The sequence below is a fragment of the Gossypium raimondii genome, chromosome 8 (genome assembly GCF_025698545.1).
Source record: "Gossypium raimondii isolate GPD5lz chromosome 8, ASM2569854v1, whole genome shotgun sequence".
Lineage (NCBI taxonomy): Eukaryota > Viridiplantae > Streptophyta > Magnoliopsida > Malvales > Malvaceae > Gossypium > Gossypium raimondii.
Window position 1 is genome coordinate 52,295,308 of NC_068572.1, and position 117,751 is coordinate 52,413,058.

At 33.3% G+C, this 117,751-nt stretch overlaps 7 protein-coding genes, 1 long non-coding RNA gene and 1 pseudogene across 14 annotated transcripts; 7 read left to right on the forward strand and 2 right to left on the reverse strand.

Moving 5' to 3' along the window:
- The first annotated feature begins 208 nt into the window (after nucleotides 1–208).
- Nucleotides 209–6,498, forward strand: LOC105792070 (26S proteasome non-ATPase regulatory subunit 2 homolog A). Of its 3 annotated transcripts, none has more exons than XM_012620453.2 (25): nucleotides 209–377; nucleotides 468–577; nucleotides 774–894; nucleotides 1,221–1,280; nucleotides 1,392–1,459; nucleotides 1,725–1,767; nucleotides 1,894–1,959; nucleotides 2,070–2,108; nucleotides 2,202–2,284; nucleotides 2,541–2,655; nucleotides 2,788–2,862; nucleotides 3,070–3,228; nucleotides 3,334–3,441; nucleotides 3,520–3,624; nucleotides 3,731–3,871; nucleotides 3,952–4,056; nucleotides 4,190–4,411; nucleotides 4,529–4,642; nucleotides 4,719–4,931; nucleotides 5,124–5,183; nucleotides 5,258–5,371; nucleotides 5,459–5,544; nucleotides 5,691–5,799; nucleotides 5,904–6,082; nucleotides 6,159–6,498. In XM_012620453.2, the coding sequence occupies exons 1-25, from the start codon at nucleotides 288–290 to the stop codon at nucleotides 6,232–6,234; spliced, it is 2,661 nt and encodes an 886-aa protein (XP_012475907.1). In that variant the 5' UTR covers nucleotides 209–287; the 3' UTR covers nucleotides 6,235–6,498. The 3 variants fall into 3 exon arrangements, with proteins under 3 accessions (XP_012475907.1, XP_052491030.1, XP_012475908.1); XM_052635070.1 differs by having other exon boundaries at nucleotides 3,383–3,441; nucleotides 3,525–3,624; XM_012620454.2 differs by lacking the exon at nucleotides 1,221–1,280.
- A 6,615-nt stretch (nucleotides 6,499–13,113) lies between these two features.
- On the forward strand, nucleotides 13,114–13,768 carry LOC128043068 (uncharacterized). The gene is made up of 2 exons (XM_052634877.1): nucleotides 13,114–13,193; nucleotides 13,355–13,768. Exons 1-2 carry the CDS (start codon nucleotides 13,167–13,169, stop codon nucleotides 13,766–13,768), a joined length of 441 nt encoding a protein of 146 aa, XP_052490837.1. The 5' UTR covers nucleotides 13,114–13,166.
- A 27,571-nt stretch (nucleotides 13,769–41,339) lies between these two features.
- Nucleotides 41,340–48,824, forward strand: LOC105792072 (protein transport protein SEC16B homolog). 2 transcript variants are annotated; one of them, XM_012620467.2, is made up of 14 exons: nucleotides 41,340–41,507; nucleotides 41,648–43,533; nucleotides 43,806–44,126; nucleotides 44,429–44,548; nucleotides 44,633–44,755; nucleotides 44,884–45,039; nucleotides 45,401–45,526; nucleotides 45,645–45,779; nucleotides 46,174–46,301; nucleotides 46,384–46,492; nucleotides 46,569–46,892; nucleotides 46,996–47,142; nucleotides 47,269–47,567; nucleotides 47,941–48,824. In XM_012620467.2, exons 2-14 carry the CDS (start codon nucleotides 41,860–41,862, stop codon nucleotides 48,395–48,397), a joined length of 4,119 nt encoding a protein of 1,372 aa, XP_012475921.1. In that variant the 5' UTR covers nucleotides 41,340–41,507; nucleotides 41,648–41,859; the 3' UTR covers nucleotides 48,398–48,824. The 2 variants fall into 2 exon arrangements, with proteins under 2 accessions (XP_012475921.1, XP_012475922.1); XM_012620468.2 differs by having other exon boundaries at nucleotides 41,343–41,507; nucleotides 41,656–43,533.
- A 1,394-nt stretch (nucleotides 48,825–50,218) lies between these two features.
- LOC105792074 (peroxisome biogenesis protein 19-2) lies at nucleotides 50,219–53,167 on the forward strand. Its single transcript, XM_012620470.2, has 5 exons — nucleotides 50,219–50,543; nucleotides 50,650–50,698; nucleotides 50,898–51,183; nucleotides 52,303–52,619; nucleotides 52,983–53,167. The coding sequence occupies exons 1-5, from the start codon at nucleotides 50,504–50,506 to the stop codon at nucleotides 53,026–53,028; spliced, it is 738 nt and encodes a 245-aa protein (XP_012475924.1). The 5' UTR covers nucleotides 50,219–50,503; the 3' UTR covers nucleotides 53,029–53,167.
- Nucleotides 53,168–53,394: 227 nt separating this feature from the next.
- Nucleotides 53,395–55,251, reverse strand: LOC105792073 (putative glucuronosyltransferase PGSIP8). The gene is given in 7 exon segments (XM_052634123.1): nucleotides 53,395–53,899; nucleotides 53,999–54,026; nucleotides 54,029–54,136; nucleotides 54,236–54,294; nucleotides 54,296–54,423; nucleotides 54,494–54,740; nucleotides 54,893–55,251. Coding segments are annotated over 7 exon segments (1,317 nt in total). The 5' UTR covers nucleotides 55,135–55,251.
- Nucleotides 55,252–69,274: 14,023 nt separating this feature from the next.
- On the forward strand, nucleotides 69,275–76,959 carry LOC105792077 (chaperone protein dnaJ 13-like; annotated as a pseudogene).
- Nucleotides 76,960–81,717: 4,758 nt separating this feature from the next.
- Nucleotides 81,718–85,297, forward strand: LOC105792078 (bifunctional adenosine 5'-phosphosulfate phosphorylase/adenylylsulfatase HINT4). 4 transcript variants are annotated; one of them, XM_052634189.1, is made up of 7 exons: nucleotides 81,733–81,975; nucleotides 82,089–82,135; nucleotides 82,224–82,300; nucleotides 82,409–82,475; nucleotides 83,117–83,194; nucleotides 83,323–83,425; nucleotides 84,797–85,297. In XM_052634189.1, the coding sequence occupies exons 1-6, from the start codon at nucleotides 81,889–81,891 to the stop codon at nucleotides 83,423–83,425; spliced, it is 459 nt and encodes a 152-aa protein (XP_052490149.1). In that variant the 5' UTR covers nucleotides 81,733–81,888; the 3' UTR covers nucleotides 84,797–85,297. The 4 variants fall into 4 exon arrangements, with proteins under 4 accessions (XP_052490150.1, XP_052490149.1, XP_012475927.1 ...); XM_052634190.1 differs by lacking the exon at nucleotides 83,323–83,425 and having other exon boundaries at nucleotides 81,718–81,975; XM_012620473.2 differs by lacking the exon at nucleotides 84,797–85,297 and having other exon boundaries at nucleotides 81,741–81,975; nucleotides 83,323–83,767.
- A 1,393-nt stretch (nucleotides 85,298–86,690) lies between these two features.
- LOC105792076 (probable aspartyl protease At4g16563) lies at nucleotides 86,691–88,516 on the forward strand. The gene has a single exon (XM_012620472.2). The coding sequence runs from the start codon at nucleotides 86,893–86,895 to the stop codon at nucleotides 88,327–88,329; it is 1,437 nt and encodes a 478-aa protein (XP_012475926.1). The 5' UTR covers nucleotides 86,691–86,892; the 3' UTR covers nucleotides 88,330–88,516.
- Nucleotides 88,517–108,374: 19,858 nt separating this feature from the next.
- Nucleotides 108,375–109,371, reverse strand: LOC128042935 (uncharacterized). Its single transcript, XR_008198545.1, has 2 exons — nucleotides 108,989–109,371; nucleotides 108,375–108,711 (listed from the first exon to the last, which is right to left on the reverse strand). It is a non-coding gene; the product is annotated as an uncharacterized LOC128042935 (long non-coding RNA).
- Nucleotides 109,372–117,751: the final 8,380 nt, after the last annotated feature.

Consider the following 117,751-nt stretch of genomic DNA (forward strand, 5'->3'; position numbering starts at 1 on the left):
TCAGTCGCTTCTAGCGTAGCCATACTTTGTGAGGAGGCAGCCTGAGACGTTTACCTCTTAACATTACACTCCCTGTATAAAGATAAATATTCTAAATTATATTAAGTTTAATCACAGTTGAAACTCTCCTTGTATAAATATTAAAGTAATTAAGTTAATTATAATTAAACTCTATAAACTCATCCTATATAAAGAGTCTTGGGTCATCCTAGATGCATCGGAAAAAAACAACTCATTCTCGTTCTCACTCCCAACCGGAAAGTTAGAAACCCTATGCCCTAGCTTTCATGGCTTATCGGGAAAATGACACCGGAACTACCCAAACCAAGCCTCTGCCTAAGGATACCAAGAAGAAAGATGTTAACAAGGAGGATCTTGTGAGTCCCCATTTCGAGTTTATGCTTTAGTTATCTTTATCCATTTGTTTTTATTTTGACTTATAACTTAGGTGATTTTTATTTTCTTAGCATGCACAATTAGAAGAAGACTTGGCTCTTAAGCAACATTTGGAGTTACGCGTAGAGAGAATTTATGACGTTGATCCTGAAGTCCAAAAAGTAGCTCTTGAGAGCATGAGGTAATCTGTTATTTGCGAATTTGAAGTTAAAAAATGTAGAGGAAATAAGAGTTTATTTTATTGTTCACGGTTTTCATTGAATGCTTGTATGTTTTATTAATATTTCATCAGGCTGATGCGTTTTACTGTTTGTGGGAGTAATTCCAATGCCGAAATACATCATCATTTTTACAATTTGGTTTTGTATCCTTTTTAGGCAAGAAGTCCGCACCTCAATTAGCTCCATGACTTATGTTCCAAAGCTGTTGAAGTTTCTCCGACCTCATTACCGAACCCTAAAGGCATTTTATGAGACTATGCTTGATTCAGGTTTGAAGGTATTACTTATTTTGCTTTAATGATCTTTTGTAAATATAATTTGGCTAAGCAATGCAAGGAAGGATGATTATGATGGAGTCATTATTTAATATTGGGACTTTGTTGGTAATATAGATGAAATTATTGCTTTATATATGAAATTCAGGGCATTTAATTATTGGTTTCAATAGTTTTGTTTGTTTGTTAACTAGGTTAATAAATTCATCTTACAACTAACTATATTCTAAAAATCAAGAACTTCCTTCTATTTTAAGAATTTTCTTCTCTAGTTATATTTATTTTTTCATACATCCTACATTATTAAATTACTTTTATTTGTTTGCAGAAATACCTAGCTGATATATTATCTGTGTTGGCATTGACCATGTCTGTAGAGGTCAAGCGGGTAGACCTCAGTTTTTTTATCATACTTACATAAGTTCTGTTTTATCTTCTCAATCCCCTCTTGCTTTTACTCCAAATTATCTATCATTTCTTTTATTTGAAAATCAAACAGGAGAGCTTGAAGTACAGATTGTTGGGTTCAGAAGGCGACATTTGTTCATGGGGCCATGAATATGTGAGGTGAGCATTTATTTGGTCTGATAAGTTATTATATTTTACCCCTTTGCTACTGGAAAATTTGTATAACAAATGTTTCGTTCGCTATTGTTGGCCGAACTTGTTTAGATCATTATAATAGCTTATGTTTATCTGTCTTGCTAATCTAACTTTCATTTCTTAGAATCCATATCTAAAGGATGATCTATGTGGATATTTTCCTTCTCATATTGTTGGAAAACCTAGCAGAAACCTTTTTGGCCTTACTTGGTAATTTATTTGTTTTTAGGATATTGGCAGGAGAAATTTCGCAAGAGTATCTGATGCGACAGGTTAGAACTCTAACGATTTATAGACATCTAGTAGTCTTATGAGTGATGCACTTCAAAACAATTGTCTCTATAGGTTTCTCCTAAATGGTGAGATATTGTATTTACTTGCTTTTTCCGCCAATACAGAGTGAAGATGCCCCAGTTGACGATCTAATGGAGCTTGTGGAACAAATTGTTGCTTTTCACATGAAGGTTTAGTTATCTTATTATATCAAGAAGAAATTGATGTATTGTAGAAGATTTTTTTTTTCTAGTATTTGCCATGCTTTCCAGTTTCTAACATATTTGTATGTTCTGTACAGCACAATGCTGAGTCTGAAGCTGTTGATCTTTTGATGGAGGTATTCATCAACTTTTTCTTTCCTTCAATTTTTTATTTGGGGACCCTCTTGCTTTTATAGAGCTTGAAACATATGGTTTACATCCAATTGCAGGTTGACGATCTTGACCCTTTAACTGAGCATGTTGATATTACAAATTTCAGGAAAACCTGTCTATACCTCACTAGTGCCGCGAGGTAATTGGAAATTAAAGCTTGTGAACAACTTGTTTATGAGACAATTTATAGGAAGTGTTATTTGTTGTTCTCCTACTGTATGCTTCTTTGGCGAATTCTAATCGAGTATTCTCCATCAATCATCTTCGAAATTTATTATGTTTTAAGTACTGAATTAAAATTTTTCAACTGGATATCTGATTTAGTGTTATGCATAAATGCTATAGTTCATCTTTCTCTCCTTATGTTGACATTTCATACTGACAATACATTGCAGATATCTTCCGGATCCAGATGACATTTTATTTATGGATACTGCATACTCAATATATCTTGTGTTTTACGAATTTGCAAGTGCACTTCAGATTGCGCTTTTCCTTGACAACCTGGAGGTTTGTCTCTGTTATGCTCCTCTGATTCATGCAATGTAGCATTCTTGAAAAACTCCTTTCTCAGGATGTCAGTATGAGTTTCATTTGTGAATTTATTAATTCTCCCTAACAATTTAGAATGTGCTCTTACAGCATGTTTGCGAGGTGTTCACTTCTTGTGATGATCTATTGATGAAGAAGCAATTTTGCTACATTCTTGCTCGACAAGTAAGTTCTACGTTTGATTTTCCTCGATTCTTTGTGCTCACTAGATTTGAATTATTTTTTCCGAGTATATGAGACGGTTCATAGTTTCTTCTAATTATGGATGATTATTTTCTCATGTTTAAATTTGGGGTTTTTTTTAATTCAAATTTCTTTAGAATTGTTAGTCATGTAGGTGAATAGAGGTATTAGTTTATTTACTTTTTGCAGGGGATTAATTTTGAACTTGATGATGATATGGTTGAGGATGATGAAGATAGAGAACTGTCACAGGCTATCATCAACAACGTTAAATTAAGTGAAGGTTATCTCACCCTTGCTCGTGATATTGAGGCTATGGAGCCTAAATGTCCAGAAGACGTCTATAAGGTCTGGACTTCAACACTCGGTTAAGATTTATTTACATTAACTTTGTCCGTGTTGGCTATCTTTTGTCTTCATCAAATTGATGACTGGCATATGCGATTTTGTTAGACTCACTTGCTTGATGGTCGTGCTATTGCTGGTGCAAATGTTGATACAGCTAGAGAAAATTTGGCTGCTACATTTGTCAATGCTTTTGTTAATGCAGGTTTTGGCAAGGTATGGTTTGCAAAACTTAAAAGTATGAAAGCATAGGAGCCTAGTTGTTTTCTATCAGTTAATACGTTTCCCCTGCAGGACAGGTTAATGACAGACCTGGCTGACTCTTCAAGTGATGGTTCATCTGGAAATTGGCTTTTCAAAAACAAAGAACATGCGAAGATCAGTGTTGTAGCAAGTTTGGTATGTTTATTGAAATACAAAATTTACATCCATATGGGCACACATAAATTGTTACTCAGTTTCCTGTTAGGAATTCAATTAAAATATTAGGATTTCCAAATAACAGGGCATGATTCTATTGTGGGATGTCAACTCTGGGCTTGCTCAGATTGACAAGTATTTACATAGCGATGATAACTACGTGATTGCTGGAGCATTATTAGGAGTTGGGCTCGTCAACTGTAGTGTTACTAATGATTATGATCCTGTGAGTTTCTTTCTACTCTTCATCTCTTGGTTTATGCAGAGAGTATAATGTTTGCTATATGTGTCCTATTTTGTTTTTAGGCTTTGGCACTTCTGAGTGAATATATAAATAAAGAAGATTCTTCAATCCAAATTGGTGCAATTATGGGTTTGGGGATTGCATACGCAGGTGCTCAAGATGAGCAGGTTTCTCTCTCTTATCTGTAATTTTTTATTGGATGCACATCATTTAACAATTATATTCATCTTTTGTTTTTTGGATGAGATTGTGGACTGTACATAAGTAATTCTAAAGAAAGCTTACCAATGTTATTGATAGATACTTAACAGCCTGATTGCCATACTTAAACATGAAAATGTCCCCCACGATGTCATTGCCTTTACTGCAATTTCATTGGGTTTGGTTTTCGTGGGTTCCAGTAATGGGGAGGTTGCGCAGGCAATTACAGATGCTTTAACAGGCAGAAGTGTGTCAGAACTAGGGCAGCCACTAAGTCGGCTTCTAGTCCTTGCTCTTGGTCTTATATACCTTGGGAAACAGGTGATTAACTTGTTGGGGGCTTATTGATATATATATATTTGTTTCTCTTAAATGATTACTGTGATATGCTAATTTGGAATAATATATCCTAACTGTTCAGAAATGCTTACTTAACAGGAAGGTATGGAGGCCACTTCGGAGGTCTCAAAATCTTTTTCGAAAAAGATGAGAAATTACGTTGATATCACATTGCTTTCTTGTGCCCATGCCGGAACTGGGAATGTTCTGACGGTATTCTCTGAAATCCATTAAAATGTTGTTCAATACTAAAATTAGCATAATTTTGGCAAAACTATATTATATGCAGGTCCAGAAGCTTCTTGGTCATTGTTCACATCTTGAAAACGCTGAAACCTCCCAAGGTTCTGCTGTGCTTGGGATTGCCATGGTAGCAATGGCTGAAGAGGTAGGTCTTGAGATGTCAATTCGTTCACTGAAGCATTTTTTGCAGTATGGTGAGCAGAAAATTCGGCGAGCAGTTCCTTTGGCTCTTGGTCTTCTGTGTATATCAAACCCAAAGGTAATTTGATTACTTCTTGCTGAACTACTTATTTCACAATTTGCTGTACCTTACTCTAAAATCCTAGATTTAAGTTCAAAATGTTGGGAAAGCTGCAGAGAGATAATTGATCTTTTGTCTTTTTTTTGTTGTTGTTGTTGTTATGATACGCCTCTTTCTCACCATTTTATCTGTTGCACATGTATTCTACAGGTCAATGTGATGGACACTTTAAGTAGGCTTAGTCATGATACAGATTTAGAAGTTGCAATGGTAATATGGTTGAACTCTATATTTTTTGTTGTTTTCGATCAGCTCCCATTTAAGTGTTTATATTGGTGCTACAGGCTGCTGTTATCTCCTTGGGTTTGATAGGTGCTGGAACTAATAATGCTCGCATAGCTGGCATGCTACGCAATCTTTCAAGTTTTTATTACAATGTTCCTGGCCTTTTATTTTGTGTATGTTTTTTTTGTAATTATCTTTGTAGTTTCTTGCACGATACATGTGCATTTGCTATAGAAACTAAGTCTGAATTGCTTTTGCAGGTGCGAATTGCTCAAGGTTTAGTACATATGGGGAAGGGTCTGTTGACACTTAATCCCTATCATTCTAATCGCCTTTTGTGTTCACCGTAAGTAGTTCTTCCACATAAATAAATATTCACAAAATTATATACACTGTTGACTTGGGGTAGAGGCTTTCTTTCTGTAAAATGCTTCTGCGTGCTTCATTTTAGTTGGACCTTGTGAAAAGTTTGTTGTCTTTTGTTATCACCAGGACTGCACTAGCTGGTTTGGTTACAATGCTGCACGCATGTCTTGATATGAAATCTATTATTCTGGGGAAATACCATTTTGTTCTTTACTACCTTGTTTTGGCAATGAAGGTTTGTTTCAATATACCAGTATGCTACTTGCTTTCCAGTGTTGGTATGTATTTGTTAATGCAGCAGGTTTTCTTGGTCTCATATAATGTTGTTTTCTTGTACAGCCAAGGATGTTAATGACTTTGGACAAAAACCTAGAACCTATTTCAGTCCCCGTTCGGGTGGGGGAGGCTGTTGATGTTGTAGGCCATCCTGGCCAACCCAAAACTATCACTGGTTTCCAGACCCATTCAACCCCTGTCCTTCTGGCTGCCGGTGAGAGAGCAGAGCTGGCTACTGAAAAGTAAGTTAGCTTCTGAGTGACTCGTGGGATGTTGCATGGGTTTAAGATGTCTCTAACGTTATTCCATTTTGTACAGGTATGTCCCCCTCTCGCCCATCCTAGAGGGATACGTTATTTTGGTAGAAAATACCGAGTACATGGAAGATAATTAGGTTGATAGCTGAAAATTTGGAGGCATGGTAGGCTACGTTAGCTTCTAGTTTTTGGTTACTTTATGATTTGTTGTGTATAATAGTAAAATTCCCGTTTTTTCTTTACAACTGCCCCTCTGCTTATAATCGCAAATTGCCGCTAGGCAAAAAAAAAAAAAAACAATTTGGAGGAAAAAAATTTAGGGTTTTTAAGCGTTACTTAATAGGCTTTTTTCAATGAAAGAAATAATATAAAACTCTTACAATATTATAGTAATTATTTTATATTATTTGTATTAATATTTTTATATTTGTTCTTGAATATTTATAAATTATGATATATATTTATTATTAAAATATTAATAATAAGGCATCCGAAAAATATACTTTTTTACAAATAACAAATCGATGAAATCTTATATATTGATTGATGGGAATAAAATATTAGAATAAGAACATACTTGATCCATGAAACTGAAATAAAAGTGGAATTTTATAAACTAAAATATTCTGTTCCTCTTATAAGTCTTCCCATGGCCCATTTAACGTGCAAAATACAAATAATATTTTTAACAAATAGTTATGGTATTCAGAAAATTATAGTAAAAAATTAAATTCATGCAGTAAAAAAATATCTAAAAATAAAAGCATTAAATATTTGCTACCAAATGTTCTCATTATTTCATAATATTTTCATATGTACCTTGATTTTAAAATATATGTAACATTGAGTAGGTAATCGAAATTCATTCATTTTCCAATATGTTCAAAACACAAAATAAAACATAAAAGCTATTTTGTTTGCCATTGTGTCCAATATATTTTCCATGACCAACATTTGGAATAGGATTATTCGGGAATGAAAAAATACCATTCTCTTTCTCCGCTACAAAATGAACTACAAATTAATTAAACATTTTCAATGATAATAATAAATATCAATTTAAAATAAATAATTGAGGAATATACCACAATAGAATTTATTTTATCAATAAAATTTTGATTAAACATTCTCTTTCTAACATGTTTTTTTTATGCTAAAAATCTAATTTTGAATTTATTTCAAAATAATATGTATAGTTTATTGTATCAGCCAACACTTTTTTTTTTGCATTTTGTTTCTGATTTTAAGAAATAAAAATAAATAAAATAACAACCTTACGTAACAGGTACTATCACTACACCAAAAGGGGGCTTCAGCGGCATTTCTTGCGGCGTTTTTAGATAAAACGCCGCTATAAATCAGGCATTAGCGGCGCTAACACTAAAACGCCGGTAAAAATTGGGAAATAGCGGCATTTCCGGAAAAACGCCGTAAATAGTCAGACACATAGTGGCGTTTTATACAAAAACGCCGCAAAAGAGCATCATTAGTGGCGTTTTTAAACAAAACGCTGTAATAAATCTGACAAAATGCATCGTTTAATAGTTAGGAATATTGGCAGTAGCGGCGCATTATAGAAACGCCATTATAGAACACAATTAGCGGCGTTTGTTTCTAAGCGCCGCAAAAAATGTTAAACAAAACGCAGCGTACAATATTGAGGTATAGTAGAGTTGGTGGCACTTCTGCAAAAACGCCGCTGAAGCACATCAATAGCGGCGCTAAAGCAAAAGCGCCGCAAAATATGTGGACCAAAACGCAGCGTTTCGTATTGAGGCATAGAGCCAATAGTGGCGCTTGAGGAAAACGCCGCTATATCCGCATATTAGCGGCGCTTAACCGAGAAACACCGGAAATGTGAAATCGAAACGCAACGTTTCGTCGTAGGTATAGCGCCCAAATTGTAAACAACGTCGCTTTGATGATGTTTACCTTTAGTAGCGGCGGTTTTACATAAACGCCGCAAATATTTCCCTAATACGTCGTCGTTTACTTTTATTATTTGGTTGGAAGTTAGACAAAACGACATCGTTTTTATACTGTTTATTGGTATTAGCGGCGTTTTTTTGTGAAAACGCCGCAAATTGAATAAATTATATTTTAGGGTTTCGGGATTAATATTTAAGTTTTGTCGTGTACGGTTTGGGGTTTTAGGGTTCATTACATAATGTTTGTTATTTTAGGTTTACAGTATTAAGTTCAGGGTTTTCAGTTTAGATTATAGCTTGGGGATTGAGGTTTAAGGTTTAGAGTTTCAGTTTACATGTTAGTGTTAATGTGAGGTCAGTGTTTACGGCTTATAAGATAATGATCAAATTTATTGTTTATGGTTCATGGTTTAGCGTTAATGATTTGAATGTTGCAATGCATGGTTTTTGCGTTTCGGATTCGCATGAAGAATACGAGTTAGGGTTTATAATTTAATTTTAAAATTTACGGGTTATAGGGATTAATAGCTTTGGGTTTTAGGGTTTAATTACTCATCTAAAACAAAAGCCAAAAAAATGTAAATTCTTTGTGTTTTTACTTCTTATTATATGTCATTAGTAGGATTATAATTAAATATTATAATTAGGGTTATAGAAAAAGATATATATGCAACGATATATATTATATATTATGAAACATATATATTAATATTGTGTTAGTTACATAACAATCATATTAATGTGTCAATTTATAATAATTTCATAACAATTATCAAAATAAAAAATCTATTAAAAATCATTAAACTTATAAATAAAGAGAAATAAAACATTTTTAAAAACTGAATAATTAGCGGCGTTTTTTTTGTAACACGCCGCTATAGAGTTGAATTTGCGGCATTTATTGTATAAACGCCGCACAAAATTAAACCAAAACGACTTCGTTTTCATTGGGAGAAATAACTTTAGTGGCGTTTCTTAATAAACGCCGCAACGGTTCGGGGCTTTAGCGGCGGTTTTACATAAACGCCGCAAATGTTTCTGTAATACGACGTCGTTTACGTTTATTTTTTGGTTGTAAGTGTGACAATACGACATCGTTTTTATACCGCAAAGGAAATAAATTATATTTTAGGTTTTCTGATTAAAATTTAAAATTGGAAAACGTATTTTTTATAATTTCAATTATTTATAAATTTTAATGTTGCTAATATATACATTATTCATCTTGTATAAAATTAAAAAATTTAATAAATTTTATCATTTAAAATAATGTATTAAATCGAAATATATTACAAATTAAAATTATAAATAAAAGAAATAAAAATTATAAGAAGTGAATTATTAGTGGCGTTTACATGTAAAACGCATAAGGATCAATTAAAATTTAAACAAAACGGCGCCGTTTCGTTGACGAATTTAATTTTTAGTGGCTTTTTTTATTAAGCGCCACAAATTAATTTAGTGAAACGGTGTCGTTTCATTGACCAGATCAGTTTTGGGGTATATCCCCGCTCTCACCCAGCCCCAGCCCCAATTCTTACTTCTGAAATCCCTAAGTGTTTCACCGAAATCCCTAAGTCACCGAAATCCCCAATTCTTCATCTGTTCCGTTTTTCATTGTTAAAAGTGTTTACATTTCTTGCAAAACATTAAAATCTCCGGTTCGTACATTCGGTTAACACACATAGTTGACGGAGAACGTCGCGAAGCATCGTCGGAATCGATTGTCGGGTGAATAAGTATTCAAGGTTCGCTTTCCCCATTATCAATCCGTATTCATTTGGGTTTTCTCTTGTTAATTTTATTCTTGGTTTGTATTTGTTTGTTGATCCTGAAATTAAAAAAAATTGTATCCTCTGTTGTAAATTTTATTCGGTCTTCCTCTTCATTTTTTTTGGACCGTCCTGAAGGTAGTGTAATGGTTCGAAAGTGATTGGAATGGTTTCATTGCTTACAAACTGATGTTAATACTGCTTTTTTATAGGGTTTCAGTCCATTCAATTTCATTGCCTTCATTTCTGTTTGCTGCAAGGTTCTGAAGGTACAAATATATATTTACGAAAATTTGATGTGCAAATGTATATGTAGGAAAATTTCTGTTTTTTGCACAAAAATGCTGTCGGTGGAATCATCTGCTACTCTGCTTTTAGCAAAGGATTTGATGTGCAAATTTTTATGTAGGATATTTTGATGTGCAAATGTCTTACTGTTTTGACCTAGTTTGCTCGAAATCTTGGAGAAAACTTAAGTGTGAAACCAAGTTGCCTTTAGCTTCTATTTTCCAAATCAAACGCGAATTGCACTTTGACATGGCATTAGTATTGTCTTCATCTGCTTAATATTTCTTCATGTGATTCACTTTTTTTTTAAATATTACAAAATACTCCTTTTATGATTTATATAAATCTTCACAATTGCTTTACTTAAAACATGAATTCATAAGTTGTTATGCTCGTTTTCAAAATGTCAAGTCACTTAAAATGTTATATGGAGAAATTCTTTAAACTGTTATTTTAATACTTTAAATAAGTCAAAGTAAAATGGTGCATCAAATTTAAACATATATTGTTGTCAAATTAGTAACACATATACCTCTCCACGAATAATTCAAAGGAAGATTAGTTTAAAAGCATTCATTTACGTATGTAAGCTATATTTAAATTTTATTAATAAAAATTTATAACTTAAATAAGTATTACTATTTTTTAAATTATACATATATTCATTTACGTTATGTAAGCTATATTTAAATTTTATTAATAATAAATTTATAACTTAAATAAGTATTACTATTTTTTAATATTATACATATATTCATTTACGTATGTAAGCTATATTTAAATTTTATTAATAATAAATTTATAACTTAAATAAGTATTACTATTTTTTTAATATTATACATATATTCATTTACATAACACATAACTTACATATGTTCAAAAGTTCTGGAGAACCAATCGGTAAAGTTGAAATTACAGAATTAGATGATTTATCATGGGTTCAAGCACATCGATATGTTCTGTTTCACCACGAATCAATGGAACCTTTACGCAAGTAAGTTCTAGAAATTTGATAAATATTCATCATTAACAAACTGAACATATTTTTAACATAGTGAGTACAAACAAATATTGAGATCTCGTTCGCGCTCTCGAAGAACACAACATCGAGATATCAATAAGTTGTTTACAGAATCTTTTCATGAATGGTTAAGCCAAACGGTATGTAATTAGAGCTTTAAGTTCTAGAAATAATAATATTTACTCAAAACGTTTTTAATTACTCAGTTTACTTTCCATTCAATAGGTTTGGAGTGGGAAGAACTTCACCGACGAAGTTAAATGGCTTTCCCAAGGTCCAAATCGGGTGGTTAAAAGATATAGTGCGTTCCTCATAAACGGATTCAGATTTCATACAAAATATCGCGAGAGATTGAGGAGAACGCAAAATTGTGGAATAGTGGTTAATTCCTCAATTACAAGTTATGCTAGTGCTAGGGATAATAATCCTGTGGAGGGAAATGTGGAATATTTTGGACTTCTTACTGACATAATTGAGTTGGATTACTACGGCAAATGGAAAGTTGTCTTATTTCGAGGTGATTGGGCCGATGTTAATACTGCACGTGGAATCAAGCAAGATCAATTTGGTTTCACAATGGTAAACCTCGCTCGATTGATTCACACAGGACAACAATTGATTGATGAGCCGTATGTATTTTCTTCTCAAGTCAAACAAGTTTTTTACTCAAAAGACCCAACTGATGAGGGTTGGTACGTTGTACTCCGTAACATCCCTAGAGACTTTTTTGACATGGGCAGTGGAAGTAAAGATGACATTGACGATAGAACACAAACTTTGCCATTTCCAGAACAGAACTTAAACGAAAACATCCCTACTACTAGTACACAATTTCAATGGGTCCGTCAGGATACGGATGAAGAGATTTACGAATTATAATGTAGTAAGCTTTTACGATTATCTAATTACATCTACGAATGATGATATTTCAACTATTTTATATGTGATATTATTGTTGTAATTGTATACTAAGTTTTCAACTAATTTATTTGTATTGCAAATAAAATGCCTAGAAGAAAAGTGCGATCGCACCGCATTGTTCAAGGTACTCCAAACTCGGCGGAAACAAACAGCACTAGACAACATACTGCTATTGGATCTTCGAATGTTCCGGTTACACCTGAGGAACCTATAGAAGTTCAAAGTAATTTAACATTTAATTTACATGTGTGTTGACTTTTTTTAAATTAGTTAAATATTACAATACTTTTATTTTTCAGATGAAACTGGTGGGACGCGGAGAGGTCGCGGACGTACGGTACTGAGCGATTTATACGACCTAGATCCAGTCGAGCGTGTCCAAGTATCCATAATAGCTTTGGTCACTGTTGGATCGAAGCTCGCCTTTAGCAGGATACATGGGCATTCTAGCACGGAATGCAAATATGTTGCCAATTAACTTGAGTCATGGCATAAAGTGCCCGAGAGTAACAAGAACCAAGCTCTCGATAACATTAAGGTAACAAAACGTGTATGTCATTTATAATACTTGGGTTTAAGTTTCGTTTACATTTACTTTCTTAAGTTGTGTTTTTTGTAGGCGAGATTTGCTCTAGAGGTCTCCGATGCTTATGTAAAGAAGGCATTGGGAAAAAGATGGAGAGACCATAAGAGCACTTTAAAGAAAGACTATTTTAAGACAAAATAACACTCGACGAGAGATTACAAAATGTCCCACGGAATCTTTGAGGTACCGATGGGAAGAGGTCGTTAGATTTTGGACTTCGAAGAAAGGAGAGGTATGTGTAACTTATAAAATTTTGTAATTATTTTGGTGTATAGTATTTCCTAATTAACGTACTAATAATTTCATAATGTAGGATCGTGAAGAAGTTGGAAAAAAAGTAGGCGACAACAAAATTCACTCACACAATTTGGGTCGAAAAGTTTTGCGTGTGTAGCTCATGCAGAGGTATTTTCAATTTTTTAATATTGGCAGATATTTATTACTTACATACATTAATATTTTTACTATTATATTGTAGGAACTGTCGTCCGGTGAAAAAGTTGGACGCCTTCAACTTTTTGACATTACACATAGGAAGAAAGATGGAAACCCTATGACTCCTGAAGCTGCAGAAATTATGGTACGTTTGCTTAATTAATACAATTTCACTTGTTTTAATAATTTATAGTGTTTATTTTCTAATGATTTATTTCATTTATTGTAATGCAAATATTGTTAAGTTATGTTGCATTGGGTTTTTTAATATATATTGCGTTCCTAACTATTTGATTTATTTTTAAGGAAAAATTAAAGGATAAAAAGGCGGAGTACGAAGCGATTGCTTCCAGTGATAGTTCTGTTCATATTGACGACATTGATAACCGGATTATCACTGAAGTTTTGGGTCCTGAAAGGTATGGTCGGGTTCGATTTCAAGGATCTTTTGTTAACCCATCCCAATATTTTGGATCTAGCTCGCAACAATATATGCCTTCGAGGAGTCGAGCCGAAGCTGAAGTTCAGAGGTTAAGAGACCAGATGGCTCAGATGCAAGCGACAACAATTGAGCAAATTACACAACTTAAAGCGGAGGCAACATCGAGAGAAGCTGAGGTTCAAAAAAGATATGAAGAACTCCAGCTACAACTGAAAGCGAGATGCAGAATGAGAGAAGCCGAGGTTCAACGAAGTATGAAGAACTCCAGGCAGACTTAAAGCGAGATGTGGCAAAGAAGAGAAGCGAGGCGGCGAGAGAGAAGTACAGTGCAGAGAAGGGAAGTAGAGGCTAAAGCAAGGGAAGCAGAGGCTGCAGCGAGGGAAGCCGAGCAGCGTCAAAAGTTCGATGAACTCCAGCAGCAGCTTCAGAGTATGATGAAGATGTTTCAGCAGTCGCAACAACCGCCGTCTTAAACTATCGTGTAAATATACTTCGATTTTGACTTTTAATTATCATTTTAACTTTTAACATTTTTGTAAGAATAATACGAATTTTATTTTATTTATTGATATTTATTATTTTATTTGTTTACTATATAGATTTATTACTTTTGACTGGTTTAGATATGATTTCTTCTGATTTGTTTTTACAGGAGGGCTGAAAATATAAAAAAAAAATTATTTTACAAATCTGCCAAATTTTGTGGCGTTTTTGGAAAAAGCGCCACTAAAGATCATGGTCTTTAGCGGCGTTTGTAGGGAAAGCGCCGCTAAAGATTAGGTTCTTTAGTGGCGTTTGAAGGGAAAGCGCCGCTAAAGATTAAGTTCTTTAGTGGCGTTTGTGGTCAAAGCGCCGCTATAGATCAGGGTCTTTAGCGGCGCTTGTCCCAAAAACACCGCTAAAGATCAGGGTCTTTAGCGGCACTTCTACTAAAGCGCCGCTAAAGGTCTTAGTCTTCAGCGGCGTTTGTGCTAGAAGCGCCACTAAAGATCAGGGTCTTTAGCGGCGATTTTTTTAAAAACGTCGCTAAAGTTAGCGGCGCATTCATTAGCGGCGTCTGTTGTGGCGCTTTTCAAAGCGCCGCTAAAAGTATCTGCGGCGCTAAAAAGCGCCGCTAAAGGCCTAAAAAAGCGCCGCTAAAAGCCTGTTTTGGTGTAGTGTATATTTCATTATGTAAAAGCAATGTTATTGAAAAGGATATGTTGAAACCATTTTTGAAAATCGACTTCTTATTTTAAAAACGAACACAGAGTTGCTACTAATTTTTTTATTAAGTGTGATTAGATCACTTCAAAATTTGATCATTTTAATAAAAGGTTAGATTTACTAAAACGATGATTTTCGGTCTACAAATTCCACGAAATGAGTTCGTGAGGCGGTTAAGTTTGAGGAAGGACTAATACCCTCATAATGCCCAAAATTGGTACCTAATTGATTACTTGATGTCCTCCCTTTTAAAAAAAAAAATCTTTTCTCCCTTTTTTCTCTGAAGATGGCCGTTAGGCCGGCCATGATGTCCGGTGAACCGCCGCCGCGGCCACCAGTCATCATGAGGTGGTTGAGTGACTAGGGATATTGAATTTTTATTTATATTTTAAAATATTTTAATATCTTACTAGTAAATGTTATGTAGAGGTCCTTGTATTAGGAGTCAATTTGTATGTTGGTCCAAAAATTAGTCCATGTATGTTAGATAAAAAAGCAAATGAGGCATTTTGTTAAATATTTCACTTATTTTTAATATTAAAAATTGGTCCATGTATATCAGCATGTGGTACATATAGCAAGTCACATGTCAGTGTCCTATTATTCTGTCAGTCACGCCACTTTTTACTAGTACAAAAGGATGAAATTTTTAACAAAAACGACCAATTTACACTTTGATCCAACGTATAGGGACTATTTTACTCATCAAACAAAATACAATTCGACTGTTAATACAATAACATTTATAATACTTTTACCATCAAACATGTAAAAACACAACGATCAAATTAAATTTCAGAAAGTTATGTGTTTCTATTAACACCTCATTATGCATAAAATAATTAAATATTTAAAATTTGATCCGAAATTAATAATTAAATTGATAAAATAGTGGTAACGCGTTGCATTGCCGTTGAGCTGCTTATAGCTGTCCTCAACCGCAAACCAAGTGGAAGAAAATTAGAAGATGATGTAATTTGTAAACAAATCAGACATACTGTAAAAAAATTTCTTTTATTTTTAATATTAAAAACTGGTCCATGTATATCAGCATGTGGTACATATGGCAAGTCACGTGTTAGTGTCCTATTATTCTGTCAGTCACGCCACTTTTTACTAGTACAAAAGAATGAAATTTTTAACAAAAAAGACCAATTTACACTTTGATCCAACGTGTAGAGACTATTTTGCTCATCGGACAAAATAGAATCCGACTCTTAATACAATAACATTTATAGTACTTTTACCATCTAACATGTAAAAACACAATGATCAAATTAAATTTCAGAAAGTTATTTGTTTCTATTAACACCTCATTATGCATAAAATAATTAAATATTTAAAATTTGATCCGAAATTAATAATTAAATTGATAAAATTGGGGTAACGCGTTGCATTGCCGTTGAGCTGCTTATAGCTGTCCTCAACCGCAAACCAAGTGGCAGAAATTTAGAAGAAGATGTGATTTGTAAAGAAATAGTCGTGAAAACATGAAAAAGAGCATTGTTATTTTAAAGGAAACGTATGAGTCCATTTGGTTTGCTCCTGATTTTAGCTTTGATTTTTGCAGACTTGTCTTACTTAGGCAAAAGAGGTCCCCAATGTGATGCCTAATTTTCCTTTTTGTACTCAATTGTTTTAAGTACCCAAAAATGAAAATGGTATTCTAAATTAAAACTTTAATATCATAACAATTTACTTCTAACCAACGAGGGAAAAGTGGATAGAAATTTAAAATTTGAAAATAACATTATTGGGAAGAATAATTCTAAATCTCGAATATGTATTATGAAGTGGATATAGAGGATATTAAAAATATTACTTTTTATATTTAAAGCATGGTAGTCAGTGCTTATTTTTCAAATGATACCATATCATTTCGCTTTTCAACTGATACCATATAGTTTATGTTCTATTTCAGTTAATATTCCACTTGTTTTGACCAATTTCAATCAATATTGGCTTCTAGTAACCCATATATGTCGGTACAAAATTTTGAAATTTTAAACAATTTTAATTTTTTATCTTAACCACTTTAATTTTTCTATAATTGCATTTAGGTATTAAATTAAATTATTAAAATTAATTGATAATTTTAAAATATATTTATATATTTATATAGATGCAATTGAGATATATTTACACATATATAATATAATTTATTTTGACCAAAATAATATATAATTGATGAAGAAATTAAAAACTAAACTTTAAATATATATGTGAAAAGTATTTAAAAACGTCGGTGAACCCAAAACGATATACTAAAGCATACTAATATAAGCACATAACAATACTAAAACAAGAACGATATTCACATCGATACGATATTGGCTATTTAAACTAACAATCATATATTTTGTATTGAAAAAAGTTATATATAAATTGATATTAAGTATAGACTAATGGGTTAATTTAACTTTTAGCCTTCAACTTAATAATTAGGTTTTTTTTTTGTCTATTGTACTTGAATTTGACAACTAGATTCATTTTAATTATTAAGCTTAACAAATGTAAAAATTTGATAAAAGGACACTTTAAGATTATGTTATGCCATCACTTAAAAATTAAGACACATATATATATTTAAAACTTTCATATGATAATATCAAATAATCTTAGAGCACTACATCAACATGGTAAAAACAACCCTTACATAAATTATAAAATATTAAACATATTCAAAATTATGTAAATATAAAATACTTTAAATACATATAGAATATGATAAAATATAAAAAAATTAAATAAATACATTAATTACGAAATCTAAGGGTCCCTTTGGACCTCCTGTGTAATACGTTTAGCTTTCTTTTTAGCTTACGCTAAAATATCTAATCTCACAGCTATCACTATTTTTACGCTATAGTCCCGTAAATGCATTGCCCATAAAAAAGACTCTAAAACGAACCTAATACTTCAAATTGAAAAAAGAAACATTTAAAGGGTCTTTTACTAAAATGGGAAAATTACCAATAAAAGCCGGTTTTTTTCAAAATTTACCGAAATGAGCCGATTTTTTGATTATTTACCGGAATGGTCTATTTTCCGGGAAATCGCAGCCACGTCAGCGCGATGTCAGGGTACATGTCAGGACATCGCGTCCACGTCAGCGCGACCTGGCGGCGTGGAAGGAAATCTCACCCTCAAGGACGCGATTTCCTTCCACGTCGCCAGTCGCTACCGACGTGACGCGATGTCCTCCACACAACGTGAAACGATACCACAACGGTCAAAAATTTGATCGTTGCCCCCAACAGTAAAAAAAACTATAAATACCCCCACCCCTTTATTTTTTCACAAACAAATCCTATCTAATATTTCCTCTCCAATCCTCTCAATTTCCTTCCAAAATTCTCTCAATTTCCTTCCAAAATTCTCTGAAACCCATATTTAATTTCAATTTCCTCTCAATTTCCTTCGAAAATTCTCTCAAATCCATATTTAATTTCAATTTCCCCTCAATTTCATTTTTTAAAATAATTTTAAATTTTTTTATATTTTCATCAATGGCCGGATCATTGATTCGTCTTGATAGGAATCACATATCGGGGGAGCAAATGAAAATGGTAAGTATTAAATTTAATTTTTATTTATTATTTAAGATTTTTTATTTATGTATTTTTAGATAATTATTAATTTATTATTTGTTATAAAAGTCTGAAGATCGGGTATTAGAATGCAATATCTGGAATATGCATGCTCCTCCATCACCGTTAGTAGAGAACTACCTATGGGAAGCGGGTTTTTGGCACGTGGCGACGGTAGGCCGGGGATGCAAGTTGGACCCGAAACTGATTAGTGCATTGATCGAGAGGTGGAGACTCGAGACGCACACATTTCATCTTCCATGTGGAGAGTGCACTATCACTCTAGAAGATGTCAGCATGCAGCTGGGATTGCTGGTGGACGGGCACCCAGTCACCGGATCTGCCCAATCTAGCAATTGGGAGGCGGTGTACTACGAGCTATTGGGTGCTATTCCGGAAAAAATGGATGGAGGTAAGGTCGAGATGGGCTGGTTACGTGCCACCTTCCCCGATCCGAATGCAAATTCAACCGAAATTTAAAGAATCCGATATGCTCGCTCATACATTCTTCAAGTAATTGGAGGTTATCTGATGCCCGACACGTCACGGAGACGTGTACATCTAAGGTGGCTGCTAAAACTCGTTGATTTTAGAAGAGCCGGTGAATTTAGTTGGGGGTCTGCCGTCTTGGCAACATTATATCGGGAGATGTGCGGGGCAACGCGATCGAGGAGAGCAAACATCGGAGGTTGCCTGTCACTACTGCAATCATGGGCACGGTTTTACTTTCCATTTCTACGTCCTCGAGTGAACCACCCATATACATTCCCACCCGTAACGAGGTAAATTTTACATTACATTTTGGAATTATTATGTAGATTTTGTAAGAATAAAAGTATGCTAAAAATTTATTTAATTAGGTGGAACCATCCGGCAAGTTATCGTGGATTACCGTCTGAACTTTAAGATACACGGCTTCTATTGGAGCAACGGTCGGAAGCAGAAGTAAGTATTATTGCAAATAGATATTTCCATACATTCGCTAGTCGATTGATATTTAGTATTTAGTATTTAGTATTATGTATATAACTAATATTTCTATCATGTTCATATAGTTTCAATGGACACCATACGAGGATCCGGCAATTCGGGCAGTAATCCCGGAAGAGTTTTTACAAAATCTAAACGTTTGGCACGTGAAAGTGGTGTTGATCAACTATGCAACCGTGGATCCCCACCAGACAGACAGAGTGCTACGACAGTTTGGATGTAGACAACCGATTCCTGCGGACCCTGAGGAGTTTGACGAGCACCACAAATTCGACCTTCGACTATTAGGTACGGATTGGCCTAGATACTGGTCCGAGTACATGGAAATGTGGGAAAATCAGTATGAATATCTACCTACTCGGGAACAAATCATCGTTCCGGAGTTAGCGTGCGTTCTAGAATACATGCCATGATTTAAGATCCATGGCAAGCCGTATTTACTTACGCCAGAGGAGAGGCAGCGACAAATACGTGTCGAAATGGAAAGGCGCAGGCCTCTAAATCCAAGACGAGAAGACTACGAAGGCAGCCCCTCAACGATGCCCTGACGGTCACCCGGCTCATCATCAGCGTCCATGCAATCACCGGGCCTAACGAGAGCACCAGCGCAGTCACCTGACGCAGCAATTCAACAGATAATACCCACGCAACCGCCTTTCCCTACGATGTCAGGTGTGTTTCCTAGCCCTTATATGTACCCTAACCCTTACATGTATCCTTTTCCGAATACTATGGCAGGTTGGAGCCAAATGCCCGGTTCAGCTTCATTTCCTGTGATGCCGAGCGGACAGTCGATATCTACGCCAACGGCGCAAGAGGGATTGCAAGGTGAGCCGTCGGAGAGCTCTCCTTTTCTGAATATTATGGCAGGTTGGAGCCAAATGCCTGGTTCAACTCTATTTCCTGTTATGTCGAGCGGACCGTCGATATCTAGGCCAGCGGCGCAGGAGGGATCGCAGATGCCTTCGGGAAGCTCTCATTTTTACCAATCGCCAGCAACGTATAGCTTTCAAACACCGTCGCCGTTCATGATGCAAACATCTCCACATACACTATTTTTTGAAGGTGGATCATCGTCCCAACTCCGATCTGAAATAACACAGATATCAGGTTGGGGGCAGACATGCCTCCTTAACCTAGAGAGAAAGAAATCCCAGTCATCAGACGACTCCCCCGGTGTTATTGCAAATGCAATTGGAAGAATTCTCCCACCGCCGTCCTGTGCCACTACAACCAATAGCCGATAAGTATACCTACCGAACATGAAGGTACCGTCAATTTGTACCAACGGCTTACAGTATGGAAATGCGTCTCGGCATTGCTTAAAGGTCCAAAATAGGCGTTTGAACACTTGGCATCCACGTAGCAATCGGCCGTTGTAGTACGTATGTTCCGTTTCAAGGTCTGTGATGGCACCTGGGACGTATCTCTCTAGCACCTGACACCACTGCCATATTTCATTATATGAGGCATCCCACCCACTATGCATATTTTCCAACGCCTTTTGCTTAGCTATCCAAGCCTTGCGGTAAGAGGGCGTGTACCCCATTTGGCTACGGATATTGGCAATTATCACCGGCACTGAAGTCTTGGGATTTACTTTTATCTTGGGCAGTATCAAGCTAGCTAACATAACTGAATCCATTTTGGGATTATCTTGTGAAACACCTATAGAGGGAGTACATTAAATAATGCAACATTGCAAAATAAAATTATTATTCAGATAAATTCAATTATGTACCTGCAGCACATGTATGTGGACCTTTATACTTTTTTATCTCCTACAACCCTGTCCTTTTCCTTAACGAGACGACAATTTTCCATGAACATGTGCCGTCTTGCACCGCACACTTTGCCTCAAACTTATCAGATTTTGATTTAACGACGTGGTAATTAATGCCGTTTTTGATGCTATGCTATTTCAAAGCACCAATAAAACTATCATTGTTGGTAAACTGATTACCAACTTCAAGTTCATCGAAATCTACCCCCGAACTTGTACGATCGCGCAACCAGTGTGGTAGATCTGGAAACTCTAACGCATCATCTGCTGATAGATCGACATTATGCATGTGGGCTGGAGGTGAGTATGCTCTGAATCGTGGATTTTCTTCATCATCTGAACTCCTTTCAGCATCTTCACCTTCTGTTGGAATAGGCTCCAATTCAGAAAATAATCCGGCCCGGGCTCTCGAGGTGGATCCACATCGGAGTCATCTTCTAACCCGCAATCATCTGCAGCGTACGATGTCCCCTTACCGGTTGACGTCGTAGGTAGTACGTCATCCATTCTTCCGGGCATTTGATAACGTCCCCAATTGGATATAGATTGCCATCCACTAGAACTTGATACAGTTCCCCAGTACGTATTTCCAGCATCAAACGTCGAGCCACCGACGTACATGTCTCATCCACCGACAGAGTGTCTTACGGGGGATGTGCATTCAACACCGCTACCGAACATGGGCTGTTTCGTATTTTGTAACCCTCTAACCGAGTGTCGGCCAGGGGTCGTGTATACATCTCAAACACCGGACGGAAGTACATCAGTTGGTGACTTAAATTGTACATATAACTCAATATAAGTTGCTCCACTAGCAAGATGAGTCTGCACCATTGCCTCCAAGCTACGAGCACATTTTATGTCGAACGAGTCATATGTCACCGGATCAACAGAAGAACAAAATCGATACGTGATTGACAGAACTTTCATTGGCGTCGTTCCGAAGATTTTACGCCTAATTCTTTTACGAAGTTCTGTTAAATCTATGTTCTGGTTAAATGACAGTCGCACCGTATTCTCCAACAAAAAAACAACACCATTCTCGGTGTGGCAAACCTCACCATCGTAGTAAATAACAGCACTAATACGTTCACTCATTTTGAAACTCTAACTTTCTTAGCCTCTCTAAATTGTTTCTGCTATGACTTATGCATTCTAAGAACATTTTCTGCCTAATTTATAGCCTTAGCCCAAACTTGCTACTGTAGCAAAATCGCGTCCACGAGGGCGCGATTTCACAATTTCTTCTCAAATAGCATCCTAGTAGAAGCGATTTTATACTATTTACTCAGAAATGTCAAACAAAAATTATTTCTTACATGACCTACTGTAGCAAAATCGCGTCCACGAGGGCGCGATTTCACAATTTCTTCTCAAATAGCATCCTCGTAGAAGCGATTTTATACAATTTGAACAGAAACGTCAACTCGAAATAATTTATTCCGGGACTTAAAAACCCTAAAAAGCCTGAACCCTAAACCCTAAAAGCCAAAAAAACCAAACGTGAAAAATACGTCAAAATCGCGTCCCCAGGAATGCGCTACATGGCAGGACATCGCGTCCACGTCAGCAGGTCGCGCTGACGTGGACGCGATGTCTTGACATGTACCCTGACATCGCGCTGACGTGGACGCGATTTCTCGAAAAATAGACCATTCCGGTAAATAATCAAAAAATCGGCCCATTTCGGTAAATTTTGAAAAAAAACGGTTTTTTTTGGTAAATTGCCCTACTAAAATAATATAAAAAAATAAAAAAAATACCAAAATAGTATAACTTTTTTTTATTTACCAAAATGGTATAAAAAACAGTTAAAATCTGAATGGAGGGCCTGCTACAGAGGCACCAATGGTGTCTGTGGCAGAGGCAGCACCAACATATTCGTATTTTAGCCCTTTGTTCGTATTTTTTTCCCCAAATTTTATTACTTTAAAAAATATACTATTTTCTAATTTTATTATTTTACATTATTTTAGTACATTATGTTTAAAATGTATTCATTTAGTGTGTTTTTTTATTGAAAGTAATAAAATCCGGAAAAAAAATACGAATAAAGGGTCGAAATAAGAGTTTTAAAATTTATTTAAAACACACACTAAATGAATACATTTCAAACATAATGTACTAAAATAATGTAAAATAATAAAATTAGAAAATAGTATATTTTTAAAGTAATAAAATCTAGGAAAAATACGAACAAAGGGTCAAGTAATGTGTTTTTTAATTTATTTAAAACACACACTAAATGAATACATTTCAAACATAATGTACTAAAATAATGTAAAATAATAAAATTAAAAATAATATTTTTTAAAGTAATAAAATCCGGGAAAAATACGAATAAAGGGTCGAAATAAGGGTTTTTTAACAATTTATTTAAAAACACAGTAAATTAATACATTTCAAACATAATGTACTAAAATAATGTAAAATAATAAAATACAAAATAATATATTTTTATTGAAAGTAATAAAATCCAGGAAAAATACGAACAAAGGGCGAAATAAGGGTTTTTTTAAATTTATTTAAAAAACACACTAAATGAATACATTTCAAACATAATGTGCTGAAATAATGTAAAATAATAAAATTAAAAAATAGTATTTTTTTTAAATAATAAAATCTGAGAAAAAAATACGAATAAAGGGTTGAAATACGAACATGTTGGTGCCGCTTGTGATAGGCCCTCCATTCAGATTTTAACTGTCTTTTTGTTACCATTTTGGTAAATAAAAAAAAGTTATACTATTTTAATATTTTTTTAGTATTATTTTAATAAAATTCCCAACATTTAAAACTGTGAAATTACCTCCTATAAATATATATATATATATATATATATATATATATAAAAACGTGTTATTTTAGGTTATTAGAATAATTGACCGTCCAAATCAAACTTAGGTTGTGATATATTTATATAAGAATCAAATCAAGCCTTGATTAAAATGATAGATTTGATATTTTTTAAAAATCATAAAATCTTAAATTTAAAATTTAACATATATCAATTTTATGGATTTTATATATAAAATGAAGAAAGAAAAAGCAACTTCATAATAATACACTTAATTTTGTAAAAAGAATGATTTTTGAATCATTTTCTAATTGAATTGATTATTAATTAATTTGTTATATTAATTCAATAAAAATTGTAAGTATAGAATAGGTTGAATTTTAAATTTTTATGGTTTTCTATAGGTTCACCAATATTTATTATTATTATTATAAAAGTTATCAATTAAATTGTTACCATATTTGGATTAATGTTAATAAAAGAAAAGATAATAGAGGAGGGTTAAGGAAAGAAAACGGTAAGATATTATCTTATTTGGACTATTAAAATTAAAAATGGAATATAAAGTAAATTAGTTTTCTTAATTTTTGTTGAGGAGAAAATAAATAATCTTTTAAAATTGTAAAGTTTTATAAAACAATTTAATATAAAAAATTGTGGAGGACAAAAATATTTATTTTATAGTTGTTGATACAAAATATAACAAAGAGAATGAGAGGGAGGAGATTGTGGTGGTCCAAATGAGCCCGGTTTACCTTAATAGGCGGAGAGTTGGAGAAAGACAAGAGGATAGGGAGAATGTTGTGAGGGTCAAGGAAGCTTGGTTGCAAGGAGTAAATGCTCAAGGGTTGCTAAAGGGGAGAAGGATCCTTTCTCATTGTAAAACCCTATACCGGATTCGATCGCCATGTTCAGATAACAAGTGTCACAAATAACTCGAGTCACATAATCCGCCTTTCGAACTTGCTCTCTTGATAAACTTAGGCAACGTCAAATTATAAACTCATATTTACCACACAAATTTATTCTGAGACTCCGATTAACAACATGTTTCAAATATTAACTTCAAATAAAATCTTTAACAAACAAGTACTAAAGTTTTACAATCATTAGCAAAGCTAGGCCCGTATTTTTACACCTACAACAACTTTAAACTTAACTCAGACAATACACTTGACCAACCCCCTGAGGCGTAGCCTCTAAAGGTGCCCTTATATATACATGATACAACTATGGCGTCGTTTGCACAAGCCTGGCGGAGTCTGGCTTGGTCTCTCCATACGACCCTTGAGTCATTCATTGACCTTGCATACAAAGTAGTACAATCATAAGTTTAGATGAACTTAGTGAGATTTTGCATAGCGTTAGTAATAAAAGATTTTAAATTTTCGAATAAACAAGGATAAGAGTACAAAATTAGAACTCTCTGGTTGACTTAGAAGATATCGCAATTTGACTGGCATGGCCGACGCCCATGCATTCTTTGAACTGATCATTGAGGGACATGTCGGTTGACTTAATCGTAGGTGTACTCTTTCAAGCAACACTTTTCTGGGCTTAACATTGTCTTACTCCATCTCATGCTTCTATTTTCCCTTTCTGGCTCAACTTATCAAAGATAACCATACATGCGAATATGCAAATTATCGACTGCTACTACTGGTGGACTTGCAATCGTCTTCACCACAACAACAGATCCTTCCCTGATCATTCATTCCACACTGAACTCAACATATATTTACCATACTACCTTGATGATTATCTTCTTTTGACTTAGCCCCTGTATGGATCATTCCTTCAAGAAGACCCATTCTAACATCCTTATTTGCGGTCTTGAATATGAGATTTAGCTTATTGATAAACACCATTTCTTTCTTTCCGATCTTGTATTTGCAATATAGTCACATAGGACTTTCCCACTTTAGACCATTTTACCAAGATACCCCCAATAATAGATAGTTCCCAATGAACTATCTCCTTATTAGATTGTCTTTGGCAGAATTTCACTTTTGATAGTTTTAAGTGGACTTACTTGCACTAGAAAGTCTTGACGGACATCCTCTTTCTTTGAAATTCTCTGGCAGACTTTACCTATCGGCTAATTTCGGACGGACATTTCCTTCAAGTGGTTATTGGTGGACTTTCCACTTTTTTGGCGACCTCTTTATCAATTACCATTTAGAATTCTAATTTTGATGAACCATTTCGTAAACACTCAGCCAAGATGGCTCTACATCAACTCTGACGAACTCTTAATGGCAAATACATATTTACAAATACTTCAAAGGAAATATCTCTTCCTTCTACGTATGTCGCGTTTAAGAAGCTTCTACTAGTTTCTCTTACCTTCGCATTTTGGCAGATTCATCTATTTAGCATGCTTACTCGCATCCTCAGATGCACCATGATTATCTTGTCAAACTACTCGCTACGTGAGTCATACAGTAACCTCCCATTTGATGCATTAACAAGCTTCATGTTTTCCATCTTGGAGAACTCTATTTTTGCAACGAGGTATATCTGTTTGCCACTAGATCATGTCATGGCTAACCATGGACTTTTGATTTCGGACAATCAGTAAATCCCTTTCAAGTTGTCGTCCCGTAAGACTTGTATACCGTTTATATAGTGTCACCATAAAGGACCTATATACCATTTACACGGTGTTGCCCCGAAGGACCAATAGATATACATTCCGCAATGCTGTCAAACCCCTTTATGTCCCCTATCAATCCAACCATTCATCTATTTTGCTCATTTTTCTTATCTTCAACTAACCCGTCAAATGAACTCCCTCCGTACTTCTCATTTTATAAACAAACATTTCACGCATAACATTCCAAATACTATTATAACAAGGAGTACGCCACACTTCAATACATCAATACACAGTTCTATCACACAGAACATACTTGCAGACCTCCATGAATTCACACAACCATAAGTACGCATGACATGCTCGCTCACTGTAATTATATACAACCATAGGAATCAAACAGATCTCAGAGCAGGCATAGGCGTAGTACACACAAGCAGCACAATGTCCATCAATCACCCAAAAGTAGAGTACAGTTACTCACCTTAAATCCTTCGTCCTCGCCAACTTAACTTGTCCAAACTCTAGAGCATCATTCATCCTAAAAACTAAGCATGATAACCATATATATCGGTTAAACCAAAGGTATTCAAACCTTAAAACCTCGAATCCATTATTATACAAAAACTTTTCAGGGATCCTTACTTCTCTTTTCCTCTAATTCACAAGTATATAGAGACTTAGAAGCTTACCAACTTACTGGATTCTTTACTTTTCATACTCGAGTCTCACATTCACTGCCGCATGCAGAGTTTTCCTTAACTTTCTCTTCTTCAAAGCACTTGAGAAAGACAATGCAGATGAGAAGGAAATTATAAGCAGAATTTAGAAGAATTCCTTTGTAGAAATACCCCTTCTCACACATATTATTGTTAGAGTATGCCCAAAGATCAATCATGAGATGATTGTAATCACATACTCGTTTTACCTTTTTTATTAATATAAGACAATTGTCATAATTATTTTAGTTTCTTTTTCTATGTATATAAATAAACTAGATTGTAATAAAGTCCTAAGAAAATATGATTATTCTTAAAAAGGTTATTAGTCAAGTATTATTGTGGGCTTGGACAACAATAATGCATTGAGACTAATGTGTAGTTGATTGATGACAAAGAATTGTCATTGACATAGGGATATCAAAATTAATACATGAGTATGTGTTAGAGAACAACATATTGAACTGACCTGTTATGAGTATGTTTCTTGGATTATTATGTAATAGTCACAATATTACTCATAGTGATAACTATGTATATGATCCTCAAACTTGAGATCATCATTGTCCCAACATCATGAGTCATATATTTTGATACAGTTAAAACGTCTACTGTAATAGGTTGTACTATAAAGACTAGTGTTGGATATACCATAATCATGTAATGGAATATGGTTGATCAAGATAGGATTTATCCCTCCTACATAATGTGAGCAATATCTTAGGCCTCTTGATGGAGTGAGACTAGAAATGCATGGTCATGCTCGAATAAGTTGATATGAGATATTACACTTACTTGTTTATTATAGTCTACTCAGAAAATCAAGAAATATGATATTGGACTATACAAGTGTGACTATTTCATGACTTGTGTCCAATCTAGATATTAAGGATAAAATGATATAATACATGAAAAGATTATCACAGAAAAGTTATGTCGAATCATGACTTCTTCTAACTTGGGTGGCAATAATGAATTGCTAGATGTTACTCATTGTTTGTAATGTTAAAAACGTTCTACTATTACTACCAACATTACAAGAGCCTACAGGGTCAAACCCTATAGTTGAAACGAACAAAATCTAAATAAATTTCAGATTGTATTGAGTAGTCACATGAATTAAATTAATTGTTGAATTAATTTAATTTGATAGTTAAATATTGAACACATTATATGTACAAAATTGTTGTACACAAATAGAGAACATAGATAAAATTAATATATTAATTTGATTCATACAAGATATTAATTGTATATATTTTACTGAATTTATTAATATAAACAGTTATATTAATTAATTTCAGTCAAAATATAAAAGACATGGAAATTAATATTATTTTGGAAAGAATATAATTAATATATGAATTTGATTCATACAAAATATTAATTTTATATATTTTACCAAATTTATTAATATGAACAGTTGTATTAATCAATTTCGGTCAAAATATAAAAGACATGAAAATTAATATTCTTTTGGAAGAAATATAATTAATATATGAATTTGATTCATACAAAATATTAATTGTATATATTTTATCGAATTTATTAATATAAATAATTATATTAATTAATTTCGGTCAAAATATAAAAGATATGGAAATTAATATTCTTTTGGAAAAATATAATTAATTTGTTCTAACTTTCCATTTGTCTTCTCTATTAATAAGGAATAATGATATATTCTTTTGGAAAGAATATAATTCTTTTTCTAACTTTCAATTTGTCTTCTCTATTAATAAGGGAATAATCTTGGTTTTCCTTTTTAATATGTGATATCAAAGAGGATAAAAGGAAGAAAATCCCTTAGTGTGCTGAGGTTGCCAACTTAATAATTTAAAAGGTCTGGCAACTATTTTTAATTATCTTTGAAAAGTTCAAGAGAAAGTGGTTGTTCGTTTTTTAAGGGGGTTGGACTACGTAGAGGCCGGGACGTTTTCATTGTGGCTTGGAATCGACACTGAATCAGCAGCATCCTTTCAACGCTTTCAGTAAAAAAGGTATATTTTCAACCTTATTCATTCCTCGTACATAGATCCTTGGCTCTGAATCGCCGGAATATTTTTTTGTTACGCCACAGAGCGTATCGGAGGTCCCAACAATTGTTACACCTCGAGTTTGGCGAATCCGAATTTAAGGCATAGAGTTATGAAGTTATTTGTTTGGCTAGTGTAATCTGCCACGTGATAGTCTTCTGGCGAGTTGGAATGTGGCGTATAGTAACCGTCATAGTGTAATCTAGCATTTGTTGTAGATTTTGGTCAGTTTGTGTAAGCAACATCGTGTATTGGTTAACATCCCGATGATCAGCTCGTGTGAGTAGATATTTTTCTGTGTATCCAAAGTTAATTTACTATAGTTCTTTGGGTAAAACAGTTAATGGATTATTGAGAAATGAAATTCATGGCATGAATGGCTAAATATTTATTAGTTGTGAAATGGTATATGAAACATGTATCTTGTGATCTTGCCAATGTTATGTGTATAATACTAATCATTTGGCATGATAGGTAATGTGAAATACGGCAAGGATTTTTGCTATATGTTAAATTAAATTGTATGTTTTAATTGACAAGTATGTGATTGAATTTTACGAGCTTACTAAGCTTTAAGTAAGCTTATCTTGTTTGTTTTTCTTCCTTGTAGATTGTCCAATTCGAGCTGTCGATTGGATCATTTTTGGAGATCGCACTATTCGTCAAATCTTTCGGTAGCTATTTGTTTATTTTGACCCAGTTATACGTGGTATGTAAATAGGGTCTTGACTATGTATGTTTATAAACACTTTAGTCATTTTTAGTGCTATTTGAGATATAAAATATGTATTTTATGTAAATCTTTAATGGTTATGCTGGTTGGTTGTGATATGTGATGGCATAGGTAAGTTTTGGTACCTAAATACATTTTTGAATGGTTGAATGGGCATATACGGTTTAGGTAATTTGGAGTGTCTTATTTGATATTGTTTAAGTTTTGTGAAAATAAAGTATAGTTGTGGTTTGGATTGGATATGAAATGCTAAATTATTTATGCTTGAATAGTTTATGTTTTAATGTTCGAATTGTGGTGCCAATGAGGGCATATTGATTAGGCACTTAGGTTGGATGTTGTTTGGTATATTTTGGTAAGTTTTGATGCATTTTAGGTAGGTATAATGGATGGTAATTGCATGGCTTGTGATCTAAGTAATTATAGGTGAAATGACTTGGTTTTGAAAACATGTTTAGGTGCACACGGTCTGTGACACAGTCTGCCACACGGCCATGTGCCATACAAGATTGCATGGCACGACTATGTGGTCTGTTTGATTTTGGTGCATGTTCATTCAGACAACATCGGTTTGTTACACGGCCTGGCAACATGGTTGTGTGACCCAAGATTACATGGCATCAGTTTGTCACACGGTTATGCAACACGACCATGTTTTAGGACCACATGATCTCAGCCTTATAGCGCAGCCGTGTGGCCCCTATTTGCACTTTTTACCTGAATTTTCGTGAAAGTTTCAATTTAGTCTTGAGTTGATTCCGAGTTGGTTTGAAGGTCTTGTATGCTTAATTAACGCCCAATTTTGATTGTAAATCACATCATACTTGTGTTAATGTTGTTTAATATAATTGTGATTATTTATGCTGAATAATTGTATTATAGTAACGATTAACAATCGTAATACCTTATAGCTCGAGTCAGGTGATTGGATTGGGTATATGGTGTTACATAATTAAAATAGTTAACAATATTAACTATTCGGACTAACTAATGACATTATAAAAATAAATGAAACAAATTATGGCAAAATTGAAGTATATGGATTCAGTCCAAGTTTTAGCTTAGTATAAGGGTCAAAACTGAAATTTGACCATCACTTATAGTGTCAAAAAAGTAAATTCAAAATGTATGCAAATTATATAATATATTAATTGAAAAATTAACTATATTAATTATTTGGTCTAACTAATAATATTATAAAAATATTGAAACCAAATTATATTAAAAATTAAAAATATATTAATTAAATCTTAAATTTAGACCTAATATAACAACTAAAGGTGAAAATTTATATTTTTATAATGTAAAACAAAAGAAAAAAATGGTACACGTGTAAAAAGAAACGCCCTTTAGACCTTTCTTTTATATAATTATAGTTATATAGATTAACTCTTCAACTCTGGTGTAAGTACTCACAAAATAATTTAAACTTCAAAATTTATTAGTAGTTATCTATAATTAGGTTGGTCTGAACACGCTTTCCATTGAGTTAATTATTTGTTTGTATTAAATTATAGATTAAAATTTGAAGATTAAATATATTTTAAGCAAAGTTTTTAGAACTAAAGCAGTAATCAAATTAATTAGACCATTGATTCGTATGGTTCAATTAAATTAGTCATTAAAAACATAAAAATAAAAAATTAGTTCAACCGAACTCTAACTTGGTTCTACTGGTTCAAAGGACAACCGGTCTGATGACTCTCTCCTAACTAGTACCCTAGTCGATTCAACCGATTCAAATAACCATGACTCTAAGCTCTACACTTCATACATTTAAAATTTAGTCTTCCAACTTTTAATTTTAAGAATTTAATCTCTCAACTTTATCGATTTAAAAGTTCGCTTTCAAATTATATATAACCATGTAATATTTTAATTGAAAAACTAATAATATTAAATATTTGAATTAATTAATAAAATTATAAAATCATAAAAATTATATCTCAAATTTAAACCTATGAGAATTAAAAATTAACATTTTTCATAAAACAAATAAAAAAATTTGATGAGTGTAGGCCACGTGTTTTAAGGAGTTAGACCTTCATTTAATATGTAGGTATATAGATAATATAAGGCTTGTGATTTGGGAATTCAACCGACAGACCACTTTAATCACAGTGCCTAAGGCTTTGCTGCCCAAGCAAACTAGAAAAAAGCGAGAATCTTAAATTAACCTCTTTGCCAATTATTCTATCTATCACTATTTATTTATTTATAAGTTAATTTTATTAGATGATTCTTATTCTAAATTATTTTCTAAATGTTAAGAGTTTTAATTATATTCTTAAACTATTAAATTTATGTTAATTATTTTTTTGTTATTAAAACAGTTAGTTTAATCATTAAATGATATGTTAAATTTTATGTAACTAAATTTAAAATAAAAAACTAAAATAAAATAAAATTGAAAAAGAAATAGTGAATGACAAAGTTAGCTTTTTTATCTAGATAATACAAAAATAAAAAATAAATGACAAAATGGTATGCCGTCCCCATTATTTACAGGAATGGTATATTGAGGATGGTGGAGAGGTGACACCACCCTTGTTTTTTTAGCTCAATCATTAGCTTGCCAGTAAAAATAAATAAAGGTTGGGGGGTCTGGGATAAGCGGCACTAGTTTATACAGGTATGAAATATAAATACCTATATTTTTGGGGTTTGGGTGGTGCGTTAGTCAGCATTGATTGGGTTATGGGGTGCCTGCCATTTCTTCCTTTTCTATCTTCTTTAAAAAACTAAACCTTAAAAAACCAAGCTGCTATCTCTTTTTTTTTTTGCGTCTTTTCTTTCTCTTCTATCTTCTCTACTAAGCTAAGCCCTCCTCTTTCTTCTTTTTTTTTTACCGTCTTTTTCCTATCTTCACTTTTTTTTTAATAATCAGCACAATTTTGGGTTTTACAACCCCTAAAACCATGGTTATAATCTTCATAACTTGTGAAACCTTGAAACATTGTATGAACGATCAAATTGTCAGATCGGTGTCGCCTATCAGAAATACACCACTCAATCGGTGTCATCTATCAAGCAGGCACCACCCAAACTCCCCAAAATATGGGTATTTGTATTTCATACCTGTATAAACCAATGCCGTCTATCCCGGACACTCAACCCTTAATTTTTTTTTTACTAGTAGCTAATGATTGGACTAAAAAAACAAGTACCATTTCTGTAAATGAAGTGGATGGCATACCATTTTGGTATTTATTTTTTTATTTTTGTATGATGTAGGTAAAAAAGCCGATAAAGTTTCTATAAAAACTTCAAAAACTTCAAAATCAAAATTTTTACAACATCTAGATTTGTAATTTTCTTTTTTTCCTTAAAGTTTTCATTTTAAATTATGTCACGTAAGACCGGATATGTCATCGACAACTAATTTAATGATTTTAGTAGAATAAGGACCTAATTGATATAACTTCAATAATTTAAAAGTGTAATTAAAATGATATAAAATTTATGAACTAATTCAGAATCACTATCATAGTTTATGGATATATTGTGCAATTAACTTTTTATTTATTAAAGAGTTCAGTACAAATCAATTATAAATCATACGTGATTATAATTAAAATTAAATTATTGTAGAAAAAATTATTGAAAATAAAAATATGTGTAGGTTGCGAACTTTTAAATTAAAATAAATGTAAATATGGGTTTTTACAAAATAATATAAAAAATTAAAATTACCAAAATGTTATAAAGTTTTTTATTTACCAAAATATATATATATTTTTTTTTATTTACCAAAATATATCAAAAAAAACAAAAACCAAAAAAACCTCGAATCGATTTGACAACTCCACAGGACAAGGGAACATCATTGGCGGCACCAAACAAGGAACCTGTTGGCGGCACCAAACAAGGGTTCCTGTTGGCATGCACCACTCGTGTTATAAACACGAACTCATCCAAATGAAACAAGAAAAATCGGAAGAAAAAAAAAAAAGAAGAGGTGGTTTGGAAAAAAGAGAAAAGAGAGAAAGAGAAGAGAAAATCGGTATTTTTCAAAAATCGTATTTTTCAAAATAATTGATTATGTTATTGTTATTGTTTTGTATAATTTGTATTTTTTTTGTTTTAGTTTAGTTATTAAGATTAAAATCAATAAAACTCAAATTAATAGTTTTAGTTAGGTTTTATTATCAAAATATTACAAAAATAAAAATTTTATAGTATTATTATTATTATTATTATTATTATTATTATTATTATTATTAAGATGTTACTTAGTATTATTGTTAGTAAAAATTAGTATTATTTTTATAGTTAGTTATTAATAATTTTAGTTAGTATTATTTTGTATATAAAATTATTAATATTATTATTGTGTTAGTTATTAGGATTAGTGGTTAAATGGCTTTCATGTACAAAATTGAATATTGAAACATTAATTTTTTATTTAAGTTATTTATTATCCGTGCGAGATGTTTTACGAGATTTTGTTTATTTTTGATGATTAAATATTGAAGATGGATGCTAAGTTTTTGTATGCGTTTATTTCGATGAGTCATCTTGACAACAAGTGTTGGATGTGTATTTGAATGTCGACAACAAATAGCAATGAGATTTAATAGAAATGTCTCGTTTGATGAAATGAAGGCAATGATTAATGCAAAAATTTTAAGACGTTGTGGGAGAAGGATAGTAAAAATTTTCTACAAGTTTCCAGTTTCGACAAATCCAGTCAAATTCGTCGAAATGGAACTTGCAAACGACGAAGACGTTGAGACAATGGTCGATCTCTACTGTGGGAACGGGAGTGACAAGAATGCACCGATTCACTTATTTGCTGAGTTAGTCGGTATGGAGCAAAATGCATCTGATGAAGAAGACGGGGCTGAAGAACCGCGGATGGTGGCTCCAATATCATACGTTGATAGTGAATCAACTATGGGTGGGATCGGTATCGACCTGAATATTACACCCGATGTTGATATGGTTGGTGGTGAAGAAGAATGTGGTTGCGAAGAAGAAGGTGGTGGCGATCATTGGGATGAAGAGGTCGATAGTGACGGTGATCCCGATGTGGACGATGTACCTGATGATATCGACGATGAAGACATTAACGCTTCTTTGATCGGGGAGCAGATGCGGCATATTTTGATACACAATAATCCTGGGCCACACATGTCGCTCATAGACCCCGACGCAGCGTATGTAGCTGAGTTCCCAGAGTACCCTGAAATAGTTCATCGTCACGGGCTGGCCGTAACATCTGATGATGAGGAGTTATTCATAGGCCAGAGATTCAGCTGTAAAGAAGAGTGCGTATATGCCATCAAACGATACAAACATGAATATATCGATTGATTATAAAGTTCTGATGTCTACTCGACAATATATGTTGGGAGTGTTGGAAGGCGTGAGAAGGCGCAATTGGCGAGTCTTGTTGCATTCATTAAAAGTTCTCGGATGTGGGAGATACGAAAATTTGTTGGTCCTCATACATACACATCAACACGTATGATAGAAGATCATGGAAAACTTGATTCAAAAACAATCTGTACGTGTATCATGCCAATGGTGAAGGACATGCCGACCATTAAAGTTTGATCGATTGCGAAATGCAAGCACGATTCGATGTCGAGTCTCATATCGGAAGGCATGGATTGCTAAACAGATGGCGATGAAGCAACTGTATGGAGATTACGATTCATCGTATAACGAGCTTCAAGGTTGGATAGCTGCTATGCGGGAGTATGTACTGGGGACTGTGATTGAGTTGCAGAGAATGCCATATTACGGCCCGGATGACCAGTTACAGCCTGTAAAAAGGATTTTCCATCGGATGTTCTGGACGTTCGATCCATGTGTGCGGGCATTTCCCCACTGCAAGCCACTTGTACAGGTAGATGGGACCTGGCTGTATGAAAAATATACACAGATCCTACTTCTTGCAGTTGCTCAAGACGGCAACAGAAACGTGCTCCCGATAGCATTTGCTATCGTAGATAAAGAGAACATGGAGTCTTGGGAATTCTTCCTCACAAACCTGCGGAGGTATGTTATTAGCAACGATAACATTTGCATCATCTCCGATAGAGGGAAGGGTTTAATTGCAGCAATCAAGCGTTCCGATTGTGCAGTGTGGAGATCCGTTTCTTGCATCCGTCACATTGCGCTAACTTCCACAAAGATTACAAGAATGCGGTGGAGAGACAAGTCGTGGCAATGGGTAAATGATAACCTTATATTTTCAATATAAGTTGTAATGTTTCATGTTATGGAGTTACTAGAACTTATTTTTCTTAATACATGTCATTGTCTGAGTTAGAGCCACATATGTTCCGGCAAAAATGATTCGACTTGAGAGTGACATGGAGGCGACAAACACATCTTTCCGACAATGGTTGGGCACAATGGAGCCACGGCAATGGGCTCAAAGTTTTGACGAGCTTTCGTTATGACCAAATGACCACAAACTTAGTCGAGGGATCAACGCTGTTTTGTTAAAACACGTCATCTTCCGATTGCATCTGTATTTTCGCTACTTTCTGAGCTAGCTACTTTGATACCAAGAATGGGTCGTGACAAGTCGACCAGATTGAGGCGGGACACGTGTTTGTCGAACATGTCGGGGATACAATGGTCGCAAACCGTTGGTTGGCGAGGTCAATGAATGTAGAAATATATTCACGACGATCGAAACATTTCGAGTTCTTGAGAGCATCGGTCGTCGACCTGGTATACCAACTAGGTCCTACGGAGTTGATCTCCGGAACCGACGGTGCGAGTGCAGAAGGTTCGAAACACTTCATTATCCCTGTGCGCATGTCGTGGCAGCGTGTGCTAAAGTTAACGTCAATGTTGAACAATATGTCGATGATGTGTACACGCTGGAGCACACATTGCGTGTCTGGGAAAATGAGTTCCCCGTCTTGCCTGACCTATCAACGTGGGAGGTGCCTTTGACGACTTTCGAGCTTCTCCCAGACAGAGGGCTGCGGAGGAATCCGAGAGGTCGTCCGCAGTCAAGCAGAATCCGTAATGAAATGGACATCAGGGAGAAGTCTGACGGAAAGCGTTGTGGAATATGCAGGTTAAGTGGTCATAGTCGGAATAAATGCCCTAACCGAAACTTTCATGTTGGACAGTCGTCCGGATCGAGTCGTAATTGACCTAATATTGTAAAATTTTTATGTGTAATGATAAAAACCTATACAAATGGTTATGATTACATTGTATCCAAATTAAGTTATAAAATAGTATATGGCGTTTGGAATTATTAATATTATATCGAAAATGGAGGCATATAACCTTAAATTAAGCTTTAATATACTGCAACTTTAAAATAATTATATTGGTAAAAAGAAATTGAACAATAACCATGGCCCAGCATGATGCAGATCCCATGGCACATGTTTGTATATTAACACGTTTGTATTTTTTGTAATATTTTGATAATAAAACCCTAACTAAAACTATTAATTTGAGTTTTATTGATTTTAATCTTAATAACTAAACTAAAACAAAAAAAAATACAAATTATACAAAACAATAACAACAAAATAATCAATTATTTTTTTAAAAAATAACTTCTTTTCTCTTCTCTTTCTCTTTTTCTCTTTTTCCGCATGACACCTCTTCTTTCTTTTCTTTTCTTCCGATTTTCTTGTTTCAATGGACGAGTTCGTGTTTATAACACGAGTGGTGCCGCCAACAGGAACCCTTGTTTGGTGCCATGTGAGAACCCTTGTTTGGTGCCGCCAATGGTTCCTTGTTTGGTGCATATGTTGTTCCTTGTCCTGTGGAGTTGTCAAATCACCCGTGTTTTTTTGATTTTTGTTTTTTTTTGATATATTTTGGTAAATAAAAAATTATATATATTTTGGTAAATAAAAAATTTATAACATTTTGGTAATTTTAATTTTTTATATTATTTTTGTAAAAACCACATAAATATGATTAACACATGATAAAATATAAACTTAGAATAAAAATATAAATTATTTTAAATATGAAGGAGCAATAAAGTAATTTTATGTTGTACAAGCGTTAGTAAAATAACAATAATATAAAATTTTTATATTAATCACTAGATCGAACAAGAATAATATCATACATATATAATTGGAGAATGGAAAACAAAATTAAATTGAAATATTATATTGGTAGTTGGGGCCTGTTTAGACAGTCTCCTTAAGACAAATTCGACCATTCCTTTGGTGCTGGAGAAATGTTAGTCGGCTGTCTCCTAGGATACAACAACAAGATGAGTATGGCAGTAGCACGACTGCAATGATTAATGAACAGCGGCCTTGCCTTCGTCTATCACCAGAAAATAGATTGAATAATATGCAAGGAAAATATATCTCAAAAAAGTTGGAAAATTCAGTGTGTATCTTTCCTGTCAGACTATTAGGTTTTTAAAATAAATTCAAGGAAGAATTTTTGGAAATATTTGACTAATGGAGCCAAAATGTGCCTGTGCATCAAGGAGACATTTAAACCTTACTTAAAGGCATTAAGTCCTTTGGATTCCAAAAAGATAACCTTTGCCAAGGCAAGGAAAATTAAGGATACAGATTGGGCTAAAATATCCACAAAGCCTCATCAGTTTAGACATTTCATACAATTACACCCCCAAGGAAAAATATTAGTTTAATCATTCAATAACTATCAAGTTAGTTCACATATATAAGAATATTCCACTATTGATATCTAACCAATGTGGGACTAGGCTTTCCATTTTCCTCAACATAATTAAGAAGTGGCTTACTTTGAGCATCAATTTCTTATTTATCACTCAATCATTTTGAGCATATGATATACCATTGTAAATATCTCATAGAGTAGAATATAAAACCATAGTTTTTTGATTCAAATCTCCACCTTTACTAATCCAGAATATGCCTTAAAACTTTCAAAATATCCATTTTTTTCTAACATTTTCTTAATTGAGTTGAGACCCGTTGATGTGTGACACCAGCTCAATAAAAAGCTTCATAAATAATATAGATAAATTGTTTATTTGTATTGAGAATATATTGAATATAAATAATTAAGTACTCAAGTTTGTATTTTAACCTTTAAAATTCAAGTTTTTGTTTATTTCTTAAAATCTATCAAATACATTAAATATTATTTTGAAAATAAAAACTTGAAATGAATAAATCTTAAAACTATTCGTGTAATATTATACATGACACTTTGATTTGATTTGATTCAATTTTCATAAATAACACACAACATTATCGATATAATATCTTTTAAGTTTACATATTACAAATACAAATAATTATACTTATCCAATACAAAAATAATTAATATATTCAATTCATTAAATGTACATAATTGAATCAAAATCAAAATTTTATATATAAATTTGAACTAAAATAAAAACTTATATATATATATATATATATATATATAAAATCAAATTTTATTCATCAAACTACACATTAAATTAAAATATTATGCATAGTTTTAATATTTATCCAAAGGTACAATAAAGACCAATCTAATCAATTGCCGTTTTGCCTCTTCTTTTCGGCCCTCACTATTGGAACCATATAGATTAGGGTCTCATCCTTCAAACAAGATGAACCTTTGAAATCACATTATTTTTAGAAAATTTTTACGGTAAATTGCATTATTTATTGTTGGACTTAAAATAAAATTTACACTAAATTATTTTTGTCGGTATACACTAAAAACTTTTAATAAAAATTTTAAAAAATTTATTCTATATAAACTTAAAATTTAGTATTTATATTTTCATTTTAAAAATTTTGATCTATTTACTTTTTATTTTATTTTATCAAAAATGGGTCCAAAGGCCGCTACCTTAAATTAACAAGCATCAACAAGTGTACGAGCCCATGGATATCGCTCGGATACTCCATGTTAAAAAGAAAGGTACAACGTTTGTTAATAGCAAGTTTACAAAGACTATCAACCATTCTATTGCTCGAACGAGCGACCCACTCAATCTTAACATCAACGAAAGACTCCAACAATCTAAAAATTTCCTTCAATCGAGAACTTAAGATTGAAATGTCATTTTTTAAATTTCAAAATTCAGGTTCAATTGTTAATACTATTACTTTTTTGTTATTTTTTAGTGTGACAATTTGAAATTAAAAAATATACTTACTTAGTAGCCATGTACATAAAAAAAATGATGTAGTAATGAACTTGAATTTAACAACATAATTTTAACAATTGGACTTGTATTTTTAAATTTGAAATAGAAATATTAAATTCCTTAAAATAAAAATACATAAACTAAATTCCAAATTTATGAAAAATACAAATACTTATAACATATTTTAACCTTAATATAAATATATCATTAAAATTTTATTTAACAAATTAAATTATTTGAACTAATTTTTTAGGTAATTTATTTTAGAAATGTTGATAAATATATAATTATAAACAATACGACCTGAAAGATTAATATTACCAATGACTAGGGTGTAATTGAGTTGAGTGGAGCTTGAATACTTCCAAGCTTAAGCTCGAGCTCAGCTCGATCAAACATTTACTTTTAAGCTCAAGATATAATCGAGCTATTCGAGCTCGAGTTCAATTAAATTCGTTTACCATTTTTTGACTCAATACTTAAGCTTAGGGTTAATATTATATATTAAGGGCAATAGTGTATTTTTATAATATACAAATGTGAAAAGTTCGAAAAGGCTCACAATCAATTGAAGTTGAGTATTACTAAACTTGAATTCGACACGATCGATAGCTCGAGCTCGACTCGATAATTACTGAATCGGATTCGATATTGTTGAGTGTGACTCATATTTCAGTCAAATTTGAGAGATAATCTCCCTGTTAAACTCTGTTTATTTGTTTCAGTCGAACTCTAATTAGTCTAGATTATTTTATTATTAATTGAGCTATGAAATTAGTCTATAAATATGCTATTTTACACATTAACATTTTTAGAGAATTTTATGTTTACGTTTTGAGGATTTTTTGTTTTTGGGTTTCAGGCTTTAGTTTTTATCTTCATCTTTTATACTATTCGTTCTTTTGCCATTATAGTAATTGAAGAGTTTTTTCCACGTTAAATTTGTATACTCAATTTCTTCCGCTATTTTTTATTTGTTTGTTGCTTAATCAGGTCGATCCTAACAAAATCTTTTTCAAGTTGAGCTCGAATAATTTACGAGAATCAGTATCTCAATTACACCCTATCAATTACTATCAAATAAAAAATTAAAACGGATAAAATAAAAAATTAAAATATATCTAAAGATATTTAAAATTAGATTGGAGCCATTATAAAATTTTAATGACATGACGTTAATTATGAGTAGTTATTAATTACCATAATGGAGCGGAAGCATAGAATGAGTGAGTTTTATTTATTAAAATATCTGGCGGTAAAATTATTAACAAATAAGGGAAAAAAAACACAAAAAGAAGGAAAAAAAATTTAAAAAACTAAAATAACAAAAACAACCCGAAAAAAAGCTCTCTCGCTCTTCATATTTTCTCTCTCTCTCTTGTTGGGTGGATGCTGCAAAATCGATTTTTCGTTCTCTCTCTTTCTATCACTCTCTAATTTTTCATATTGTCCCTGCTAATTTTTGGTGGAATCTGTAAGTATTTTCTATTGTGATTTGACTATTTGTTGTTTCTATTAGATTTATCTTGTTCTTTCCAATTTAAAAGCGTTTTTGTCTGGATTTCTTATTCTTTTTTTGTTATTGAAAAAGTTTCACCTGATTTATGGTTTTAGGATTGCAGAGTTGTCAAAACCCTAGATCTTGCTTGTTTGGTTCCTGTATTTCGTCTGATTTGGGCATTTAGCGGTTGGATCTCGATGTTTTCGTAACCGTTTCAGCTCGATTTCCGAAGATCTTAGCCATTAATTTACGTGAAAGTTTCGGGAGCAAATATTTTGCTTATTAGACCGTTAGTTTTTTCATCTTTTTTTAATTGATTTTGTCGATGGCTTCGAATCCTCCATTCCATGTGGAGGATACGACAGATGAAGATTTTTTCGATAAGTTGGTTAATGATGATGACGATGATATAGGCCCCACCGTATCAAAATTTACGGAGGGTAATGACTCGGACGAAGCTAGAGCCTTCGCCAATTTGACAGTCGGTGAAGATTTTGGCAGCGTGTCTGACAGTTCTGATGAAAAGGAAAAAGATCCTGTGGATGCAAGTCCTACACCAGCTAGTGCACAAGCAAGAGATGACGGTAATGATTCATTAGGATTTGACACTAGGGTGATAGATTCGAATAATCACGGCAATGAAGGGGCGGAGCCAAAGGTTGGATTGGATCTGAATTTAACTGAGAATATTGGATCTATGGATTCTGGGGTTAAGGAAGTAGGGTGGAATTCGTTTTATGCTGATTCTAACGAGAATGGTGTGCATGGGTTCGGTTCATATTCTGATTTTTTCAATGATTTAGGGGAGAACTCCCCAGGGGAGTTCCCTGGGAAAGTTGATGCCAGTATGACAACGTATGTGCTAGATCAGAATTCGGTTAATAGTCATGGGCAGTATTACGATGGTGGCCTAGTTTGTGGAGCTTCTACAGCAGATAATGGAAATGTGCAAGATTATAATAGCATTCAGTACTGGGAGAGTATGTATCCCGGATGGAAGTATGACACAAATACAGGGCAGTGGTATCAGGTGGATGGTTACGAGGGGAAATTTCAAGGGACATTTGAGAGTTCGGGTGGTGATGGCAGTGGGCAAGCAGGGGTTTCTTTCTTGCAGCACACAGTTCAGTCTCTTGCTGGGACTACGGCGACTTTGGAGAATGGCGTCCATGAGAGTTTGGCAAATTGGAATCGGGTTTCACAAGTGAATAATGGGTATCCAGAACATATGATTTTTGACCCACAATACCCTGGTTGGTATTATGACACAATTGCCCAAGAATGGCGGTCACTGGAGAGCTATAATGCTTCTGTTCAGTCAATGACTCAAGGTAGTAATCAGCAAATTCAGAATGAATTTGCTTCTACTGATGGGCATTCTCAAAGTAACAGTTATGATGTTTATGGTGAATATGGGCAAGGTGATAGCTATGCGTCACAAAGCCTTGGAAGCCCTGGTGGACATGGTAATTGGGGAGACTCCTTTGGTAATTTTAATGGTCCTAGTTTGAATATGTGGCAACCTGGGGCTGTTGCCAAAACTGACACAGTTTCTAGCTTTACTGGAAACCACCAACCGGATACATCGTTTGGTTCGAATATGGCTGTGAGCAACCTTGTAAGTCACTTCAAGTCATCCCATAATGCTCTGCAGGAAGTTCAGTCACTCAATAGTGCTAATCAGGTTCATGCTGAGGCCAATGGAGTTACCGGGTTAAGGAGCTTTATTCCTAGTGAGAAATTCAACCACCAGTTTAATCAAACAAATATAAAGCAAAATGAGCAAATGCATTTCTCAAATGATTTCTATGGGGGCCAGAAGTCTATAAATGTTTCCCAGCAGCCGCTTCAGAGTGACCAGCAGTTTCCTTATGCTTCTAACACAGGGAGATCATCTGCCGGACGTCCTCCACATGCACTAGTTACTTTTGGTTTTGGTGGAAAACTCATAGTAATGAAAGATGCCAGTCCTCTGCAGAACTCATCATTTGGTGCCCAGGTTGGACTGCTTAATTTTGTGTATATGCATGTGTATGTATATAATGAAGATCTACTTTGTCCGGCAGAGGCTGTTGAAATTAAAAATAGATTCTCTGAAGTTGTCTAATGTTTGAAATTCCATAAAACAAAATAGCTTTCTTTATTGAAGGTATAAAGCTCAGTTTTGAAGCACAGGGGAAGCTTATTGAGTTTAAATGCCAAACATGAACTGCTCTTGCTATAATGCTTGTTTTCCCCGATGCTAATGTTGTCTGATTGTTTTTTTTGAAGGGTTCTTTAGGAGCCTCTATCTCTGTTCTCAATTTGTTGGAAGTTGTCAATGGAAACACAAATCATTCTGGTGCTGTATTGACGGATTGTGATTATTTTCGTACTCTGTGTCAACAATCCTTTCCCGGTCCATTGGTTGGTGGAAATGTAAGCGGTAAAGAGTTGAACAAGTGGATTGATGAAAGAATTGCCAGCTGTGAATCACCGGACATGGACTACAGAAAAGGTGAAGCTTTGAAGCTGCTTCTCTCATTGCTTAAAATAGCTTACCAGCATTATGGAAAACTTCGGTCTCCTTTTGGTGCTGACACTCTATTGAAGGTACACACTATGATTGTAATTTAACTTTTCTTTCTTAACCATCAGTTCTCACTTTATTTATTTTTCAGTTTTAGCTTGTAAAGATATCTTGTAAAGATGCCTTTCATGTGATTTTTAAAAAAAAAATTCAATCCAATTCTCGTAGGCTTTCTAGCACAGAATTCACTGAATAACTGATCTTCTGAAGATTTCTTTTTCCAGTTTCAACAAAGTAAATTGAGACTGTTGTTTTTCACTACTTTTTTTCCCCCTTTTGCATGTTATATTTTATTTCATTCTAATTGGAATGTATCCTTTGATAGGAGACTGATACTCCAGAATCAGCAGTTGCTAAGCTCTTTGCATCTGCAAAGAGGAAGGACACACCTTATGGCACTCTTAGCCACTGCTTACAGCAATTGCCGTCTGAAGGGCAAATTCATGTATGCCATCAACTTTATTTTACTATTGTTATTTGTTACTGCTACAAGCTGCTTTATCATATTTATTTTTTATGTATGTTCTAGGCAACTGCTATTGAGGTACAGAATCTTCTGATTTCTGGTAGAAAGCAAGAAGCTCTACAGCGTGCACAAGAAGGTCAATTGTGGGGACCTGCACTTGTCCTTGCATCACAACTTGGTAATCAGGTTTGTTTTCTGCTTCATGCTATTGCCTGGGACTTATTCTGGTTTTCATGTATGAGGCAGATTTCAATTGAAGCTTCAATATATCTCTTTACCTTTTCTTTTGGGTGGTGGCTTTGGATCATTTGCAGTTCTACATTGATACCGTGAAGCAAATGGCAGTTCGTCAGCTGGTAGCAGGGTCTCCTTTACGGACATTATGCCTGCTAATTGCCGGGCAACCAGCAGAAGTTTTTTCTACTGGCACCAGCATTGATAGCTTGAATGTGTCTGAACAGCATACTCAGGTGATATATCGGTGCATGAAATTCAGCTGTAAAGGTTATTTATCAGGAAGGAGAAATGCATATTCAGAGGGTTACTTTATGAAGACAACCAATATGATCTGATCAGTTTTATGGTGTAATTAATTAAACGGATTGCATTTCATACTTATGATGCTTCTATTGTGTGTAGCTTTTTCTAGAATGATCGTTTGATACTTTTGGCAGAGGAATACCTTATTTGTGGAGAATTTGAGCTTTATTCAACTATTGCTGCCTTTATAATTTGTTTTCTTCTCATTTGATGTCCATATGTTTGAATTTATTTTAATAGGAATGTTTTTGACATGTGAAGCTAAGTTCCCCTGCTATCTTTTGTGGGCAGATTGGGGCTAATTGCATGCTCGATGACTGGGAAGAGAACTTGGCTGTAATCACTGCTAACAGAACCAAAGATGATGAGCTTGTAATTATTCATCTTGGAGATTGCCTATGGAGGGAAAGAAGTGAGGTGCATTATTGTTTACTCTATCTTCATTTTCTCCCTTTTTGGCTGCACAATAGTGCTCTCTAGCATATTTACTTGGTGTTTATAACTATGGGTCTTACTTGAGAATTTTAATTTATAGATAACTGCAGCGCACATCTGTTATTTAGTTGCTGAAGCAAACTTTGAGTCATATTCGGATAGTGCTAGACTGTGTCTTCTTGGAACAGATCACTGGAAGTTTCCCCGAACGTATGCTAGTGCAGAAGCTATCCAGGTGCTCTTCAAATTTATTTGACCTTCAATTATTGACTCATTATGTTGTAATTTATGGTAGTCTGGAAAACTATTTCAAGCATAGTGTCAGCACTTTGTCATGTGCACCAGAATTTCGACTGTGATTGATTTACAGTTTTTGTCTGTTAGGGGAAAAGTAATTGAAAGATTATGCTTTCAAGCAAAGTTGATTAGGCTAAAACCTAAATAACAAATTTGCTGTGCATTCTCAGCATCTCTCTCCCTCTATGTATACATGCATGCATAGAACATACATGTATGTATGTGTATGCATGTACATGATCATCCTAATGAAATTTTTGTAATTTCTTATTTGAATAAAATGTGCAAATCTTTTCTGTTTATGTTTAACTTTTTCTGTTTGTTTCTCACAGAGGACTGAGTTATATGAATATTCAAAGGTTCTAGGAAATCCTCAGTTCATCCTGCTACCATTTCAGCCTTACAAGCTTGTATATGCATACATGCTGGCTGAAGTTGGAAAAATTTCAGATTCATTGAAGTAAGTATATTTATGTTCTTTTTGTTTTGATTTCTGAACATACTCTACCTTCAATTCTGTTAACATGATGGGGCTAGTTCAGGTACTGTCAAGCCATATTAAAATCTCTGAAAACCGGACGAGCGCCTGAGGTAGAAACGTGGAAACAATTAATTTTATCTCTAGAGGAGAGGATAAGAATCCATCAACAGGTAATTATTTAGCTTCTCAGTTTTGCTTCTCATCGATTCTTTCTCTAATCATATTGGGCTTGCTTTCATCTTGCAGGGGGGGTATGCTGCAAATTTAGCTCCAGCTAAATTAGTTGATAAATTGCTAAATTTTTTTGATAGTACTGCACACCGTGTTGTGGGGAGTCTACCACCACCTGCTCCATCAGCATCAAACGGAAATTTTCAAGGTAATGATCAGTTCCACCAACAAACTGGACCAAGAGTATCTGCTAGCCAATCAACAATGGCTATGTCATCTTTGATGCCCTCTTCTTCAATGGAGCCTATAAGTGATTGGGCAGGCAGGGGGGCTGATGGCAAAATGACAATGCATAATAGAAGTGTTTCAGAGCCAGACTTTGGCAGAACTCCAAGACAGGTTTACACATATCTTTGGTTGAAGAACTATATCTGGTGCCAACTGCTGTGCATCATACCCTAAATGAAGTTAATAAGGTCTTGTTGATTTTCTATTTGATCAGGTTGATTCATCAAAGGAAGCAGAAGCATCCACTACACAAGTCAAAGCATCAGGGTCGGTAGGGGCATCTCGCTTTGGTTTTGGTTTTGGCTCACAGCTTCTCCAGAAGACTGTGGGATTAGTCTTAAGGCCTCGCTCAGATAAACAGGTAGTTCCTTCTTTCTTATTGTTATTATTTGTAATATATTTGTTGGTTTTCTGTTGAATGGGCATGCATTATCACTATTGATGTACTAATTGTTTTATTTAATTTATTTTGCATTCTTATCTGAAGGCTAAGCTGGGTGAAAAGAACAAATTCTACTATGATGAAAAACTTAAGAGATGGGTTGAGGAAGGTGCTGAACCTCCAGCTGAAGAACCAGCCTTGGCACCACCTCCAACCACTGCTGCATTCCAGAATGGAAGGTCTGACTACAACTTGAACTCTACATTGAACAGCGAGGTCTCTCCTTCGAATGGGATCCCAGAATTAAAAAATCTAACCCCAATAGAACCTGCTTCTGGGGTCCCACCTATTCCTACCATCTCCAATCAATTCTCGGCTCGTGGACGAATGGGTGTTCGAGCAAGGTACTCCATAAGTTCTATTCTTTTGTCATTACCATTTGTCGTGCTTGAGTTATGATGATAGGGATCAATGCTTGGTGGAAGAAGGATCAGGATAAAGAATGTTGAAATTAAGATAAGGAAGGAGTTTAGAGTTTCATTAGACTTAGACAATAACTAGCTTCTTGCCCAGAAAAAGGTAATAACCAGCTAAGTGATAAGGTTTTAGATAACCGTGAATATGCATCTATAAATTCATAAGCATATAAGATTTCCCAGATCACTGTTATTGGTGAAACTAAGAAAACAAGTGTGGTTTAGAAGCTGAATTTATTTGGCTTTGTCGTGTTACTTGAATCCAAGGAAGTATATTTATATGTTTATGAATTCTTGATAGATATGTGGACACATTCAACCAAGGTGGTGGTGGCCAAGCAAATTTATTCCAATCACCTGCTGTTCCCTCTGTTAAGCCTGCAATGGCAGCCAATGCAAAGTTCTTTATTCCCACTCCTGCATCAACAAACGAGCAAATGATGGAGGCAATAGCCGAAAATGCACAAGAAGAAAATGGAACTAGTAATAACCCTACGACATCCAATACGAATGAGTTCTATGAATCTGCCTTGAATATACAAAAGTTTCCTAGCGTGGATAATATTACAAAAACTGCCAATGGTTTTCCACCGTTCTCAAGACGAACAGCCTCATGGAGCGGAAGCAACTTTGGAAATGTAGTTACTCCTAGTAAGGCTGAAATCGGACAATTAGGGGAAGCAACAGGAATGTCTCCATCTTCGTTGGGTCAAAGGAATGGTAGTTTCGGTGATGAACTACATGAGGTAGAACTTTGAGCCAAGAAATGTCAAGATGTACATATCCAAGTTTTGTTGCTGCAAACAACAAATACAAGACGCGAATTTTAATTCTCTGCCCCCTGCATCTTCCAAGTTCACATCATCAAAATGGCAGCAATCGCCTGAACTGGTTCGGTTAAAAATGGAAGAAAAAAAACAAATCATTTCTTTTGGGCGAGGCTAAAACTTGTTGACCCTTTCCCCCTTTCTTCATTATGTTTCGAAATTCAGTTGCTTATTTAGTTGTATTATTAGGTTTCATATTGTATTGTTACAGCCCATGGTTGAAGGAGCTAGTTTTGTTTTTGTTTGTTTTCACTAAAAAGCAACGAAAAGGCCGAACAGGCAAACATTGTACAGTCATTTGTTCTTCCATTGCCCAAAACATTATTCAATTATATATTTTTTACAAAATATTATTCAATTACACATATTATTACAACTTTTATAATGTTTGTCAAATTACACAAGATTTCCGAATTACACAAATTAGAGAAAAGACTCTTCTCACCGCATCATGGTCCCTTTTCAATTATTCAATGATATTTCAGCAATTTTTTTCATGTCATTACCATTTTGATAATTTTTTTACCTTGAACCTTAAACCCCAAATTTAAAATATAGATCCCTAAACCATAAATCATGAACTTTTCTAAACCCCAAATCTCGAGCTCGAACATTGAACTTCGAATTTGAACCCTGAATCTTGAACTCAGAGTTTATGGTTAAGGGTTAAGGTAGGGGTGTGCAAAATTAGGGTAAAACCGAAAAATCTAGGTTAACCGACCGGATTTGGTTAATCGGTCGGTTAACCAAATTTTTTTGGTAGGGGTCGGTTAATTATTTTTTGGTTTTTCAGTTAACGGTTAATTCGGCTCGAAACCGGTCGGTTAACCGAATTTTTTCGGTTTAACTGAAAAAATTGGTAAATAAAATTATAATATATAAATAGGCCCACTATTCACCTAAACCCAATCTAAACCCAAATATCTAACCCAACTCAATTACCCAACCCAACCCAATCATAAAAATTATAAATAATTTAATAAATAAAAATAAAATTTCAATTATGTATTAATTTCAAGACTTATGTAATGTTAGTAATTCAAATACTTATGTAATGTTTTTAATTATGTAGTGATTCAATTCGGGTAATTCGGTTAAAATTCAGTTAATTTTTAACCAAAAATAAAAAAACATATAATTTTCGGTTAATTCGGTTAACCGACCGAATTAACCAAAAAATTTCAGTTCGGTTAATTTTTTTGAACAAATTTGATTCGGTTAATGGTTAAAAATTTTAAAAGATCGATTAATTTGGTTAATGTTATTTCGGGTCGGTTAACCGACTGAACACCCCTAGGTTAAGGTTGAGAGTTCGAGGTTCAAGGTTTGAAACCTAAACTTAAATCCTGAACCTTAAACCAAAAACCCTAACAACCTCCAACAAATTATTATAATTTTCATATTCTAATTACACAATATTAATGAATTACATAAATTATTACGAAAGTTTATGTAACACTAATTATACAAAACATTTTCCAATCGTACAAATTATTGCCATTTTTTGTGTAATTATATAAATAAAAAAAGAACTTTACTCAATTACACAAAACATTATACGCAACTCTGTTGATGGTTTTTTTAATTACTTAAAAGATTACCAATTATACAAATTATTAAAATATTCGAAATATTTTCATAATAATCCAATTATAAAACTTATTACCATATTCGTAATATTTTAAAGGAATACAGAAAAAAATTATTTAATTACACAAATTATTTCAATTAGGTAAGGTTATACTAAGCTTGTAAGGATTTTCCCCAAATTCCAGCCAGTGACTGTTGAGCCATCATCCTGTCAAAATGAGTCAATCCCTTGAAGCAATCTGAGCCGTTGGATCTTGATCCTCTCACTCAACCCCATATCGGTTGCACCGCCTAATTGCTCTTCCGTTCCAATTCAGCTCAACCCAAATCCCCTAATAGCCGAAACGAAAACACAAATTCTATTGCTTCAACGTTTACCTTCATATTATATTATATTATATATACAGAGATAGAGAAGCAGCAAGTTACAAGTTTCTGATAGCAAAAATGGCTGACCACTCTGATGATTTAGACCAACTTCTTGATAGTATGTTTCTATGTCTAAAATCTTTGTATGTCTATATTCTCTGTGTTTTCCTCCCCTTAATTTTCTGTTTCTTAAACTTGTACATTGAATCCATTGTTTTTTTCAGGTGCTTTGGATGATTTCCAGAATCTCAACCTCACCCGTCCTCCTCAAAAGTATCCTCTTTCTCTCATGTATTTTTATATGCATACTATGAACAGTTTTATCTTGTCCCCCCCAAAATACCCTTTTTATGTTTTAGGTTTAAAATTTTGGCCTTAAGCTAAAAATTCTCATTCTAACTTTATTCTCAAAAGTTAGATATTTCATCAGATATCTTGGATTTAGCTTTTAGGTTTTATATTTGGTTAATAGGTTAGGTGGAGGAGATGGTGAAGGAAAGAAGCAAGAATCTGGTTCTTTACCAAGTGGGGTTCAAGGGTTAGGGATGGGTTTACCTGACTTGAAGAGCAAGAAAAAGGGAAAGCAAAAGGTTTTAAAGGAATCCCATGTCACTGAGGCTCTTGATAAACTCAGAGAACAAACCAGAGAGACTGTAAAGGGACTGGAATCAATGTCGAAACCTGGTGCCGATGATTTTGGTAAGGATGCAATGATGGAGGATTGGGTCAAGCAGTTTGAGGAGCTTGCTGGATCTCAGGTATATTTGCTTAACTGTTGTTTTCTTGTTCCTTTTGAGGCTTTGTTTATCTATCTTATATATATTTTTTGGTATTGTAGTTTTTATTGTAGAATGCCTAGTAGATATTGTATGGCTCGGTTTGGCTTTGCTGTAGTTGTAATTTTGGGCTCATTAGCTTTAAAATTTGTGAGCGAATCGTGTCCTTCTTCATCCTTAATCCTTATTCCTTAAGTTGGAGTCTCACTATTCCTTAAGTTAATCGTCAGCTCTGGATACTGTTCACCTGTTGCTAGTTGGTTATTAAGACAGTTTCATTTTGTTGGAGAGGGAGGAACTAAGTTAGATGTTAGCATACTCCTCTCTCAGGAACACTTCTAATTTACACGATAATCAGTACAAGATTGGCTTGCCTTGTGCCACTTTTCTTTTGCTTGTCTACTTTCTTCTTTGCATATAAGAAATGTACATTATATGACTTACATCATATAGGAGTACGGTTATGTCCTTTATATCTGCTCAAAGTACCTCCAATTCATGGGACTTTGAAGTAAACCTCCTCCAGCCCCCTCTCAACCCACTTCCTGTCTGGCTAATAGCATTTCATGAAAGAAAAGGGCAACTTTTGTTGATACATACTGCATGAGAATGAGATTCAATCTAAGGCTTTGGCTGTATGAACAATTTTCCATTTTTTGCAACATAGGAGGCAGTGGGAAAAGCCCTAAGAGAAAGGTCCGCCTTAAGGAGGAGGTACTTGTGTTTTAGCACTCATCACTCTTAGAATTTCACATGGCTGGCAAGCCTGGTGTGTTATATGCTCGAAGTATATAGTTTTCATTGGTTAACATGTCCTAGTTGTCTTGCATCTGAAACTTCCAAATTGTTGAGTTATATAGCCTATTGAGTCATCGAGTAATAGGGTTATAAGTTACTGATTGTTGTTTCCATATACCTCTTAATACATGCATATGGACATATATTGCTTTAAACAATCAAGGGAATACTTTCATTATTACACATATTTTATCATCTAATATGTTGATTTTAGTTCCAGCATGTCTTATCACTTTGTTTAGGATGTAGGTTTCATTAGCAGCATATGCTAAGGAATGATAATTGTTCTTTTGGTTTGACCAGGACATGGAATCGATTGTGGAGACTATGATGCAACAACTTTTATCTAAGGAGATTCTTCATGAACCTATGAAGGAAATTGGAGAAAGATACCCGCAATGGTTAGAAGAGCACAAAGCTAATTTGAGTGAAGAAGAATATGAACGTTACTCCCGCCAATATGAGCTGATAAAGGAGCTTAATGGAGTTTATGAAAATGATCCTAATAACTTTACCAGGATTGTTGACCTGATGCAAAAAATGCAAGAGTGCGGTCAGCCACCAAATGATATTGTGCAAGAGCTTGCTCCTGAATTTGATTTATCCAATCTTGGCCAGCTGTAAATGCTCTTATCATGTGCAATATTCTGGTTTTTGCTGAGCAGGCAGCCTGCCTGTCTTTTATTTATGAAAATTATTGCCTCTTTCCCTTGAGTGTTAATATCTGGTGAAAGGCCATTTGGCAAGATAAAATGATGTAGGGAAGTGGTTTCCTAAGGATTACCATAGAGTAACTCAACTAATGAATCAATTGTGTTGATATGCTGAATATTGGGATGAAGGTAATGGCTCTTAGTGCCTTACCAAATTCCATATGTTTCTGGGGTAGGATGGCCTGAAGTAGTTTTTTGCTGTTGTCGACTTGACGTCTGGAGCATTTTTCTTGTATATTCTTAGCTAACAAACACTTTTTACTCTTGCAGATCCCCAGAGATGCTCAATTCACAGCAGAACTGTTGTATAATATGAGGCAATATCCTGTGGCAGACTATGTTTCTTTCTTTTTATAGATATTCTTTCTAAGTTTTTGGGAAATAAAGTTTCTTTCCTTCAACTTTTTAAGTTAATTGATCCTTCAAGAAATGACATGCTCAATATTTTTATCCTAGTTTATTGTTAAAGCTTTTGTATATGATTATGCCATGGGATATAGTTATCAGTAATGAGCAAGGGTTTGTTGATGATTCATGAAAATGGGCATGCTATATAGGCTGTGGTGGGAAAATCAAAGCCCTTATAAATTCTTATAATTTTAATAATGGACAAATAGGGAAATGTTGGTGGTCCTACGCTCAGGTTAAAATAAAGACAACTTTCAAGTGTACCTAAGATTCTTCACCCAATTTTGGGAAAATTTGTTCTCTTTTCAAGTGAGACCTGAAGTCGTGCCGTAACCTTAACCATTGAACCCCAAGCAATAAGGGCATAACAAAATGCATAGCCGAAAACAGCTAAAGCTCTTGTAACTCCATAGGGGTACCAAGGACATGCCATCACCAAAAGTGACCCCAGAGCCCCTATCAAAGGAACCAAAATTGGAACCACTGGCAGCATAAATGAATTAATTGCTACAGATGAAAGAGTAACCGAGCCAAGGAAATACAATGTCCACCCTACTAATGGATGAATTGTACGAGGAATGATGGCGAAGGGAACTATATAGGCTGCAATAATTGACCATATTGCTATAAACTTCAGGCCTGTTTGCATCAAAGATGAGCTTTTATCTGTATTCCGGTAACACAGCTTGGAGATGCTGGGGCGAGCTAGACGTGTCATCGTGATGATTCCGAGAAAGATTACCGATGGGATCATCACAATGGGCATTTCAGCTGCATATCTGTATCGTACAAGATCATGAAACTCAAAGCAATCGTTCGATGGCTGTATAGGCTTTATTTATCTATCAGTGTTTCACTAGTTTTACATATTATCTTACCCTAGAGTTTGACGACGATTTTCATGCCTAAGGAAAGGACAGGCCAAGACCACCAATACCATGGCTTCAACCATGGAGCACCAGGAAAAGTGATCACACTGTTAGGTCCACATGGTACTCTCCAACCAAGTTTAAGATCTGGATATCATTAAAAATGAAAATCACCGATATCATTTGAGGTTAGATTTGTAGCTCAAGTCAAAGCATTATAGATTAGACCATCACTATTTTAGTCACAGTAATAGGAGGCATCCATTTGATAGCCCATGGGAAGTCTGTAGTGCCCATCTAAGGTGGGGATAGAACTTTGGCTGGTCCAGCAAGTCAGGGAAGTAGGCACCAGTAAACCCCTGGTCTGCACCATCAGGGTTTGCTTTACCAGTTTCCAGTTGATGAATCATGTCTTTGAATACCTCCAACGATGGCTGCACATGAAATACTTTTTAGAACCCAAAGCTGCTTTTATGGAATTTAGTTGAAAATTTAAATTACTACCTGCAACACAAAGAGGCCAGTATGAAAGATGCCGGGGTTAATGAAGACAGCACAAAACTGGCCACATTGGAACAACTCATCAGTTTTGTGGAGGAAGAGATTGTCAGCATCTAGCATGACAACTCCGTCATAGTCCACTAATCTCCATGCATATAATTTGTTCAGTGTTAACTTGAATCTCTGTTGACCCTTGTAAGGGTTATTAACGTTCTCCACTCTCAGCACCTTTGCCCCATCTTCTTCTTCTCTACAGAAACACAACAAAAACAGAACCTGTAATCAACTTTTTTTCATTATAATAAGGAACAGTGTTTGAACTAAATATGTTGTTCTATTATTTGAACTAAACATGTTGTTGAAAAATAGACAAGTAAGAAGCAAAAAATTAGGCAGAGTTACAGAGCACGAAGCCAGCGGAGGGGAGCGTCAAGGGAGGCAATGACGATGAGATCAGCGTCCACTTGGAGCCTATTAAGCGATCTGATCAACACACGTGTTGCCACGTAGAACTCATAGTCTCTGGGTGTCCCCATGTACACCGTTGCATAAGCGTTACGGTGCTCCTTATTCTTATGTTTCAGATTAACCCCATAGAAGGCCGTGGCCTGCACCACCCCCACCATCACTACCATCACTCTCATTAATCCAACCACCTCTTTTCCTCTCACCCCGCTCCAACCCAGTCTTTTCTCTGCCTTCCTATGCTGTGGTTTACAAGTTTCCTATGTAAAGAGTTTCAACCAGGGGCGGAGCTGTGGAGAAAGCTTCTCGCCTCCATTAATTTATAGTATCTTGAAAACAATGCAAAACTATATTTATTGGTTAAAATTTGTCACAAGTCCCTCTATTCTTCACAAATTTGAAATTAATTCAGTCCCTTTACTTTTTATTTCAAACAATTTAATCATTTTACTTTTTACATTTTAAAATTTAGATTCAATTATTATTTTTTTGGTAAAGAAATATGAAAATCACTCACAAAGATCAGTTTCACTATAAACAAGTTGCCCATCAATCCGAAATTGCTCAATGATTTATGTCGGGATCTCCTAGAACCTTATAAGATCATACCGGAATTTTTGCATTACACCAGCCAAAGTATGAGCTATAGCATTGGCTTCTTTTGGAACCTTTGTATCTCTTTTACAAAATTATTGTATTCTTATATATTAGTATATATCATACAAAATTAAAGAAAAAAGAAAGAAGAAGAAAAGACTTTGGATTGTATAAGTAAGAGAGGTGTGGTGTTTATCTTTTCTCTCTCCTTTAATGTAGTCAAAATACATAACTATGAGTGATAAAAATTGTCATTAATTAACATTAATTCCGAATTTAGTTTCTGAAAAGTCCTACCTCTTGTATATGATGGATCCATTTTTATTTATGTCATCTTTTGGAATTCGTACCTCAAATTCCTTGACCAATTATGGATTTATATTTCATTTGCTACATAAATTAATAAAGAAATATTAGATTTTCAAATTCATAAATTTTAAATAATTTTAAATTGCATTTAATAAATTCAATAATTTTGAAATCCAAATCAAATGGTAAAACCTTGTAAGGAAAAACTAAAAAGAAAATGCAAATAAGGGCGCCCCACCATGCCTCTCTTTTAGATGTTTTTGATAATTAAGGATAGAGAATAGGATTATTTAAGATCAATTCAAATTTTATGCCTATAATATAATATTCTTATCACTAGGTCAAAAATTGTTGACAAGATCGATAATGAATTTGATAGTTATAAAAGCGATATAATTCCATAATTTAAACGAATGATCGTTAGGGTAAACTATATAAATGGTCACTTGACTATTAAAAAGTTTCTTTTTAGGTCATTCGACTTTAAAAAGTTACAAAAATCATTTTGTTTTACTTTATTTTAATTCAAAACCGTTCAAATACTAACAATTTGCTGAATCATCAATAAACTTCATGACATGTATTTTCTTAGTCATGAATTTTTTCCACATAATTTCCATCTCATTTTATAATTAATATAAAACAACTAATTTTTAAAGCACTAAACGTATACATCTCAAATCAATTGTATTCTCCATCCCAACAATCCCACCACCGTCTACGCCGCAACCATCTTTCACGTCCAAACCACCAACCTATATTTTCTTCTTTTTCAAACCCCCAATTGAGGAGCCACCACAATTGGGTTTTGACTATCTTTTGCTGTTGGGGATGGAACAAAATTCAAACCCAAAACCATTAACTATAGATAAATATTAATTTAATATTAATATCTAGATAAATATTAAATTAAATTAAATATTAAATTTATTAAAATAATATTATCTTTTAAAAACTTAATTTGAAATTAAGTTATCCAGTAGAGTCCCACTACGAGTCTAATTTTTCCACTTCTCTACCGTCGAAGAACTATCGCCGTCGATCATTTTCCAGTCGTTGGCTCGCTGCCATCGCAGCCAACATGCTCGGTGGTGTTGTCGTCGGTGCCACTTCCCTCGACACCCCAAATCATCGTTGTTTTGCCCGAACGGGCCTGGCCGGTTTGGTCCTAGGCCAGTGATCTCTCGATCGGTCCGATCCAACCATTGATTGGACCGTTGGCCTAGTTTCATTCATAAGTCCTGATTCAACTAGTTTTGGGTTTCGGTCTTAAGTTTTGGTTCTCGAGTTCAATTTTCGATTTTGGGTCCGATTTTCAAGTTCAATTACCCATTGAGCCAATTGTATGACTTGGAAATTAATTTTAAAAATATCATATTTATTTTAATTAATTTGGTTAATTTAATCGAATAAATCGACTCAATTATATTATTTCTAAAGTCGTAGAATTTTTTTATGAGCCAAATGCAATCTTATCGAGCTTTTGTTGAGCAGGCGGAGGGACCAATCGAACATATACAACTAGGCTCGAGAAATCGCAATTATGTCCAGAAGTATCGTTCTGATAATTCACAATTTACTTAATCATTAAGTCAATCCACAAGAGGTACCATGACTGAAAACTCTTTATTATATACTCTTTACGGAAGCAATTCATCCAATTGCTCTGTCTAATGACCTCGTAATATGAGTTACCCTCATATGATATCCTTGATTCCTTTGAGTTAAATTCGTTCCCTCAATACAATCTTATTTTATCTCATTGTCATCATTGTGTCTTCTTAATGATTAATATGATCATTGTCAACTAAATGACTGTGATAAATTGCTCGTTCAAAAACAAGCAATCCATAACCACGTTCCTTATTTATCAATCCACACAATGCTAATGAGAGGATATCGTTAACTCTTTAATCGAGCTATGAATTCTATTGTTGCTAGTAAAGTCTTGCCATACACAAGTTATGTACGCAACATACCAACTATCGGCTCAATCATCTTTAGAGTATAAACCTCCACTTATATCAAAGCACATGAGTTACATATACATGCTTATTGACTAACTCAGGATTTAGGTAAGTCACACCATGAACGTCACAAGCGAATCAATTCACAAACGGACTCAGAATTAATTGAATTTAGGTCCAGTCCAATGTATCATTCTTCCAAGGAGTACATCTATATCTCCACCCGTGAAGCTAAGTGCTCCGATAGCCAAGATTAGCCATCTCCCTAATTGGGGAAAGAGTTTGAGATGACATACTTAGATTTAATGGCATACTTCATAGCATTAAAGAGAAATAAGATGAAGGAGGTTTTTTTTCACAACAAAATATGCTAATGAGATCCTAAGAAGTTTTCAATGAAATATTGTCAAGTTGTAAACGCATTGGTGAAGTTTGACATCAAATTAACCAAGGAAGGAGACCAAAAACCTATGAATGCAACTTATCATAAATTTAATGGGTTGTATTAAGTACTTGACATGTACTCGTCTTGGTATACTCTTTGGAGTTGGTTTAGTTAGCAGGTATGGAGAATCCAAAGTCTTCTTACTTAAAGGTAGCTAGGAGAATTCTCAAATACATCAGAGGGATAGTTGATTATGGGTTACTATTTTCATCAAAAGAAGTTACAGAACTTGTTGGTTTTAGCGATAGAGACTGGGCCAGAAGCTATGATGATCGCAATAGCACTACCAGGTTCATGTTCTACCTTGGTGGCATTGCATTCACTTGTCTTCAAAGAAGCAATCAATTGTTGCTTTATCAATTTGTGAAGCATGATGTATTGTTGCAATTTCTTGTATTTGTCATGCTATTTGGTTAAGAAGGCTATTTCATAAGGTTCATCATGAAAAGTCTAAGCATATTGATATTCGGTTTCATTTCATAAGGGAACATGTCAAAGCAAAAGAAGTTAACCAACTACTTCAAGTGAATTCTTGCAATCAAGTTGTTGATATATTTACAAAACCACTGAAAGCGGAAGTTATTCGATACTTGAGAAAGTTGTACGGAGCTAAAGCTCATAAAGGAACAAGTTTAAGGGGGAAAATGTTGGAGTTTTAACTTGTACCTTCATTATTCAAAGTAGAAGTTTGAAGGACCTATCCTAAAAACAATATCAAATACCTTGTCTTTAAGTATTCATAGCGCACTTAACTCTATATTTACTTCCGATTTAAGGATATATTTTCTTCCTATTTAAAGGATGAGAGGAGTTAGAACTAGAAGTAGGCTATTGCAACGTATAAACACAAAATTCAACACGTTTCTCATGAACTCGATGCAAAAGATACTAGAAATTAGATTTCTAGGAAGCAGTTTTTAAACTCCCAAGGAAAAGATTACAGAAATAAAGTGGTAACGTTATATATAAACCAAAATAACAAAGGATCAGAAAAACAAGAAAAGAGAGTATGGAATGAGGAAGCTCATCTAATAAATGACGTTTAAGCGTAGTGAAGGCATGAAAAGAAGTAGTCTCAACAGATGCTGGTCACCTATCCTCCCATTGGCTACTATCCCGCAGTATCTGCGGAGCTTGCTAGTTGCTACCATATGCGGTTGCTGCTAAGAGCTGGTTCAATATCGAAAGCTAGCTATTTGACCCATCTGCTATATTAAAGGCCTAACGCCACGGTATATGTTGTATAAGTTATAACCTTTACCAATAAGACTGAAATTGAAGGTAGTTTAAGTAGAAAGAATATGCCAAACCAGCTAGAAGAGTAGCCAAAAGCCACCATCTGCAAAGCCATGTACACCTTATAGCTATATATACATATATTGTGTGTGTGTATAAAACTTGGGAAAGTTTTGGTTTTAGCTTTGATTTCATTACGATGACTGCTTTGTTAAATAACTTGTTTTACTAATTTAACTAATGCTTATTTACATACACTTAGGGCTTTGTTTTAACAATAAAAAAGAATATTTGGAACTGTCGAATAATTAAAAGATACTTTATTTATCTTTATAAGAGGTTCATCCAATATAAGGAAAAGTACAAAAAGTAAATAATCCAGTAGTTCAGGTCACAACTGGTTTTAACCATTAACTAATGGGGCTGTTTAAAGAAATCAACAGAAGCCGACAACATTTCTAACATATATATGATTTCATTAACCATGACAATGTAAGTCATGGGAAAGGCAGAAGAATCATGAACATCATTCTTCCTAGGGCATTAAATAAAATACAATACAAAGAAAACAAGTGAAAAATCTAGGTAGATATATATTCATACTCTCATGTTCACTCAGCCTAAATGAACATCTGTTTAAAGTGAAAGTACGGTGAGAGTATGGAAGCTATCCTCGTCGGAATCTTCCACCGGAGATCTTCTCACATGGGTTATTCGTTCGGAAACTAATCGAAGAGCTCGCTGCCATCGCTCACCATCGCCCGGAGATGGCTGACGGTCACCGCCAGCATCGAAAGCTATCTGACTCAACTGAAAAAAGAAGAGCCTGGTTGCATAAAGCATATCAATGTAAACTCGACGAACAATCCTGAATCTGAAGGCAAGTTTGACCACAAAAGGGCAAATGAAGCCTGCAAGTAAAGGAGCACTTATACTATGAGCGGGAGTTAAGAGGTGGAGTTTGGCTAATGCTACCAAGCAAATCCCCATGGAAGCTAGCTAATCAACTCACAACAAAAACAAGAAAAAAGAAGAGTCTCTACCTAATGAAATATTGACAAAGTGTACCAGAGAGCAAGCTCAAAGTAAAACAATTTATGGCGGCTTTGTCCGTGCTGGAGTCGTTGTGTGTTTTAAAACTTGTCTTTCCATGTATATATATATTTTTTTCCTTTTTGTGTTTAAAGTTTTGAGATTGTAATAATTTATTTTGTATTTATATTTACAAAATTGACAAAAATAAAAATGAAGTAATATTGCTATTCTTATGAATTTATTTTTTATAACTTTCTAATCTAAATTTAGAAATATGAAAGTATAATTTAACCTATAAAAATATATAGTATTTATCTCTTTGACTGACAATATATTTATGTAGAAGTTTGTTGAATAATTCTTTTTACCTTATCCTTATAAAATAAAATGTTGGATGTTAATATTAGTTTTAAGTGGTAAACACCATGAGTACAATTTTCGTTACCATCATCATTATTATTTGTTTAATATGCCCATACAATACATGCAGAATAGTAGATCATGCAGCAACTCGACTAGAAGCGTCCCCTAATTATTTATGTCACAAATATCTATTTGAATACATTTGAAACAGAAGTGGGGCCTGCTGGGAAATTTCCTTGAAGTTTCGGATGGTCCTCCCAGAGAAGGATGGTTTCAGGCCTTTTTTGTATCAATGTGGGAATAATGCAGACGACATATATACATGTCTTTATATTATTAATTATATTTGTTGCTCAGCCAACCTAACCTCTGTGTGTCCTCGATTTCCGCCATTAATTCACCATATCCAGTTTTCACCACAAAAACATACACATTTGCTTCCTTAGTTTAGACTTTGAATGATTATCACCACATATTTTTCAATGCTGACTTTGTTTTGGTGAATTACATACTATTGGGTCATGTATTAAGTTACTGAACCCAATTAATTGTAGCCCTAAAGCTCTGTGACTTTATCTATGGATGATCAGGTGACCATATCAACTTGGTGTGGATGTCTTTTGGTGAAGAATTCTTTTAATTTTGGAATTTGGTTTTCGTGATATATTTTTAACCCATATTCAAGTTTATCCTTTGACAAGAACAATGTCAGAATTTCGTATTAATGTACATAAGACAAATGATGGTTTCTTCTCAAGTGCCGATTACTTAGTTGTTTTTATGTTATTGAATATTCTTCAAATTACTAATATCTTGGCCTATTTGACTGTTGTTTTTTTTGGGTCATTTTCCAATAAAATAAGGGTTGCATGGCCACCACACAATCGAGATAAACGAAGCCACACTCAGCTTACAGAAAGAGGCCTCAAATGATCTTTACCAAAACCCTTACAGACGACTTGGGAAAGGAGACCGTAGACGGTATAGCAATGGCCTACATCAAATGGCAAAGACTAAGATAAAAAGATTGAATTCAACAAGGTAGCAGCCTAGCCCCAAGCAAGATAAAACTAAAACGGTCTTCGTTACTAAGCACTAGTAAGTTAGAGGGCGAAACCCATCAAGAACGAGCAATGGAGATGGTTGGAAACCACTCAACCATTGTAGCCTTTAAGTACAACATTAGACGTCCTAGAATTGCTCCACCAACTCTGAGCGCTAGGAGGTAGGGGTTGTTTGAACATAGGCCCAACAATCCTGATGACAAACCATCCATTCCTTCAAAAAAGAAAAAGGTTGAAAAACCAACGACAACAAAGGGGAGTCGTTGCTAGGGGTGGAGCTAAGAGGGGGGCTGGCAAGGTCCCCCTAAAATGGGAAATCTTACTTTTACCTTATAAAATTCTAAGTTACTATACGTAAAATTATATTTTGGTCTTCCAAAATTATAAAACTTTGATTTAGTCCTTTAAAAAAGCATAATGATAAATTTAGCACTCAATGATTACATCTTTTGTCATTTTGACCATTATTCTTTTTTTGAACTAAATTTAACCGTTAACCTTTCAAAAAGTCAAATTATTTTTGTAATACCTAAATTTTGCCCGGCCTAAACCCCAAAAAATAAACCAAATTAAAAACAATATAAAAAATATATGACAGCAGTCCATTTTTTTTTCTAAATGTCCATTACAAACAACGGGCCCAATGGCCCAATGGCCCAAACACTAGCCTAGCCCAAAGCCTAATCCAGCCCTAACCTAGCCCAAAACATTCCCCAAATGTCGAAACCCTAGCAGCCACAACGAGCCTTCAGTGTCGCAGCCACCAGAGCCTTCCATCGCACGTGCGCCACCACCACGTGCCACGCCTCCACGTCCACTCCTCCGTACGCGCCACGCCCCCTGACACTGTATGATGTACCTGCAAACGCAAACAAAAACACGTCAGAAAACGGAAACGAAGGATTTTTTCTTTTGATTTTTATTTTTATTTTCAGGCTCAGTTGGTTTTCTTGATTAGTTTTTTTGGCCGAAAGAGGCTATAAGAACAAAAACCCCTTGTATCCCTCTTTTTGGGACACACATACTGAATAAAAAATCAGATTTGAGAAGGATTCACGATTTTTTTTGTTTATTTATTTATTTTTCTCTGCATTTTCTCTATTAATTTTCTTTGCTTCTTTCTATTTTCCATACTAAAAGAGAAAAGAAAAGGGATTACCTTCATTTTTCGCAGTGGAATCCTTGTCTCCTTCGCCGTGATCGGAGTTCGGCAAAGGTTTCTGGGCTAAAAGCGGCGGATAAGAAGAGACGGGGCATAGGTTTGCTGATTGTTCTAAAAAGAAAAGGAAAGTAACTTGGTTTTTCTGATTTAGGGTTTAGAGTGATATTTGGAGGTATTTGAAACAGCACCGTTTGGGGTTAGACTCAGTGGTCCAAAACAGTGCCGTATTGGCCATTACCCGCGCGGTGACCTGACCCGAGGGAAGGATCCGCGCGTTCATCTCAATGGCTTATTTTCGAAAATGGTCCCTCCACTTTTCAAGGGCGCTTCAATCCAGTACTTTTATTTATTTTCGAATTTAATCTCTTATTTCATTTTTGTTTCATTTTAATCCACGCTAAAGTGCCGCTTTTTGAGGGACGAGATTATTTCCCTTTTGGTCCCCCTATTATTCGCGTATCTCGTTTTAGCCCCCGCATTTTGATTTATTTCCATTTGTTACCTTTAATTCTGCTTTAAGTTAAAATTTGACCCTTATTAAGTTGTTTTATATATTATTTTTAAATATTTATTATCCCATTATTATTTAAATGCAGGTAATTTTAAATCTAATATTATTTTTTATATTTATACTTCAACATAAGAGTTATCGTATGATTATGTACTATATTTTGAGTTCACTACATATTATTTTTATTTCATCTTGTATCATGCATTCATATCTTTGAAGTTATTGTGTATTATTATTCTAAAATTATTATGCATTATTACTTAGAAGTTATGCTATATTAGTATTATTATTATTATTTTTACTTGTACATATCTTTAACGTATTTCATTTTATTTATAAAATTCTCCTTTATATTTCATCGATTTTTAATTATTCTTCATATAAATAAACTCTCATATAATATTATTTTATATCTTCTCATTAACTTATGCTAAATTATTGTTATATGTATGGTACTATTTTTATATCATTATATTAACCTCCAATTCAATTTTTAATATTGTCGTTAATATTTGTTTAATATGTGATATGAAATCATGGAATTTGTGTGTTTTGTATTGCTCACTTGTACTTATTGATTGTTTGTCGTTCGTTATTATACGTTTTAGCTTGCGAATTAGCACCTCGTGGTCTGATTTATCGTTCATTCACATTTTTATTTCGTCTAAAGAGTTGTATTTGGTTTAAATATCGAAATCGACTTATCCATAAGTTTTCAAATACTCGGTATCCAAGATTCTCGAGAGGATTGTGCCCTAACTTACTGGGCTTCAATTCTCCTTGATGATTTAAATAACCGAATATCCCTTTTTCAATTTAAACTTAGAAATTCCAGATAAAAAGCTCATTCTCGAGAATTCGATACGTGGTGTCCTAACGCATTGGATATGACGTATTGCTTTCTCGAGACGAGGATTTTTTCTATCAAATAAATAAAGACAATATTTGGTGTTTAGGAATTTTAAGAAATTGAACCCTAAATTTTAAGAAATTGAACCCTAACTTACTGGGTTTTGATTTCTCGATTGACCCAAATAATCGGATATCCTTCTCAAAATACATAGGTTTTAAAAGTCAAGAGATAAATTTAATTTTGAGGATTTAAAGTGTTGCACTCTAACTTACTGAGTGTGACGATTTATTTCTTTGAAATAAGTAAATCTCATCGTCCAATTCATTTTACTCAAAATTTCTTTTCAAAGGATCGTATTTTAAAATCTTTTCAAAGTTTCGACACTAAGACATTAAACAATCGATTCGGTACCAATTTTGGGCGTTACGAGGGTGCTAACCCTTCCTCGTGCGTAACCGACTCCCGGGCCTATTTTCTTAAATCTCGCAGACCTACAATTTATTTTTAATGGTGAATCGATCACACATTAATAAAAGATCAGTGGCGACTCCCCATTTCCATTTTTAATAAGTCGATAACAAAATTTTTGATTTTTCAAAAAAAGGTGGTTTCGACAATTTTTTAAGAGAAATACTTACAAAAATATTATTTTTTAATGATATTGGTGTGGTAGTTCACGTGTATTTCATGCTGGCATAACACTACTTATTTGTATGTTGACAAATAATTTAAAATTTATATAAATATTTAAAAAATAAAAAATTTAAAAACAATTATAAAAGCTCATAAAATTAAAAAAGAGCATGAAGTACACATGGGCTACCATGCAAGTTTCCATGTTTAAAAATTTAATTTTTAATTAGTATTTATGTTAAAAATAATTTGACTCTTTTTGAAAGGTTGATGGTCAAATTCGACTTTTTAAAAGGTTGAGGCCAAAATCATCTAAAAATAAATAAATGTCATATTGTCAAAAGATGTAAAAGTTAAGGGCTAAATTTATCTAATGACTTTAAAAAATTATAAAGATATAAGCTATTAAAATGATGAAATTACAATTTAATTCTCATAAAAATATAAAAATTATAGAGAGAGAGAGAGAGAGAGAGAGAGAGAGAGAGAGAGAGAGAGAGAGAGAGAGAATAGATGTGCATGGGGAGAAATGTGGGCAAAAGGAGTGGTGGTGGCGGCAGAGGAGATATCAAGGGTGACAGCGATAGAGAAAAGGAAAAACAAAGAAACATGAAAAAAAAATGGGAGAAAGTAAAGAAGGAAAAGAAATGAGTCGAAGAGGGGAGGGGGAGGTGGTGACAACTAGCCCTAAGTGTCACGGGGCTAGACCTTTCGTCTCGCAATCCGTACGGCCTTAGATGATTCGTTTGTCCAAACTCGCTTAAGTCAGCCTTAACTCAAGTGAGGATTCTTTTAGAACTCCTCCAAGGCACCAAATTGAAGAGCAGAAGCGATTTATGCCAAAAGAAGAACAACAGAAAGAACGTTCGCAAAGTGTTTGAGTAAATGTTCTCTATTTCTCTTATTAACAAAGAATAATGAAACAATGAATGGAGTGAGTACAACTGAGGGGGAGGCTCTCTATTTATAGTTGAGCTCCCCCAAAACCGACGGTCAAGATACATTTACATCGACGGATGAGATTAACCATATCCCTTTATTTTAGGGATTTACAAGATATGCCATATCACATCTAATCTAATCTTTATAAGATATGATTCCCTCTATCTTCTAAGATTAGTTACCATATTAGCCTAAGTTTCCATCTCTTCATTATCGGGCCAACCAGACTTCAATCTGACAGGCTTCTCCAATAGCTCTTTTAATCCGGCCAGTTCTCGTGGGCCAAATGATCCCCATCTGAGCAATAGACCTCCATTGGATGCATTTGGTGCGATGGTCACGGGCTTTGAACTGCGACCCGTGACATTCTCCCCCACACATTCTCGCAACGTCCTCGTTGTTACTTCTGAATGGCACTGACTTGATTTGCCTCGGTCTCGTCTCGACGCCTTAGCTTTTCCCTTCCTTCAGGACTTTTCCTTTGACTTACGTCGCTTCTTCACTCGAACAGTCCTACTCGTTTGTACATCTCGATGACAAGAAGTTATGTCACTCTCTTGTCCACAGTCTAACTTGACTCGAACATAATCCTCTTGATTCACCACACTTGGCTTCGCTTTGCCCACAGTCTCTCGACCTCTTTGCTCAAGAACTTCGAAAGGGCCCCTACGTTCTTGCCAAGTCAACAAGTTAGAATGCAAAATACTATCACAATGTTCGGAATGTACCTTTGCATTTACTCTGGTCAACTGTCCCACATGCATCACTTCTTTTTCCTTGAAGTCCGATGCACCACCCACCTTTTCCTATAAATAGAAGCCTTGTCGATGACTCGGCCAACTCCGACGCTTCACTCAACTTGAGCCTCATTGGTCCCAGCTTCACTATTTTTATCGCAACTCTTTCCTCTAAGTCTGATGACAAACTCACATCTTCCTTGGGTGAAAGCCCCTCTGATGACTCACCAAGCTCAAACGTTGCCTTTCTTTTGACTCCGGCTTGCTTTGGACAGTTCCACAACTTATGCGGACCACGACACAAGAAGCATTTTACTCGTTTCTTTTCGCTCCTCTTTGCCCTATTGGCTTCGGCTTTTCCCTTACTCGAACCAAGCTTCTTGGGCTCCTTGTCTGCTCCATCGTTCCCCTCGATGAAAGACTTTTTCAGACACTTCAGCAACCTATGCGGACCATGACACAAGAAGCACTTCACTGGCTTCTTCTAGCTTTCGGCCTCTTTAGTTTCGACACCTTTTGCGCTCGAACCAAGTATTAAGGCCCTACCCACCAGCTTCTCCTTAAGCGCAGATTTTTTCAGACATTTCTTCAACATGTGTGGACCGTCGCAAAGAAAGCATTTTAGCTTGTCCTTTTTCCTCTTGGGTTTCTTCTTCCCAACTCGTGGTTTCCCATTACCACCATTATCGCCGTTGCCATTGCCATAAACAATATCTTCTTTGTGATCCATTTTACATACGCCCCTTTCCTCAGACTTGGAAGACCCAAGCTTGTCTGTCCCTAGACCAAGCTTGACCATGGACTTAACTACCGTCATGGCTTCCGACAACTTTTTGACATCTCTTTGTTCCACCTCTTGTCTGACCCACGACTTCAATCCATTCTGAAAAGCAAGTAATGCCTCTCTTTCGGTCACCTCTGAAACTTGAAGCATGAGTTCCTTGAACTTTCGAACATACTCCCCCACTATGCCCCGTTGCATTATCCCTTGCAACTTTGCCCGAGCTTCTTCCTCGGTAAATTCTAGGTAAAACTGTCCCTTCAATTCGCATTGGAACTCTTGCCACGTCCCAATCTCACCTTGCCTTTTATCTGTGGTCCTGCCTCGCCACCATAAAAGCGCAATGTCAGTAAGAAACATTGAAGCAGTGTTTACCTAACCGCATCATCCATGATGCCTTTGGCACGGAAGTAGTTTTCCATCCTCCATAAGAAATTATCCACATCGCATGCAGACCTTGTCCCCACAAACTCTTTCGACTTTGGGACATCCTCGTTACTGAGTGCTGCATTTACCACTCCTTTCCCCACGACTGCTCGACACAAGGCTAACTCTCCCTTGAGCTCCTCTATCCTTGTGCTCAAAGCCCTCGTCGTGGCCATTGTTTCCTCCTTCAAAGCCATCATCATGGCATCGAGAGCATTGTTTCTCTCCGTCAGCTTCTTCATTTGGGAATTTAGCAACTCTTGCACGCTATCCCTTTGGGAAGTGAGATACATGGTCACAAAGTCCTTGGACTGCTCCCTCAAGTCATCAATACTTTCCCCAAGCATATTGTCTGACTCTTTTGCGTCATCCATAGACTCCTCAAATTTACCCATGCGTTCCTCAATAGCCGACAACATCTCCCTCAAAGACTTCCTCGCCCACCTTTGTTCGAACTCTTCTCACGACATCCCAACGATGCCTTTGAACCAACAACTCGGATATTACTTGGTTCAAACCTTGCTCGAATACCACTTGTCACGGGGCTAGACCTTTCGTCTCGTAATTCGTGAGGCCTTAGGTGATCCGTTCGTCCAAACTCGCCCAAGTCAGCCTTAACTCAAGTGAGGATTCTTTTAGAACTCCTTCAAGGCACCAAATTGAAGAGCGGAAGCGATTTATGCTAAAAGAAGAACAACAAAGAATAACAGAAAGAATGCTCGCAAAGTGTTTGAGTAAATGCTTTCTATTTCTCTTATTCACAAAGAATAATGAAACAATGAATGATGAAACAATGAATGGAGTGAGTACAATTGAGGGGGAGGCTCTCTATTTATAGTTGAGCTCCCCCAAAACCGACGGTCAAGATACATTTACATCGACGGACGAGATTAACCATATCCCTTTATTTTAGGGATTTACAAGGTATGCCATATCACATCTAATCTAATCTTTACAAGATATGATTCCCTTTATCTTCTAAGATTAGTTACCATATTAGCCTAAGTTGCCATCTCTTCATTATCGGGCCAACCAGGCTTCAATCTGACAAGAAATAATTTTCAAAATATTAGGGATCGAATTGTAATTTTTTTAATTAAGTAATCAAAAAAAATTTCTATTGTTTAGTGGCTAATTGTATGTTTAATCCTAAACAAAAATGAAAAAAAATCATTTTTTCTCTAAAAAACGTATTTACTTAACATAGAATAGATCCCAACTTTTATCAACTGCTTCCAAAATTGAAGCAAAAAAAAAAATGAAGGAAGATGAAGCCAACGGACCTCCGAACAAAGAAATGTACGCATTGTTACACTTATCTCCAGACGCCTCCGATGAAGAAGTTCATAGAGTTATCGACAATAGGCTCAAGTTTATCACCTTGACAAATATCAAGCTCCACATGTAAGTTTTCCTCATTCAACAAAATTTTTAATACTTTTTCAAGTCGATATTAATGTTTCTTTTTAAAAAAAAAGTTGGTTTAGATGAAGGAAACTGCTACAGAGAATTTCCAAAGGATATTTGAAGCATATAAGATATTATCTGATGAAAACAAGAGGCAAATATACGATATTTATGGTATGGAAGGTTTGAATTCTGGATTAGAGCTTGGCCCAAAGTTGAATAAACTGGAAGAGATAAAAGAACAACTCGAAAAGTTAAGACGCGTGGAGGAATAAAAAGAGATGTCGGCTCATTTTCTTTTGCTTACGGGTACAATTTTGGCTAATTTATCACTGCCTCAATATCTAAATGGTGATGGCATTATGGGAGGGTATTGCCCCCCCTTTTTTTTGGTGTTCTTAATTTAATTGATTTAGTTGAATGCTTGTTAGTTCATGTTTCTTTATAATTGCATTACATTAATTTTAGAATGGTTATGACTAGTTCATGTTGAATGATTTAGTTGAATTGTTTTTCTTTAAATTTTAGAATGGTTATGACTAGTGAAGTTCATTCTTAATTATCAAAACATAATACTCTTGCAATTGGTGGAAATTTGGGAGTCAAAGGAAATTTCGGTGGTATGGTTGCCTCAACTGTATTTAGGCGTGGAATTTCTTCAACTTCTTCCATAGAACTTATAGGATCAGTTGGCTTACATAGTATTATTGGGGTGCAGACAACACAGTAGGCATTTAGGGTTTAACTCTATTTGTCTACTATGTAGTAGTTTTTACTTTGTATCCTCATTCTCTCCTCTCTTTTTTCCTAGCCAGTTATCATTACATTCAACTACCACAATGGCCATTCCAAAGTCTCTACATGATGGTTCAATTAATCTTTCAAATTCCTGGACTCATCAACTCTTCGATAAAGCAAGTGGAAATGTATGCCTTTTTGTTTTTAATTTAAGTTGGTTTATCATTCTTCACTGGGAAATTGTGAAAGGCTAACTCTTAATTTTAACTGATATGTTTGGGCTCTATTCTTAATCAATTGGTTTTTTGTGTTCATTACTTTTACAGATAGAACTTGTGCTAAGTCTAGAGTCATCTATTATGGTTGGATGGAAAATGAAAGAAGATAATATGTCTGCTGGTGGAGATGTGAATATGAGTCAATGTTCACTATTTTTGTCACCAAATTTATTGCAGAATAACTAACAGAAAGAAAATACCAGTGTAGTTTCCTTTCAGAAAACATCAAAATTTATATAAATTATAATAGGCTAGAAGATACCTTTGATATCCAAAAGACTTTTTGTGCAGTTTTTGTACTTAGATTCAATTGTTCTTGGACTAGGGTAGACCCTTAAAGTTACATTTTTTTACGCTCTTAGCTTAAAATAGTCCATAAGCATCCCGAATTTTCTACTGAAATATTAGTGTCCTATGTTTGTTTATGCATTGGAACTTGACTTTGAATAGAGATTAACTATGAAATTTGTCAAAAAGCTTATAAAATTTAGAGCTATAATTGGTAGGCATATTGATGCTGATTATCATTTGTCAATATTGTTGTTTCAACCTCCTATGGGGATAAGGACAAATGGATGGTCATTTTGCATAATGTAATGATACCATATCATTAGTACTCTTACCTTTCTTAGTCTACCTTTTCCACTTATTTTCCCTAATGCCTCGTATTCTTACTTATTACTTTTTTTCCAGCATGATCCTAGTTGCATTTATTTTTCATAATTCCGTTCACCTTAAGAATCGCAGTTTGGCACACATTCTTTTGGGATCTCCGCTTGCTATACTCATCATTGTTCCTTAATCTCATGTTCGTATTGTAGGCAGGTATAGAAGGTATGCTTGCATAATTGATATTGATGATTGATATGCTAGGCAAGTTGGTATTTATTCTTTTATGTTGTTTATGATGATACTGAATTTCTATTATATTGTGTAGATAAAATCTAGTGCACTGTTTAGAATGCCATGTTTCTTCCACTCTATTTTTGAGATTTACATATATGATATATTGCATGATCTGGACAACGAGATATGCTTAGATGGTATTCAATATTATAATAAGGACGATACTCAAATATTAAAATCTTTTGCATAAGTGTCATTTTCTTGCAGAATGCTGTCCTAATAGCAGATAGAAACAATTCCCCTATTGTCATTCCACTGGAAGTGGATAAGTGGTTTAATAGTTCTTTTAAAATTATACATTTAAAATGGATGTTTCCCAATATGAGAAGGAGAAAGTATCATGGGCGTTCGATAAGAACTGGGCTAAAATAATTGAAACACAGTTTGAAGTCAATGTACACTTGTCATGTTTGCTTAATTTATTTGTAAACTCAATAAAGTTGTTGAGATGTGCTTAACTCCAACCTAAATGATCAGTTTACTTATCTGCATATGTTAAGCAAACTAACAAATCAGCATAAAGTAAGTAGGCTTTCAAATATGTGCTTATTCCAAATACTTTTATTGGGAATCAATTCGGTTAAGCAGTGAACAAGTAAAAATAGTAAAAGAAATTGAGAAATTGAACACACAAATTTAACGAGAAAAAACCCTCCAAAGAGGATAAAAAACCACGGGTAAAGATAAATTTACTATAATGGCAAAAGAACGAAGAGTACAAAAGATGAAGATAAAAACTAAACCCCGAAAACCTGAAAAATAAAGAACCCTCAAAACGTAAACACAAAATTCTATAAATATGTTATAAGTTCTAATCTTTAATAGGTTTATTTTCTAAGGTTGTAAAAGAGTCTATTTATAGGTTAAATTCATAGGTCAAATAATAATAAAATAATATAAACTAATCTGAGTTTGATTGAAACAAATAAATAGAGTTTAACTAGAAGATTATTTCTCAAATTTAATTGAAATAGGAGCCATACTTAACAAATCTCCACCTTGACTCATATTTCCACAATGCCATCTTTGTCAAATCCTGCCACGAGCCTATCTTGAACTATGCAGGGAATTAACTGAGTCGAAATTGTGCTTAGAAACTAGAAGACTTCTAGCATTCAACTTGTACACTGTCAAATCAAAACTAACTCGGGTTTGATGTTCACGAATACACTGCCCTAACTTTTCAAAACCTACATCCAAAAGAGAACCCCTCTTCAATGAAACAGTCATACATTTTTCCCTCCTATAACTAAGTTGTCTCCACTCCGAACGAGTTGACTTCGACTCCATAGCAGACGAGGGACGTTCGATTTCACCGGCCACTGTAGAACCTTCCAGAATATAAAGACTGTCGGTCATTTTACCTTTTAACAAAACGAGAGCTCCACGAGATACCTTAATGTCGCTCGACTCGATGTTGATTTTGCATCCTTTCAAGTCTAAAATACTTAAGGAGATGAGATTCTTTCGTAAATCAGGTACATACTTGACATCTGAGAGTGTCTTAATCGTCTCATTGTGTATCCTAATTTTAACAGTACTAATACCAAGTACCTTACTGGATGAATTGTTTCCCATGCGCATAACTCCACCTTCAATCAAACTGTATGTAGAGAATCGTTCTTTATAGAGACGCATGTGGAAAGAACAACCCAAATCTAGAATCCACTCGGACGTAAGCTTGGAGTTATCACTCGTTGACACTAACAAGAATCATCACCACTTTCATCGGCCAAATTAGCACCAGCTACATCTTCCTCGTTACTCTCAGCAACTCTTTTATTTTGCAGTTTATAATAATCTGCTTTGATGTGATCTAACTTTTTACAATAGTGACACATTTTGTCTACATTTCTTTGATGCTACCAATACGAAAACTTGCCTATCTTCCTTGCTATCAAAACCAAACTCATTTTCAAGTTTGTCTTTACTCAAAAAATGACCCTTCACATATTTGAACGAGAGTTTGTCTCTGTCATAAATCAATGTCTCCCTGAAAGACTTGTATGAATGGGGTAAAGAGCACAATAACAACATAGCCTAATCTTCATCGTCAGTCTAAACCTCAACGTTTTTAAAATCATTTAAAAGATGAATGAGTTGACTGATGTGATCTCTAAGAAGCTCACATTCGTTCATCCGAAACATAAATAGACGTTGTTTCAACACTAAACGGTTAGCCAGAGACTTAGTTGCATAAAGAGTTTCTAACATTTTCTACAATGCGGATGAGGTCTTCTCCACCAATATCTCCTGTAATACCGTATTCGCGAGGCACAACTGGATTGTAGACAAAGCCTTTTTATCAAGTTCTTCTCATTCCGTTTTATTTAGATTTTCAGGCTTTTTCCTGGTAACAACCTTTTTCAAGCTGGATTGAACTAAAATTGTTGAGGATAAAAAACCACGGGTAAAGATAATTTTACTATAATGACAAAAGAACGAATAGTACAAAAGATGGAGATAAAAACTAAACCCCGAAAACCCAAAAACGAAGAACCCTCAAAACGTAAACACAAAATTCTCTAAATGTGTTATGAGTTCTAATATCTAATGGGTGTATTTTCTAATGTCGTAAAAGAGCATATTTATAGGTTAAATTCATGGGTCAAATAATAATAAAATAATCTAAACTAATCAGAGTTTAATTGAAACAAATAAACAGAGTTTAACTAGAAGGTTATTTCTCAAATTTGACTAAAATTGGAGTCATAGTTAACCACTTTAATGGAATACAAAAAAGCCATAAAAGTGTATTATTACTAACATTCCCTTTATACACCAAGATACCAAGTTGTTTAATGCTCTCACTTAGCTGTAGCACCTTGAAGAATTCAAATTTACTTCTTAAATTGAGTAATTATTTTTGTTTAGTTAGTTAGAACGGTGGTTGCTAAGCTTAAAAATTTGCACTGACTTTTGTTTTCTCTCCAGCACTTCTCTTGAGGTTGAAATTAGTGGTGGGAGGAAAGTGTTGAATTTTAGCACTATTCGCATGTTGTATACAATTGGGATTCGGGTAATTTCTTTTTTCTTGCACATTATAATGCCATAATTTGGTAAAGTCCTACTTATTAGTAATTATAGCAATGACGAAATATTGTGTTCCTACACCAAACCAAGGGTTATCATTTTGTTGGCACTATTGTGTTATATATACTTGTCTAGTTAGTTCATGCTTTATATGTATGATAAAATTGTCATATAGGGCAAAAATCATAAAGGTCATTAAATCTTTTCTTTTGTTGCCCAGGGTATTTTTTGGAAATTAGAGTTGCGTCGTGGAAGTCAAAAGTTAATTATTCCTGTTAGAATATTGATGTCCTTTTACATATTTCACGAGTTTTTTCTATCTAAAGCATAAAATTACCTTTTTAAAAGATCATAGATATTTTTTTTGTTTGACACTTTGATGTGTGGTACTTTTCTTCTAGTGCAGAGTTTAACAAGGATTGGTTTGAAATTGGAATTTATGTTTGTGTAGAATTTCATATGGGATATAATAGTCTATCTTTGCATTATTTTCAGTTCTCGGAACTTAAATGCTTTAAAATTGAACCGGCAACTATGTTATGTAACTTTATGATATTATTGTTTAGAAAATTTTGTCTAGCTGTCGATGTGTAATAGAAATTATAAGTCTGGTTGTCAATATGTAGTAGAAATTAAAATATGTAATTGCAAGTGTATATGACTTAATTTTCTACTGGGTGAATTAGAATCAAATGGTGTACACTTGAGTAATATATCACTAGGAAATTATACATGTTATGACATGATATGCTATGGGTTACACACAAATATGTATATAGATGAACTTTTATATCCGTGTACTGAAGCATATTAACTGTTAACCAAATGTTGTACCTAAGCATGGTTTAAGTAAAAGAAGTTGTAGACTTATTGCAAAGAATAACTTCAGAAATTTAGTTTTTATTGTTGAGATATTTTTAATAAAGATTGATCTCTCGTAGTGATTAAAAGTCTTGCATTTAATTTGTGGCTTATGTTGTTATGTGCAAATTTTGCTTTCTAGGCACTTTAACTATGTGTTAGGTACTAGGGCATTTGTAATGCCAACATCAATTTAATTTATACTAAAGGTAACCACTTCTATTTCTCCTCACAATTTAGGCCAATTGCTTATGCAGTTTGAATAGTGTTTTTATTTCCATTTCCTGTTGGATAAATTGAATAAGTTATTTAGATATTAGGTGCATGTATATACTCTTAATTCTTGTATAAGAACTATTATTTTAGAAGTTATTTTGTACCCAATTCAAGCTAAATATCATCTACAGAGGATAAACTAGTTATGTCTCTATATTTTCTTGCTTTTATCTTTTGTAATTTTATTTGTTTTACATAAATGACTATTTTATATGTACACATGTAGAAATTTGTTTTTAAACCATATTACCTTAGAAAATATGGAAAGGACTGCCACCGAGGTATTTTTATCCGAATGCATTAGGATTCCTAATTTTATTGCCTTTTGGCCTCTTTTTTACTTTCATCTAAATACTTGAAATCTTTTTTTGTTGTATATTACTATATAACTTATTTCTAGTTATATGCTTATGTAGTTGGTCATAGTATTTCTCATATAAATGAAAGTTGAGATGTAATCCACGTTGTCTTTCACCATAATTTTCAAAGCCATGATTGAATCCTTGATGTTTCGACAAGAAGGTGGTGCATATAACAATTTTGAGATTAAATGTTGGTGTTGCATACTTTTTTATAAGCTAATGAGTCGTGTTCAAATGATTTTAAAAAAATATTTTTACTTGATGTGTATAAAGGTCCGATAGGCAAGGAAAGCAGCTGCAAAAGCTTAGCAGTTGTTAGAGAATGTGGCCAACAGAAAAAGAAATAAGCAACAAGAAACATGTGGACTTGTTATTACTAACGCAATCTATATAAATCGTAAAGCTTTAAAGAAATGAGATGAGCTGAGAGAAGCAAACGATGAATTAGTCTTACAAATGTTGAATGTAACATTATCTCTAAATTTCCTCGTTAACGATTTAAGGCAACTTAAGGTTTGTTTCTTTGACTATATGATAATGTATGCCATCTGGTTTACTGTGATAATGCATTGTGTTTAATTAGCCAATAACTCAAGAAATTTGGAAGACAAAATTCCCACTCAATAAGCTATGGAAGTTGTGCACCAGAAACCATCCAGCATGGGTTCTTTCAATTTTAAGACTCTTGAAACATGTATTTTGTAAATACAGAAGCCAATTGGATAATTTGATTATGGATACATTGTAGTTTGTTTATTGCTTTCACGTGCATCTGAAAATCGATAGATCCCAGTACCATAACTTATCATTTGTATGGACACAACTTCATGGTGGTGTAAAGAAGTCAGACATTATGGGCTTCTGCGATCCTTGCCCTAAGGAACCTAAACAATTACATGTTGAGTACACTTACCGCGGTGATAGATACGAGGTACTACGGACCAATCACTTTTATTTTTTCTAAACAAAATTATTTTGATAAATGGTAATGGAGGATATTAACCAACTTGAAATTTCGAAATCAGGTTGTTGTGGATGATTACGAGGAGTTGCAAATACCCCAATTGGTGCACAAAATCTAAATTTACAAATTTTCACATGATTCTTTTTTTTACCATCCGACAATTTTGTACACCAGACATGCTTCAAGGTACCAAGAGTTTCAGTCATATAAATTTATTAGATTGGATCGTTGGCAAACCGATAAAAAGCATTAAAGGGTAGTTTATTTGGTGTAATTTTGTGATTGTTGAATAAATTCCTTGTTTATGTGATTTTACTTCTGATTCAAACAACTTAGCAACCTTTTCAAGATTAAAGTTGGATGGACCTTCTTTAAATATTTCAAGATTGGGAGATGCCTCTGCCTTTAGATTAGTCTAATCTACCATTTTTTTTATTGTTGACATATAGATAACATAATTTTAGAATAAGAGAATGGTTTGTAGATATTGTGGACTTTGTAATTATTAGATGCCACGAATTAAGAATAGTTGGGAAAGCAACTAAATTAAACCCTGGTTTGTGTGCAATTTACTATCACCAAGTAAAGATGTTAACAAACAAGTTGGAATTGTTCAAATAAAAGAATAAAAATTTAAAAAACTATAAAAATTTTAAAAAATATATATCCTAAAAGAAAATGGCAAATCTTCTACTTCATGTTATTCCCTTATGCCCAACTTTTTGTAATTTCCTTTCATGGTTTCGAGCTCACTTTCTTTTACCTTTCTTCTACATAAAAATTGCAAATTTGATGACAAATCAAGTTAAAACATTCATCGTATCTCTCAAAACTTAGTCCTTCACTTATTCTGCAACAAACCCACCATTTTTCATTAATCAAACCTGAAAATGGCAAATCTATTGAACCCTTGAAGTTGTATCCAAGTTTCCCATTTGGGTATTTATTGAATCCCATTAGTTCAAATAGGTTGACTGTCATGGGGATCGAGAAGGGGGGAGTAGAGACTTTTTCTTTGGTGAGAATTTTGTGGGAAAGCTTTATTTCCTCCATCTTTTTTCTATATTTATTCAAATGTTTTGGAATTACATAATATAAGATTAAATTTTTCCATTTTATTTTATTTTGGAACAAAGCTTGATTTGAGAATTAGAATGAAATGTTTTATGATGTTTTTCTTGGTTTAATGGTGTGAAGTTAATGTTCTTTCTTTAGATGGTTTCCTTTCTCTTTTCCGATTTTTATTTTTTATATTTTTATAACTTTTGAATTTTTATTTATTTTAAAAAAGTTAAATTTTTGTCAAAAATAAATTTTAAATAATTTCCTATTTTATCTTTTAGTTTTATCTATTTTTCATTTTCTAAATTGGGACTAAATTGACAATTTTTTAAAACAATGAACGTTAAATTTGTTGAATTTTTAGAACTAAGATAAACCGATAGAATATGTAAATATTGGAGGGTAATTTTATTATTATGCCAATAAAAAACCACATCATACTCCTATTATGGACTTAACAATAGAGTGACAAAATCAAATTTTGAAAATGTTTGTGACTAAATAAAAAATTAATTGGGTGACCAAAAAAACTCTCATAATTGGATGACTATGCATGTAGTTTACCCAAAAATATAATACTAATTATTTTAAGATTTTTTTATTATAACTAGTTACAATGCACAAATTTATTGTTTTAATATTAAAATATATTTAATAATTTACATTATTTTTTGTTACATAAACATTTATTTTTTACAGATTTATTTAAAATTTTCATTTTAAGTTATGTCACATAAGATATTATGTGTCATTTAATAAGTAAATTAAGACTTTAGTAACGAAATGACCTAATTGATATAACCTCGATAATTTAGGGGTGTAATTAGAATTATTTGAAGTTTAGGGACCAATTTAGAATGAGGATCATAGTTTGAGGATGCTTGGTGCAATCAACCCAAGTTTTCTTTTTGAATTTAGCTACTTGTCATTTAATAGTTAAATAAACAGTTTTAATAACGAAAGGACTTTACTGATATAACATTTATAGCTTAGGGATGTAATTAGAACATTTGAAACTTAGGGACTAAATTATGATGAGAGTCATAGTTTGGAGATGCCTGAATTTAATAGATATGCATTTTATATTTAAATAAATAAAACTAGAAATTCTATCACACATGTATGCATGTGAAAACCGAGAACACATGTATACGTTTAAAAATCATATACTATAAATAAAAAACGTACGGTTTGAAACTAATAATAATAACAATACAAATGCAATATGTGTTAAATGAGATATACAATATGATGGGTGAAAACCCTTTTGTAATACTATTAAAATGCACCAAAAATTAAAATGAATCATTGGTTATAGTGGTAAAGTTGAGGCTTTATACATGCTAATGGCATGAGTTTAAATCTCATTATTTGCATTTTTTATCGGTTTCATTTAAAATGTAAAAAGACAAAAGTACCATAGCAAGAATATAACTTATTTCGAATAGTAAGGATAGTTTAGTAATTTTCCCAACCCAATTGATGTCTGATTGACTTGTAACTCCAACTCGATTAGAGGTTTAAATAATAGTATAGATGAAATATGCAATATGTATAGCTAAAAACCTTTGTGCAATACTTGTTAGAGCTAAGGATGTCCAACAATATTTGTTCAGTTACCTGATTAGTTAAAAGATTTGACTAGTCAAGACACAAGACAGCCTAAGCATATTTATATGTTGGCCTTTTTGATGTGGACCTTATTGGATGTTGTTTTAATAAGCAAATACGCTTCTTGGACGTTCTCATTCCAATATTCAGAGTTGAAATTAAAGTAGTTGTATTTACAAAGAGTTTAAGTGTGTTGAAGAGTTTAAGTTTGACTTGAATTATGGTGAGAGTTTTTCTCAATCTCAATAACGTGTTTAATGGCTATTTTTAAGGAGATTTATTCTACTTAACTTAGGACTTTGTTAATAAATATTTGTCAATAGATGTGACTTACAAAAAGTCAAGTTAATCTCAATTTATTTGAGCTTATCCTTGTTGCCCGTGAAGCCTATAAATAGGTTGTTATCCCGCACATTTGAAGGTGCATTTTAGAGTGCTTTTGACTGATTATTTTTTCATTTTCTATTTAGTATTTTTGCACTCTTGTGTTAAGCTTTTATTAGAGAGTTTATATTTGATGTAAGTGAGGTTTTTGGGTGAGTGATTTGTAACAATTGGGGTCGGTGGTGGAGTTCCAATTACTTCTTTGTGTAATGGTAGATTGGGCTTGAACCAATAGGTGATCCGAAAGATTATTGAATAAGAATCATTCATTGAACGACGCTCCGCAAAGTAGGATTATTTTCAAATTGCGTTAACAAACGACTATGTGCAAATCTCTCTTTTCATTTTTGTTTCGTTGACTAATCAATCCTGTAACTGAACACGACATTATTCAATAGTTAGACTAAACTTGTAACAAACCTACTAGTTTTTTTTAATACTATTAAAGTGTACAAAAAAATTGATTATATGCAATATTTATGGGTAAAAAATTGTGCAATACTATTAAAATGTGTATAAAAAACAAAATAAAACATTAATTATACTAATAGGGTTGAGGTTAGAGGTGCTCATGGACCGGGCCGGGTTCGGGCCGGGCCCATAAAAAAATTTCGGCCCGGGTCCTAGGCCCGGGCCCGGGAAAAAATCATAAGCCGGGCCGGCCCGACCACCCCATTTTATTTTAAAATTTTAAAAAATTAAAAAATATTTTAAAATATTTTAAAATTAAAAAATTAAAAAGTATTTTAAAATTAAAAAACTAAAAAAGTATTTTAAAAATATTTTAAAATTTAAAAAATTAAAAAGTATGTAAAAAATATTTTAAAATTAAAAAAATAAATATATTTATTATATCGGGCCGGGCCGGGCCGAGCCCGGGCCGAAAAAGTGGTGCCCGAGGCCCGACCCGTTTTCTAAACGGGCCTCTTTTTTTGCCCAAGCCCATATTTCGGGCCTATATTTTTACCCAAACCCTCCCATATTTCGGGCGGGCCGTCGATGGTATGGGTTCAAATATCATTGTTTGTAAATTTTTATTGATTTTCATTTAAAATCTAAAAATACAAAAGTATCGTTATAAGAAGGAAAATTATTTCAAGTATGTAATGACAAATTAGTAATTTCCTCGACAGAGTCGAGTTAGCGCTCGGTTGACCAATGACACCAACTCAATTAGAGGTATAAATAATAGTTGTTGATACACTGTACAACGAGGAAGACAGGTTGAGATTGTGGTGGTCCAAAAGAGATCGATTCATCTTAACAGGCGAAGAGCTGGAGAAAAACAAGAAAATAGGGAAAAGGTTGTGAGGACTTAGGAAGCTTAGTTGCAAAGAGTAAGTGCTCAGGGAGAAGGATCCCTTTCTCTTTGTTTGGGAGGGTATTTATAAGAGATGTCCTCTTGTCTGCTAGTATGACGTGCCAAGTCGTTATAAAGGAGGTTGTCATCATAGATTACGTGAAGGATGTACACGATGGGATCCATTCTGTTATTCTTTCAGCCAATACGAGATTGTTACGCTTAAGTGGGTCCTAGTAGTCATTGGAAAGAGTATTCACATTTGATTGTTCACATAAAAATGAGTGAGATGAAGGGAGGATATTTCTTGTATCAATGAGCAGCTTCGCAGTAGATAGCTAAAGCGGGAGGTTGGACAATTGAAGATAACTCGAGGGATAGAAGGTAAAAATTGGACCAATGTCGAATTGAAACTTTCTAGAGGTGCTAGGTGTGTAGCTTGGGTGGTGATATAACAATAATATAAATTAAAAATACAAAATGATTATTGGAAGAATATAATTTATTTTATATATATAAGAATAGTAATTTCCCAATGGAATTAGTGTTTTAATTTACAATTTGCACCAACTCTACCTGGGTTTAAATAATAACATAGATTAATCCTTACCTTTCATAGATTATTGTAGTATAGATAAACTAAAGGCGGAAAATTTAGGGATTTAGAAGTGGTCTCGATTTGGGGATAAAATGGCGAAAGCGATCTCGCCATGCATCTTCTGTCAAATTGCTCGAAGTTCCAACTCCACTCCCCTCCTTCATTCTGTTCGTTCCTTGGTTATTTTTTCTCTTTATATGATAATCCTTTTGGCTATCATTTTAATTCCACTTTCGCCTTCTTTTCAACTTGAAATTTTACCTTCTAATTAAACCTGTTCCACCCTTTTCAGGATGATAAGGTCGTTGCATTTAAAGATATCAACCCTTCTGCCTTCAGGTTTCATCAACTGATTGAAATGTAGAATGCTTTGTTCCATGAAAATTGTGTAATTTTAACCCTGAAATTACTGATATTCACTTTATAGGCATTACTTGATAATCCCTGTGGAGCACATTCCGACAGTCAATGATCTTCAAAGAAGAAATGAGGATTACACTTTGGGTAAAGTTCCCTTTTTTTTACTTTTTTTTACTTACCCTTTTCTTCTTTCATTTTATTTTATTTTCCTTAGCTAAGTTTATTTTTTTTCATTATGTTGTTATTCTTTAGTAAGCCATATGATAAATGTGGGGGAAACGCTGTTACGCCGAGATGCACCTCAGTCAAATCAATACAGGTATTGCTTCTTATAATGTAAAGAAGTTTGCTATATGAATCTCCTGTGATGTACTAGCTTGTGGAATTGATCAATGTCGAATATTGCTTATGAGTTTTCATTTCCTGACTTGACTGCCATGTTCTGTTTATAACTGCATTGCAATGTTACTGTAATGGTTTTCTTACTCTCTGCATTAAGACCCGGAATTCAGTTTCCCCTTCAAAGTCATGTAAATGCTTGATAAGGTTTGCAATCTCATTCTTCTTGGAGAAAGGTAGTATATTTTTTAGTTATGTTTTATTGCATGAGCTGGGTGGCAAAGGAGCAGATGTTGCCCTTTGTGAGGAGAATGATGGGGAAGAGTATCAAGGATGTTAGCCTTACGTTGCTCATCCAAATCTATCTAAAATCCATGATAGATAATGCTCCCACTTCAGTTTCAAATCTGCTTGTAAATCATAAATAAAACATTGACTGGAAATACAGTAGTATTATTTACCTAATGTTTAATAATTCTTGAAAGAAGCATGTCCTGGCCTCATAAGTTACCTCAATTCATGTTTTATTTGGGAAAAAGTAAAACATTTCTTTGTCTCTGAATGTGTTAAACTCAAAGAAGGTTTATCATCTGATCCTCTTGCTCCTATGGGTTTTGGCAGATTTGGTTTTCATCAGCCTCCATTTAATAGTGTTGACCATCTCCACCTCCATTGTTTCGCTCTTCCCTTCATACCTAGGTAGGTGTTTGGGAGTTAGTAATTTCTTCTTTCTTTTTTATTAAATTATATATTTATTTTTTGCTGAATTTCCCAAATAAGTTACAAAAGCTTTAAGTGCTCATTCGAATTCTTAAAATATATGACAGATGGAAACAATTAAAATATATGTCTTTGGGACCACTTGGTGGGTTTATTGAGGCTGAGAAGTTGTTGGAGAAGATAAAACCTTTGTCACCAATCCCTCCATAGGTGCAATGAAATCACAGTTGGATTTCTCTCCCATATTGAACTCTAGGTTTTTTTTATATATGTGAAGTTCCTTGAGAAGTCATCATTTTTTATTCAAGATAGAGAATGCCATTAAAAACTTATTCTTCATAAGCTCTATGAATATTTGTTGTTATACTAGAGAAGGGTCATTGTTCTTAATAAGCAGACATAAACTTCTTCACGGGAACATATTCAAAATGCCCACAGATTTTTCAATGTCAATTGTGTATTTCAGATGTACAAGTGTCTTATGAATCTGCAATTTATGATGCTCGAGATTCTTGTAGCATAATCAATTTCCATATTCATAATTTTGTTTCAGGTCACATTGTTTTAGACTAATGATAAATTTGTCTGTACGTGAAATGCTAAGTTTATGGCTAAATTGACTCTTGTCAGCTTCTAAAAAACTTACAGGAGCAAAAGTAGAGTTTTGATACTGGTGAAGATGAACTGATCCTCTGTTAATCATTTTTTCATTTTTAAGCATTGGTCATATATGTAATAACTATAGAAGTTTTGTGAAGCAAAAAAAAAAAAAATTATAGAAGTTTTAATGGTTAGTACTGCAACCTATATGATAAATGGTGGTAACTGTTAAAGAGGGTAACTTATTTCTTTTGGTGATTACCAAAAGTTACTGCTCTTGATAGATTTGGCATCCATTGTGCAATTTGTATGACATGGTTATTTCATTTTGCTATACTAACACACTATTTGTAAAGAATTGTTGTTCTTAAGTTTCAACTTAATCTCTATTATTATCCTTGTTAGTATTGTAGGTTTACTTCAGCTCCACAATCAGGAAATACTTCAAAGAGTTACTTTAGTTCTTTTATGAAATGCTTAATTGTTTTTAGTTATTTCTTTACAAGAATTCAAGGAGAAGCATAACAAATATTAGTATGAATATATGGTAGGGCAGTGAAATGCATGTTACTTAGTGACTGAATCATTTAAGAATTATCCATCATATGCAGTTCTATTTGGTTTGAATTTATTTGCAAGGCCCTCAACAACGGGTTTGACAGTTGCTTAAATTTCTAATAAAAGTCTAATTCGGGTTCTATTTTTGGGTGTGGGGATGATCTTTGTTAGATATTATTAGTTCATGATCAACACCTTCCTTTATTCATATGGTAGATAAATTGCATTACTGGTTGCGTCCTGTGCATGGAATAAGTTGTGTTCTTAACATTAATAACTTTGGAGGCTTATCTGAGGATGCTACAATAGGAAAGTCAGAGTTTTAATGTGATTAATGTGATTAATAACTCTCATCATTTCTTTCTGTCTATGAAAACCACTTTTTTGAACTTTGAGATCAAACAAAATGCAATCTACTCACAGGCATCTTGAGCAACAAGATTGAAGACAGCTTGCAGAGCCTTTAAAGTGCTCTATGTCATGGCTTAATACTGTCTTTACCATATGCTGGAATCCTACTGACCTGGTTGGTGAAATGATGGCAAAAGTGGCCTATTTTTTAACATTCAAGGAAATAAATTCAAGTGAGGAAGTAAGCCTAGTTCGATGAATGGAACGAACCCAGCACAATATTCACACAACTCCCATTGTTTATAGTTTCTTATGGAGTTTGAGGATTGAGGAAGGCACCAACAACTTGCAAAGCAAAGGATTTGGGTGTATGCTTGTGCTGTTTTGAAAGATTTGATTTTAGTTGTGCAGATGAATCCAACTGAACTCTGGTTCCTTTTGCTGTAAGCCTGAAACTGTACCAAAAATAAACTAATAAGAAATCCCATGTCTGCCTTTAAAAGAATACAATAGTGTATGTGTTTTTTCTAGAGTCTATATTTCATTCCATACAGAGGATGATGCTTTGCTTAATCTTTTTTCTTAATTTGTCATTTAGAAAAATGATTTAAGTTATTATCTTCTTCTCTATCAAGCTCAATCGTTCTTGCTTTAAACACCCAAGCCCTCTTTAAATATTCTCTCTCTCTTTTCTTTTCTTTTTTCACTTTGTTTTTAGAAGTTACTTGCTGGGAGATACAAAGGTGAGAGATTTAGGTGGATGGTAGTGGAAGATACATGCACCATCCATGTTTTGCCCTTGATAGGGTAAAAGGACAAAAGATAGTGCCCAACTCCCAAACTTCAGAGCCCAATGCTTAGCTAAGGGCACTCACGAGATTTCCCTCTTTTCTCTTGTTGCAATAATGGGTTACTTGCTTTCTTTCAATACCATAAATCATCACAACAGATATCCTTCCATTTGTTTCCTAGACCATTAATCAAGTTATTAGTGTCCTATGTATGTAGGTCCTTTGATTGCTACAATCCTGTAACATCCCAAATACCATTAGATTTTTCAGATGAAAAAACAGAAACTTTCTTCCCAACATTATTATTTCATAAACTATTGTATAAGGTTTATAATTTAAAGTACTGAATATGAGAAATGAAAATGAAAGTTCATATAATGACTTTTAGCAGATAACAAGTAAATAGCAGTGCTGGCAATATCTATAAAGAAACTGATAAAAAAAAAAAAGACTCATAAAGTAGTCTGTTTTTCTTACTTGCATTGGGTAATTTGATTATGTGCTGCATTTAGAACACTTTATATCAATGTTTTGCTGCTTCTTCCCAAGTTATTCAGGTTTAATGTTGTAATACTAACCAAGGCTGCCTCAAGTAATTGCTAGTCAGCGCATGCAGTAAAACAGAGTGGTTATTAGAACTTTAACATTCAAAGATATTGATTAAATTATCTTTAAACTTTTAACATATTCAATATTTTACATTATAAATTACGACTCTCACTTTGGACCTTGGGTTATTACTTTATTTTGCTAACAAATTACAATTATTTTTCATTCTTGAATTGACAAAAATGCAGTCCCCACTCCCCATAATTTTGAGACAAATGAAGAGATTGGTGGGAACTCAAAATCCTTTGTATTTCATGCAACTTCTTAGTTAATTGATTTTTTTATAATTCAGACCACATTGATTTCATGGGAATCATTTCCAATGGCCTCGAACTGCATCATCTTGAGAAGTAACAAGTGTTGATTTAGAAATAGGTTTAAACTTTTTTCCTTGTTCAAAGTCTCAAACACATGCAATAGTTTAATATAATTTACGGCGAAATGATTTGAACTAATATGAATAAGCTATTACATTTTAACCACAAGCCATTTCCATTAAAAATGAAATTCCCTGCTTTATGAGCTGCAAAAAAACGTTGAGAATTGTCACCCACCAACAAACCAGAACCTTCCCTCTCTCCCTCTCTCTCTCTCTCTCTCTACCACCCCACCCTTTATAAACATCACCTTTCTTTCACTTGCCCCAAAATTCAAATCATCTCTCTTTCTCTCTCTAAACCCTCCCCTGTTTCTTACATGATCCAGCTATAAGCAAAGCAACAAGACTCTGTTTTTGCTCTGGTTTTTTTACAATTCTGAACTTAAGCCATGGCAACTTGTGTTTGTCTGCTATACTTGTTTCTCTTTCCCACATGCTGGCTTACGGTTTCAATGTCAGAAACGCTACTTCTTCCTTTAAATCATGCATTCTCCAAAACCCATTTCACTACCCCACACCACCTCCTCAAAACCACCTCTGCTCGCTCCGCCGCCCGATTCCGCCACCGTCATAAGCAAGTTCCACTTCCTCTTTCCTCCGGTAGCGACTATACTCTTTCCTTCACTCTCGGCTCCCCTCCTTCCCCGACTATTTCCCTTTACCTTGACACAGGCAGCGACGTTGTTTGGCTTCCTTGTTCTCCATTTGAATGCATCCTCTGCGAATCAAAAGCACCACCACTCTCTCCTCCACTTAACCTTTCCGCCTCAGCCACTGCTGTCCCATGCAAATCCTCCGCCTGCTCAGCTGCTCACTCTTCCCTCCCTTCCTCTGACCTTTGCGCCATGGCACGTTGTCCCCTCGACGCCATCGAAACCTCTGACTGCAACTCCTTCCCTTGCCCTCCTTTCTACTATGCCTACGGTGACGGCAGCTTAATCGCCCGTCTCTATAAAGACTCTTTAACTCTCCCAAACTCTCTCTCTATTCAAAACTTTACTTTTGGTTGTGCCCACACCACCTTGGCTGAACCGGTTGGTGTCGCCGGCTTCGGTTTTGGCCGGCTCTCTTTGCCGGCTCAGCTTTCCTCCGTGTCTCCTCAACTTGGCAACAGATTCTCCTACTGTCTAGTTTCTCATTCGTTCGATTCTGACAAAGTTAGGCGACCAAGTCCACTGATTCTTGGTCGGAACGAGGAAAAAGAAAAGCAGTTTGGTAATGAGGTTGTTGAGTTTGTCTACACCGACATGCTTCACAATCCTAAACATCCTTATTTTTATTCTGTTGGGTTGGAGGGAATCTCTGTCGGGAAGAGGAATATTCCGGCGCCGGAGAATTTGAAGAAGGTTGATAGGAGAGGAAGCGGAGGGATGGTAGTGGATTCAGGAACAACTTTCACGATGTTACCGTCGAATTTATATGACTCAGTGGTGAATGAGTTTGATCACCGAGTCGGACGATTTAACGAGCGGGCGAGTGCGGTAGAAGAGACAACGGGGCTAGGTCCGTGTTATTACTATGACCAGGTAGCCAAAGTGCCTGTAATTAGCTTGCATTTCGTGGGGAATGGATCCCGGGTGTTGTTGCCTAGGAGGAATTACTTTTATGAGTTTTTAGACGGTGGTGATGGGATTGGGAAGAAGAGGAACGTGGGGTGTTTGATGTTGATGAACGGTGGTGATGAAGAGGAGTTGAGTGGTGGACCAGGGGCCACTCTAGGGAATTATCAGCAGCAAGGATTCGAAGTGGTTTATGATTTGGAGAAAAGGAAGATTGGATTTGCAAGGAGAAAGTGCTCTTCTTTGTGGGATAGCTTCAAAAATTAAGTTTACTTTTGGGTACCTGTGGTTTATATTATTATATGCACTTCAATTTTTGCTTTATAAACTCTACTACCATCCTGTATATTTAAATGTTGATGAAGCAAATATTGAAGTGCAAGGAAAATAAAATGTAAATGTTTGTGCATATCGGGGACTGAAAATAAAATAATAATACATCCCATTTTACAAAGTGTTTTGGTTGGGTGAGATTGCTGCAAATATGTTAACCCAAAAACCCCCACTTTGGGGGACGCCATAAATACTTGAATAAAGATGGTTTGGTTCCCATTGGTTAAAGGGGGATAGGAAATAGTTTTACCAGTCAGCAGAGTTTTGATGGTTAGATTGGGGGGCTAGGGATGTGGACCAGAGATTGATCCTTATCTACACTGCAGCTTTGTAGCAAAAATCTAACTCGGGATATGTTTGCACTGCTGAGAGATAACCAAGGCCGGCGGTTCTACATACAAAAATCTTCACATTTTGATTTAATTCATGTAGCTGCTACAGTGATTGTAAAAAGTTTGTGATTCTCCTATTCTTTGAACAACATTTATACAAATCGTTGTCTTGTAATTTTATTTACATTTTATAACTCTTTTTCTTGCTCTTTATAAATTGATACTTGGAATGGAGTTGGTGTAGAAGGCACCAATTACTTTCCCTAATTCCCACCTTGTTTGTATTTTGTGGGAGTGGTTCCAGCCTTAGACTTGAATACTTTTGGACCCGAATTTAAGGTGGCAAAAGAAGGAAGGGTACCACAAAGTACCTGCCAAGCTCAGCATGGCGTAACCCTTCAGCCACGAAATGAATAAAGTGGGTTTTGGCAGGAGTCGATATCAGTCGTTCTCTGACAATTCCCCCCCAACCCCCATAATGTGATTTTCTATTGGCGCTGATTTTATCTGACGTACCCTGTCCCATCAACGCAATGCATGCATATGCTTGGACTTGGTCCTTCTTGCTACATGATTCTCCATGTTTTGGAAGTATGAAAGTTAAAGGACAACGATATATTTCTTTTAGATTTAAATTAAGTTCCGTTGAAATATACGTAAAAGTTTTTTAAAAAAATATTTTCAGCTCTTTCCAATATTTTTTCATATAAGATAAAGATAGTCAACCTACAAAATTTCAGTCAACATAAAATTATCCTCTTATACTTAAAAATATTTTATCATTTTTTTCTTTAAGATATTTTCTAAATTGATAAGCCTTTATTCACTATAACACTTCTATACTCGACCTGAACATCGGATCAAAGCACTGGGGTATTACATTCTCTACTACAATCTACACTTATCAAATATTTTTTATTAACTTTCATAACTTCTCAATTTAGTCTATTTTTTCATAAAAGTTCATTATTCACTAATTAATCATATTAAATTATTTTTCTTTCTTGTTACACTTTAATCACATAATTTATCTCAATATCTTATTTCACATATCAAATTTCTGTATTTCACTTTTATTATTTTATCCACATATTTCCTCAAGTTTAACAATTTAGTCCTTATCATCGTAAAAATTCCATATTTTCCACAATTTCACTTTCACAATACTTTATGCATATTTCATCTCATTAAACTTTTATCATAATTTCCTAATTCACATATTAAATTGTTTCACACTTAAACTTTTGTACATTTTTCAATTTAGTCTTTATTGCCATGTAATTAATTTTCACTAATCAAATAATTCATTATAATATCTTATTTCACATAACAATTTTTCATGCATACCACTTCTCTTGTTTCAATTACAAATTTCACAAAATTTACAATTTAATCCTTAACATCATAAAGATTCATTATTTGCTATAATTTCACCTTAGCATCACTTTGTGATCATCTCACTATTTCATTTAAATTCTTTATCATAAATCTCAAATGTATTATTTCCATTATAAATGTATTGTTAATTGAACTAAGGCTAAGGAAAGGGTTAGAAATTTATTAAGTACTTAAGGTCTGGGAATACGCCCTTGGGCGAAACCCTGATTAAGGCAAGCTCGGAGGTCTGGTGGACTCTTTGATAGAGTATACACTACCCCAACAAATAGATAAAAATAGTGAGTCCTATTGTTAAACCCCTAGTTTGATAGAAACGATAAATATATTGTTATCTTATACTATGATTAAACTATTTAGTTGGCCTAATGAGGACTAGTCTGGACTGAACAAAGTTTCTGAAAATGAAAGGACATGCATTTAAGATAAGAGAGAAAACTATTAGTTATGGGTACAGCAGGAAAGTTAGTGGAGGGAAATAAGCTTGACCACTAAGTTTTCTATTCGTGTGCACCTATATAAAGCCAACCTTAGCTTCCTAAACAAATTCTATACTTTCTTTGGCACTTCATACTTCTTTTCAGCAATTCTCTCTTCATTTTCCGAGAAAGCGCTAGAGCCAAGGCCTATTTGAAATATTGAAGTTTATTGTAATCAGCTAACTTCGCCTTTGTGAGACCTAGTAAAAAATGATGAAACCCTAGTTGTTTTTGTGATTATTTATAGGGCCCTAGGGCTTCGTGCTTTAAGGACAAACTAAAGATTAAGGGAAGGAAAGTTCCAAATTCTGGGTTTCTTGATTAAGTGTTCTTGAAAGCTTGTTTAGTTCTTCTAAAAAACATGATTTGATAAGTTAACTATTTATGTTATAGCTCAAGAAAGTCCCCAAAGCTCCCTAGATAAAGGCAAGTCATCTGTTGTTTAGTCTCTACTTCATCTTCTAGTGAGTTCCTTCATACCTCATATGTGTGTTGTACAAGTCTGGTTCAAAGTAAGTTTACCTGTTCGGTGAAAAGTCTTATAACACCCCTAACCTATGACTGTCATTGGAATAGGGTTACAGAGCATTATCAAATAAACGTAACCTAAAATCATTCATTTTTAAACATTTCTATAAACCTAACATAGTCCATTAATATACATGCATACCGTCCCTTATTCGAGCCCTCAAGGTCTTAGAATCACTTTAGAAATGATTCGAGACTAAATCGGGAACATTTGAAACATTGAGAAAAAAGTTAAAAAAATTCAAATTGTAGGAGTCACACGACTGTAACAACCCAATTTTAATTAGTGTCAAAAACAACAGTTCGAGACCACTAAATTCGATAAGTGACCTCGTAAATTTTATTATATAATGTTTATGAGTCGATTGTGAACTTAGGAAGGCTTATGAATTAGTGAATTATGCTTTAGAAATATTTGTTAGATTAATTAGTTTTGAAAACGAGGTACCAAGACCACGATTTTATAAACCGAGCTGTAAATATTTTTATAAATATTTATGAAGTGTCATTAAGGTATTATTAAAGTTCCGTTAGAAAATTTTAATGTTTGGATAGTTAATTAACTAAAAAGGACTAAATTGAAAAAGGTGAAAAACTTGCAAGTTAAAGAAATAGTAATTAAATGGCTTACTTAATGAATAGAGGAGGACTTAAGGAGAAATTATGCCTAAAATAAAGGTATAAGGCGGCATAAGCAGAAAAGAAAACAAAAAAAATCACGTGTTTAAAGGGCAAAATTGTAAATTTTGTGAAATTAACTTAAATAAATTGAATTCTAAACTTTTCTAGGCTATTCTTCTTCAATTTATAAGCCAAAAATGCCATAGGAGAAGTTTTTAAGCTGGTTTTATTTATTTTACTTCATGTAAGTTCAATTCTTGTTTTTTCCTTAAAATTTTTGTGTTTTTAAGACTTTTGCTATAAGGACACTTATTTCATTAGTTTTCGATTTCATGGATAATTTTGAAAGTTACCATTGATAAGTGCTGAATGTTTATGATTAATTCACATGGAATTGAAGCTCTAATTTTGTTACATGATCATTTTCAATAGAAATTGATTTTAGGACTAAATTATGAAAAGATTAAATCTTAGGGTTTTATATTAAATTATATATATCAAAGGCTGTGTAATAGCTTAGAATATTTATATAAAATATTAATTGAGAAAAATTAGCTTATTTGATGGGCTAATTGGTGAGGGACTAAATTGCAAAAACTGTAAAAGTTTGGATAATTGTGAAATTTTAAAAATTGAGGGGTATAAATTGTGAAGTGAATTAGAATTGAAATATATAATGATGAATGAAGAATTTTATATGTTAGATCAAGAGCTCGTAGATCAACGAGAAAAAATGATATTAGCAGAATAGTCCCTAACTACTACAAACTTACAATTTAGCCCAGGTGAGTTCGTATGGTTGAATTTTAATGTTATATGTTAAATAATAAATGGTATTTTGTATTTAATTGTAACATTTTTTGAAAATGAAATTATTATTAAATTTACGAAATTGAATCAAGTGTTCGAAGTGAATGGAACGCAGGATTAAGTACAGTTGTTCAGTGTAAAGGGGAATTGACGGTAAATTTCACAATTAAATTGGAGTTCAGCATTTATTGTGAACTCTCGCGTTTGCTTTTCGTGTTGCTCTCATGAGCTTCAGTTAACTCATATGAGTTTCAGTTTAGCTCTTTTGAGCTTCAGTTTAACCCTAATAAGTTTTAGTTTAGCTCTTCTAAGCTTCAGATTAACCCTTATGGGTTTCCGCTCAACCCCTATGAGCTTCCATTTAACCCTTACGGGTTTCTATTTAGCACTTATGTGCTTCTGTGCAGCCTTTGGGCTTCTGTTTACGATGTACTCAAATCCGTAAGACGTTCTCTAGTTTGATAAGGATTGGTATGTGCTACATGAAGTTAATGTGGAAGAATTTAAGTTATTATTGATATTGAGCTCAAATAAACGAATTCATCAATTGAGTTGTGATTGGCAGGAAATGTTTATGAAATGATTTACCTAAAAGAATTATTGTAGTATGTTTGGTAACATTTATGTTAAAGTCAACGAACTTACTAAGCTTCATTAAGCTTACTTGTGTCGTTTAATGTTCTTTGTAGATTTTGAAGAAGTTCAGAGGATTGGATCAACACGTTGGGTCACACTATCCAGCTACTTGATAGATTTTGTAATACACTTCATGGTTTATATGGCATGTCTATGGCTAGATTGGAAAAGAGCTCAATTTGAAGTATGGTAGTGAATTATATATATGTTTGTATGCATGTGTTTAGTAATATATTTTGGGAAACCAATGAACGAAGTTATTTTGGCAGGTTTAAGTAATTGAGTTTTGTGTTGATATATTATGTTTAAAACTTGATTTTTGATTTGTGTTGATTGTTTTATTGGGGTTATTTGATGTATTAAAATGTTGTGTATAGGTTGATATCAAAAAGGGTGAGAAAAGTGAACTTAAAATTGTCTATTTTCGTCCACACGGGCAGAGACACGAGCGTGTGCCTCAATCATGTGTGACACACGGCCTGACACATGGGCGTGTAGCCTGCCCGTGTGTCCCTTGCACCTTGAATTTCATAATAGAATACTCAAGGTTTTACACTCGGCATAGCACACGGGCGTGTGGCTTGGCCATATGACCCTTGTACCCTTCACACGGCCTATTACATAGGCGTGTGCATGGCTGTGTGTAGGGGTGAGTATTCGATCGAATCGAATCGAATCGAATAAAAATTTTCGAGTTAATCGAGTTTTCGAATCTCATTTTATCATCCTAACTTTATTTGAAGTTTTCTCGAATCGAATCGAGTGAGATGGAATTCGAATCGAATCGAATCGAATATATTTGTTCGAGTTAAATTTTAAAAAATAATTTTGGGTCATTGTAACCATTGTCACCCATCGTAATAAAATTGTCCACCTTAATCAAAATTTTTATTAACTTTCATCACTTCATAATTTATTTATCAATTTTTTATATATTGGTTAGCTTCTTTTCTTGCTTTAGTTGTTTCAATTATCTTCAGATTCTTGTCACTATGTATTTTAGAATTAAAAATATATTAAATGTAAAAATATGATTTTTAATAAAAGTTATTTTAAAATAAAATGTGAAATTGATACCAATATAAAATTTTAACACGAATATTTTATGGCATAATTAATAATTCAATTTTAATATAAATATTCAATATGACTAAATGATTCAATAAGATAAATAATATAAAATGTGAAATTTAATTTAATAATATAAATAGTAGATATAAATAAAATTATTACTATTTATGTTTAGTGATTTTTTGGATAATTTTGATTTTTTATTTGAGAGTAAAGGGTGAGAAGTAAAAGTTTAGGGAAAAATAAAAGTTTTGGGGAATAAAAGTTTGAGGAAAGCAAATAGGGGAGTAAAATTTTGGAGGAAAATATTAAAAAAAATTGGAGGGAAGGGTTTGGGATAGATGGGAGGTGGGATGGGAAGGGAATAAAAGTTTTAGGGGAAATGTGGGAGGGAGTAAAAATTTTGGGGGAAAATAAAAGGTTTTGAGGGTTTTTGGGATTAAAATTTTGAGAAAAAAATAAATGGGAGAGTAAAATTTTGGTGGGAAATGGATTTTGGGTAGATTGGGGGGTTGGGAGGGGAGGGGAGTAAAAGTTTTGGGGGGAAGTGGGAAGGAGTAAAAGTTTTGGGGGGAAAGTAAAAAGGTTTGGGAGTTTGGGGTAAAAATGTAAAATATTATAGTTTGATATTCGAATTATTCGAATTATTCGAGTCGAATCGAGTTTTTTCAATTTTTTCGAGTCGAATCGAGTTTTGCTCACCCCTAGCCGTGTGACCTAAGTCAGAGAGTTACATGGGGAAGGACATGGGTTGAGACACGATTGTGTGCCTCACATCGAATTCCCATACGACCTAAAACATGGACGCGTCGGCCAGCCACACGAGCATGTGTCCCCTGTTTCTAAGAAAATTATTGAGATCCAGGGAAAAATTCGCTCAGTATCCGGCTTTGTCCCGATTCACTTCGAAGGTGTATATTGGACCTCGAGGGCCTATATAAGGGTCAATATCAGTGTTTTATGATTGGTTCCGTATGTGTATATTAAATATTGTGAAACGTTAGTATTTAATCCGTAAATTTTAGTAATACTCTATAACCCTATTCCAGCGACAGATAAGGGTTTGGGGTGTTACAACGGCTGTAACAGCCCGGTTTAGACCCTAGTCGAAACAATAGTTTTGAGTCTACAAATCTGAGGTCAAAAAAATATTTTAATATTATTTTTAATGTTCATGGCATGTGATAAGGTATGGGTGGAAGTTTCGTGTGGTAATTTTATCGTTTGTATGCTCGATTAAAAAAAAACTTAATCGCGAAAAATGCAAAAGCTGTGTGCTAGTAGTTAAAAGTGTTTAATGGCTATAGTTTATTAAACCAAAGGCCTTATGATGATATTCTACCTTTAATAAGGTTAATGGACATCAATGGGTTTGTATTAAATGCTTTTCATGTTAATTTATTAAGGATAAAATAGTAATTGATGTTTTAATGTTTATTAAATTAAAACAAAACATGCATTAGTGACCATTTTGTGTTCATCTTGCTGAAAATACAAAGAAAGAAAAGAAAAGAAAAAGCTAACTAGGTTCCAGCTACAATTTTGCTTGAATAAGGTATGTGTTTTGATCTATTTTTGATGATTTTTATGTTTTTGTGGTTGTTGCTTAATAATCTATCAAGCCCATGCCTCAATTTTAGAATTTGATTATGATTTTGAAATGAGTCATTGATGATTTTGTAAGCTTTATGATGATAGTTGATGAAATATGAGGGATATGTGATAGATAAATATGTTTTGGATTTGGATTTTTGATGAATTTGAGCATTTTGGGTTAAATTATGAAAATGAGAAATTAAGGGGTTAAAATGTGAAATAAATAAAGTATATGGGTTGTTAGGGACTCAATAAATATTCGGCCAAGCATGAGTACAAAGAAATTATGTCTATTTTATGTATTTATGAATTAGGGACTAAAATGTCCAAAGGTGAAAATATGAGTACTAATTTGAAAAAATATGCTTAATTATGTGTTTATGGATTTATGTGAATGAATTGTGAGATTGAGTAAGTGAATTTAAATGTATATAGATTAAGAGAGGAGAAATTCGGATCTAGAGCGAAGCAATAACAAAGTGCTCGATTGATCGACTAATCTAACCGTTCCTACGTCCGAGGTAAGTTCGGATATAATGCATATGGTTTTAAATAATGTTTAAATGAGATGAAATGAATAGAAATGAGATTGTGAAATTTAGTATGTGAAATCTGGATCGAATATATGCGGCACTAAGTGTGCAAATATCAAATAGCTACGGCTACAAAAAATGGCACTAAGTGTGCGAGACTAAAGCAGCGTTGGCTGAATAATAGGCACTAAGTGTGTGATACTAAGCCAAATTATGGTTTAAAGTAAAGGTACTAAGTGTGAGATATTTTATAGCTTTGGCGAATTTCTTGGCACTAAGTGTGCAATGTCCTCGAACGTTAAAAGATGACTAAACAAATTAGTACATTGAACGTTTAAGTGGTAAATGTAATAGATAAGTACGAGATAGTACAGGTATGTATGAAACCTATGTGGTTGATAATATTGTGTATGAGATAGAAGCAAGAGTATGAAAATGAATGAACATGGTTGAATAAGTTGAAATGAGTAGAAATAAATATACTTGTATGTGAGCTAAAAGAAATGGTATGAAATGAGTAATAGTTATGAATGAAATTGAGTAGTGATATGAATTGAACTATGTGTTAGCAAATATGTCATATAGCATTTTAAATGATGAATTAGATGTATTATATTATGAACTCTCTAAGCTCTAAGCTTACTATGTGAAGTTTTCTCTATTTTACAGTGTTATAAAGCTAGCTCGGATCAGGGAATCGTTAGTGACTCAATCACACTATCGGATATCTATTTTTGTACCTTTTTGAAATGTATATACTAAAGTATGGATGTATAGACTAGAGAACTTGGGATTTGTTTTGAGAGGTATAAATCTTGCCATGTGATATGGCATGATATTAAATGTCATTATGGTTTGATTTTGATATATACTTGGTGTTGAGAATTGGTATGTTTTTATATGCATACGGCCTAATAAGAAATAGCCATTTTGAGTAAGTTGGTGTGAGATTTTGTTATGAATTTGGTATACGTTGGTACAGAAAATAAGCATAAATTTGGTTTATGATAATGGGGATTGAATGGCTACGATGTGGTGATGATTGATAAATGTATGTGAAATAATTGTATAATGATGTGTATTGATCGGTAATGTCTTGTGACCCTAATCCGTCAACAAACTTGAGTATGCGGTGTTACATTTAGTTGGTATCAGAGCTACGATTTAGTCAATTCTAGGACTAACGTAGCATATGTGAGTCTAGCTATACATGCCATATAAACAAACTGTGATAGTGTGATGATTCCTGACAGCTAAAATGTGTTTTTCGTATAGTAATGGATCACAATCGAGCTGTAGCTAATGATGTTCAAAGTAATGCGCCTAGTCCCGCTCAAGGGGTCGCGCAGAATGATTCTAGACCAATTAGTAGTAGCCATGAGGGGGAGGCTAAGCAAGCCTTCTTCCAGATGATGAATTAGTGGTTTATGGAGTTTGTTCGAACAAATCTGACTACTCAACAACCTTCACCCCCGCAAATTCCTGTTATACCACAAGTTACTGATCCGATACGTCTGAATAGACCACCTGTTGATAAAATTCAGAAATATGGGGCTGAAGAGTTAAGGGCTACTGTTGACGATAATGCCGAGCGAGCTTAATTCTGGCTAGAAAATACGATAAGAGTATTTGATGAGTTATCTTGTACCCCTGATGAATATCTAAAATCTGCTATTTCACTTCTGAGAGATGCTACGTATCAGTGGTGGAATACATTAATATCAGAGATTCTGAGGGAACGGGTTACCTGGGAGTTATTTCAGACAGAGTTCAGAAAGAAATATATTAGCCAAAGATTTATTGACCAAAAACGGAAAGAGTTCCTTGAGCTGAAACAGGGTTATATGACCGTGACAGAGTATGAACGTGAGTTCATGAGGTTGAGTAAATATGCAAGAGGATGTGTTTAAAGGGAAGCTATCATGTGTAAACGATTTGTTGATGGGTTGAACGAAGACATTAAACTTCTAGTCGGGATTCTTGAATTGACAGAATTTGTTGTGCTGGTTGAAAGAGCTTCTAAAGAAAAGAAGAAAGTTGATTCAGAGGCTAGAGACGAGAGAAAAATATCAAAATGACCGTGTCTTAGGCCGTGTGAACAAGTAATTGGCCAAAATCAAGTCATTTCTTTACCCATTCAAACATGTACCTACAAGCCATGTGATTATATAAGCAAGACCTTAAAACATGCCTAAAACATACATAAAATGACCAAATCCCTATATCAATAATTCATACAACCAATATGCCAATAAAGCACCTCAAATACAATCCATCAAACCTATCTGAACATATGCATACTTGGCCATTCATCAACCTTACACGTTTAACTTATTTCAACTCAAAACATACCTTAATTCACCAAATTGAAAATACACCATTACATACCAAATTGGTCATTCAAAACATGCATCATCTTGGCCATAATAACACCAACCATCAAGGCACCAAAATATCATAGGTACATCAACTATAATAACATTTATACATGCAAAAAAAAAACTAGATCATTAAATACAAGTCCACCTATACATGCCATTATAACCTTGACCAAAATATCAAAATTTACCGATATAATCGTTGGATAGTGTGATAGATCTCCGACGAGCTTCCAAATCAATCGAGCTTCTGATAATCTATAAAACATAAGAAAGAAAACTACGTAAGCATATAATTCTTAGCAAGTTTATAAATCATGAACATAACTTACCATTTCAATACAAAACCTTATAAATTAAACATGAATCAATTCAACATAAGCTCGGCACAAGCCTAAGCATCACCAACAACAGAAGTTAGTGTTTTAATACATAACGTAACAAAATCATTACATGGTAAGATAGATTTCATGAACATTGTACAATTGAATTCATACTTTCTATAACTATAGTTATACATACTTTGATTATTATAAATTCATACATTTCCATAAGTTCATAACATAGTCATAGGAACACTTATTGTTCCTTCCTTTTTCATGCCAGTTCAACCATTTAGAATAATATCGGATACGCGAGAAACTCACACGAAGTGTGCTAAACATATGCTCGAAACCATTCATTTTCCTTTTCCTTTACATCATTGCTCATTCGAACCATAAATGGGTCTGCTCACACAAGTTGACGGTTGGAATGTAGCTACACGATGCCACTCACACAAGCTGATGAGTATCCATAACAAGTGTCAGAACTCAGCCACCGGTAGGACATTCAGGACTAGCACCCGAAACATGGTAACCTTAATGACATGTCATTTGTATCCTATATATTCTTAAAGTTCAAACGGGGCTCGATAATCGTCTTACGTCGTTGGATCTCCATCGTTTCATGACATGATAAATAAAACAATAGCATGCATATATCAAATAACATTAAAACGTCATTTAAATATACCAACCGACCTCGATTTTAAGGATGTTGAAATAAGATCAATAATTTGAGGCTTTAGCTTTTCCTTGATCTAGATCCGTACAAGGTTTATCTTGACCTAAATAAGTAAATTCAATCCATTTAATATTCATACTATTCAATTCAGTCTAAAATTCATACATTTGTAAAATTACATATTTGCCCCTAATGTTTTAACCTCTTTACAATTTAGTCCTTAATCTCGTAAATTGACATTTATGCAAGTTCATCCACATTTCATGCTAAATGATAATTTCATCAAAAATCACTTTACAAAACTTGTTTATTTCACAAAGACTCATAATATTTCATGGAAAAACCCTGATCCTAAAACAATTTTGCAAATTATTCCCTAGGCTAGATAAATTAAGCTACAACAACTTCAAAAACATAAAAATCATTAAAAATGAGACAAATTTCACTTGCATGCAAGCTATAAAGTTGGTCAAACACTTTGAACCCTAAAATGGTGTTCTTTGTAACACCTTTATACCCTGTCCGACTATATGGACTTGGTATAAGACTATTACATATGGTGTTAAAGCAGTTTTGGCTAGACATTGTATTATTCGATCATTCATATATATCGTATTAACTTATTTAATCCAAAAATTATCAATATAAACATCCAGGGTTATTAATGGATTTTCGTTTGCGTTTGGAAATGATTTAAAAATTGTTTTTACTCAAAACATGGGCAAAATATTTATACTTAAATAAAAGGTATCGATATTTTATGAAAAGTGTCTATACCAATGCACAAAATCGATACCAAAATGGCATTCTGCAACACCAAAAATTCAAGTTTTGATGGAGGTACTGAAACTTTAGGCTTATGTATCGATACTTAGGCTTATATCGATACCTACCTCAAAAACGATACCAAAATTGCTCTCTGTTTCTCAAAAAAATTGATTTTTGGGTCAAGGTATCGATACCTTTTCCTCAATTATCAATACGTTGGGTTATGATGACATAAAAACAGTTGGAAATTTTGCTAAAAAGCCCCCTACCTAATTCAAAACATGCAAACACTTCCAAACCAATTGAATTACCCTCAAACTCATTAAAATTCACCACAAAATCTATATAATAACAGCATATATGCATGCATATGTTAAGTTATTATAAACTCATTTATAAAGCTAACAAAATATGCCATTAGATCACCAAAATAACAAGGTTTCCAAAGTTTGCATTTTAGTCCATCTAACATTCACCGATACTAAGAACCTATGTACATGTCATACTAACCCCAAAATTCATACATACAACCTTGCCTCTTAGAATGGTGATGATATGGGATACACGCAACCTCAATATTAGCCCAACGGGATCTATTTCACCTATGCGTTAGAGAACTAACGTGGTAAGTCAATGAAAACTTAATAAGCACTTCAAGATTTTTAAAATTTACTATTAATAATAATATAAAATAAAACTATATTCATTTTATAGACATAAAATTCACATCAAATTAGTCCCTAAAATTTAATATATTTTTCTTAAAAATCACACTTACCATTACTTATCGTAACCCATTAATTAATAATAGTCGAATTACGATATTGTAGCCTAATGTAGACTAGTTGAACACTTAGGATATACAGAAATAAATCAATAATGCATTGTTAATGCATATCATATATCACTAAGCACAAAGTACAAATAACGATAAGCACCGAAGTGCAAAATAATTATGATAAGCACCAAAGTATAAATTTTACAACAATAAGCACCGAAGTACAACATAATACTATAAGCGCACTAATTTTTCCTTCATGGCATGCCATCAATATCCCAATAGTTCGGGGATCGTCTTCATAGGCTTTACTTATTATTAAATTTTTTTTATCCATTTACAAAATATTATAACTTTGTATTTTTCATGACTTAGTCCTTATCACAATAATAACACTAAAGCTTCTAAATTCTCTTCATTTTTACCACATACAACACTATAATTTTTACATCACTTCATTTAAACTCACTTTCTATATATTCATAATATCACAACATATTTTAATTTCTTTCAATTTAGTCCTTTTCATTATCACCACAATACATCAAATAATGGTACACTAAAATCAAAACTCATAACATTTACATTACTTACCCATACTAAATACTTATTATGATAAATTAATTTAGTAATTAAACTACTTAATTAACATAATTATTTAATTAACATAACTTAAACAAAATTACTAGTTGAAGTACTTACAACCAAAATTTGGATGATGAGTTTTCTTCTCTTCTACTCATCGACCACTTCTTTTCCTTTCCTTTTACTTTTATCCTTAAACTTCCTCTCTTTTCTTCAATTTCATAACAACATATAACATTTATAAGTTAAAACTAAAATCAAATAACTTATCTATGCTAGATTATGAAAATAAACGTGCATGTTATGAGAATTTCCATCATTCTTACCTTAACCTTTTTGAAAACTCAAAACTCTAACTCATGTATTTCTCTCCTTTAACCAATCTATGGAAGTTTTCTCATGAAATAAAGTTGCTCACTAGTATTCTTTTTAGCTTTTACTAAAGAAATTTCAAAGAAAAATGAAGATTTAAAGCTTGGATAGTTCAACAATGGAGGAAAGACATAAAAGGAAATACAAAAATGTTGGATGGATTTGGGGGGATGAGTGACAGTTTGATAAATTGGGAAAAGATGATATCTTTCATCTTTTCTCCACGTTTCTACACATTTCCATGAAAAATATCTCACCTTTTTATTAAATGGTCAATTTGCTAATAAGTCCTCAAGCTATCCATCTTTACACTTTTACCCATCATCATTACACCTTAAAATATCTACTTAATTGTTTACCATTTTATCCCAATTCATCTATTATAATTCCTGGAATAACTCATACTTCACTTAGTTAAATTTCTTCTTAATCATTCCTTCCTTTCTACTACCACTATGCATCTCCTATCTTTCTAAATTCCTATTTACACCACAATAATTTGTATACTCTTTCAATTTAGTCTACGCTTCTATTTAAATCTTTTCTATCTCAGAAATATTTTCTAATCTCTTATTGGGTCTAAATGCTTCCTAATTTAATACTAAAATTTCCCTATTTAGTAAATTTTAAAATTTCTCCACTATTTCCTGACCCAATCCATCACTGTACGTAGCTCCAAATCGAAACGTGGTTGTTACATTCTTAATCTTCAAAATTTGTGGAGGAAGAAGATGAATGAGAAAAATAGAATTTGTTTTGTTAAATTTTAACCGTAATTACCTAATTACTAAAAAACCTTTAAAAACTTTATTAATTTCAATAAAAAACAATCCATGAATGTCCAATGACTATATAAATGCTCTATTTACAATCTAAGTCCTCTTATTTTAAAGTTTCATAGCTATTTGATACCTTTAGATACTAGATATCTACTTTTTCACCTTTTACGATTTAGTCCTTTTCACTTAATTAAGCATTCAAATGTTAAAAACTTTTACCAAAAATTTTATACGACCTTACTAATATTTCATAGACATTAAAATAATAAAATATATTTTTACTAGTCAAATTTATGGTTCCAAAATTACTATCCTGATTTCGCTGAAAACGGACAGTTACAAGTCTGTATAAGAAATGAAAGAGCCTTACTTAGTGCTGAGTTATTACCCACATTACTTTGAAAAAGGAACCATACGGTCAGAACAAAAAAAAGTGAATTCATGGGGTTGCATTCATTGCAAATAGCACTGAACTAACAGATCACGATATAAGAATGATGTTTCGTAGCCTCTAGTAAGGCAAGTGTAATACAAATCAAATTGGCAAAACCTAACAAAGGAAAAAGAAATGAAAGAATGATACAATCTTTAAACACAGACTAGGGTTTTTGGCTAGCACGAAAGAGGTTATTTGCATGATTGTATGGGCATAGTGTATGCTCCAAAAATGAGTCATATTTTATTAAAGTCTATGTAAATTCAATATTCGTCAATAAGCGAGCTACATACAGTCAGTTTGTGTAGTGTATTCGCCAACAAGCGAACTATATGTTCTACTAAATTGGGAAAAGTCCTTTTATCTGTGTGACATATAGATACCCTAATGTTCGTTCTGGAACTCACAAAGTTTTATGAACTTACTCTGTTTATCTTCCCTTATTAGGATCACCGAAGAAGTAAAGGAACCTTCAAGGAGTACGCCAGAGGAAACATTCTGTGTTAGGCTTGTAGTGATTTTGTATTATGCATGACAAACAAGGGTGGCGCCAAGGCTTCAAATTTGAAGAACAATATTTTGTAACAAAAAAGAATGTATACGTCAAACTCTGCTCTTTCCTTAAATCCTTATAATGAATTTTTATGTTGTAAAAGTGTTTGGGCCCTTAAACTTAAATGTTTTATATATTGCTGCTATACCAAGTACATATATGTCTTTGTAAACCTGCGGTTCCGCCAATTACATTTTCGAAAGTGAAAGACTTTAAAGCTGTAACGTACCATTCCTGACCTTTAAACGTACCATTCTTAGATCCTCCTTAAAGGTTAGGAATGGAGCGCTACACCAGGTGTGTGAACATTTAAAATAACACATAACTCTATAAGGAATGAATACTATGGAAACACATTTGTGTTCATTGTGGATTATAAATCAATGGGTCAATATTTTGACTTCAATTGCAAGTTGTTTGATAGAAGAAGAATTATATGTTGTCACATTATAAAAGTGTTTGTACACAAAAGGATTCATAAATTAAATGACATGTATATAAAAACAATACGGAGAAAGGATGTGTATCAACCTCACTTAAACAAGTTTTTTAAAAGATGGTACCCTAAAATGTTTGTTGAATACCAAAAATACAAATAACTTCTTCGTTACTTTAATAGTGTTGTTAATATTACTGTAAACATCAATGTTAAGATGAATTGCATCAAAACAAAGTTGATTGAACTGAAGAATAACTTATTGAAGTGGAATGAAAGTGATGAAGGACGCCCTATGAACGCTAAAATAAGGAGATTGGATTGTATTTACCTTTAAGACGTATCTTTATTATCTTTAAGGCATTCTAGAATTTATTAATATATTGTACATATTGTTTTCGTTGTTACTTTAATGAAGAGATTAATTGTAATTTATCTAGTATGTTAGCAAGTTAAAACAAGTTTTTATTTGTAACAACCCGATTTTCAGTAGTGTTGAAAAAGGCAGTTTCGGAATCTCATTTCTTTAAATTAGGGCCGTAAATATTTAATATTTACGAAGTTAATGTAAAATTTTATTAAAGTTTGGTCCGATAATTTGTTGAATTAATTTCTTAATTAGGGTACAATGACTAAATTGTAAAAGTCTTATCGCTATAGGTTTTAATTGGCTAAATATTTAGGGACTTAAATTAAAAATGGTCAAAGATTCAAAAAGGTATTAAACCATTTTGTAATGTAACTTAGTGCTTGGTGATGGAAGAACCCACTTATTTTAATTAAAAATGATTAAGTTAATTAAGTTCTAATCTAAGTATAAAAGCCAAAATTAAGTAAAGTTTGTCATCTTTTTTCATTCATCTTCTTCTTTTCATAAAACAAAAAGAGAAAAACCCTTTGAAAGCTTCAAACTTTCGACTATCAATTGGTATGTTCAATTAAGTCATTTTCTTGTAATTTTATGTTTTTGAGATCATGGGAGCTTGATTTAGCTAGCCCAAGTATCAATTTGTAAAAATGTTAAAGTTATGAAATTTGTCATTATTGATTTTTTTTTGAAGAAATTGGTGTTAAATTGATAGATTTTAAGCTTAGATGAGAAAAATGACTAGATTGTAATGTTTAATTGTTAGTTTTGTTTATAAGGACTAAATTAAATAAAATGTAAAATTTTGGTAATAACAAATAGTAGTGGGTCTATAATGAATGTAATTGGGTTCGGTTTTCGAACTAAAGCTCAATATTAAAAGTTATGGTTATTTTGGTTTTAAGGACTAAATTGAATCAAATGTAAAAATTTAGGGTACCGAAAAAATAAGTTTCATAGGTTCATTCATATCATGATATAATGTATAAATGTTTGGTATTGTTGAGTTGAATGAAATAATTGAATAGATTAAGAATTGGATCAAACCGGAGATAATCGAGGAAAAGCCAAAATTGACGATTAGTCCCTGAAGATTCAACTTGTTTGTTATTTTTGCCAGGTAAGTTCATGTGGTATTTATTTATATAGGTTTTTGTGTATTTGATTTGTAACCATTTATGTGTTTGGTTGTGAATTGGTTAAAAAGGTGAGATTTGGACTAAATTGAAAAGTGATGTTAATATGTGTAATAAATGCTCGTGTGAACTTTGTAAAAGTTAGGAGACGAGTAGCATGCCGATAGGGTTTTGTGCGTGCTAGTTTAGGGATTATAGATGATTACCGAGATCTGACATTTGTTGTGAATACTCAAATACATTGACACAAGTTTAGATCGAATGGGTAACCTGATGTCGTTTTAAAGGTTTAGCTCAGACAGGTAACCTGACATGTATATATTCAGCTTGGACAAGCAATCGGATGTGTCGTTATAAACGTTAAGTAATTTCTAATGTGTAAACTGCAAATATATAAAGCATGTTCATAAGGAATAAATTTTTTCTATTTTCTTATGGAAAATATTTTTTATGGAAAATAAAAAAAAGTGCTTGGGAAAATAAAACGTTTCAACATGCAAACATGATTTTCCATAAAAAGTATATTTTCTATTTAATGCTAATTAATTCCTTTTGTTTTTCATAAAAACGTTTTCTTTAATTTTTCTAGAAAACTCTCCCTCTCCCTCTCTCATTTTTCATTTTTCCTTTCAGACATTTCCCTCTCTCATTTAAAAGAAGTTTTTTTTTTTTGGAAAAACTCTCCCTTTGCATCTCCTTCTCTTTACAATTTTTTTAGAAAACTTTCCTTCTCCCCTCATTTGCCTTGCCTTCTTCTCTTTCTCACTTCTTCTCATTTTTCATTAGCTTTTTTGAATCGAGGCTAACAATAGAGAATGAGATATAAAGTAATAAAAATGGAGGAAGATAGAGAAGCAAAAGATGAAGACTGATGACGTCAATCTAATTGACACCACCAAAAAACTGACATGAGTGACGCCAATTTATTTGGCACCACTATGAAATACAAGTATTTATATAGATGATGCTAAAATGTCAAATAAATTGGCATCACCCAAAAAAGTTGTTTTTTCAATTCTATCGGCCAATCATTGGCTCACGTGATAATTTATGACGCCAATAGAATTGGCATTACCCATGTTCACTGTTCATTAAAAGTCATTTACTTATTTAATTAAAAAATAGATTATTTTTATAAATAAAAAAAATTGGATATTTTGATAAAAAAATATATGGTTGATGTTAAAGTCAGGATCACAATAATCAGTAGTAATTGTCATAAAATTAAACACCTTTCCCAAGAAACGTCAATCCAATCTGATGATGATGGCTTGGGGCTGACATGAGTGCGCACCCCTGCGGACCATTCTACTTACTGCCTTACCTTTCTCATGCAATCCAGCTGTTCCCCATTCACTTCGCCAATCCAACTTCCCTTCTACTTTTTTTTAAATGCCTCTCCTTAGCAAATTTAGTATGATTGTATTTATTTAATCTTATTCCTACTTCCATGCTCCAAAGCTAAGCTACACTTTATTCTCCTAATCATATTATTGTTGTAGTTGAGAGATTTTTTTATGATAAACCCACGCACCTAAACTCTTTTTCTCTCTTCCTTTTTCAAGTTTTATCCAAAATAATAGTTTGGCATATAACATATTGTGCCATGAGCTGTCAATGATAGAATCTTGACAAAATTATTTTTAGTGAATGATTTATGAATTTAATTAAAGCTTTCACCAATAATTTATTTTAAATCAAACAAGATGTGCATTTATATGGGTAGTTATATTAAAATATATATTTTATATATTATAAGTGATTGGATATAATAATACGTAAAACCAACCTTCATAATATAAAAATAAATAAATAAATCCTATATGTTGAAAGGAATAGTTGTTAAAACATAAAAAGAAATGATGGTATTATTAATTTAATATAATTGGGTCTAAAGCTTATGATTAGGAAGGTTAGATGTGGATAGCTGTCTAGTGTTTTGACTTCCTAAGTCAATCACTTTTTTACACGTGGCAAAGTACGATTGCGATGGCGCCTCGAAATTATTACTTCTATTTTTTGGTTTTGAGACAGTGACATGCTTTTCCGATTTTCCAAGACCTAAAAGCGTGCCTGAGACTATGGACAGTACACTGCTAGCTGTCGCCATACGTGTGTTTCTAGATGTTTCTCTTCCTTCTCCATTTCCGTGGGACCTGTTCTTTCACGTGTGGGCTCCCACACACTCTTTTTTCTGAACCCAGAATCTTGCCCATGTAAAACATGATAATTTTTTTGTTAAAATATCTTACTTTTATTAAATTTATAATTTAGTATTTTTATTTTTATTTTAAGAATTTAATTTTTTTATTTTTTAGATTTTAAATTTTAGGTTGAATAGTTAATACTATTAAAATTATTTTGTTAAACTCAATTAGTACAACCTTATTTTTTAACTATTAAGTGAGTTTTCTTTTTATTTCAAAATATTACTGTAATAGGCCATTTTAGCCCGGGCCCAAATGCATAAACTTGAAGATAAAAATACAATAAATTACAGACCCAATTTTAAACCCTATAACACCCCAACCCAATAACCGAATTATAAGCCCATTTTTTTGACCCAATTGCAGGGCCCAACTGGCCTAAAGTCACAGAAACCTTAAGCAACAGATAGCCGAGACTGCTTGCCCCACGTCGTCCTTGCACACCGCAACTGCCCACGTTCTTCCCTCGCAATAACGCCCCACGTCGTAGCAACTCCCGCACAACGCCTACACACCTGCAAACCACGAATAGCATTAAGAGGATATACACAGCAAAAAACTTGTAAAACGGGGGTGGGCTATATAAAGGGAATTGATTCTTTGTATAAGGGTTAGCAAGTTTTTGTATTGAAAAATTAAAAAAGAAATACCAGAGAAAGAAAAAACATTTTGAAGGTGACGAATTCGGGTTTCTTTTCCTTGCTTCTTTTTACTGTTTTTATTCTTTTATCTTGTTTTTCTTTGATTTCTTTGAATAACAAAAAGGGATAAGGGGAAAATAGGAGGGCTTACTGTTTTTTGGAGGTGATTGAAGGCTTCTTTTCGCCGTTGCCTGGTCGGAGTCGGAGCAGCAGAGAAGGGGACTTTGAGAGAATTTGCGGCGCACCAGAAGAGGGGATGAGGGGAAATGAGTTTAGGGTTTTAAAATGGGATTTTATAGGATTCAAAATGGGCCATTTGCACTGTTGGTCCTTTGTTTTTTAGTTGATTAAATCAGTTTTTTTATATTTTTAAATTAGGCAATATATTTTAATGCTGTTTTAGTTCAATCCATGTTGCTGCGCAGTGCTTGAGCGATTTGGATAATTTGCTCTTTTGATCCTCCTTCTGTTACGCGTGATTTAATTTGCTCCTTTTCTCATTGTCAATTTTCGAATTCAGCCTTTAAATTCTATTTATTTTCAACTTAATCCTTAATTTGTTATGTTAAGTTTTTTTAAATATATTATTAGTATTGTTTATTTGTATCATTATCACTGTATTATTATAAGTACTTTTGATTTTTATTATTGTTATTATTATTATTTCAATATATATGTATATACGCATAGATATCATATAATATATGTGCATATATTTTAAGTGTTTTAAATTCATATACATATCTTATATTTTATTATTCTTTTATTCTTCTTAGTTTTATATACATATATATACGTACATATATTTCTGTTTTATAATATTTTTATAGTTTGTTTTATGTATATTTTATAGTCCAAATATATATACATTCTTTATAATATATATATATATATATACATACACTATTTAAAATCATAATAAATATATTTTCTGCATTTATCCTATATATATATATATATATATACATATTTTCATAATTTACTAATATATATTTACTTTTTTTATTTACCTTTATTTATTTCCATTTTTTAGATACCTATACATATTTTATATTTTATTTTCATAACTTTTGTATGCATATAATTTAAAATTAAAGTATTGGTTTTATATGTACATTAGCATTTTATTATACTTTTTAAAGAAAATACATTTTGATTTTGTCAAAACATTAAAATCATTTTTTATGATTCAAAGGTTTTCAAAATAAAAACGATATTCAAAGTTAGGGATTTTCGAGGAAAATTGAGCCCTAACGTATTGGGTTCCGATTTTCTTTGTTAATTCCAAATAACCGAGAATATCCGTTATTTAAAATATATAAGTAAAAATTATTTTTGGGAACTTAATTTGTTATGTCCTAACGTATTGGGCATGATATAATTGCTTCCTCGAAACGAAGATTTACTTATAAGGCAAAAGTGATATTCAAAATTCAGGGATTTTGAGAAATTGTACCCTAACGTATTGGGTCTCAATTTCTTCACATGACTTGAATAATTGATTATCCTTTTCAGATTTCATCATTTGAATTTTAAAAATCTTTTTAACCCTCGACATTAAGACATCAAATAATCAAATTGGTACCGATTTTTGGGCGTTACGAGGGTGCTAACCCTTCCTCGTGCGTAACTGACTCCCGAACCCGTTTTCTCAAATATCGTAGACCAAAGTCGTTTTTAAGGTGAGCCGATCACATCTCAATAAAGGATCGGTGGCGACTCCAATTTTTGTTGTTTTTTAAAGTCGACAACTAAAATTTTTTGTTTTCAAAAAATGGTTTCGACAGTTACACCAATAAATTTAACCAAAAATTTAACAATTTTAACAACTAGACTTGAATTTTAGAATATGAAAAATAGAAAGACTATGTTGAGGCAAGTTGTGAAGCAGCATTCTAAGTGGCATTTGGTGGTGGCCATTACCATTACCGTATGACATTGCATTAAAACTTGACATATTTTCTGTTGACAATTACAACCCTTTCATTGCGAAGAATCGTTCGGGATTGCATTGAGAATTACCTTAAAGAATGAATCTCCTTAAATCATGTTTCATTGAACTTTATTAATATATTACTTTTGCTATTTTATAGCTATTGATTTTAAGAGGTTGCATTGTAATTAATCACTAGTATGTTAGCAAGTCTCAGAACTCCTATAACGAGGTTTGTATAGGTTTTGTATGAGAGCATATTGAGAACACCATATTTGTTCATTGAAGAACTTATTGTGAGTGCAATTGAAGGGTAAACCAATTGTATTTACATAGTTTAAGTTCTCAAGAGGAGAATTTAGAGGTGAGTGTTTTAGTGTTTAGTTACGAATGTGAGGTCTTTATACTTGGAGAGTGATAGAATGTGGTTCATTTATTGTATTGTGGATTAAAGATAGTGGACTTACTGACTGAGTTAGGCTCCCTAGACGTAAGGAAACTAAATGGCGCAAACAAACCTTTGTGTTCTTTGTTATTTCATTTACATAATTTTCACGTTACGAGCTGTAATGGCGATTGCAATCAGGCAATTCAAGCAATTAATGACTTTATATTCCAATAGATTAAATTTTTAAAAAAATAAAAATATAAAGGCTAAATTCTAAATTTATGAAAAAATATAAAAAAAATTATGACATTTTTTATTCATCATATAATTTAGGAGTATGAAACATTAGGATTTTCAATATTTTAGTTTAAAAATAAATAAAATTTAGTTGCCATCAACTTAGGCTGTTTACATAATACGGGTGTGGATCAACTCTTGATAAGTGAAATGCAAATTGATTGATCCGTTTTCATTGATTTTGTACCTTTCAAGTAATTATTCATCGAAACCTTCCATGTGAATATAAAACAAATTATACAGGTTTGATCAAAGTTGGAGTGGAGGAGAAATACAAAAGAATTAAGTAAAACTTACATAAAACATATGCGTAAATGGATCACATTACACTCAAACTCCAACCTTAAAAATCTAAATCAATAATTTTTATCAATTTGTTTCTATTTAAAGTTGAGGTCGTTCTTTTTGTAAGTGTATCATTGGGTGGGCCACATATTGGGTTGTTTCGTAGCACGTACAATCATGGGATATAATTCCTAAAGAAATTGAGCAAATTAGTGGTGGGAATTCTAAAGAAAACATTGCGTGGAACATATGTGTCTGAATTTATAAATGTGAGTAGTCGGCCTATGTTCCAACCTAGAAAACAGTGAGTGGGTCCAATGTAGGAGCCATAAATCCAACTCATCTTTGCAACAGGTTGCTCCAATTTCTTTGAATTGCTATCCATAAGCTTTGGTTCATTTTCCCTTTTCCTTTTCTTTTTTCTATTTTATGCATTTTTTTTAATTTTAAAAAAATTGAACTGGTTAATGCTTCTTTACATATATGTATTTTTTTTATGAATAATATTAGGGGAAATAAAATTTCAGCATATTTTAATTTTTTTAATAAAAAGATGTATTTTAGTCTTTTAATTCAATTAGTTAAAAAGGGTGAATTATTTTAATAAAAGTTAATTCAGATATTTGTAAGGTGAGATTTTTTTCTTTTCATGAAATATTTGTTTTATTTTCGTTTTTAAAATGAATTGTAATTATAGTTTATAAAACAGAGTGGAAACTTTCAATATATTATATTTATATTTATATTTATATGTTTTTTTTAAGAAAACTTTTGTTCCTTCTTTTATTTTATATGTATAATATATGATTAGATATAAGCTATTTAATGTTAACGAGGTATTGGTTTAATCAGAAGTGGAAAGCTTTAAATTTTTTAAATATATTATGTCAAATTTAGTCCTTAATGTTTATATTTTTTGTCAAATTGGTCTTTTTCTTCTTCTTTTAAGCTAAATTTAGTGTTAACCTTTTGAAAAGAGTCAAATTTGACAACCATTTGAAAAAGAGTCGATATGATGTTTTGTAACAAGAACACTAACTAAAATGTTAAAATTTTTAAACACAACAACTTACTTGATAATTCATGTATGCTCCATGCTATTTATTTTGAATTTTTATGAATTTTTATATATATTTTAATCTTATTCATTTATTTTACTCAGTCCGAAAAATGGGCCTAAAATTTTGCTCAAACTCAGCCTGAGTAAAAATGTTAAAACCCGAGCCTGGCCCGGCTACCCGTAATAAAAAAATTTGTATTGGTTTTTTATATAAAGATAAATTTTAAAAATATAATACATCAAATATACTAAAAACATTAATATAAATGTTTCACAACAAATGGAAAAAATTAAAAATATATATTTAAATAACACTAAGATAAGTACAATTTAACAAGCAAATACCTTTAAAATAGTAGTAAATTAATAAAAAAAAGAGTTATACAATATTCAAATATTAACATCAAAATAGCAACAATATATTAGCAAAACAATGTAAAAAAAAAGCAATAAATATTTTTTTTTGCAAATGTGGGTTAGGTTGGGCTTGGACCAAAAAAAGTGTACTTGAGGCCCAACCCGTTTAGAAATCGGTTTTATTTTTTTATCCAAGCCAATTTTTTGGATTTATATTTTTGACTAAACCCTCCCACTTTTTAAACTGACCTTCAGGTCGGGCCGACCCATGAACAAATCTAACAGTCACGCCAACAATGTTAAAAATCAATATTTAAAAGTAATTAGTCATTGGTTAATAATTGACTTATGACTATCTTATTCATTAAGGTATTAATTATGGTAATATTCTAGGTGAGTGAGGGAAAAAAAAACATATGAAGAGAGTTAGATTTTCCATTTGTTTTTACTTGATAGGAAAGAAACAAAGAAAGTAGGAATTTGCTAACACAAGTGAATAAAAAATAAAGTTTCACATGTACTAATACCCTTTGGGATCACTCAAAACTTTTGCATTAAATATCTTAATCAACCTCATCTTAGTTAAGATTAGATAAAATTGGGGTATTCTCCACCATTGTCATTTTCCAATGTAAACATTTAGGTATTCACATTTTATATATTTTTTGAGTGTGGCTCATAATCATGGGTTCGTTTTGTCACAAACTCAATGGAATGCCAGCATACACTATCACATCATACTTGGGCCTATGCACCTTCATGGTTCCTATTGGGCTTCCAACATTCTTGCATGGCTTTCCTTCTATCATTATTGGTTTGCATTATCAGATACTACTATTTTAAAGTTAAAACCATGACTAAATTGGTATTATAAATTCACTAGAAAGGAAAATAAGCCAATTTTTCTTTAAATTAACATAATAAGTATTAATTAAAAAATTTTAAAGTTGTAGAAGAGAATTTTAAAAAGTTTAAAAACATTCCCAGTTTTTTCTTTTATCATTATTAACAATATTTTAATTTTTTTATAAACAATCATTAACTGATCATACATTTTTTATCACTTCTCAATTTATTAATTATTTATATATTTTTCTTAAAATGTGTTTGAAAAATTATTTAATAATTAGATTTGAGTATAATTATTTATAATTATAATAATTAATTAGATCTATTAAATCGAGTGTAATTGAAATAATTAATGTCATTTTCAATTCTTAAAAGGTTGAAAATATTTGAAGTATACAAATAATTAATTATGATGAGTATTAAAAATGTATTTAGGTTTGTTAAAAAGATGTCTTTGAATTTAGTGGGACAAATATTTTATCAAGAACAGATAAATATTAAATTTATATCAACTTTGTTTTAATGTCCAATTTAATAAACGGAATTTTATTTGATGCAATTATATACATAAAACTTATATCGTTCATATATATACATGAAACTTTGATTTTGATTCAATTATATACATTTAATCAAATGAATACATATATTTATTTTCATAGTGGATTAATATGTAATATTCGACACAAAATCAAAGTTCATGTATGAGATTAAAATTGGATTAAAGTTCAACTACAATATTGATATAATTACTATCCTAATAATTACACTTTATTAGCATTGTTTAGTATATCCAAACATACATTTAAAAGGGCTTTTGGTATGATGGAAAGTTATCACTTCACAAATAATTTAATTAGTTGAAATGTGATTCCAACGTTTGGTATGCAAAATTGATTTACTTTCATTGGAATATATCATTCCTTGTAAGTTACTTTCACACAAGTAATTGAAAGTGATTTCCTTGATAATTTTTCATCTATTTGAAAAGTAAAAAGAAAAAAATTGCTAACACAAAATTTTCATATATTAAATATATTTTTATTGATATTAAACTTTAGTAGTAAGATAATTTGATGTCATATATGTATTGTATGAATACACCCAATTTCCTATGTTTGTGGGACCTTATTTAGAGAGTTAATCCATTATACTCAATGAGTACAAGGTGTGATTTAAGTCCTCACTCATCAAGTAGCAACCTCATCTTTTTTACTCTAAATAGGATCACTTTCCCTCTAAGATTTTCCTCCTAAAAGCTTAGTTGTAAATTAATTGATTTAGTTCAACTTACTTACAATGTTTTTGTACTCAATGTGTGAAGCCCATATTTTGCCAGGGGCCCAAAACCAAAAAAACAAAATAACAACATTCCATCAAGCCTAATAAAACAGTCCAATTACATTACAAAAAAAAAAGAAAAAAAAAGAAAGGCTCAAACCCAATTAGCCCAATACCTAAAAACAAAAAAAACAAAAGAAAACCCTAGCCCCCTAACCCTAGCCGCCGCACCTAGCCCCTGACAGCCTTGCCACCGCCAACTGCTCTGCTGTCGCCGCACCAACTCCACCTGCCACCGCCCACTTGCACCAGCAAAATCAAAGAAGAAAAGACAGCAAACAAAAAAATAATAGAGATATTGTAAAATGGCTATATAAGCCAAGAAATATCCATTGTAAGGGGGGATTTTTTTTTTAAAGGGAACGTTTGAGAAATAAAAACAGAAATAGTTTTTTAAAGGTGATTACTGTCATTTTTTACTCTTATTTTTCATTTTTTCTTTCTTGTTTCGAAATAACACAAAAAAAAAGAGAAAGGGGAAGTTTTTACCTTTGTTCGCCGTCGTCGAAGTGTAGGAGGTCGAGGATCTTAATCGGAGGAAAAAAAAAAATTTTTGGACTCCCTTGTACGTCTGCACGACGCGTGCAGTCTTGACGACCGAATGGCGGACATGGCGACCATTGGTCAATTCTGGCCGGTGGTAGGATGGGGAGAGGATATTTTGAAAAGGAAGGATTTTTTTTAATGAAAGCTGAAATGAATTTTTTTGGAAAAATTTGACATAAATAGGCCTCCAAAACGACGACGTTTTGGGCAGGCCTCTCAGGCACCAAAACGGCGTCGTTTTGACTTGTTTCGGACCGACCCGACCCGAACCGCCTAGGATCCGCGTGTTTTTGGATAAAAGAGGTTATTTACGCTCCTAGTCCTTCCGCTTTTGAGGCTGTTTACAATTCGGTCCTATTTTGTTTTTATTTTTCAATTTTGCCTCAAAATTTCATTTTTCTCTCGATTTGGTCCTCAATGAAGCTGTGCGTTTTGGAGGGACTGGATTATTTCCCATTTAGTCCCTCTTTGTTATTCGCGCATTCAACATGGTCCTTCTCCTTTAACTTATTTGCGATTTGACCCCAAATGTTATATTTTTTTAATTCAATTTAGTCCTCTGTTTGTATTTTGATTATTTTATTATTAAGAATAATAAATTATATTTATTATTATTATTATTATTATTAAATTTTTTTACTTCAAATTTTGTTATATGTACATACATACATACACTTATTTTAGTATACATTCGTACATACATTTTATGTTTTATATATTTATATGCACATATGTTTTTTTATATATTTTACAATTTCAAATATGTATATATTTGAATAAGTTTTATAATATATATACGTACATATTTTTTAATTTGTATAAATATATACACATACATATTTTTTATCTTATAATTTATATATTTATGCACATACATATATCTTTTACCTTTTATAATCTTATTAAATTCTTTATTAAATTCTTTATTTACATTTTCATTATTATTTAGGAAAGAATGTTTTAATTTTATTTGTTCGTATACATTGCTATGTCATATGTTATTGATTTGTCCTTTTATTTATCTTATTTTTGTTGTTATTGCTCGTATTATTTTCATACCATCGTATTCAATATTACCTTGTTACGCATATTGACACCGTGTTTCATTTATACTATTTCGTGTTAGATTAATTTTATCAAATGCATAAATTATGACTTTTGAATAAGCAAAATCTCGTGTTTAGATTCGAGAAGGTCGTGCCCTAACTTACTGGGTTTCGATTTTCATAATAAATCTAAATACACGAATCTTTTCAAACTTAAGTTTTAAACGACCTCGAGAATTAAAAAGAGATCGTGTCCTAACTTACTGGACATGATTCTTTTTTTTCTCAAGTTTTAAACGATCTCGGGAATTAAGAAAAGATTGCGTCCTAACTTTCTGGGCATGATCCCTTTTTTAAATCTGAGATAGCTAAATAGCTTTTAAATAAGTAAATTTTTGCATCCATTCGCGCATCGGGAATTCAAGACATTATGTCTTAACTTACTGGATATAATTCTTTCTCTTGATTAACGTGAAATATGCCATTATTTTTCTCAAAAATTTTCAACATTTCAATAAAGGATCGTATTTTAAATCTCTTCAAAGTTTTCAATTTTCGACACTAAGACATTAATTAATCAACTAGGTACCAATTTTGGGCGTTCCGAGGGTGCTAATCCTTCCTCGTACGTAACCGACTCCCGAACCCATTTTTCTGAATTTCGTAGACCAAAATCGTTGTTTTAATAAAATCAAATTGTTTATTAAAAACAACCACTTTTCAAGGTGATCCGATCACACCTTATAAAAAAGATTGGTGGCGACTCCCGTTTCCGTTTTCATTTTCAAAATCCAAGTCGATCCCGTTTTCAC

What these genes read in the sequence shown, in the direction of transcription:
- LOC105792074 (XM_012620470.2), top strand. Translation starts at nt 50,504, where the DNA reads ATGGCTGACCACTCTGATGATTTAGACCAACTTCTTGATA. An exon ending in TTTAGACCAACTTCTTGATA is followed by an intron (nt 50,544 to 50,649) that starts GTATGTTTCTAT and finishes TGTTTTTTTCAG; the next exon opens with GTGCTTTGGATGATTTCCAG. An exon ending in AGGAGCTTGCTGGATCTCAG is followed by an intron (nt 51,184 to 52,302) that starts GTATATTTGCTT and finishes TGGTTTGACCAG; the next exon opens with GACATGGAATCGATTGTGGA.
- LOC105792070 (XM_012620453.2), top strand. Translation starts at nt 288, where the DNA reads ATGGCTTATCGGGAAAATGACACCGGAACTACCCAAACCAAGCCTCTG. An exon ending in CTGTTGATCTTTTGATGGAG is followed by an intron (nt 2,109 to 2,201) that starts GTATTCATCAAC and finishes ATCCAATTGCAG; the next exon opens with GTTGACGATCTTGACCCTTT. An exon ending in TTATATACCTTGGGAAACAG is followed by an intron (nt 4,412 to 4,528) that starts GTGATTAACTTG and finishes CTTACTTAACAG; the next exon opens with GAAGGTATGGAGGCCACTTC.
- LOC105792076 (XM_012620472.2), top strand. Translation starts at nt 86,893, where the DNA reads ATGGCAACTTGTGTTTGTCTGCTATACTTGTTTCTCTTTCCCACATGC.
- LOC105792078 (XM_052634189.1), top strand. Translation starts at nt 81,889, where the DNA reads ATGGCGAAAGCGATCTCGCCATGCATCTTCTGTCAAATTGCTCGAAGT. An exon ending in AAATGAGGATTACACTTTGG is followed by an intron (nt 82,301 to 82,408) that starts GTAAAGTTCCCT and finishes GTTATTCTTTAG; the next exon opens with TAAGCCATATGATAAATGTG. An exon ending in CCTCAGTCAAATCAATACAG is followed by an intron (nt 82,476 to 83,116) that starts GTATTGCTTCTT and finishes GGGTTTTGGCAG; the next exon opens with ATTTGGTTTTCATCAGCCTC.
- LOC128043068 (XM_052634877.1), top strand. Translation starts at nt 13,167, where the DNA reads ATGACTCCTGAAGCTGCAGAAATTATG. An exon ending in CTGAAGCTGCAGAAATTATG is followed by an intron (nt 13,194 to 13,354) that starts GTACGTTTGCTT and finishes TTTATTTTTAAG; the next exon opens with GAAAAATTAAAGGATAAAAA.
- LOC105792072 (XM_012620467.2), top strand. Translation starts at nt 41,860, where the DNA reads ATGGCTTCGAATCCTCCATTCCATGTGGAGGATACGACAGATGAAGAT. An exon ending in GTGCTGACACTCTATTGAAG is followed by an intron (nt 44,127 to 44,428) that starts GTACACACTATG and finishes ATCCTTTGATAG; the next exon opens with GAGACTGATACTCCAGAATC. An exon ending in TTGGCAGAACTCCAAGACAG is followed by an intron (nt 46,893 to 46,995) that starts GTTTACACATAT and finishes CTATTTGATCAG; the next exon opens with GTTGATTCATCAAAGGAAGC.